Below are 121896 nucleotides of genomic sequence, written 5' to 3'. Positions count from 1 at the left end.
TGTGAGTGCTTCTGGTTGTGCTATGTGGAATGCTGCTTCATCATTACTTGATGAGCGGTGCCGTGTCTGTGCCCAGGAGCTGAACCAGTGAAACCCCAGGCTGCTGAAGACGAGCATAGGAACCCAACCAATCGATTATGGGGCCAGCCCCTGATTTTTTTCTTGATTAAGCTAATATCCCTGCCCTTCCCACTCATTACTGTGTATTCTGAAAGATCTAGACGTTTGGATGTAAAATTTCGTTGTTATTTTTCTTCTGCCCCAATAAATATTTCCTCACTTAAGTTCTCTTGTTGTATACTTTGACTATATACTCTTATACTTTGCCGAGTTAAAGCCACTTTATATTGTCACTTAGATATAGTTGACATAGTGCTCTCTCTCTCCCTCTTTTCCTCCCCCGTTTCTTTTTTGGCATTATATAGAATTCTCTAATGTTTGATTGCCAATTTGATTAGCCATGTGGTAGAGATTCTCATATTTCTCCATCTTTCTCTTCAGTGAGAGTTCTATAGGAAGAAAATATTCAGAATGAAAATTATCAATAGTGGTCATGGGGCCAGCCCAGTGGCACAGCAGTTAAGTTCACACGTTCCGCTTTGGCGGCCCGGGGTTTGCTGGTTCGGATCCCTGGTGCTGATCTATGCACTGCTTGTCAAGCCATGCTGTGGCAGACATCCCACAAATAAAGTAGAGGAAGATGGGCACGGATGTTAGCCCTGGGCCAGTCTTCCTCAGCAAAAAACAGGAGGATTGACAGCAGATGTTAGCTCAGGGCTAATCTTCCTCAAAGAAAAAAAAAAAACACACATAAAAAAAGAAAAAATAGTGGTCAAAGTTGGGAAAATATAACACCAATGAAACACTGCTTTTCAACTTGGCAAAGTAAAAAGTATTGAAAACTGGTAATTTTCAATGTTGGCATTAACAAGAGTACAGTAAAATAGTAACTCACATGCTAGTAGAAGTATAAATTATACAACTTTTCTCATAAGCAATTCACAGTTTGTATCAAAAGCTCTACATTTAAAAAAATTCTTGCCCCATTAACTTTACACAAAGGAATTTGTGCTAAAGAACTACTTAGATATATGTACACTGATTTATGAGCAAGAATATTCAGTACAGCATTTTTTTTACTAAATATTTTAAATAACTTTAACATCCGGTAATCCAGAAAGAGTAAAATAAAACATAGTATAGCTATTAGAAGGACTTTTAGTATATACGTTGAATTCATGTTTTTCAGAAATAAAGATATAAGAAATGACTCGCTATATAAATCTGAATGGAAAAACCAAGAAACTAAATAAGTGCAGTATGATTTTATATATGAGAGCACATTAGTCAAATTCTGTAATGATATCTGCTCTAACAAACAGCCTTTAAACTTCAGTCTCCATTGCTTAACACAATACAGGCTTACTTTTGCTCATAGCATAGTCCATAGTCCAATTCAGGGTGGTGTTAGCTGTGAATTTCTCTGTGACTCTGACAAGCTCAGTATTTGGCTTCAACATTGCTGGGGTCTTCCAGATAGCAGGTGGGGAAGGAAGAGAAATAGCATGAACAAGGCACTGTCTCTGTCCCAACCACCTTAGTCCACAAATGATGCATGACTTTTGCTCACATCCCATCAGAAAATGCTAGGCACTTATTCCCTCTCCTCTTAAATGCAAGAGGCTGGGCAATGTAGTTCTGTGAGCATCAGAGCATCTCATCTTCATACAGACTGGAAGAAAATTCACAAAATTATTAGTATCTCTAGTGATATTATTTGTGACTTTTTTTCAATTTTGTGCTATTCTCTGAATTTTATAAAATAAGTAAAAATTAAGTTCATAACCAGATAAAATTATAAACATTAAAAAACTTGACATGCATTGTGAGGGCCAGCTGCATATATGCTCCCTCTGGAGGTACAGACAGGTGGGGGTACTCCCTATAGTCTAAGTTTCAATATGGTCTTGTATCTTAAGAGGTTCTTCAAGTGTTTGCCAAAGTGACAGGAAATTCACAGGCACAGAGCAAGGAGGAAACTTCTCTATGCATGGGTGATTTGGATGGAGTATTTATCAGTGCTGATCACTTGGATTGCTTTGGCTGATCTGGCTGGCTTGGAGGATTTTCCATTCTTCCCTCATTGTTCCATATGTTTCCTTTCCAAAACCTTTCCCTCTGTGGAGGAGAACATTTTCCGCTAGCCGAAGTGGGAAAGCCACAAAGCCAAAGTTCTCTTTTGAGAGTCTGTTAAAAAGTTATTCTTTAGCAAAACTACTTGTACCTGAAGATGTAGATTGAAAATTCATCTTATACAATGTAGGTAAAGTGTAATTGATGCTTTAATAAGAACCAATATTGATAGCTTTATGCAGGGTTGTAGCATGCTCATTGCCCTTTATCAAGATTGCCCATTGAGAGAGAAAGACAGGAGAAACGAGCAATGTGAGAAGTCTGGGACCTCCCTTCCTACACAGTTGATTCCATATGTTATCTCTGGCCTCCACTCTGGACAATGAACTAAAGCTATTTCTGCTGCTAAGATCCTTTTCTCACTCACCATTGGCTTCAAAATTCCAGTCTTTCATTTCTTTGTTCTGTACTTATTTTCTGTTTCATTGCATGCCACTTTCTTGCACTTGTCCTGTTAAAGAATCCACCATGGCTAGTTAATATTTAAAGGCTGGGATCATTTTGCAGGTTTTAGTTTAAAGGTAACCATAGCACACACACACACATTCATTATTAATAGCAGAGATGCGCTGTAAGTTCTTGGGAATCTTCTTTCCTTTCAATGTTAGTTTCGTGACTGCTGCTGTCACTAGAATTAAGCTCTAATATTGCCATGTGGCAGGTGAACTAACGTAATAGCAAGGGAATCCAGAATTATGTGAACTGTTTATGGGGGTGGATGTGACCATGCTAAAAAGGGAGACGAAACCAGAAAATGACAGGCCACGGAAAGTCCGGTTTCGGATCGCGTCATCTCACAGCGGGCGAGTTCTGAAGGAGGTGTATGAAGATGGGCAACCGGCAGGCTCTCTGGATTCTGAATGTGCCAGTATCTGTGGCATAGATGGACTAAGTGAGTCTGAGGGACAGCAAAATGGCCACATAGGATCAGAAGGTGATGAGCATGAGAATGACGAGGATAACTTGCTGGTGTTAGCAAGGGCTGCCAGTGAGAAGGCATTTGGTACAAGAAGAGTCAACATTTTAAGCAAAAATGGTACAGTGAGAGGCGTCAAATACAAAGTGAGTGCTGGCCAAGCTCTATTTAACAATTTACCCAAAGTATTACAGGTAAGTCATTGCACTTTGCTCCTTTTGAAACTTGTTCCTAACTCACCATCTCAACACCAGTCTGTTCTCCGGTTTAAGGCAAGCCTCTCTTATTCATGACTCCTACATACTTCATGAGTCACTCCCCCATCTAAGATATTGTCTCAACATCCATCGATTAAAAATAAGGTCATTACACTAAGCAAACTAGATTGACTTCTCAAAGTCAAATTTCTAACATTTAAGTGGTCTTTTCTTCCAGTATGTAATGACTAAGACAATATGTCTATTTCTTAGCCAAGAAAAAGACAGACTGTAGTGGTCAGAGCATGTGAGCAAAACTTAGAAGTTAATTTCTGGTTTATCATCCTGAAGACACCAGTTTAGCATTAATCATCAACTGTATAATATTTAAACTGGAAAAATTGAGTGCTGTGTTCAGTGGAGTTGGATTCAGCTGGAATATTAGGAAGATACAAAGGCAACCTTTGACTTTCTCCCATTCCTGCGGAGGTTGCCTGTTTCCTCTGAGGTGCATTTCTCCATTCATTTGCCCTTAAGGACTTTACAGCAGCACTTAAAAAGTTATTCCTCCATATATGTACAGACTGAAAGCCAGATCTTATAGTAAAAAATGAGCCCTTAAAATGTGATAGATTCTGCACAGTAATGTACAAATGTATAATTCAGGTGCTGGGGTCTTTGGCAATGATCTAATATTAAGACAAGTTTTTGAAATTGCCTGGAAGCATTGGTAAATTGATTTTCTGTTAAAAACAGACATCGTTAATTCAGGATTGGAATTCATAATCACTATCATTAAGGTAGCAAACCAATATTTTTCATTGTAATACCATTTTATATCTTTTTCAATGTAAATAAAATGATTTCTTGTGATGAAATTATTCAGTGCCTTGATGTTGTGTAAGGATGCCAGAGTGGTGGGGAGAAAGGATTTTAATCAGTTAGTTGACTATTTTTCATTTCAAAGGAAGTATTTGGAAAGATTGCATCATGAGGATTTAAAAAAGAAATTAAAGGGCAAAAGCAGTTAAGATCAAAGGTTCTTTTCATATGTAGAACTTACCCGTGAAGGATTTCACAGATTGGGCGCTTGGGGGTAGGGAGCCAAAAAATCAGAAACTGATGACTATGTTTGACTAGGTTGGTAACATTTGTATAGATTTCTCAAGATGTGACTATTAGGTTGAGAGAATCTCAGTGGCCTCTGTGTTTCATCTGATGCAGAAATTGTTATTGCCAAGGTGTAGACCGAGACTCTGTAACAGTTAAATTTAAAAATGTTTGCATTCATTGTGATTAATTTAGCTTGTCGTGATTTGAATTGCTTTATGACTTGCAGGGTTATTTACAAAACTGCTGTACTAATTTTAGTACTTTGATTTGAATTCGTTTGTTCAAATCTCTCCAAAAACTATCATTTATGAGTAAATACCTTAAATCTTCAAAGTCTACAAGAGAAGAGCTTTTCCTCCCTATGGCTTTATTCTGATAGTGCTATAAATTCACAGATAGGAGACAGAGGAAATTCCAAAGTCAGATTTTTGTACTAGATTAAGTTACAACATTTACTGGGTGTTTTTTCTATGCATAATTCCATCAGCCCTTTTTTGAGAAAAAAATCCAATGAAACTGTCATTTTCTAATAATTTAACCTCATTCCATTTACCCTCTGCTTTAAGAGGACAATAATGGTTACTAGTAAACGTTCCTCAAAGTTTTTGATATTTAAGCAGTTTTTTTTCCAGCTAGTCCTTCTTTCTTTACAATATAGGTAATCAGCCCATGGGAGATATTCACAAGTTTTGTCCATCATTATTAGTTTGATCATCATCATCATCATCATGGGAATATTCTCTGATCTCTCTAGGACAAAAGATAAGGTAAAGGAGCTCCTACCTTGGATCAGAGCTGCCAATTGACTATTCTAAGTGGCCTCCATTCACATCATTGTGTGAACAGCACCTCTTGGAGTTGTTCAATACAGTCTACCTAGCATTATGTTGAGAGCTGACTTGGATGCTTGCTACTTGCTAAGGGATGTGTGTGTCATAAAGGGTGACATATGTCTTAGGCATATGTCTGAGGATGACTAAGTAGGTTCCCATAGGCATCCCAGCATGCAGTAGTAGAGAAGCCCCAGGGGCTAAAAGCAGAAGTTACCATTCGATTACTCCTATACATGGGTATGGGACCAGATGTGAGTCTTCCCTGGATGTCTGTATATTTTTCATATCCCTTGGAAAGTAAGGAGCAAGCTTAATAAGATGTAACTAGAATGTAGCAATTTCTCTTAGGGAGGAAAAAATGGAGGGTTGTATCTTGGATATTTGATTAAGGTTCCAAAGCACAGCCAATCTTACTGAAGGAAGGAACTGTGACTGAAGAAACAGTCAGGTCTTTCTCCCTATTTTAAATTACAAAACCTTAAAGCACTCAACTTGAAACTTGAGAAGAAACCTTAAATATAAAGAAAAACATTCAAAGACTCTGTAAATCACTTTGCTTCCTCTCTATTAGTTTCCCATTCTGTTATTCCTGTCTCATAAAGCATTGACATATGCCTTGCAAAAATTTCAACTGTGAAGAGAATAGTCATTGAAACTATTTGCTTCAAACATTTTTACTTCTTAGCACCGCTTATTTAGAAAGTTGTCTGTAAAAGGGATAGTAGAATAAATTTCTATTTCATTTGTCAATTAATTTGCCCTACAGAATTCTGGGTAATTGAGGATGTTCAATATTAATCAAGGTTGTTAAGGGTCTTGATAAACCAGGAGGCAGAGAGAGAAAGATCACCTGGATGCTCAGGTGGACTGTGTAGAGAGTGGTTCCTTGGTTCCTTGGTGAATCACTCAAAGGCCTTGAGCTGGTCTACATTATGGCTCTTCAGATCCAGGTGCTTGACTTTTTCTTCTCTTCCAGAGGTGACAAGAATATAATGCTCAAGAGAGGCCAATTTGGAAATCTGAAAACCTAGAATCTAGTCATGGCCCGGAAATATGCATTTATTAGAAGCTGTTTAGGTTGTTCTTATATATATTAAAGTTTGAGAATTATTGACATAGACTGTAAAAGGGAAATTCATCTAGTTCCCTAGAGTTAATAAAAATCTTCCATAATGTTCTTATGTCTTCAGTATTTAACGAGGAAAATGAAGATGATATGTATTGATCTATGACTTTTGCTTCTGATTAGGTTAGATCACCAGGAGGGTCTTTCCTGAGCCAAAGATGGATCCTGACAGACATGTTTCCTGTTGGTATCCTAATGCGTCAATTAGTTGGTTTAGGAACAGGCCCAGAAATCCTACCAGTACACTCTGATGTTCGTGTTCTGTTTTAGTTCTCTTTAAGAAATTCTGTTGTAAGTAAGGCTATTTCTATCTAGGTAAATAATTTTACTCCTCATGACTTAAAAATTTTAGAAACGAATTATTATTTATTTAAAAAAATTATTCACTGTTATCTCATGCAAGACAAATTACAAAACCACTGTATAGCTCATGGCTTTCATCACCCAGTTTGCACGATTGGATTTGAGATACACCTTACTCTTAGCAGCAACATTATTTCCAAAGTCTCTTGGAGTGGGTCAATGATGCAGATAATTAAGATCATTAATTTTTTCTAATTTATTCTTATGGGATTAAATTTCAGACGGTAGTCATTTCTTGACCTTATCTTCAACCTTTTAAGTTGAAGCTATTAGAATCTTCTAATGTAGTTTCCATAATTTTTATTTTCCCTCTTTCTACAAATTTAAAATTACTATATTAGAGAAAAATAGATTCAAAGAAGGAAAATGATTATAACACCTACTGTAATTTGGTGTCTCCTTTCTAAGGGCTCAAATATAACGTATAACCTCCGTCTATGTATGTACATGCGTGTCTCTGGTTAGTGTCCTTGTATTTATGAGCATTCTAACATTGCAACACAAATAAAATAATGTAAAAATAACGCATTTGCAGAACAATTTACATTATGTAAAATTTTTTAATATATATTGTTTAACTTAATTGTACCCCAAATTTTATGAAATAAGCAGGAAAATTATTATTATTCTTACTTTCAGATAACTGAGTGTCAGAGAAATCGATTGTCTGGATCAAAACTAATAATACAAGAACTCTGCTTTTTGCTGTTTTGGTTTTTAAAAGTAAAATGCTCTATATAAAAATTCCCAATTTTAGCTTTCGAAATGCTATGATGACAAATATGGATATTTATAGGAGTAAATATATCGTGCTTTGATATAGTCTGGTCTTTTGAACTTCAACATTTGGTTAGCAGATTTTAAAGTTTGTCATTTATCCAATGTTTGATCTTCATCTAGAAAAGGTTTTTCTGCAGAGTTAAATAGCTTCTATTCAGTTTTAAATTGTACTTCTAAAATTTATCAAAACTTATAATTTCTATCACATTATTTGATTAAATTGCCACGAGATTGCAAAGGTTGAGACTGGAAGGGGATGATGTGGTTAACTCAAGGAAGGCCACTGCTCGATGTTGTTTATTAACTTCAGGATGGATGGTTATTAATAGAAGTTTCTGGCCATATTTATTATCTATCCATGGTTCACTGAATCTAGCTTTGGTAGTAGAATAATATTTCAGTGAAAACGAGGCAATACTTTTGATGACTGTTTGGTCCCAGTGGGTTTATTTGGGCCACTCCGGAAAAACAATAACAGTATGTACGGAATGCCAGGCATTGTTCTCAGTATTTATGTGCACTGACGTATTTATTCCTTATAGCAACACCATAAGGTAGTAACATTATTAATCAACTAATTATAATTTGAGTTTTTCTGTATATGAAATATTAAGTTGGAGGATTTATTTATGTAGTTTTTTACTGAGGTAACATTGGTTTATGACATTATATAGATTTCAGGTGTATATCACTATATTTCGATTTCTGTGTAGACTTTGAGATGGCAGCCAACTGTGAATCGCCGAGGCTAGGATGTGGATTTTTCCTAAGCAGAGGTATATTTCTGCCTCTTGCACCTCTGTCAGTGTTGTCTCTTGTTGTGGGTTTTTTAAAAATCTGGTTTCCAGATCTCTCTCAGAGGAAATTGTTTCACAGTTATTGATTTGTTGTGTCTGTGGGGGGAGTTGAGTTCAGAGTCCTCCTATACTGCCATCTTCCAAACTCTCCAAGTTGAAAGATTTAAAATCTCATTTATCCAGAGAAATTCTCATGTAACGTTCTATTAAAACAAGCATCCTAATGCAAATATTGCATTTTTAGCGATCAGCAAGTAGGCAAGAAACTCTAGGATTTTTGATACAATTACAAACAATGCAAGAAATTACATTAAGAAATTAAGTGACTTGTCATCTAAGAAGCAGAGGAAAGAAAGCACCAAAAATAAGTTGGTACTACTGATATATTATTTGTGTACGATTAAAGAATTGCAGACTGATAGCCCTTGGAGTCCTGTGACCACCTTCCACATGCCATCCCTTTGCTACTCTTTGACACAGCATTTGACACTAATACTAATTAGGACCTCAATACATGTTCTTACTTTGAGTTAATGAATTAAGTGATGTTCTCTTAGACAGTGGTTATTTTCCCCTTTTCAATCTCTTTTGGGTTTGGAGATTTACCATGCTGGATAGGAATGGAGTTTGCATGGTGAAGTGTTGGTAGCTTGCTCCATTCAACTCTTTCTGTTGTGGGTTATCTTCAATATTCATTCAATCATTCATTTAATAACTATTTACTGCATATCTATTATGCAGTAGGCATTATGCTAGATAACATGATGAATAAAGCCCAGTTTCTGCCTTCATGGAATATTCAGTAGTGTGTTGTGAATGATTGTGTAGAGGAATTCCTGGAAGAATTCAGATACGACACTTGACTTTGTTTCCCCTCTCCAGAGGCTCCTTTTCTGTTTTCTTTTTGGCCTAGCATAGTCTCTGCCAATCATTCTTCATTTCTCAAATGCTTATATTCTTTTCCATTTAGTCTTTCTCTTATTAGACCATGATTATATGGAATCCTTTTCTTCAGCATTTTTTGCTTGCTTTCTTGATTTAGTTCTGTGTCTAGGTCCCCAAACTGAAGAGTATTTTGTATAGTTAATGACTCTTATCTTGATCCTACAGGTCTCCAGAAGTCAGTAATGGTGACTCTGACCATGAGCGCTGACATATCCACATTCTGTGAATCCTATTAAAATTTTCTCTCTTTAATTCAATGAATATATAAATTGGAATATCTCTCATTCTCCCCTATTCATCAGAACCCCTGTATCATCATGACATTTTAATTTGTGGAAGCTTGTGTTTAATTGCTTGAAGCTTAACCCTATGAATCTGTCTGAATTCTGACTTTAGAACAACATGCTGAGCAATCCCACAGATTCCACAAGATGACTTGAAACTGCTTAATGAACTCTTAATGGCAGCCTATGGTTACCACATAATTAGGGAATTAGCACCTGATGTTTCCAAACTTTATAAAAGCAATATAACACTAGGACTAGACAAACATTCTTTGGGCGGCCTGCTCAAGCTTGCAGAGTTTCTGATAGTTTCTCTGAAACCCAGTATTTTGAATTTTGCATAAAAACAATAAAAACATTTACTAGTCTGTAAGTTACACACTTTAGAAATATATCAATCACTCAATCATTATCACCTGAAGGGAATTTAAGATTATAAACAGAATAAAATGTCATACAGAAAGTTTTGGTTAAAGGAATTTATTTATGTTCATAAATCTACTTAACGAAGATATAAGATCTCTTTGCTTAATTTTATTTTTCTAATAATTCGTTATCTCACCAATTGCTGACAAATTATTTGTGTCTCAGAACGTTTCATTAAGAGGAAAGAAATAGATCTACATTTTGTTCGTGTTAAAAGAACAAATTATAGGCATATTCCTTATTTTATGGATTCTTAAACAATAAAATTAGTCCATGAAAGAATTAAGTTGCTTCGTTTCTGTATCTTATATGTAACTAATGGTATGGAATTAAAGATCTTTGTTATATGAAAACTCTGAAAGCTCGGCTAGTCCACAAAGTGGCTAGAGCAGTGAAAGCCAAGGTATTGATCTGCAAGAGACAGTTTTCATTTGAAGAGAAGGCAGTGGGGAATTATTCTCTAACAGGTCAGTGGAAAGAGAATCGGGAGAAAGAGTATCAAACCAGTGGAGACGAAATGAGAGTCTTCCTAGGAAGAGAAGAGTTGGGTGGCTATGACCATAGAGGAAGGTGGTGGGTCTAGAGATTGGGGGAGGGGGCTTCATGGATTAGAGCACAGTCAGCAGGAGAAACTGCGGGCAATGCTGCCCACGAGTGGCCCAGAAGCAGCCCATGCTGGCAGAGCACCTATCCTTCCCTGTGCATTACCTTTGGTGTGGAGCCAGGCTCACATATTCTTTCCTGGCTGTCTCATGAGCACCTTCCTTTGACAGCTATCAGCACATTGCTTGTGAACATCTGGCAGAAACGATGCCCTCTCATGCCCCAAGATTCTGCTGAACTCCTTCCAAATTGTCCTAAATAAATACTCCCCTTTTCAATGACACAGGACTCATGATTTTCCCCAGAAATAAAAAGCAGGGCCTTTGCCATTCAAATTAATCATGATGGTTATGTGAAACATAAAGCCTGCAATATCCATATTTAGGAAGGACTGAATGATGACAATTTCTCACTTACTGTATTAGTTTCCTGTTGTTGTTGAAACGAATTGCCACAAACTTAGTGGCTTAAAACAACAGAAATTTATCCCTTTACAGTTCTAGAGGTCAGAAATCTGAAAGGAGTCTTATGGGGCTAAAATCAAGGTTTCAACAGGACTATGTTTCTTCTGGAAGTTTTAGGGGAGAATATGTTCCTTGACTTTTCCAGCTTCTAGAGGCTGCACATTCCTTGGCTCATGGTCCTGCATCACTCTAACCTCTGTTTCCATTGTTGCATTTCTTCTAACCCTCCCACCTCCCTCTTTCCCTTATAAAGACTTTGGTGATTACATTGAGCCCACGGAGATAATCCAGGCTAATCTTTCTATCTCAAGATCCTTAATGTAATCGTGTCTCAAAATCCCTTTTGCCATTTAAGGTAACATATTCGCAGGTTGTGGGGATTAGGACATGGGCATTTTTGAGTGGCTAATAGTCTGCCTAGCACACCTGGCAGGTATGGTAAGCTTGTTTTGTCTATGAGAAAACTAGGGCCTTGCAGTAGATAAATTATTGGATCCATTTTTCCATTTCCCTGTTAGGAGTATTATACATTGACACACTTTTTCCATGGCCCTTTTGAGGACAGGAGTGTACTTCTAAAGCCTTTGACTTTCATCTTGGCCATGTGATTCCCTTTGGATAATGGGTTGGTAGTAGGTGTGGCACATGTGGAGGCTTGAAATGTGCTTGCATGGTTGGGTTTTCCCTCTTGTACACCTTCCATCTCCAAAAGAAGGACAGGCTGCAGGAGGTTGACTGGTCCCAGAAGAGTGAGAGATGCAGAGAACAGGCCTGGACCCAACTGACAGTTTGAAGCCAAAGCCTGAATAGCTTAGCCTAGATCAGCCGATTGCTAGCCAACCCTCAGACTCATGAGTGGGCAATAAATGCTTAAGGTTGCATTCCAATCAGTTTGGGGTTGTTCATTAAGCAGCAGAAGAAAACTGCTTGAAGCTCACAGATATCAAGTACCTTGCTCAAAGTCACATGATGTTAAGTGATACAACTTCCAGAACATTTGACTCCAAATATTGGGCTCTTAGCCACTAAGCAACTAGTGTCCAAACAACCACTTATCAGATGCCTGAATTTTCTCTACAATATCCCTGCCAAGGCCTTATCAAGCCTTTGGTGGGGATTTTTAGGGACAAGAGATTTAGGGTCTTTGGCAGGACTGGGTGTCAAGTCTTCTCACCATCCTATGGATATTGACCTACTGAAGCTGATCGTACTAGGATACAGTGAAGACAAAATGTCATCCAATTCTATGAATGCAGCTAAAGATTAAATTAATATTTTTGGTGGCCACATCACACTGTGTGATGTTGGCTTGTTGATTCATTTAAACATATTTTCTCAATCAAGAGATTCATGAGGTTAAAACTTTCAGTCCCATAAAACATCAATTTTTCATTTAATGTAGTAATATTTTGTTAGTTTCCTTTCTGCATATATGTACAGGGCTCTATATTCAACAAAATTTAGTTTTATTGTGTTAGTCCAGGCGGTTACAGTCCTTTTGGATTCCGGTTTGGTATCTCACTGTACCTTATACCTTATTAAGTCAATGGAACAGTTTTGATCATGGCAAATTATCAGCATGGAGTAATATCAAGTGAGTAAAAGAATGTATTTAAAGGAAATAAATATCCCTAATAAAGTGGCAAGTATATTTTAGTAAGTATTGGAAACCAATAAAGTTAAACTAGTGGTCTTATTCTAACACAGAAAGAGGAGGGAGGCCCATGATGTGTAAGTGGTTGTGACACAAAGTATGTCAGCCTCAGAGGACTCCATGGGTTTCCTCTTATTAGGTTCTTTAAGAACGATCCTTGTACATTACTCTTATAGTGACAGAAACTCTTCTTTAGGAAGGGCGTCATTTGTCCCCAAGGGGTCATGCATCCTAATCCCTACAATCCGAGAGCAATAACTGTGATCTCTGGGAAGCTGATAGCTTGTAGTCATGGCACGAACATCGTATGTTGAGTCAATTGAATCGACACTCAGCAGTACTGGGCTTCTAGAGTCACGGAGCTTCATTCACGGTCAAAGGAAGCAGCAGGAGCCTGAAGGCTGAAGGTTTGTCTCTCTGAGTGCCTGGTGCTTTTAACTGCAAGTCGAATGCATACAGTTATGCACATTTTCAGTTAAAAGAAAGTATTAGAAATTCTATTACCAGGACAACACAAAGAAACTAACCATCCCTTACTGAGGGTACCACCTCTCTTTCTAACCACATAGAAAACTAAACAATGGAACTTGGGAACCCAGCTTCATAGAGTCTCTTAATCACAGCTGTCAGGACTTTTCCAGTAATGGTGGAATTTCCCTTTATGTATATCTATATGTCTATATCTATATTTATTTATTTTTTCCTTCTTCTTAGTTTCTGCTTATTTCAGCATCCTCCAAGGCCAGTGCTGCCTGCCTCAGTTACTCAGTTACAAGTCAGCCTTCTCAGGGAGTGTTTTTTATGTTTCTGTGAAAGATTTCTGGAGACAAAACTGTACCCCCAAAGAAGTGGCTTGATGGTGGGAGCTTATGAGAACTGAAGAAGAGTCAAAGCTTGTGTTGGAAATTGGGTAGCTGCCTGCTCAGCCTGCATAACAGCCCCTTCCTCTCTCATTCCCTTCTCTTCTTTCTGTTGGAGGTATAAATGTGAGGCACAACTGACCACTACAGAAAACATCATTTGACTTGATTTTTTCCACATCAGATTAAAAGTGACTCTCGGCTCCTATTTGTAAGGGAGTACAGGGAGTTCTATATTAGTTATCATTGGGACTCTTTTCCCTACTCATTGTCAAAACACTGCAGGTTTGCAAGGGGCCAGAAAACCTAGAGATGGTCCTGGTCTGTGCATCCTAGTAGCTCCATCTTTACGCTGCACTCCAGCCCGTGATGCTGCACCGATCCTGCAGGCAGCTCACGAGGCCCGTCACGCAAGTCCTCTCTCAGAATGTCCAATTTTACGTCTTCTGATTCTTGGAACTACCCAACTTCATCATTTTTATGTCCACGTTCTTGAAAACATAGCTCTATCAATTATTAACAGGGGCAAGACTCAAGTTTCTAAGAATCAAAGCCCCACTTTTCTTTGTGAGAGAAAGAAGAGACAAATACCATAATTCTCTAATAGTGTCTTAAACGACTTTACGTTCTTTTTCTCTCCATTAATGGGTAAGAGCACTATTCTCTGGAGGGAGATGACCTGGTTTTAGATACAGAGTCTGACATGTCCTGGGTGGGTGTTCTGGGGAAATTTACTGAACTCTTGTAAACCCCAGTTTCTTCATCAGTAAAGAAGGGATAATGACAGTATTTCCTATGAAACAAATGAACTATGGAGTATAAAGCATTTTGCACAATGCCTAGCACATTGTAAGTGCTCAATAAATACCATTATTATTTTTATTATCCATCCCTCAAGTGAACTGTGAATTTATTATTGCTAAGTACTCTGCTAGGCAATGAGCCTACGAAGATGAATAAAGTGTGGTTTCTATCCTCAGAGGAGCTGAATTCTTCCTTATGAGGAGGACAAACTCATAGTTACTGTTAAATGTGATAAGTACTCAGGAGTTTACTGGGGACAGAGGCAGGACATCTGACCCAGTTCTGTAAATCTTATAGAGATCCTGTTCCCTACATGTAACGTCTTTTGAAACTAGGGCTATGTGGGAAGTCCTGGGCAACTCCTTAATGCAGTAAAAGTACTGCAGGCTTTATTGGTAGCACTCACTTCCCTTTGGGAAATCTCAGCTGCTGCCTCTAAACTTAGCTTAGCCTTTGCCACACACACCTGTTTTCCTGAGGCGGATTCCTCTGTTCAAGATCCTCTCTTGGCTCCAGCCCCTACCTGGCCCTTTGTTTTGGATTCTCTAGTTTTAAGCTCCTGTGGCTACTTGGCCACATGTTTGCCAGCCTGGCTCTGCTGCACTTGGCTCTATACCTGTGAGCTCAGCCAGCCACCCACGTGCCTTCTGTCTGAGCATTCCTCTACATCACCTGTCGTCCTGAAAGCCTGGCTTGCTCCTTCTGGGTAGACGTAGACTCTGTCTCTTCTTTAGTAATAGCCTGGATTGACTTGTTTTGCTTTCAACCCTAATCAGGGAATTATTTGTGTCTACATGGGTTGTGCTTGGCTATAAGCTACAGAGTAGACTACTAGACATGGCTTAAAATACACAGACATTTATTATATCAATTAAGAAGAAATTCAGAAAAGGCTATTGCTGAGGTTGTTTGGTGGCCTGATAATCTGATCAACAACCCAGTTCCTGTTCTGCTTTGTCATCCTTAGCTTGTTTGTGATGTTCCATCATGGATTCAAGATGGCTGCCATAGCTTCAAGCCAGGCCAGAGTCCAAAACAGAAAGGGAGGGGGAGCACAAAAGAACATTCTTTGTAGGTGTGCCTCTTCTATCATAAAGGAAAAGAAAATTCCAGAAACTTCCCAGAAGCATTCTCTTACATATCATCCATGAGAATAGGGTCTTATGGCCATTCCTTGTTGTAACAGGAGGCTGGGTATGTGAGTATTTGGCATTGCTTCTATGGCAGAAGAGAGCATGAGCATGGGCTTGTAAACAGCTGTTGGATAAGTAAGCAGAAGTGCCTGCCACACCATTATCCAAGAACTTAGATAAGACAATTTTTATTTTATGCAATTGAACCCACATTGGATCATGCTACTTCAATTACAAAATCACATTATCAGTGATTATATTTCATATCTTGTATACGTTTATTTTGCCTGTCCTTGTTTTTTCCTGTCTTTACAGGTTCATTTCTTCCTAATTTTGTTTTCAGTATTCGTTCCTTTTGATTTCTGGGTACCATCCATATTTTCTCAGGCCTAGAGCTTTTTACCTGATGGGTTTAATTATTCTAACACTAGAACTTCAGAAACTTCAAGTGACATTAGGGATGGTAAACTATTATTAACAAACAGCAGTAAAAGTGGAAGTGTATTAGTTATGTATTATATCTATAGTAGCACACTAATTGTATAATTAAAAAAAGGTGCATGCCACATTTGACTTAAACTGAGCAATCTAAAGCAGAAAAGAACTTCCCCCAAACAGTCCGTGTTGCTTCATTTTTTCCCTTCTGCTTGCCTACGTTAAATCAAAAACAAAATAAAATACAAAACCCAATGACCACAGAGTCTCGGCAATCATCCCCACAGCTTCTTCTTTCACTTCTGGCCTCGGAAGCCAATCCCCTCAGGGGCTCCGCAGTTGGCGAGTGGAACTCATTTCACATTAGAGGAGAACAATGATGGAAAAGCTCTCCACATGCAGAGCAGGGCAGACCCTCTCTCAGCAAGCCTTTTAGCAATGCTGCGCCAGCTTTCCTGTTCAGTAGTCATAAACAAGCTTTTAAAAAATATTACTTAAAAGAACACTATTAGTATTAGTAATAAGAGCAACCCTTTATTGAATGCCTACATGGGACAGAAATTATCTTAGGTACCTTTCTTACAATACTGTTTCTTTAATCCTTACAGCAAATTTGCAAGGTGGATATTAACTTATTTTACATGATATAAGCTGACAACAGCCCGATGTGATTTAAAGAACAATGAAAAAACATTTGTCTCCAAATATTTTGGCCTTTATTTCGATCTGCTGCCTGAAATTCTTTGTATTATTTTCTCTACTCCCCTACTCTAGAGATCTCCTTTGTCTTAAGTTGGGTTTGCTAGATGCAGAACCTGAGAGTGGATACTTGTGAAAGTGATTGAATAAGGGAGCGCTCTCAGAAGAAAGAGAGAGAAGGAAGCACATCAGGGTGGGGGAAGAAAGCCAAGCAAGGGAGTGATCTTGGCTAGAGACCAGCTTCAACCTGGACACTTGCAATACGAACTGTACCATGGATTGGTTCTCACCTTATAGCAACAGCCTGGGATTTTTTAAGCCTATGTTAGTCTGTCATTGGCCGTTGGCTGTCCGTGTGTGTGTGTGTGTGTGTGTGTGTGTGTTTATGTCTCTCTGTGTCAAGGCGTCATCCATTCTGCTGAGACATTTATCCAGAGAAGGGAGAAGCTGTGAGTTTTTAGCAGCCAATGTTCGCAATAGCTGGGGGTGGGTCAACCAGCATTGTGAAAGGAGTCTGGGAGCATCCACTACAGTCCACCTCTTGCACTGTTCAGATTTACTTGCTTCTCCCGTTAGATTTAGTCCATCCAGGCACAGCCTTGCCGCAGTTAGTGGGGTCACTTGAAGCCCCACACCCTGGCAGGCTGTGAAACGATAACTGATGCTTATTTTCTGCTTCATTTACTGTCCCCTGTAGACCCTCCTCCTTCTGGCTAGCACTTCTGCTCATCCAGGTGGCTTGCATGTTTAGGTGACTCGTGTCCTCAGTCCCCGTGGAGTCTGAGCCTCTGGCCACTATGCCCACATCAGGCAGTGTTGCTATACTTGCCCATTTACATTTAAAACCAAGTGAGGGGCCAGCCCCATGCCTGAGTGGTTAAGTTCACACGCTCTGCTTTGGTGGCCCAGGGTTCGCTAGTTGAGATCCTGGATGCAGACCTAGCACTGCTCATCAAACCATGCTGTTGAGGCGTCCCACGTAGAAGACCTAGCATGACCTACAACTAGGATATACAACTATGTACTGGGGCTTTGGGGAGAAAAAAATAAAAAATAAAACCAAGTGAGTATCAACGCAGGTACCTGAATGCCAAACATATTTTCTATCTGCCTCTAATACGTAGAGGCAGTTCTACTCCTTGAGACAATCAGGTCAATTACCCCTGCCAGTACGGAAATCCCTTTTTGTGCCAGCTGGCTTACCAACATGATGAACCCAAGGTGATCAGATGTCAACTTTAGCTTTAAGTTTAGTGGCCCTCTTACTGTGTTGCTTGGTGGAAGTACTCCTTTCTGGGATGAAGGACTTAGACTAATAATGCCTAAAGTTGCAAGGATGGAAAGTACAATTCCCCAAGGGGGCGACTGGGAGTAATGGTGAATGGGATCATTCTTACATCTTCCCATTGGTTCCTGAGCCCATGAATTCTAGCTATTGGCAATATAGCACCGTATAATGACCACTGATTTAAGGTATAAGTGGCAGCCTGAAGAATGATGCTCCTTTCTTACAGGTGTCATATCCAAGGTGATGCATCAGCTATGCCAAGTTGCTACTATAAAGCTTATCAGGTGGTAGGTTATGGATGGTGTGGTAAGTGGTAGGGCCAGCGCTCCTTCTTGTTCAAGTAGCTTACCTGAGCTCTCTGAACCTGCTTGAGCCTGATCTTAGAGAAACCACTTTCATTTTATGATGAATTGCTTCCAGACCTACCTTACCTTATGACTTTATGGTGTGATAGTATACATCAGATGGGTACTGATAGGTAGTTGTGATGGTCTGGTAAGGTAGATGCTCACTTTCTACCAGGGCCCAGGCCATGCCAGAAGTTACTTTTCAAATACTGTGTAGTTATCTCCTGCATATGGCATGGTTTTGGTCCAGAACTCTAGGAGCTGTTGCTGTCTTCCTTACTGAGGCTGGCCAGAGATTTGACGTCGTGCCCTTCTCCACCACTGATAACTCTAGTAACCTGAGATCTGCTGGGTTGTGTGAACCACACTTCAGGGTTGGCACCTCAGTCTGCAGCTGTTGCAAAGCCCTTCTTTTTGTGAGCCTTACTCAAAACTAGCTACCTTCTGTGCCACTTAGTAAGTGGATATGCATCCCCTAAAACCTGAAGAAGCCCACCAAACACTGTGCTTCTTTCTTAGAAGTAGAAAGTGTTATACAATAATATGCTTTCCTTTTGAGAGAAGGTTCCAACATGCCCCAGACCATCAGACTCTTAAATAATTCACCAGGGTTGCAAGTTCTTAGATTTTTCTTAGGATCTCTATGGAGTTTCTCTCCCACATTCTGAATCACACGTGTCTTACATCCAGACACTTAGTATTTCTTGCTCATCAGGTCTTAATATGATGATGTTACTAATACTGGTGGACACCAGTGTGAGGTTCTGTGTAGTGTCATAATTGGCTGCCCTTTCCCTCTTCCAGTCTCCTGGATGAAGTGGCTCCCATTCATCTGGGGGAGCAATTCTCTGTCTGGAGGAAGAGGCAGCTGAGAACAGTTAGAAGCCACCACTCACAACCGCTGAGGATAGTGTGCAATACTGGGGAAGGGAAGGAAGGGTTGTGGACATACACCACAGCATCCACTACACCCTGTAAACATAAAATGATGTTATCTGGAGACAAGGGAGGAGTGGTGGTGAGTGGGGAAGGGCTCAAAATTCAAGATACGAGGCTCTCATTAAAGCATTGCATTGAAAAGCAGTGAAAGGCAGTTCCATTTCAACAGAGAGAAGAAAGGAGAGCCTTGGTTGCCAGAGTTCTGAGTAGCCAGGGACCTCTCCAGTGGGAAGTGGCAATGGTGGAGTGGAGAGAGGGTTGTTAAATAGTCAGAAAATTTGCAAGTTAGTTAAGCCCTTGGCATTTGAAATGGACCATGGTGGGAGTATTCCCACCACAGAAATCAGCAAATACTATACATTAGGGCTTTTTTCCTCCCTCTGAAAGTAGTTTACCAGCGCATCACTGCTGCTGAAAAGTTTCTGAAAAGAACATCAAAATAGGCAAAGATGAAGAGCAAGAGAGCCAAAAACACTCCCCAAACTCTACCTACTTAATGATTTATCCTGGAGCCAGAGCTATCCCTGTGCACATTTTCCTTTTCCTAAAATGCAATCAGAAAGTGCCATCTGGTTAGCCACTTTTTAAGGTCATTAGTGTTATTTTCTCATTAAAATCCATTTACTCTCTGGGTTTGCTTAGTAACTTCGTGTTGCCATAGACATGAAGAAACTTCCTATTTCATTTTCCAGCCTCCAGGCTTGCCTCCGGTAGATCCCTTCCTCTTACAACTGAAAATCTAATCATGTTCCTCCCCTAAAAACAAACCAATGATTCTCTGCAGCATTTACATATAAAATCAAACTTCTTGTCCTGGTGTATGAGCCTGGGTTTCTCTCAAAAGCAGAATGTGAAATAAGGACTCGAGTGCAGGTCGTTTACTGGGGAGCTAATCTCAGGGCAGGAGGGAGAGATGGACGAAAGTAGAAGAGGGAAGGAGATACAGTCAATACGAAGGTGCATTGATTACTACCATGGGCAACTTCCTTCCATCTTGGATCCTCTTGGGGCCTCTGAGGAGTGTCTAAGATGCCTTGCAGAATCCACACTAACAGGGAGAAGCATTTGTGGACTCTTTCCCCTTGGTAGGGGTTGACCCAAAAGATCTCTATCCTCCCCAATTTCTGGGCTACATATGCCTGGGAGCTGAGTAATATTCTTCCAATGCCCCACACTGAGGATTTGGAGAAAATCCAGAGCAGAAAGCAAAAGATGCATAGCACAAGCTTGAGGTGAGTTTCTATCTGTATAAAATGACCTGAGGCTCATATGAAATTGTTTCTTGAAGCTGTGGTTGTGAGGCAGAACAAAAGAGGCAGCTGTTACACATGGCATATAAAGCTCTCCGCTATTTTCCATTTTACTCTTCCAGTCTCATCCCTGGATATGCTATCCCTTATGGCCCGTACATACCAATACAGGTACCCTAACCATACTCTGCCATTTTATATAACCTGAATTTTTTTCTTTTTTTTTTGGTACCTGCTGATTTCTTGAAGTGCTGCCACCTTCTTCTCTTGGTTAACTCAATCTTTTAAGCTAACCTCAGAAGTGACTCTTTCCTGGAAGCTTCCATACTTCCCCAAGTTAATGTTAAATGCCTCTGTAGCTCTTGAAACACCCTTATTATAGCTCTGCTAGAGCCCTTATTACAACACACTGTACCTCTGACACAGAAGTCTGTTTACTACCCCGCCTTCTGCATGGGTCTACTGTAAGAGACTCTATTTTAAGTTTCCATATCCTGAGTGCCTAGCATAGTACTTGGATACATAATAAATGTCCCATAAATACTTGTGGACTAAATGAATGAGTACATATTGATCTTGCAGTGGACTTCTTTTACCAAAAAAGAAAACATAATCTAATTTAAGCCCATTCCAAAACAATTGAAATATAGATATATTTTGAAAGATGCCTACTAGGTATCCAAATACATCTCTGAGATATAAATATATATAAATATATGTAGAGAGAGGTAGGTCTCATATATATAATCAACAAAGCAATAATAATGAAACTGTAAGAAAATCAAGCAATAAATCAATAATAATGAACATATGCTTTCTACTCATAAGAATTAGCTTAGCTACAGACATATAACATGATGGATAATAATAAAAGAAGGGAAAATAATACACTGAGATATGAAATATTATAAGGTAGTATGAGTGAATAGGGAAATAACTAGCAGGAAATATGTTTGCTATGATATCAGAGCTCATAGAGATCTTCTGAGGACAGAAGAACAAGCAGATAAGATCTGAACTAGGCAGTATGTGTCATGGTTTGCAGCAGTGACTCTGGAAAACAACTCTTAGGTTCAAACTCCTGGGTCACATATCATGCATTAGCTGTGTAATCTTGGGAAAACTTTAGTTGTTTTATCTATAAATTGGACTTAGTAATTATACCTAATTCATGTGGTTACTGTGAGGATTAAAATAATTAATACAACAGAGACTAGAGCAGTGCCTGGCATACACACTTCCATTATATATGATATGCTTACCTTGAAAAATGAAGAGGTTAGTCTCTTAGCAGAGACATAAGATATGTTTGGGAGCCAGGCATTAGTTTATTTGTGGCAGAGATTTATGTGGGGAAATGGTGGGAGCTAAAACTGGAAAGCTGTTTTGGATTCTTAGTGAGGACCCAAAAAGTCAGCTCTAGCCAGCAGTGAGAACAAACAAAGATAAGATGGCCATATGTCTTGGTTTCCCCCAGATAATTATGATTTAATTATTGTCTGGTATAATTATTAGAGCACCTTTCACTTTCAAAAGTGTCTTGTTTGGATAAAAGATACCTAAAAACATGATACTTAAGCAAGGGTCCTGGGATTTGTGGAGATTATTGGTTATAAATGTGGGAGGTGCGCTGGAGAAGAGCAGTTTACAGGTTGGTAGCACCTGTAACGGTTGTTGCATGCTTATTTGAAATTGTAAAAGCTCAGTACTGAAAGGGACCTGGAGATAATCTGGTAGAATTTTTCTTTGGTTTTTTATATTGACACATTGTCATTTGCTTTCAATGTATTTTGAAATGTTCAAAGACGTATGTGAACCTGAACTCTTTGTGACAAAACAAAAAACAAAAAACAAACAACACACAAAAAAATAAGAGGAAGTCAAAGTTCATTGTAAATAAACTGCATAGAGCTCACGTGGATGGGAAGTCCTTTACTTTGTATTCAAATGACAGCCCTGACTATTTCCATATGCCAGATTTGGAGTTGAACACGTTAGTCAATAGTTTAGGGGGACATTGATAACACCATTCTACAGCAATGTCTGTGCAGTGATTTCAACATACTTCTGCACTTTGCCCTTATTATCTAATATTGGGGGAAAAAATTGGGAAATTGGGAAACCAAAGTCCTGATACCAGGGATATGAAATATAGATCTCACCCCTTCAATAAGGCAAAATTTGAAACCGTTAGTTGTGCTCAGAAAAGCGAGTCCCTAGTCTCAATCAAGTGTTGAGAGTGGACCTGAGTCCACTCCCTGGGCAGTAGTAAGAGATGCGAGGTAGACCTTCAGTGAATCCTGTTAGCTTATACCCACTTGAAGCTGGTCAGAACTCATACAAAGCTTGTCACACAGTGGGGAAAGGGATGTGAGAGACGTGAGACCTTAAGGATCTGAAGCCGGATGGGAGAGGTGTCAATACGAAGTCTTTCTCAGATTGCACTAGTATTTTCTTTTCACCTGAACTGACTTTTTCTTAGAGTTCAGTTCATTTTCTTCACACATTTGAGGTTAGTGTGTGCAGGGAAGGATATTTTTTCTTTCTCTCTCTCCACTTCTCCGCTTAGCAGTTTTCGGTGCTGCCACCTCAGTCTAGAACCACATCTTAAATGGTGACTGAAGACTTTTGTTCTCTGGTAATATTGGGTATGTCTTACATCCAGTTATAAAGCTAGGGGTAGCTTGGCTCAGGTTCTATCTGCAAAGCTCTGTGTCTTTCCACACTTCATATAAGCTATATTTCTAGGCAGCCAAGGAGGCTATTTTTCCCTATGTATCCATCATGAGATGATGTGTGCTAGCCTAGCCACCTTTCCAGCAGTGAGTCTGGCTTCAGTCCATTGCTGTGGGAGCTATATGACCTCATTCCTACCTACCACATTGTTTCTGTTCTATTTCTGGTCCTTGACATGAATGTCTTGTCTTGATTTTTTTAAAAAAAATTTACTTTTTTTCATTTTAATCTCTCATACTGCTTGGAACGTTGAGTTGGGGCACATATAAACCTAAAGTTACCATGCCATCTTGACTGAACGTCTCTTGGAAAAATGATTTTGAACAGATAATTCCATTCCCAGCCAAACTACTAATCAAGTGTAAGTATAGAACAAAAATGTGCAAAGATTCAAGAGAATTTACCTTCGTCCCATCATTTCAGGAAACAAAATTACTTAAATATGTACTTTTACAAAAAAGAATCGTACAAACCAAGAGATGAGAAGATCTGGGATTCAGGAAACACTGGATCCAGTTCTGGAAAGCAGGAAAGGGAGATCCCAGGATAAAAGTCTTCAGCTGACCCAGAGAGCAATTGCTCCTGATTGGATTAACAGGATAAATGGTAGTAAAAGGGAAGTCAGTCACAAAGAGGGCCACCTGAGATACATAGACACATTAATCAAGAGAAAAGAAAGTAAATTATAACGTCCAGTAAAACCACACAAGCTGGAAAATGGTCATGATCCAAATATGTAGCAAATGAAATTTTGTCATTTTTTGAGATGGCAATTCCTTAGCCTTTTTTGGTCTTTCATACCATTGACATTTTTAAGAATATGGGCCAGTTATTTAATAGAATATTCCTCAATTTGGGTTTCTCTGATGTTCCTCATGTTTAGATTCAGGTTATTCATTTTTGGCTGGGATATTATGTAAGAGATGTTGTATCCTTCTGGGGGTATCATATCTGAAGACACATGATATCCATCTGTTCTCTACTAGTGATATTAATTTTCATCACTTTATTATGGTGTTGTCTAATTTCTCCACTGTAGAGTCATTTTTCCTAGTTTAATTAACAAATAATTTGTTGGGAGATACTTTGAGGCTGTGTAATTATCTTGTTACTTATCAAAGTTTGTCAGCAGATAAGAGACATAAACTCCAAGAGAAGGAAAAAGTTTATTTGGGGTCTCAAGAGTGCAATTTGGGAGACACAGATTTGAGTAGAAACTGAAATGTGGTCTGCTTACAGGAGAGGGCATCAGGATTTATATGGGAAAAAAGAGGAGAGACGAGGTAAGTTGTATTAAGGAAAAGATCATTGGTGCTGATGAGGTAAGGCTAGGTTTGTACTTCATAGATTGGCTTGAGATTGGATCATCAGGTGAAAGTCTAGACTTATACTTCATTGATTGGTTAGCAATTTGGTCATCAGCAAAGTCGGGTGTTATCAGTCTTTACAAACAGGATATTCTTGTCCTTACTGACTTCTTGGAATGTTGGCGATTGGGTCCAGTTTGGAAGATAAAGACAACTAGATATACAAGGCAGTTCCTCTCAAATTGCTGCTCCAGCTCTATTTTAATATGGCTCCACTCATGTCATCTTTCACAACTTCTACACTCAAGATTAAGCACCCATTTGTGGATTTTGACTGAATCAATTTTTAGAATTATGTTTGCAAAATGATTTTTTTCTGTAGTTACTGGTTAGCATTTTTTCTGTAAGGAAGATTCTTTGTTTCTCCTTTGTTTATAAACTTATTTATCCATCTATTTATTATCAGTATGTAGACTCATGAATTCTTTTTCACTGAGTTATAATCCATCACTGTCCTTATTTATTTTAGTGATCTGAATGTTCCTGTTTTGGCCATTGGGAGCTCCTTAAAACTGTTGCTGGTGTCTTTTTGACATACTTGCATCAATATTTTGAGCATTTCTTTACTTTTTGGCACAAGGTATTCCAGGCTCACTTTATACCTTTCCTGCCCATCCCAGGAATTAACCATTTCTTCAAAAAGCCTTGGTTCCTTTTGGTGCAGAATGGTATTAGGAAACTGAAATTTGGGTAGTGGGTTTGCTCACTGCTGTTGGCATGTCATTACTTATTAGTCCTTTCAGTGACCAAAGCTAATGACAATGGTGGAGGGAACTTGTTGTAGTTTGGCATGTATTTCTCTCATGAATTTGAAGCTCATGCTATTCTCTCCTTCCTAGTAATGCTGAAGGCTGGGGACATGTGTGATTTGACTTTTGCTCCTTGTTGATCTTATTTTGGGGAGAAGGATGAGTGGAGTGATTTGGATTTAGGAAGCCGCCGTTATCTGAGGGCTGCCCAGAACCTCTGAGATCCAGTCTTTTGGTATCTTTCTTATCCAGGGCACTCTCAGTCTCCAGGGTAATCAAAATGTAAATGGAGATTTTCAATGAATTAATGTATGTGCTGATGAAAACTTGGATAATAGAAATTTATGCTCTATCTCCCTACAATCTTTCACTTTAATAGCGTGTGGTTGCTTTAGGGTCAAAGAAGGCAGCTTAAGAGGAAACAAAGCCAAGAATCACGCCCTTAAAATGAACACTGAGAGGAGGATGGCTTCTGTAATTTGCTTTTATGCATTGCCTTCAGAGGCTGCTAATGTTTTCCCAATACATTTGGCATTTTATATATGTATGTATATGTGCCATCCTTGGCATTTATGATAGTTTAATCTGATTTTATTGCTGAAAGCAGAAATATATGGAGGCGAAAAAAAGTGTCCCATTTCCTCCAGTATTGATGGCACAGATGAGAGCTTAGTGTTTCATTTCAATGAGATTGTGGCTTTCATTAATCTCACACTTATAGCTGATGAATGGAAATTGTTTTGCCGTCCTGGGCAGCCTGCTCCTGCGGAGTAATTAATCCCAAATGAAGGGTTGGAAGAACTGCCAGTGAAAATGCCCTATAACTGCAGCTCAGCTGAGGCTCACCAGCTAGGGCTGTACTGGCAGCGACTCAGGACTTTATGATTACTCTCACTTTCCTGGGGAGAGTGACAAATGGAGCCACTGACGCCCATTTTAATTAAATAGTCTTTGAAACAGGTGGCCAGTCAGGATGAAGGAGGTGCAGAGGCCTTCTTAGATAAGACCTTCTTAGGGTGAATGCATTTCGCTGTGAAAGAAGCTGCCCTGGGCAGAAAGGCCACCTTAGCATTTCTGGGCAGAGCAAGAATAACTGAGATTATGAAGCACAAGCCAGGGTCCTCTAATAGGGAATCCAGATAGGAATTAGACAAAGTGATAGGAAGAAAGGAAGGCCATGAAATATTCACCCTAATCTTTAGTTTTTCAATATTATGAGATCTGCTATGGAACCTGACTGGTGAATATGCAATTTAAGATTCCAGCACAGTCAGCACACACTTATACCTGAGTATAAAGTGGTTTGAAATCACTTTTACATGCACATAATATTTCTCCAAAACCATCCTGGTGAGTGTCTCCTTTGCCACACCAACCTCACCTTCATGAAAGGGTAGACCTAGGATCACTATCATGCATTTCTTGAGCAATTGGAGTTCTAATAAAGTTTTAGGTTTTCTCCTTGGAGCACTAAAACTCCTGGAAAAAGTCAAGGCCACCTTGCTTCTCAACATGTCATCTAAGGACCTGGGGGATCAGCATCACCTGGGAGTTTGTTAGAAACATAGAAAAGTCCCACCCAGACCTACTGAATCAGAATTACATTTTAACAAGATGCCCAGGCGATTCCTTTGCAAATGAAAGTTTGGGAAGCACTGCTTGAGGAGGCTAGACCTCCGCATCGACTTGATGGTCTCTCTCCACTTTCTCCTCTATATTCCAGCTCCCTTTCCTGCCTCCCACTGTGGCTGGTCTCAGGGATGGTCCCTTAATGTTTCAGGTTTGTCTGCCTTGTTCCCCTGCTAGAGTGTATGTTCCTCAAGAGCAGGTTATATTTGCCTTTTATCTGCCAGAGCACCATTATACTTGGCTTTCAGTAACTATTGTCTGTAATCGGGTAACTGATGGATTCAACGGATTCAAAAGTGAGAAGTGAAAAAAAAAATACAGCAAAAAACATGAACACCCCTGCTTCTGCCCCTGGACATACCCATGTGGTCTGTGCTGAAGCTCATTGTGCTTTGTGTTGAGGGAGTGGTGACAACCAAAGGATGCTTTTCCCCATCCTTGCTGCCTCCCATTGACTTTGTAAGAAATTCTTGTACTTTGGCCATCTCTCTTCTGATACAAGAGTTCTTTCCCAAAAGGCACCTCAGTTTACTCATATGAATAAAGCACTAGAAGACTCTCCCCCTTACATTTTTCACGCATGCTAAACTCTGGGGTTAATCTATCTTAGGCACAAGCTGGGAGCTCCATTAGCTGCCATTTTAATAATGACTGCCATAATGTTTTAATGATACTCTGGGTTAAAAACATCCCGTATTAGTCCCTAATATTTTAAAATCAGAAGATTTTATATAAATATAGATTAGTAGCGTATCTTGACAAATCTTGACTCACATTTCCTCAAGTGATATCAGCCAGAGCTGTGTAGCTGCTGGCCTGTCAGACAGGGTCAACTCCTTCCAATATGCCACTTTCCCTACTTCTTTTTGTTATTCCCCTAACTCTAAGTCCAGGGGTCCTTGGTATTTATCCTCATATTTACTCTATTGTTTTCTTATACTGGGACCAAGTCCCTCATGTTTACATTGCCTGCTTATCTCCTGTGGGCATTTGAATTTGAGGCCATGGGCAGCTTCTTAGTTTACCTTCTTGGACATGGTGTTCTTAAAGTGTGCCATTTTCTTTTGCTTGACATTTTATAAAGGTGCACTATAAAATTTCATTCCTTTCCAGGGTAAATCTGGGCTACTGTGATTGCAGATATAGAAGGATTTGGACCTCTCAGATCAGTGCCTTCAGAATTAAAAGATCAACAGAATGTGAAAGGAATACATTTGGAAGATATGGAAACCCACCATGTCATGTTTTCTTGGCTGTTCTCACTGGATCCCTCAGAATACACTGAACCAGGGGGCACAAGGCCAGTTCCAAGAACACATCATGTACTGGGTAAAGAAAAAAGAAAAAAAAATCGATTCCCAGAACTTATCCTTTATTTTCTATCCAGAGCTTAAAATTTTAATTTACAGACATGTAAATCTCTAAAATAGTTCTCTTTATTTATATTATTGATTTGGAAATCTATCAGTTGACTTCTACATCTCTCAAGGAGTCTGATGCATCCTACTAGGAGGTTTGCTTTGGGAGAAATGGGATGTGTAAAATTATCATGTATATCACCAGCCTGCCTGTGGAGTGTCTGGTCTGTGCAAAGCATTATGACCTCTGTGGCACAAGAGAATTGATCCTAGACCTCAGAGAGGGAAGCAACAAGTCTGGCCTATGTCTGAGGAACAGGCAGGGAGTTTGGCATTGCCAACCATCCATTGGCAGAGCTTTTCCACAGTGTGCTGCTTCTTTTTTTTTCTCCCTCCCCAAAGCCCCAGTACACAGTCATATGTCCTGGTTGTGTCATTCTAGTTCTTCTGTGTGAGCCACCACCACAGCATGGCAACTGACAGACAGGTAGTGTGGTTCTGCAACTGGAAGTGAACCTCAGCTGCTGAAGCAGTGAGCGCTGAGGCTTAACCACTAGGCCATCAGAGCTGGCTCCACAGTGTGCTTCTTCTGCATCACTGGTGGAGAGAGTTTATTGTAGGACAATGGACACACTGACAAATGGCTTCTAGAACTGGCGGCCTTACTTGGGGTCAGCAATTGGAAAGGTGAAGGAGGTTGGTTGGGGGGTGAGCACTGAGTACAGACAGTGAGTATATTTCTTGGCAATTATCTCAACTAAAGAAAACCTTTTAATATTTTTAATCATATGCTTGCCCATTCAGCCAAGAAGGTTTTTATTTCACAGCTTATGATGACCTAGTGTGAGAACTAATTTGCTCCCCCCTGCCATCTGCAGGTAATGCACACATCAGGAAGAATGGCATTCAAAACCAGTCATGAAATTATGATGTATGTATTGGGACAGGGTGTCACATAGAAATAGCAAACAGCAGTGTAATGTGTGGTAACCATGCCTAGAGGAGCTGAAGCTTAGAGAATGTGTTGACATGGTATGTGCAGAGCACCCGTTAAAAGGGGTGGAGGTTCAGATCCCAGCTCTGGGCAGCGCATGAGACTGAGTTCCCCTTGCTAGCAAACTGGATAAATCCTGCAGGGTCTAAATTTCTCTCCTTTCCTTCTTTCCTTCCTTCCTTCCTTGCTTCCTTCCTTTCTTCCTTTCTTCTTCTTTTCTTCCTTTCTCCCTTCCCTCCCTCTTTTCCTCTCTTCCTTCCTTCTATCCTTATTTCCTATAAAATTTCTTAAAAATAAGTTTTGGGAAATCAAGTGTTTCACTCTTCTCTCCTTTCCTACACTGAGCCGTTATGCTAATCCTGATGAAATCCTAATGATAGTGCCTTTGATAGTCGTTCTCTCTGTTTTTCTCCTTTAATCTTCCGTAGCAAGCAGAAGTCAATAAACCATTCCCAGCCTTTGCTGTGAGGTTATCATTCAGGCCTGCAATAATTACCTTTTAAATCTCTATCCAGAAAATAAATGCTAATAAGCTTTCCACTCAGGATCCATTTATACCCACATCCCTACTATTACCCATTGCTAGATTTTCCTTTTTTTCCTAAGGATTTTGTAAATTTGGGAATTCAGAACAGTTATCATGTTTTTGGTTACTGAAGACCTTGCTTCAAGAAATACTGCAATAGAAGACAGTGGGTAATTTTCTAGTCAGAATTCAAGGGCGAGACATCTTGTACACAGGGGATACTGTGACTGCACACATGGATACACACTCAGTTCGTCTCTAAGCAGTTTATTGAATAGTCTGAATTTGATGAGATTCAAACAGTAAATGGTTTTATTTTTTTCAAGTCAATGTCTTTAGTATGTTTCATCCAATCTCTTTTTTTATTTCATCAACATCTCAGACAAATCCCATCATGATTACAAACTTTCTATTAAAACGTTCCTTCTCTTATCCTATTGAAAGATTTTATTTCTTCCATTGCTGATTTGACTTAGGGCTGGAAAGGCTTAGAGACATGAGGGGGTCTGGTCTGCTCCTAGAACATACCATCTGCCTTCCTTTCCTCACACCCCTCTCTTTCCTGGGTCCCCATGCCTGTGCTGCAGGAAGGAGAATGGTGATTGAGAGTAACGAGTGTTCCTCATTTACGTCTTGCTTCTCTGTTGCCTGCCATAACATCTGTGGGGCCTGGGGCATGAGCACAGATGGAGGCCCAGACATCCTATGTCTAAATAACAAGGAGTTATATATCAAGCTTACAAAGTGTTAAATAAATATATTCCATATGCTTATCTTGATAGATATATATTCATAATGACCTTCAAGGCCAGGTTGGAATTTAGAATTCCTGAACTCCTTGTAATTTTGTACATTAACGTGGTGGCATGGGATGAACTGTCCCTGCCCTCCTCCCCATCCATGGCCCAAAGCCCATTATCCTTATCTTTCCAGTGCTGCACCTGTCTCACACTGACAGTGGCCTTGTACACCTGTGTGTAGTCACTGCAGCCAACATGATCAAGCTCTGATTTACCTCCTACCACCTGCTACAAACAGCTGCCCTTGGCCACTCCTTGGGGGTAGGGGTTGTGTTCCTCAGGAGAACGGACCCAAGGTAGAAGTCTGTGTATGCTCTGGAAGCAGACTTAGGACCATTTGGAGAGAGAATTCTGGAGTACTCAGATCACGATCTAGAAGAGGGTTCAAACTTCAGATAGGCACATCCCTTTGTCCCTCATCTGGTAGCAATGGGCATGGCTGTAAGAGGGCAAAAGTGGGGTCCTCTAGAGAGCGGTCTAACAGCTACGGACTCTGATGATCCTCTGCTCCCCTTTATCTCCTGCTGATATGAGGTGGGGGAGGGGGGGTTGGAAGTGGGGTGGGGAGGTGGTTGGAGGATACTGCAGATCTCATTTATTTGTTTTTTAATAAACCTAGAAGGGACTGTTAGTCCCTAATTATTAGGTAATTTATGCTCTCGTGTTCTCAGCTTACAGTCTCAGTAGCTCATTCCAGGGTCAGTAAGAAAATCTCTCAATATCCTAACATACAGGCAAATAAAATATTTCTCCTATTAGAGTAGGCAACTTTGCCAATTAAAAAGAAACACAGGACTATTCAGCCAAATATTTGCCTTGATCTTTGCTTTTGTGTACAGAAATTTTCTTTTACTTCACAGTTATCCAAATAGCCTCATTGTAATTTGGCTTAAAAATGTGTTCTGGGCAACATGCAAATGACCAATTTAATCTCTTCTCCTCCTAGTCCCGCCCCCTGCTTCTACATCTCCATCTGTCACCAGGCTAGGCGATCCACATACACAGTATTCCCACAAGCACCAATTCCTTAAAAATCTCCAAAGATGCTCCAACATTTTTTTTCTTCAAGACATAAATAATAAATATTGCTCACTTACCAAGCATCATTCCATGGCCAGGTGATATACAGCTTCTGAAATGGTGCCTTCCCTCCATTCTCTCTCACTCAAGGGAACATTGCAGAACACTAGTGAGTGAGCATGAAGTTATTATGGGGATAATCTTGAGTTCACTCTACTTTATATTAAAAGGTAAATCACTTACAAACGTCATTGCTATTATCAGTAATAAATTACATGTCACAAATTGCTCAACTGATTGTGATACTAAAGTTGACAAGCGAGTCCCTTGATATCTAAAGTAGACAAGCAATAGACAGCAGGATGTTATAACAAAGGGAGAGGATCTGACTCCTGAGAGGGACTGTAATTTACGGAAGGCCCTAGATACATGGGCCAGGTCATGTAATTCATGTTTAATTCAACAAGCATTCTTTAACTACTGATGTACTTTTACATAATTATCATACTTTTAGAAATATTTATGTGAACCAAGGTAAGAATTGTATATTAAACATTTGTTGTGTGTGTGTATGTGAGCGCATGAGATGTATCAGGAAAATGACTGATGGATTGATGATTTTACCTGTATCATCACATTTAAACCTTAAAGCAATTCTCTGGGAGAGACAAAGTTAATTCCATTTGATGTAGTATAAGAAAACAGAGGCTCACAGAACTTACAAAATCTGCCGAAGTTCATACATTTAAGATGCAATGAACTAGTACAGGCACAATGGAAAACAGTATGGAGGTTTCTCAAGAAATTAAAAATAGAACTACCATATGATCCAGCAGTCCCACTTCTGGGTATATATCCAAAGGAAATGAAATCATTACCTTGAAGAGATATCTGTATTCTCTTGGTTATAGCAGCGTTATTTACAACAGTCAAGGTATGGAAACAGCCTCAATGCCCCTCAACCTAAATGTCCATCTGTAAGGCAAATGTGGTTTATATATACAATGGACTATTACTCAGCCTTAAAAAAAAAAGAGGAAATCCTGTCATATGCAACAACATGGATGCATGGATGAACCTGGAAGGCATTATGCTAAGTGAAATACGCCAGACAAATACCACATGGTATCACTTATTTGTGGAATCTAGAAAAACAAAATGTCGATTTCATGGAAACAGAATAAAAAGGTGGTTGCCAAGGGCTGGGAGGTGGGGATAAGAGGGGGAGGTTGGTAAAAGGGTACAAACTTTCAACTATAAGATGAATAAGGTCTGAGGATCTAATGTATAACGTGGTGACTATAGGTGTTAACACTGTGTTGTTTAATTGAAATTTGCTAAGAAAGCAGAACTTAAATGTTCTCACCAAAAAAAAAAGGTCAATGGATGAGGTGATGGATGTGTTAATTAACTCAATGGGGAGAATACTTTCGCAATGTACACATAGATCAAATCATCACGTTGTACACTTTAAATATCTTACAATTTTATTTGTCAATTATACTTCAATAAAGCTGGAAAAAAGAGCCAATCAAAACAACAGAAGCAATGAAGCTGTGTTGCAATTCAGGACATTCTAATTCCAAAACCAGTTTTCATAACCACTATTTCCTTCTCTATCTTTCTTCTTTTCTTCCTTCCTTTACTTAACAGAAATGTATGGGGCACCTATTATGTGCCAGGTATGCTTATGGGTGCTGTGTATACAGCAGGAACAATCCAAAGTTCTTGCCTTCCTGGAGCTTACAATCTATTTGAAAAGGCAGGTAATAATCCAGCACTGATGTAAGTAAAGTAATACATAACGTATCTTTAGGTGGTGAGAAATGCTTTGAAGGAGACTCCAAAAGGTAAGGAGATTGAAAATGAAGGATGGGGTTAAGAGGTGGGAGCGGGAGTAGGATGTTCTTTCAGACATGGAGGGCAAGGAAGTCTAAAAACTGATGCTCTTCACAAGGCATCTAAGTTCCACCATGGCTCTATGAACAATATGCGTTTGTCAGCAGAAACTTTGGGCAAGCTGCTTTCTGCAATTTGTTTGCAGCTCATGGTTTGTTTTGTAGCGATGGATGCATTTGCCGTCATCATCCTTCATTAGAGAAAAAAGTTGGTGAGACGTTTCTAAAAGCATGGGAATATGTCTGAGTATATTTAAGGACATTTTAAGTTCTTACATGTCAAGTAGCTACAGATCCTGCCTACCTGAAAGCCCCTTTAACTGAGACCAATATTAAATGTTTTGGAAGGTGGATGAAAATTAGATGGAAGGGAGAGGGTCAGTGAGGAATTTAGGAGGGCATTAGTAAGGGCAAATTGCTAATGGAAACAGAATGTGAGAACTACAGATCAGAAAACGGGAACCTCAACTCTATTTTAATCAAGGAATATATAAAGCTTGGGATAATTCAATACTAGAAGCCAATAAAAAGTGAGTCATTTTACCAAGTGCCTCAGCACCCAGAGTTTAATTTTAAGAATAAATTGCAGCAGACCAATTAACCCAATTTTGCTGATTTCACTCACCTATTTTTTTGTTAAGGAATTTGATTATCATTGTAATTTACTTCAACAATTTCCTTAATACAGTTCTCAGAATGACATTCTCAGATATAACTATCTTTGAAAAAATATGCTGAATTTGTGTGTGTCAAAACTTTACAGTCTGTTTCCTTCTTTACAGTGATAAATGAAGTGGAGTCGTTTGGACTTGTGCCTTCCACCAGCTTTGCAGGGGACTTAATGAGGTGGCTAGAGAGGAGATGGAGAGAAAGGACTTCCTTTGATAAGAGGCAAAAAGTGGAGGGGGGGTTTGTCCTGAAAGTCAGCTGGTTCATTTAATCCCCCAACCATTTTCATCACCTCCAAAGACTAGACCCTGAAGCTGAGTTAGACCCTTCTGGAAGTAAATGAGCAAGAACTTCAATACAGAACACCTCTGGGTGGGAGAAGTTCAGATAATTCTGACCCATTAATTACCTCATTAAATACTGCCATGGGATAAACTGCTTTGACTGAACATTTCAAATCTCCTTGAGGGAAAAGCTTTCTTTCAAACGAGTTCTAATCTTCTAACTCTTTCCACCTGAAGATACATAATTGATACACTTTAGCTCTTCCAGTTGCCGCGCTGCTGTGTGAACGAGGAGTGACTCAGCATGTCAGCACTCTAGTCTAAGTTTTCATAAAGTCAAAAAAAAAAAAAAAAAGTGAAATTACTTCTAGTAGAGAGTTAAACTTACTTTGATATTTCCCTCATTCTGAGTTTCTTTGAGCCCAACTCGGGGTGACTATGGGTAAAAAATGTTCAAAGTGTCACTAGAATGTTAACTCCACAGGGGCAGAAATTATTACTCGGTCAGTTTTATTTACTGCTATATCACCAAATCACACAAGAGTGCTGGCATACAGCAGATGCATAATACATATTTTTTTTAATAAATGGACTGTTGAGCTGGTATCACCCAATTTATGCTTTTGAAACTTAACATTTCAAGATTTTGTGATTTTTTTTTTTAAGTTTGGAAAGCAATCCATTGACTGAAAGATAATATAGATTTTTCTGTTAGATTATAATGCTTTAGTGTATTGTGCTGTACAATTTTAGTGTTCAAAACTAATATTACATGTATTTCACATTGGGTTGTTTTGTGAAATTGCAAGTCATTCCTGACGGTTTGTTAGTTGAAGATCATTTTTTTTCTTTTGAGGAAGATTGGCCTTGAGCTAACATCTGTGTCCATCTTCCTCTACTTTATACATGGGACACCTGCCACAGCATGGCTTGACAAGTGATAGGTAGGTCTGTGCCCAGGATCCAAACCAGCAAACCCCAGGCTTCCTAAGTGGAGTACGGGACCTTAATCACTACGCTGTCAGGCTGACCCCAGCTGAAGATCATTTTTGACGCTGAAACTTCCAGCTGATTATTCTCTAATTGGGTCTGATAGCTTACCTTGTGTTTGGAGATGTTTTTAATTGCTCCAATTTTTTTCTTTTTTCAATTTTTTCTCTTTAAAAATTTAATTGACATATAATGTTATATTAGTTTCAGGTGTACAACATAATGATTTGATATATGTACATATTGCAAAATGATCACCACAATAAGTGTAGTTAACATCCATCACCACGCATAGTCACATATTTTTTTCTTGTGATGAGAACTTTTAAGATCTGCTCTCTTAATAACTTTCCGAATACACAATACAGTATTATTAATGATAGTCACTGTGCTTTACATTACATCCCCAGGACATATTTATCTTATAACTGGAAGTTTGTACCTTTTGACCACCTTTACCCATTTTGCTCACCCCACCAACCCCACCTCTGGCAACTATCAATCTGTTCTCTGTATATTTTTTTTATAGATTCTACATATAAGTAAGATCATATGGTATTTATCTTTCTCTGTCTGACTTATTTCACTTAGCATAATGCCCACAAGCTCCATCCATGTTTTTCAAATGGCAGAATTTCATTCTTTTTTAAGGGTGAATAATATTTCATTGTATATATACCACATTTGTTTTATACATTCATCTATCAGTAGACACTTCCATGTCTTGGCTGGTGTAAATAATGCTGCAATGAATATGGGAGTGCATATATCTTTTCAAGTTAGTGTTTTTGTTTCCTTTGAATAAATACCCAAAAGAAGAATTGCTGGATCATATGGTAGTTCTATTTTTAACTTTTTGAGGAACTACCTGCTATTGTCTACAGTGGCTTAACCAATTTGCATTCCCACCAACATTGCACAAGGGTTCCCTTTTCTCCACATCCTCACCAACACTTAGGATTTCTTGTATTTTTGGTGATACCCATTCTAACAGACGTGAGGTGATACCTCATTACGGTTTTGATTTCTGTTTCTCTGATGGTTAGTGATGTTAAGAACCTATTCATGTACCTGTTGGCCATCTGTTATGCCTTCTTTGGCAAAACGTCTATTAAGGTACTCTGCCCATTTTAAAATCAGATTGTATGTGTTTTTGCTATTGAGTTATAAGAGTTCCTATGTATTTTGGATATTAACCTCTTATCAGATATACGATTTGCAAATATTTTCTCTCATTTGGTAGGTTGCCTTTTCATTTTGTTGATGGTTTCCTTTGCTGTGCAAAAGCTATTTAGTCTGATGTAGTCCCACTTATTTATTTTTGTGTTTGTTGCCTTTGCTTTTGGCAGGAAATCCAAAAAGTAGTCACTAAGGCTAATGTCAAGGAGCTTACCATCTATATTTTCTTCTAGGAGTTTAATGGTTTCAGGTCTTATGTTCAAGTCTCTTATCCATTTTGAGTTAATTTTTGTGTGCAGTTTAGTTTGCAGGATCAGAATAGACCAGCTAGTAGTTTTAGACCAGGACTTTGCAGAGTTGCCTAGGTTTTACAGTTTAGTATGAAATATATTGTATGGTAGGATGTGGTTATCTTGCTGCGAGCTGAGTACCATGATCAAAGAATCTACAGTGAAACCAGATATGAGAGACAGATGCTGGAGTTGCTGGTACCAACATGTAGTTTATGAGACCAATATGAGGAGAAAGTACTCTAAATCCCTTCGTGTGGCTGTAGTTCCTTAGATCTGAAAGGAATCCCTCTGAGGCTGGCACCTGATAGTATTCAACCTATGCTTGATGACTATGCTGTAAGTTTATGTACAGATACTTACTGCACATTTATGTGCTAAAGGCTATGCCAGGCAGTTTGGGGAAGGAAGTAGGAAGGTGTTTAACATTCAATTCCTTCTCCCAAGTTCTTCTCCTGTTACTTGGAAGGGACAGATAAATACATGTGAAACAACAGTAATAGCAAAAGATGGTTGATTGCCTGGATTCAAGGTAGAAAGGGCTGTAGGTAAACAGAAAAAGAACCATTTTGCTAAGATCTTTGGAAAGCTTGAAGACCTAAGATAACCTTGCTTTGAAATCCAGGAAATGAAAATAGAGTAGAAATGTATTTGGTGGGGTGGAGAATTTTCCCATCAAGGGTAAGTGTTTGTTTTAGATTGGGTTCCCCAGACAAGGGTTTGAGTGTATGTAATGTATTTGGGCAGTGATCTCAGGAAGCCCCATTAGGAGAGTGGAGATTGAGATAGCAAAGGGAAGGAAGCAAATATAGGATGTTATTGAGCAAGTTACTCCTGTGACAATGAGTGCCCAATCCAACCACACACAATACACTTCAGAGGGACAAGGAACCCGGGTAGTCATCCTCCAGCTCCCATAAGTCACTGGCTGTGTGCTGCTCCAGGGGGCTGTTAACTCCCTGGAACGTCCAGCTGACAGAAAGCAGCAGGTAGAGAGTCACAGGTGTGTGTTGTAGGATTGGTGGACCTGCACACCCTGGGGATATAGCCGGGCTCCTACTCTTGGAACGTCTATGGGGAAATAGTCCTGCAGAGGCCTTCCAGGCTTAGCATTAAAAGCATTCTGATACTTAATTCTGTTAGAAGTTGAATTCACTGCAATAAATGTAAAAGATACACACTCAGCAAATGGCATGAAGATATATCTCCTGGATATGTCAGGAAGCTGGCTTTCTTATGTCTCTCCATTTTCTCTTAAGAGATGTGTTTGTATTAGCCGCAGTGGTCTTCTGCCTCCCTGGAGTGAGGGCCTGCTGGGCAGAGGCTGACTGCAACTCCTGTACCAGTAACTGCATACTCTGTGTTCTGGATTCTTTTATGAGATGGTCTTCAGCTGTGGCCACAAGAGAAGACAGACAAGAGGCTCAGGAAAACAACGTTTATTAGACGGACAGGTCCTAGAGACAGGAGGCAGGTGTGCCATGCAGGGCCACATGGGAAAGCCTGCAGGGTGGACATGAGGCAGAAGACAGGAGTGAGGGGAGAGCTTGGGCCACGAACTTTATCGGGGTTTTCATGGGAAAGGTAAGGCCGGCAGGGTGAACAGTTTAGGACTGGCTAGTTTGAATGATTTCCGCAGGCTCTATGCTGGGGGAGCAGTTCCCAGTTGTCTGGTACCTGGCACTGGGATGATTAAAGCAAAAGAGTATTGCTTCTTGGCCTGCACCAACCAGATAGATGAGAGGGGGCTCTGGATTGGTTAGTTTGCATAGCCAAGGCATGCTCCTGGTGGAATCTTTTGCTGTCTCTAAAAACTGGCTAGCCCCAGAAGGGGCAGTCTCTTTCTAGCCAGAAGTTTTTTTTTAAGATTCTAAAACATTATAATATAGAGAAAAATAAAAAAATATATATTCAATACATGCTGGAACTTCAGATACTTCCTTATTTGATAGCAGAAATTGCTCACCTGGACTTGATGTCTGGGTTCTGGATATAATTTCTTACTATGCTGCCAGCACCCTCTTACTATATTGTCCATTGGTTATATAATAACAACCAGCTATCATATATGCAGTCACTTTGCAACTATGAAAATGATGGCCAGTCTATGAGCAAGAGCCATCATTTATATCTTGGATGGCAAGGATTTAGAAGGATTCATCCCAGCAGGCAAACCTACGCACAAAGGAAGGTTTGTACAGTGGCGTACACCAGCATGCGTGGGGAGCAGAGAACTGTGAGAGGAGGGCACTTTCAGTAGGCACCAGTGAGTCTCAGCTTTAAAACCTTTGGCAACCGTCATTTCCTGGAGCCTTCTCAGCATAAACCTTGTCAGTAGACAGGAGAGACAGATGAAGCTGGAGAGGAGAAACGAGGCAGGCTCAAGGTGGCTGCTGGAGCATCATACTCATTAACATATGTGAGTTCCCTTAAAAACTCCTAGATTTTCTGGGGAGGATTTGGAAATTGACTCTGGGTGTATGGGTGGTGGAGGTGGTGGGGGATGTGAGAAGGTAGAAAGCAGAGAAATTCTTTGTTTGTTTGTTTGTTTCTCTCTCTCTCTCTCTTTCCCTCTCTCTCTCTCTTTCTCTTTCTTTCTCTCTTTCTTTCTTGGAAGATTTGCCCTGAGCTAACATCTGTTGCCAATCTTCCTCTTTTTGCTTGGGGAAGATTTTCCCTGATTAACATCTGTGCCAGTCTTCCTTTATTTTGTATGTGCGACACCACCACATCTTGGCTGCTGATGAGTGGTGTATGTCTGCACCTGGGAACCAAACCCAGGCTGCCGAAGTGGAGCCTGCTGAACTTAACCACTAGGCCATGGGGCTGGCCCGGAATGCTATTTCTTATAGTAACATAAGGGTAGGCTACCTGGGCATCTCAAACTTTTTCTGTATTATATAGGTCACATTTTCATATGGTCTCTAAAGAGAATGATTCAACCCCCATCCAATGAATGGTTCTGAGGAACTGGCAATTCCTCAGAATAATTATCCATATAGCAATAATAATAATAACAACAACAACAACCACCACCACCACCACAACAAAAGAGTTCCGGGCATTTTTATACTCTTGCTACATATAGTATCTCATAATAACTCCTTGGAGTAAGTTCTATCATTTTCATTTTAGAGGCAAAGAAACTAGTATAAAGAGGTCAAGTACTCATCTAAGACCCCTGTCTTAGTCTGCTTGGGCTGCTGTTATAAGAGAATATCATAGACTGGGTGCCTTAAACAATGAACATTTATTTGTCATTGTTCTAGAGGCTGGGAAGTTCAAGATCAGGTGCCAGTAGATTCGGTGTCTGATGAGAGCCTACTTTTTGGTTCATAGACAGCCCTCTTTTCATTGTGTCCTCACATGGCAGAAGGGGAGCAAAGGAGTTCTGTGGGATCCCTTTTATAAGAGCACTAATCCCATTAAGGAGGGCTCCACCCAATGACCTAATAACTTCCCACTTCCTACTACCATCACACTAGGGGTTAGGATTTCAACATGTGAATTTAGGGGAGATCCAAATATTCAGTCCATTGCATTCTGCCCTGGCCCTCAAAATTCACGTCCTTCTCACAAGCAAAATTCATTTATTCCATCCCAACAGCCCCCAAAGCCTTAACTCTTTCTAGCATCAACTTTAAAGTACAAAGCCCAAAGTTTCACCTAAATATCTTCTAAATAGAATATGAGACTCATCCTGAGGCAAAATTCCTCTCCAATCGTGAATCTGTGAAACCAAACAAGTTATGTGCTTCCAAAATGCAATGGTGGGACAAGCGTAGGACAGACATTCCCATTCTAAAAGGGAGAAGTAGGAAAGAAGGAAGGGGCGATGGGTCCCAAGCATGTTCGAAACCTAGCAGGGCAAGCTCCATGATATCTTTAAGCCTGAGCATAATCCTCTTTGGTTTAATGCTGTGATTTCAAGACACAGTGGGGCAGAAGTCCTGCCTTCCAGACCTGCTGGGATAGCGACGTCATCCCCACAGCTCAGCAGAGCCCTGCCCGGTTGCTTTCTGCGGTGGCCCTGCTCATGCTGCTGTTCTCCGTTGCGGTGGAGGTTTCACCTCGTACACCTCAGGTCAGCACGTTAGTGATAAAGCTGGCATTATCCCTTTTGCATGTGCTGTGCCTGCAGGCCACCTGGGGATGCTGTTAACATGCAGGGCCTGATTCAGTAGGTCTGCATTGCAGCCTGGGATCCTGCATTTCCAACAAGCTCCCAGGTGATGCTCTTGTTGCTTGTTCATGCACCACCCTGGTTACTCATCCTAGATACAGGGGACAGGTGCGCTTTGGATACAGTAGTCCTTTGGTACCTCTTCATTTATTTCCTTCTTTAGGTCACAGTCAAAACTGTGACAGAAAGAGTCTCATCTCAACACTCTGTCAATGTCAAATGGTGAGACAATGGTCGGGAAACCCTATTAAGTATGTTGCTGTACTGCATGAGTAGTTTCTTATCTGTGTACTCTATCTGCCTGTTGGCTAAAATTTACTGAATGCCTACTCTGACTCAGAAGGTGGAGATACTGCTGTATTGTGCTATCCAGACAGGATTCCAATTCGTTCTTCCTCATTCAGTATCACTCACAGACTCTTCAAATGCTGTTAAGGGCATCTTAAAATTCATAAAGGCAAATTTAAATATGGATCAAAGTCTCTCTCTGGCCTGTAAAGCATTTAGATAAGGTTTGCTTCTCATGAGTAATATTATTTACTTCTCATTTAAATAATAAATCAAATAAATGATTTTTTTTGAGTGACAGTCTGTCCAGGGCACTGTGCTATGTGCAAGGCCTCAAAGAAATGTGAAGCGTCTCTGTCACCATAGTGTTTGCAGCTTATTTGTTCAGAGAGAATTTGTTTCCTTTTACCCTGAAACTACAACCAAGACCAAAGCTAAGAATAAAGGGAGTTAAGTGCTCCTGAGTTCAGAGGTCTGGAAGCGGTTGGGGATGGCTATGTCCCAGCAGAGTTTGCTGGGAGAATGAACCCCTCCACTGACCACTGTCCTCCCCCTTGAGATGGAGAGGGCAAAAGGTGGCTGGTGTTTCTTTTTTCCTAAGCTAATGAAGGTCAGTGGGGCAAATGATGAGAGCATCTATGATTCTAGGGAGCCTCAAAGAAGGAGAGACCATGACATGGCTTCATGAGAGAACCTTCTAAGCTGCCAATGTATGTTAAAGCATAGGAAAAGAGAATTAGAGAGTGTCGGCATGGTGAGAGATTACTCAGCAGAGAGGAGGCCAGCACACACCCCATATCTAGTTCTCAGGTTAAATAGGTATGAAAGAAAGGACCCCCTCAGAGGTTTGTTGCCTGAATCCACAGCTGGGGATCAGCTGGAAGAAGTGATTACATCTTACAAGGGACTGTCAAAGTTGAGGGGAGTTGCATGAGCCTCCTGGAATTCGTATCCATCCCATCTACCCTCTGTCGTGTGGCTAGAACCGCTGCTGTGGCCCATCAGGGGGAAGACAGCATCTCACTCAGGGAAGTGAGATGTTCACCCTTTGCCTTCTTCCCCTTCCTCACCTTGAGAAGGAGGAGAGGGGAAAAGGCAAGTAAAGAGCAGACCGTCTGGCTCCGCCTCCTTCTCCCACGTGAGTTAGAAACAAGGAGAGATGTAGCTGAACAGCGAGGAGGGACAGGAGAATCGGCTTCAGGTTTGAGACTGAAGTTTTAAAATTAATAGTATTATTTTAAATATTCAAATGAGGCAATTCTCAATCAGAAAGGAGCAGATAAATTAATAGAATCCTTAAGGAGGCTTCTTCTTCATAATGGGATTTGATAAAGCACAGTCAGGGGCAGTTAAGTGAAGAAATAGACCAGTTTTGTGCTGAGTTGAGACTCCATAATATACCTGTTTTATATACATATGTAAATATATATGATATGATATCACAGATATATAAAATAACCCACACAGTTTAGCGTATCCTAAGTGCTATTTTAATGATAGAGAAAACGAGCAATAAAAATGGGCAGAAGAGATGCATTGAACAATTTTGTAGTAAGACAAATGGTAAGTCAGTTTAACACCCTGGGTCTGCCCTCCTCCCCCACCCCCCAGACATAGTCTCTCTCTTCTTTTACGTCTGAACACATGGATACATGGATTAGCACTTCTTTTCAATGAATTCATGTAATTTCTTGAGTACTAATCTCCTATGGAGAGGGTTTTGAGGTTGCTCTCAAAGGAACACGTTCTTTCTCCATCTGAGCTGACAGGATACTACACATTTTCTGGTCCTGCACTTGCTCTATTACGTGGTAGAGTTATTTTTTTTTACTTAACTTCTGTTTTGTTTTTTACAAAATACTTTCGCTTACCTGTTCTCCGTGTTTGTGTTAGACCTGCTATGTGAATCAGCTTTCAAGATTAAGAGGCACATGCACAATAGCTAGAAATGGTGCCTTGTAGCGATCCATGTACAAATAAGGCCTTGGGCAAGAGCTGATTGGTGATGATGAGAACCCATCAATGAGCTCAAAGAAGCTCAGGAGCCTGGACAAAGATTATTCTTATGGTTAATGACACTTTTCTTTAAGACAGAATAAATTTAGTGAAGAACATTTTGTCTCCTGGGTCTGAGTCTGGGATGGGAGTTTTGGGTGGAGATTGCAGTGGGGACTCCATAGTCTTGGCTTTTGATCAGGGGAGAAAGATTCTTAGACAAATTCCTTGAATAAGCAGATTATTTTGGAATGCCTGAAACCCTGACTGCTCAGGAACATGTCAACACAACAAGTATTTATCATGCACCATATGTTAAACATTGCATTTGGTAGGTTGCCATCAAATGAAAGACCTATTTTCTGCTTTCAAAGAATTATATAGAGAAAAAGACACACAAACAATGGCAAAGTTAGCATTTTCTCCGTTGAGATATATGGATTTCTAGTATTAATATATGGTCAGGAAAAACAAAACCAGGTAAAAACTGAGTGGTTTGTGGACCACTTGTGAGAAACATGGAGAGAGGTAATTGGGCATTGTGCAATAAGTGGCAAAGGAAGTATCACAGACAGTAGGAACTATGGGGAGAAAGAAAAGACAGAAATGGTTAGGGCCAGGAGAGATCGGGGAGGGCTTTGTGCAACAGTGTGATTTAAGCTAGTCTTCGAAAGAAGATGGACTTTAGAGGAGGGAAGGAAGGAGGCATTCAGAATGTCAGAGACACACAACATCTCAGCAAATCTCAGAAACGAAACTAATCTCCAGATGAAGAGAGAGGAGCTTTGTAGTAGCAGAGTGGTGAAGGTGTCCAAGCTGTGGGCCGCACACACGATGAAGACTAAATAGGCTGTGTAGTGGAGGGGTATTAATGCCAGTCATTCGGCATGATTAAGAAAGGCATTTTAAATTACGTAGACTGAAGTTCTTCTTCCTGAATGATCCGAATGCACTGTATTATTTGGAAGGCTAGTGTTGCTTTGGATGTTAATATGTGCTTCATGAAAATTTATACAATGGCCATCCAAAGTTTCTCTACTCCCAGACTTCCCAGAATTTTATGCTAAAGTTCACTGTGGTTCTTCAAGAGAGGAATGTAATGTTTCATTAAAGAACTCCCATACTACTTTTCTGTTTTTCTTGTGGGAAAATAATTGTCATTTTATGAAATTCAATTTGGAAAATGCTCTACCAGGTATTTCCTGCTCTTCTCTTGGGTGAGGGGAAATACAGGGTGAGAAGTATCCTTTTTTGGAGTGACCGTGTTTATCAAATGATATAAATATTAGAAAACAAGACTGTAATTTTACCTTCTAATATCATTTCAATAAAAATTACAGGAGACCAGAATTTGCTTATATTTAAGACCACATATCAAGCTGACAATTGGTCTTTAAGGAAGGAACAACATCCAATTCTCTATTTTTGATTAATAATTATCTGAGTTATAGCAAACTATTAATATTTTACATTAATTTGTAAACTTTTCATTCTTAAAGTATTAGATTTCTTCATGTTTACTAGCCTTTGCTTTTAAAAAATTAAATGCTTTATTTTAGAATAGTTTTTTTGTTTTGTTTTTTGCTGAGGAAGATTTGCCATGAGCTAACATCTGTGCCAGTCTTCCTCTATTTTGTACGTGTATTGCTGCCACAGCCCAGCCCCCAATGAGTGGTGTAAGTCCACGCCCAGGAACCGAACCTGAGCTGCCGAAGTGGAGCGTGCTGAACTTAACCACTAGGCCCCAGGGCTGGCCCTTAGAATAGTTTTTCATTTACAGAAAAGTTGTAAGGATAATACAGAGAGTTCCCGTATATCCCATACCCAGTTTCCTCTATTAACATCTTAAAATTAGTCTCGTACATTAGTAACAATTAATGAGCAAATATTGATACATTATTATTAACTAAGGTCCACAGTTTATTCAGATTTCCTCAGTGTTTACCTAAGGTCCTTTTTCTGTTGCAGGAGCCCACGTAAGAGAGCACACTATATTTAGTTTCTCAGAATTTCCTTGGTTTTGATGACCTTGACAGTTTTGGGGTGTATTTCTCTGTATTTTAAAGAATATCCCTCAGTTGGGATTTGTTCAATGTTTTTCCCATGATTAGACTGAGGTCAGGTGTTTGGGGAGGAAGATCACAGAGGTAAAGCGCCATTTTCATCACATCATGTTCAGGGTATGTGCTGTCAACCTGACTTATCACAGGTAAAGCTGAACTTGGTCCCCTGGCTGCGGTCGTGCTTCTCAGATTCTTCCCCTGTACGGTTGCTCTCTTTCCCTACTTCCTGTACTGCACTCTTTGGAAGGAGGTCACTGTGTGCAGCCCACAGTCAGAGCAGGAAATTACCTCTGAGCACATTTCACGGGGGTCACTCGCCCCTCCTCCTGCCAGAGCCCAGGGGGATCTTTCTTGCTTCTTCACTGTGAGAACCTGTTGAGGTTCCTGGAAGTAAAACTCAGGAAAGTGTGGCGACCCACCTAAAACAGTGGCCCCCTGGGCTCTCACCCTGTCATACTAGTCTGCACTTAGCCTCCAGCAGTTTGTCAAAATTACCCTTTAAGTGTCCTGCCTGTTTATGGCTCCAAGGACTTCACCTCCAGGTGAGCCGAGCTCATCTGGGTCTCTGAATGCATCTATCTCTCTCGGTTTCAGGGTGACAGTTTGCCCCGCAGCCTCAGTTCTTTGATGGACCCAAAAAAGTCAGGAATCTTAGTTTTATCCAGATTTTTCTTGTAAGGATGGAGGTGACAACTTCCAAGCTTTTTTACATGTTGGAGTTAAAACCAGAAATCCAAACTATTAAATTTTTATGATTATCTCATAATTTTATGATTATGATTATCTATTATTTGGTATTTTGGATTAATATAAACTGTTAGTTCTGATCAGATTGAAATTATAGTATAGTTCAATAAATGGGTCAAAGAACAGTACCCATTGGTTTCTAGAAATCTCTTCTAGTTTTATTATTCTGATTCTGTGACTATATTAACTTTCAAATGACATTGGTAAAACACTTTTTCTTTAATTTTAGTAATTATTAACATTTTAGGCCATTCACCTTTTATAAAAATTTATCTCTATTCTTACTCTCTAGCTTGTAATAACACTTAGTCTTCCAAGCACACAATGCTATTTCAGTAACATAGAGACACCAAAAATGACTATTTATTACTTTTAACGGAGTAGAACATTAAACAATGTTGCCATATAAAATAGTTTCTAGCTTTCAAATATTACTTTTATCTTTCATTAAGGCTCTTGATTAAGTTTTATAAGTTGAATATTTAATCAATTATGAAACTGATTGAGCCTGGGTTGCTCTATTGTATGGTGCTATTATTACTCTTATTCACACAGAAATTTAAGTGGATTAGCTTGGACAAGTTATTTAAATTCTTTATGCCTCAATTTTCTCCTCTGGAAAATAGGGATTATAACAATATACCTACCTCATTGAGTAGTTGTGATGATTAAAATGAGTTACTATAAAAAAAGTCTTTAGATAAGAGCCTGGCATATGATAAGCACCAGATAAATGTTAACAGTTATTAGTATCTTTGCAATAAGATGGTTTCAAGTACCATCACTTGCTATTTTAGAATCATATATGGTTAAAGCCGGAAGGTACTTGAAAAACTGTCTAGTTCAGGGATCATAAGTAGCTTGTGGGCTGAATTTGATTTTCAGAGGTTTGGTTTAACACAGTATTTTAAAATGGCATTTTTAATTTGAATGCCTTTTGAGAGGGCTTAAAAATCCAGATCCTCATAATCCCCACTACTCCCTGTTGTGTTATATTATCATTTTGCTTCCCACGTTTGCTTTACCTACTTAGCTCCTGAAAACCCTTTGAACCTGTGGCCCTTGATCTAGTCTACTCCTCTCATTTGACAGAGAGGCCAATGAGTTCCAGAGGGATTATATAACGGCCCATAGTTGTGATCAAACTGGAAATAAGATCTGGGACCTCTGATTCCTTGGCCAATGTTATCCTCATGACACCATGGTGTCTGCTTTAGTTGGAATTGCTTAGATCAAGTCTCTCTTTAATGACAGTAGATTGAAGGGCCTAAAATAGACCAGTCATCTTATAATACATGTCTGTGGGGAGAGTGTGTAAATTCTTGAGGACAAAATTATCCTCACAATTGAAAAATAAAACACAATAAACTTAAGGTATGTGGCAATATTCCCCTTTCCTTTTTAAAATGATATATATGGGTCAAGTTAGGAAACCATCAAGAGGCTTTTTTTTTTCTTATTAAGTTGGTGTATACCCAAAACTAAAACAGAAATTTGAGCACAAAATTTCAAAATCTGCCCACGAGGTTTTCAATTCACAGCATGTTTTTTGTGCTGTCTTTGGAGGGAGTAAAGCTAAAATTACTAGGGTGAGACTAGAGTGTTATAATAGGAAAGTCTTCTGGTCGTAGGCATGGCAACAACAATGAAATCATTTCTACAAAATTTACAAGGAAGAAAAAAATTAATTTTGAATACTCTAGGTCTGGTAAACTGGATGCAACGTGAAGCATATGCAAGTAGAAAAGTTGGGGATGTTGAGCTTTATTTAAAATGAGATGAGTGTTTTAACAAGGAATGGATTTTTCTGTAAGACTCACGCTATCTCCTGTCACATTTACCTTTGCAAAGTCAAGAAAGAAAAATAAGACATCGTGGGTACTTGAGGCTGACTTACTGTCAGCTCAGGGGGAGGTTTTAATTAGGAACTCTTCTTTCAGTAAGACTGAGAAAATAAGAAAAAGGTGATAGTCTCATCTGTTGACAGTCTTAGGAATTAGGCAAACTTCCTATAGAATGTTTGTTTACTCTCGATGGAGCACAAATAGAATATGCTGTTTAAAAATTCTGTTTTATGGCAAGAACGTTGAGAGACGTCAGTGATTTGCATTGTATTTCAATATTTGCAATCTGTGGCGTGCATGAGAATCACCTGGGGTTCTTAGGCAGGGGCAAACCTGCTATGAACCATGGGGGTGGGGCCTCGGACCTACATCCCAGGAGATTTGATGCAGGTGATCTATGGACCACACTTTAAGCAATGATGACACTGCACCTTGTCTCCAATGAGAATTTTAGAAGATTTCATCTTCTTCCCTCCTTCTCTCTCTCTCTCTCTCTCTCTCTCTTTCTTTTTTTCACTATGTTCAGCTTTATTTTAGGAGCAGACAATAATACAAAGATGGAAGACTTGAAGACCTGAATCTTGCCTTCAAGATGCTCACCATTTCTTGGCAGACATAATGCGATTAATAAATGACATACAAAACGTATACTGATGAGTAAGGGGAGAATAGGAAGATGCTTGAGAGCAAGAGGAAGTCACTGAGCCCTCGATGGAGGGGCTGGGATATGACAAGTTAGTGGAAAGCATCGCATTATTGGTTTGGGAGGTAGAGGCCTAGGGTTCAATTCCATTTTTCCACATCATAGCTATGTGAACTAGGGCAAGTCGATTTATCTTTGAGTGTCAGCTTCCACATCTTTCTAGAAAATAAAAAATTTACGTTGCCAATTTGCAATGTATACATATAAATTTATATATATATTTTTAATCAGTAAGTTGGTGAGAGGAAGGTTTGAAGAAGATTATTCTGACGTTGGTAGAGAGGAGACATTGTAGTGGGGAGAAAATAGAATTAGATTAGACAGGTCAGTTAGGATATAGTCATCTAGTCAAAAGACGAAGAGAGTTTGTCGTTGCATGGGGGCAGTATGAAGAGAGCAATACAGATATGTGAGAAAATTCATAAGGACTTCACCTCAATAGAAACTGACTTATAATTGGGTCTTATCAATAGAGAGGAATGGATGGAAGGTGACTCCAGGGTCTGTTAGAACATGGACAGAACAAACCCAAGGAGAGAGGAAGAGAGAGAACATGGATTTGGGGAAAAGTTTGATTTAGACTTGCTGAGTTTGAAGTTATGTCAGGATTTTAAGAAGAAAATATCTATTAGATTGTAGCTCAGGTGAGAAGGAAAAGAAGTATTAACCTGGGAGCCAGGAGCAGGAAGGTGGTAGTTGAAAGCAATCAAATAGATTAATCCTTCATGGGAGGGAATTTATAGAAAAGGTATCAAAATTTCAAACTCTAAGCCTTGGGAATACCAGTAATTAACAATAGCGACTTATGCACGGTTGTACAAAATATAGGCATGCCATCCATTTTGGTTGATCCTCATAAGAGGTAGGTGACATGGTGCAGGTGGATTTCACCTATTTTATGAATGTGGGAATCAATTTGTTATAGGTCATTTTACTACGGAGTAGCAGAGATGGGATTCACAACTTAAGTTTCATAACTTGAAATTCAGAATTTTAATGCCAGGAAATCAAGAGGAAGATCACCCAGGCATTCCTGAGGTCTTCAGTCACTCATTCTATTCAAGCCCAGGTGGTGCATGAGTGTAGAAATGGGCTATGTCTCAAACACACGAAAATTGCTAAAAGACTGATTTCCCCCCAAAAATGTTGTTTCTAGAAAGGTTTTTATTTCTGGAGAGCAGAAACGTAATCAATAAAGTTCATCGAATCTGATGAAATCCTGGATATTGTAACAGCATCTTTGGTTGGTCATGACAGACAGATGACTAACTAAACAAAAAATCCGAAAAGCACAGAAAGAGAAATTTATTTATTGACATGTAAATAAATCATGACAATGGCAGGGATGGTGATGGAAACGAAAGTGGAAATATTTCAAGACCTTTTCTTTCATTTCTGTTTCTTTCCTCCTTTCTTCCTTCTCCACATTTTGGGGTGGTGGGAACACCATGTCTAGCATCTTCTACACTTATACTCTCATAGCTTAGGAATCAGAGAGAAAGATCCTTTCCCTCTCCCAATGCTGGCTGAGGATGTGACTGTGACATGCAGGTTTGGGATTGTAAATTGACCCCTTCAGAGGGTGGTTGTTTTCTTACAGAATCTTTATGTACCATTTTAGTAGGTGCTACTACTCAATGATGATAAAGGCTAACATGCTTTCCTGAGGCATGGCTATCATCTGCACATGCATTTAGTGACGTCTTGATGGAGAATATTGGAGAATGTTGATGCTCTCCATTCTGTTCTAGAGGTGGTTAGCCAGTTTTTATCCTACCTCCCACTTCACGAATACATATTTTTGAACATCACTTCACAATCTTATTCTCCAGTGTTTCTAAAATCATCAACTTAAATAAAACTACATTATTTCATTTTAATCTTAAACACAAGTCTTTTGGTATTTTTCTTCTCCATATGTTATTAAAAATGATAAAACAAGGACAAGTAGAGAGTCCTTTTGGTGATTTGCTTGTATCCTCTTGGCTACTGTACAAACCTCAGTCTGTAGCTTTTGGCCTGGTAAAGTGGTTTCAATTTAATCAGAGAGAACTGTTTTAACATGATCCTATCCAGAATTATATACAGCTACCGGTGTGGCCCAGCAACAGCAAGAACCTGCATGTTCACCTCGGGTATTTTGCTAAGAGCAAATTTGTCATTACTATTATATGAAAAATTTGTTAATAAGATAGAAAAATATCCACAGTAAATATTTCCTTAAGTGACAATCAGTTCGATGATACACTGGTGAGGTTTTCTTGGTTTCCTTATTTTGGATTAAAAACATCACTTTTGGGATTTTTCTTTTTAAAAATTTTTCCCTTTATCATTCTAAATTGTATTATTTTATTGGAAAGTGCATATATTATAGTGGAAAGTGCATAAACTTTAGGATATGACAGACTTAAGTTTAAATTTTGGTTTGTTCTTCATTCAGTAAACACGTGCTTAATGCCTCTGATCATGCTCCAGACATTCTATTAAGTGTGGAGGACACAAGGTTAAATAACACAAACCCTTCATCTCAGGAAGTTCATAGTCTCATGGTAGAAGACGAGAAGATGGTACAAAGCAAGTGCTAGGGATGCAGAAGGTGAGCAGCACACATCCCGTTGGAAGGAGGAGTTGGAGAGGCTCCCTGGAGAGGTGCTGCTTGACCAGAATTGTGTCAGTTGAGAAGAAGAGTGAACAATGGCGAAAAGGGTGTTCCAGCCACAAGGACTACATGAGAGAAGGTCAGAGACACTAGAGGACATGCATGTTTTGGTTAACATGTTTTGGTCTGTCTGGAGAATTTGGCACTTGGTTGGGACTTATAAATATTAGGCGAATAAATAATCAGTGCATGGCAAAGAGTGCTATGGAAATAAGGCTAGGGGAGAAAGTAAGAGCTACATCACAGATGCCTTTATTGGTAAGTATTCTGGCCTTCATTCTAAAAGCTATGAGAAGCAATTGTTTATTATTATTTTATTTAAAAAAATGACATGATCAGATTCTTACCTGCACTCTGGAGAATGCATAGAAAGGGACTATTTTAGAGGCAGAGAGGCCAATTAAGATGCTGTTGTAATCTAGGTGAGGAACTGAGGGCACCTCAGTTAAAGCTATAGGAGTGGGGACAGAGGGAAGAAGACAGGCTTGAAGCATATAAAGAAAGAATGGATAGGACTACTTGATTGATAGAACATGAAGAACACTGAGAGAAAGCTCTGGAGAAATCAGGACCATTCTCAGATTTCAAGCAACTGGTTGAGTAAGTTTGGTGGCAGTGATGAGGTGAACTTCCGGCATTCTGAATTCAAGGTAGAGGAGGTATATCCAAGTGGAGATGTTTCATAAAAGCAGGATATCAGATCTGGATTGCTGGGAGAGGAGTCTGAGCTGAGGACGTACATTTGGGAGTTCATCAGCCTTCAGTTAGCTGTTGAAACTTTGTATGAGGTCATCCAGAGAGAAGGAGGTGGCAGTAGACCAAGCTGAGAGCCCATGGAAAGCAGACTGCTTAGGGGAGGTGTGACCCTAGCTGAATATGGAGAAGAAACAGACATGTAAGAGATCTAGGAAAGAGGGATGTTATATACATCAGTGGGAAAAGATTTTTATGACTTTGTGACCTTGAGCAAGTTTGCAATTTCCTATGACTCATTTACTTTGTCAGTGAAAATGGAATAATAACACCTATTGCATTGTATATTGGGAGGATAATAGTGACAATAAATGCATTCATCTGACATAATGCCTGGAACATATAATTCATCAATGAGTATTTTTTCTTTTTCCAATGTCGATTGGGTTACTGATAAATTGTTCACAATAAAATCTTCCACTTAATGGGACTTATTATTTCTTTCAATAATTTAGTTAGATTCCTTTCCTAATGACTGAATCTCCAAAATCTAATAATCAGCTCCAGCAAGGAGCTTTGGTATCAAACCAAGCAGAGTCTGACAAAGAACATTTCCAGAAAGAATCTTATTTTCTTCCTTCTGATAATACTGTGATCAATCTTGTTTGAAAACACCTGGCATTCATTTCTTACTTCAACATATAATCAAAATCAAGTGTTAAACTTCCTTTACAAAATCGCATTGGCCATCCCAAACAGTACAGTATATACTTGAAAAAGAGACTTTTAAGGTTTTTAGCATTCTGCACATCTGATTTTGTAGGCTTCTTGTGCCTCACAATTTAGTTGCTTTTATTAAAACAACCTAATTTGGGCAAATTTCATAAGACATGGGAAGGCAACATTTTCTTGCTTTTGAAATCTCATGGTTATTTGTTTGTTCTCTTTGAAGCTGAACTGAAAAATTAGCTGGATCCCTTTGTGGAGCACACAGACGAAATCAACCTCTGGCTTTAGGCAGAAATTTCAAACATGTTCACTTGTATTTTCCTTTTCATGTATCACAAAGTACCTCCCTCATTTGGTCATGCTCACTGTCTGGTTTTCAGAGAAGTTTCTAAGGCTTGTTTGACAAATGGAAGCGTATTGCAAGGTAAGAGGTAGAAAAGAGAGAAGAGACGCACTAGATTGATAAAGATCAGGCAAATCTTTCTTTAACGCAGTTGTTTGTTTTTTATATCTTTTTCTGTTTCTTCAGTAGCAACTTGGAGAGAAGTCCTACTCACAAGTGATTGTGTCAAAGGTCTTGGAAGAACAACGTTATTTCTGCCTACCTTACTAAAATTAGCCTCATTTTGTGTTATAAAGCAAGCCCATAAGCATGATGAGAAAGATCTAGTCCAACGACCAGAGGTTTGAATGTTTCTTGACATTGCCAGACATTTGTTCAAGTTGAGCTAGATGATCTCGAAGTTTCCTGTCTGTCTTAAGATTGTGTAACTTGAAGTCTTTTTACTCCTATACCTGTGATCCAGGATGTGAAACTCCATCTATGTATCTATGGTAAACTCAATAACAGAGTCTCCTCCACCCCTAAAAGTATCCATGTCCTAATTCCAGAGCCTGTGAATATGTTACCTTTCAGCAAAAGGGACTTTGTATATGTAGTTAGGGATCTTGAGATGAAAAGATTATCCTGGGTTATTGGATGGGCCCAATGTAGTCACAAGTGTCCTTAGAACAGGGAGGCACGAAGGTCAGAGTCAGAGAGATGTGACGATGGGAGGAGAGGTTCCAACAGTAAACTTTGACGATGGAGAAAGGGACAAAAATCCAAGAAATGCAGGTGATCTCTAGAAGCTGGGGAAGGCAAGGTAATGGAATCTCCTCTAGAGCCTTTGGAGGGACAGTAATCTTGCCAGCACCTTGATTTTTGCCCAGTGAAACCTATTTGGGACTTCTGACCTCCAGAATTGCAAGATAATACATTTCTGTTGCTTCAAACCATTACATTTGTGGTAATTTGGTACAGCAGCCCTAGAAACCTAATACTGTCTTTCTAAAATCCCTGTATATTTGTGAAACTTTAGCATTCATCAGTCCTGTATCTGTCCCTCTATCTTCTTGTTCTCTACCAAATGAGATGGGTATAGATAGATGCAAACAGAGTCAGTGCATGACCAACAGGGTCATATAAAGATTTGAGTTCTCTGATTTACAGATCAAATCCTACCTCCATCATTTGTTGGCTGTCTGATGTTAGGCTTGTCCCATGCTTCTCTATAGCTCAGCTTCCTCGTCTGAAAAGTTAAGATAATGATAGTACCACCTTTCCTTATAGAATTAAAGGACCCAGTGCTCATGAAAGACATATATTAGCTTCATGTGCCAACTTCCAAGCCTCCCACAAATACTCTCCAGCAGTTTCTTCCTCTGAATACAGTGTTTAGAATCTGGAGAAGAGCATATTTAGGTGAGGTTGGGACCATGACCTTCAGAATAGTCAGAGCGACATAAGAGTTAAGTCTGGAAACCTGAGGAAGAGGGGGAATAAGGGATTTGCCTGAGGCTGGCTCCAATTTTCTCAACTTCTGAGTTCTCCCTGGCTTTGTTGCTCTCAGTTCTCAGCCTGTTTGTGAATTCCACAGAGACTGAGATCACTTCTTTTCATCACACTGGAACTTATGAAAGCATCAAGTTGAGATGCAGGTATTTCAACTTCTAAAGTAGATTCTTATCACATCCAAACCCACTGAAAGGAATTGACTACATTTAGCTGATTATTGAGGCATTTTCTTTGATGTAGAAAATTGAGGAAGATTTTAATCTTTCATTGTTTGATTTTTATTCATGATATGTGTATATTTGGGAGAATGGAAGAAAAAGGGCACTTTTCCCTTTAAGAAAGAGCACCAGGGTTTTTGTAAAGTAGAAAGATGAAAGGTATTATGAAAGTAGTCAGGGCAGGACTATCTGAGCACTTATTATTCAGATGTGATTGTTCAACATCTTAATTCCTTTTCTTCTGGTTTTGCAACTTGAATCTTTCATAGGATAAGAGGAAAAATATATTTTTTCAATGTCTCCATTGACAGGATGTTCCGGATTCATTTCTGCCTGGCTTTGCTCTGTTGTAAGCACATCGCTTTGGGATTGGATGCTCCTGAATATGGTGATTTGGGCATTCACCTCGATATCAGTTGTATCTGCAGAGATGAGCAGCATTGCAAATGCCAATAAGTAATGTTTGTGACGATTTCTGTAGAAACTAAAGTATTCATTTTGGAAGGGAGGCGCTTTTGTTTCATGGCAAGGTGCTTTCCATTAGAGCCTCATTCCTCTTCTCCCAGCTGTGTGACTTTGGAGGATGATGATAGCTGGTGTGTTTGTAAAGTTTTATAATTTACAGTGTATCTTCAGGTGCGTTTTATACATGATCCGACAACTCCCTTAGGGGCTAGATTATAGCTACTCTCATATTAGAGAAGAGAAAACCTAGTCCCGGAGAAGTAAACTGCTTTCTCCAAGTTCATGTGGCTAGTAAGTGCCAAAGCAATGGCTTGAGATGTGTTTTTTTTTTTTTTTTTTCCCACAGCAACATGTTGCTTCCTAAAAATAGCTTGATTCAAATAATTAAACTAAGTCTCAGTTTCCTCCCATACAAAAGTGTGCATACAGACTGGATACAACATTACAAACTGAGATCTGAAGGAGCAATGCAGACAATGTTAGTGAATGAAATTATCTAGATACAAGGGAATGGTATTAAATGTGGCATTAAGAGACATGTGCCACTAAAGGGGGTAGCTGCTGCCAAGCTCCAGTTATTGTTTTTGTACAGGAATGCAACAAAACTAGTGTTATCAGATTTCCTGCTTTTTCAGGAGAAGATGAAAATCTACATTTTCAAGTAAAACCTCCCTGTACTTGGTTAATGCTCAATTGGCAGAACTCCAGTCCCTGTTTAAGGTCTCCATGGTGGGGGCTGGGGTGGGGGGCACTTTCGTTTCCATTAACTCAGATGTGCTTTTTTTTTTTTTTTGAATGGAGGATTCATTAGGTTCATTGACTTCAATTTGTGTCCAGTCCAATTCAGTAATTGATCTGGACAAATAGATGAATCCTATGGCAGTAGCTGAAATTCATTTATTTATGTGATCTTGGAGCGTTATGAAAACAAAACACTCTCTTCAGAAATCCTTGCATGCAGAGATTGCCATGCATTTCTTGGTGCCACCATGGGGGAACCTGAATTTAGGAAAGGAGGGATTTTTATGCCATCTGGTGTGTATTCTCCACTCTATTGTTTTCACCCAGAATTAATGGCATATCTAAATAAATGTAAGTGGCAATTTAACTCATTAACGAGATTTATTTTTTGATCATTGTGTAATTATGAGGTTAAACTTTGCCATTCAGCCTTATGAAGTTGATGACATACATGAATTTGGACTTGTTGGTTATAACAATAGTGGTGATAGTGCTGGTGCTGGTGTGTGTCAACGTTTTATAATAATAATGATATTAGTAATAAAAATACCATTTGTTGAGTGTTTCTTATGCATCGGGCTTCACCAAGGGTTTTCCTATTCATTAAATCATTTAATCCTCACAAATTCCCAGGAAGTAGGAATTAGTGTCCATATTTTACAGATAAGAAAACTAGGACTTAAAGAGATTAAGTAACTGGTTCAAGATTATCTAGTTACTAAGAGACAGATTCAAACTGAGTTTCAATTAAATGTATGGAAAAGAGGCCAGAGGGTATTTATTGGGCATCTACCATGTACCAGGTCATACTCTGGGTTCTTCTTTCTAGTGAACAAAACTAAGTTCCTACTTCATTGGGGTTACATTATATTTGTGAGGATGGACAGTAAACCAATAAACATACACAATATAATGTCCAGCTGTACCAGGTACTCTAAAGGAAAGAATTGGGTCAGAGGATGGAGGGCCCATTTCACACAGGATGAGGAGGGAAGATCTGCCTGAGGGGGTGACGGCTAACCAGAGATATTAGAATGAAGTGGAGGGATGAGCAATGGGAATTTCTAGGATAGTCCTTGTGACAGTCCTTCCATGGTGCAATTTACCACTCAGTTCTAGAGCGGTATGACTCATTGGTTGGTTGTATTTAAGCGGGTTACGTTGTGTCTTCCTAAAGCAAGAGCAAGGGCTTAGGAGGCAGAGCCAGGTTAAAATTCTGGCCTGCTCCTTTTCCCCCTGAGATATTTGAGCACCTTAAATTTATTGTTAAGCTTTAATTTCCTCATCTGTAAAATTTGGATAATAATCCTTATCTTTTATGATAAATGAAAATTGCACACATAAAGTCCCCTTTTTGAGTCCCTAGAACTGTACGTAGACTTGAAGGAGTCATGTAGCAAACAATAGTTATTATAATTATTTTTATAATCTGTGTCTTACAGAGGGACACTGAGAAGTTCCCCGTCGTGTTTTGTGGTCAAAGGGTGGGGAGAGGCTATGGCATAGAACATCACGATTCACCCTCAGAACTGAACAGGGAGTGTGGTCAGAATGGAAACAGATCCAAGAAATAAGCTAAGGGAGGAGCCTGGTGTGGATAAAGTGGGTTTTCAAATCACTTAGTTAAATGCAAGACTGAGAATTCAAGAGATGATTTGCGAGCAACGTGGGCAAGGGGTTATTTATTTAAATTTAATATTAAGAAGCATCCTAGAATATTCATATAGCTGCAGGAGTTTACAGAGTAGCATGGAGAGGGAGAGAGAGAGATGCATGTAAAATTCCCTGCTCTTTAAAAGGCCCACAGCCTGCTTCCACAGGCGTGTGTCTGCTGTTTAAAATGCCGGTTCCTGGAGCCAGGTTGGCCCAATGCCCGATCATCAAGAAATCTGGGTCTAGTCCCAGTTTGCCTTCTGACACGCTGTATGGCTCTGAGCTAATCACCTCCTTGCCTTCAGGTAGAGGAGAAAAGATCTCCGCACCTTGCCGGTCTCAAAGGAACCTTTTTGGACTGTTAGTGTTACTGTTAAGTTACTGTTAAATGTGGGAACATAACTGAGTAAAGAGACAAACCTCTCTAAATTACAAACATTCTCATGGGCAATGAATTAAGACTCTAGCAGTCTGTGTTTTGGCAACAACTTTATCTTGGGGAGGGGGCAGTCAAACGATAACGTGGTTCAGTGGTTCAGTGTCTGTCACCTTGTCTAGAACGTTTATCCCCTCTGAGCCTGGGTTTCTAGCTCTGTAAATACAGTAACACCATGTTATTATGATGATTAAATGAATGTAAAGTTATTAGCATTATGTCTGCTGCTGACATTTAGAAATGTAACCTTTCATGGCGTTTTTTGTTTTTGTTTAAGTCCTGAATTCCTGGACTCGTCTGGAGGCCCCTATTTCAGGAGGCCCTTTAAACCAGAGCCAGGCTGGACAGGCACAGGGTCAAGGTGAAATAACCCACAGGATTTGCTCCAGCCTGAGGAGCTGAGTCTGCTCTGAGCTGATGCTCTGGTGGGGGGGTGGGGACTAATTCTTGGCCTGAATGCAGAGCAGTTCCAGTGGGTGTGGGGGCTCCAGAATTGTCCCCAGATAACCAGGTGACTAAAGCACCGCTGCCTCACAGTGGCTATTGCAGGACAAGGTGCAGGCGGAGGACAAACGGCGGCTGTTTAGTAAGTCCTTCGTCCCCTTCACGGCAATTTCTATCCCTTGCCCACAAATCTACATTTGCTGCAGGCTGTTGTGGGGCTCTGGGACACGCCTAAAACTCACCTTTTTAATCAATGGAGAGGAAGGGACGGCCTGACTTTATTTAACTGCTGGGTTGGCTCTCTCAGAACAAGCCGGCTGCAAATCCCAATGGGTTCTCAGCGCTGTCTCGGATGCTTCCATCCCTCATTACGCTATTCCCATGGTAACCCTCTGGATGGGGAAAGAGGGACAGCTAACCACTGAGAGGCTGCTTTTAGATTTCTGGCCAGATGCTTTGACAAATCTGTTGAGGGAAAGAACTCAAAGCAAATGTAGAAGAGGGGTTTTTTTTTTTGTTTTTTTTTTTGCAAAAGACAATATCATTTAAAATTCATGTTATAAAAATGGAAAAGACCTTGAGAAATCATTCAGCCTACTTTCTAACTCTAGGAAGATCTATCTCCAAATCATACAAAAAAGTTGCGCAATAAGCTCTCTTTTAGAATATTTTACTTAACAGTCTATTCTAATAGATAACCGTATTTCCTTCCCCGAAATATCCTGTCTTCAATCTCAGTTCCCAGACCAAAGGAGTTGGGAATGAGATTCAGTATGATTGCTCAAGTTGTGCACTATGCCACCTTGAGGGCAGCATTCATTTAGACTCTGCTACTAATGACACTCCCTAGGTTTGTGCAGTGTACATCTTGTGCAACTATATATCCATACTGGCCCCTGCTTCCTTAATTTTTTTTTTATGTAAGCCCCTTCCATCCTCATTAAAAACTTTCAGGAATTTCCCATTGCTGTCAGATTAAGCCCATAGATCTTGAAAGTGGCTCTAACGTACAATATGATATTTGTCCTGTATACCTGTCTGGAATCATTTGTACTTTATAATTCTCCCTTTTTGTGTTTCAACAGAAGACCTTTCAGAGTCTCAAGCACACCATCTTCTTCCCATATTAAGATCTTTGCACTTATCCATAGTGCTTTTCCCTGTGCTCTCTACCTAGTTAATTTCTCTAACTCCTTATCCTTTCAATCAGAGCTCAAATATCAGAAAACGCTCTCTTGACCTTTAAGAAAAAAAAGGCACTCATGCAATAGCCTCTCCTAACAACTTGTGCATTTCCTTGCAGTGTACTTAACAGTTTGTAATTCTATCTTTATTTAACTTTTTGGTTTTTTATGACTTTAAACTGCGAGCTCCATGTTGTTCGGGAATTATATTGTTTGCTCACCATTACAAATCTAGTGCCTAGCACCATGTTTGGCAGATAAATTATTCTAGTGACTGAATGAATGACCAGCAGTAATTTTAAAGGGACATAAATCCACTTTGTCAAGTCAAGCCACCTATGAAATTGCACCAGGGTTCCTCAAATGTAATGTGCATCCACATTCCCTGGAGAACTTGTTAAGACGCAGATTCTGATTCAGTAGGTCTGGAGTGAAGCCAGGGATTCTGCATTTCCAATCAGTATCCAACCAGCTCTAGAACTTGGTTGCACATTGGAACCACCATAGGAGCTTAAAAAAAAATCTCACTTCTGAGGTCCCACCCTCGGTGATTCTGATTTAATTGGTATATGCTCAGCCTGGGCTCTGGGGATTTTTAAAAGCTCCCTAGTTTATTCTAACATTCCCACTCTCGGAGAGCCACTGATTTCAGGCAAAGCTCCTTCTTAACAGTAGGTGAAGGGATATTTTTGTTATCCTTTGCATGAGACAGCATCCAACATGGCCACCTGATAGGAGTTCATCTTTTTACTATTTTTTAAATACATGTCTCTTAGCGGCATAAAGAAAAGTGGTACCCTGCATTTGTTGTATGAGCATATGTTGTATGTGAATTGGTTAATGAGGCAGCAGGATGATTTGATCTTAAACTTTCCCACTTCTACACATGGGGGAAATGTATTTCTTATCAAATATTTCAAAAGCTTTTGAATCCACTGAGGAAAATGAACATTTTGGTACAACCAAATGCAGTTATAGCAGCCTCTGAAACCAGAGGAACAACGCATAATTCCTCAAATAATATCAGAAAAAGAACTTTGGTGCTCTTCCCAAAGCTGCCATCTTTACAGTAAGTTCCTTGAGTCCTGCTTGCCCGTAATCATGAACATGAAGAGAGGCCATAAGCACTTGGGCAATTAATTGCTCTCTGAAGACTGATGCTTCTTAATCTAATGTATAGCAGTAATCTTCTTTTCTTGTCATTAATTACACAGATTTTTTCCACTGATTTACTTTTGTTTTTAATCTTAAAATTTTCACATTGTGGAGTATAATATTTTTTCACTGTTTAGCTTAGCATAGTACTACATTTCAAGCCTTACACTAATTGTTTTCATATTCTTCCTTACTTAATTTTCTCAGCAAAACTGTTAGGTAGCTATTGCTATTATCACATTTGACAGATGAGAAAACTGAGGCTTCATAGTTCATTAGCTTCCCAAAGACACACAGATGGCTGGTGACAGAGTCTGGGTATATCTGATGCTCTCTCTATCCCCATGTTCATAAATTAGCAGTCTACAGGCCAAATTCAGCACTCCCATATATTGGTCCACATAGTCTCAATATGTTTTTAATCAGGTGCTACCATTTAGAAAGCGGAAAATTTCCTGTAAGAATCCAGATTTCAAGCTTATATTTAAGGTAATCATGTCTGACAACACTGAGTGACCTGCCTGTGAGCCTGAGGCTAGCCTGAAGCTGAGTAACATTTTTCCTTTCAGGTCATGCTCTCCCTGCCTCTCACTAATATCTCCTTTACTCCTGGCCGGGCCCAGCATTTATGACACCAGGTTGGCCTCTGCAGGCCTCTGGGTTTTAAACTCAGCCTCTAAACTCTTTTGAGGGAAGAAATGATTCTTACATCTTTCATAAATTTTATCATCAGGAAAAAAAAATGTCTTCTTTCTTGGTGAGATGGAGACCAATTGCATTGCCATCTTCAAGAGTTTAGATGTTTTTAGGTCTATGTGTACATTTGCATCCAGCAGAGCGCTCTGATTTCTTTGAATACAGAGTGATGGAGCTTAGTATCTGACCTTCTGGTTCTAGAATTTAGATGTCTGGAGTGGTTTCCAATCAAAGTTTTGACTTTACGGGGGTTTACAATTGTGCAGTTGTTTTTGAACAACTGTAGCCCCGTGAAGACTCACATGTCCCTTGGTCTTGGGATATAGCTGTATTCTGTTCAGTCTCTTACCAGTAAGGCTGTGATAAGGAGAAAGAAGATCTTTCCTGATGGTGTCAGGACCTCCCTGGCATGGCCCTAGCTGTGCTGCGCGGGGGTTGCCAGGAATGCAGTCACTGATTGCTGGTGTAGCAGGAAATGTAGAAAAAAAGATTCTCACATAGCGAGTCTTCACTTTGATTTTGAGACATGCTTGCCTCTGTTGCAGTGTGCCCGTTTCGTTGTTTCCTTTCATGCCTGGCTTTGATCCACTGCCCACTTTGGTGTTGGTTTCTACGCACTCTCTCTGAGTCACTCAGTGTTTTATTCCTTGTGGCAGAGCCTTCTCACTGCACGTGGGAGCCCTGTCACTCAAGAGAGGGTGTGCACATATGTTGTGCTACTTAAACTTCGGAACAATCCTGCGATATAGGTCTTACTGTTCCCAGGAAATCATGGCTCAAAAGACTATAACATTTGGTAAATTGATAAGTAGAAGAATTTTCAAATGGCTAAATACTAACCTGGACTATTCAGCCACATATTTGACTTTGGGTTTAAGAGGCAGATATAGCAATTGAACAACGTCTACATAACATGAGAAAAATAATTCGACCGTTCCTTATTTCACCACATGGCATGCCATGTAAGACAGCACCAATTTTAAGATATGCCATTATTTGATATGCCACTGAGAACAGAAAAAATACTGTCAATTAAGTTGTCGTTTAAATTATGTTGATTGTTATCCCTTTCTTGATTACAGATGTTCTAACATAAAGACGTGTCAAAATTGACAAATCCAGCCCTCACTCAACTTTTATTGCATGCCTTTAATGTATAAGACAGTTGCTAAAACGTTGATTGTCTTAAAATAAAAAGACGTAAGAAAGTAAGTGCAAACACACTGACACTGCAATGTTTTCCCTTCAGCAACCATCAACTGACCTAGAATTTGACCGGGTCGTGATTTATACCACTTGTCTTCGTGTGGTACGGACAACCTTTGAAAGATGTGAACTGGTTAGAAAGATCTTCCAAAACCATCGAGTAAAATTTGAAGAGAAAAATATAGCTCTGAATGGTGACTATGGAAAAGAGTTAGATGAACGATGCCGACGGGTTTCCGAAGCCCCCTCCCTCCCCGTGGTCTTCATCGATGGCCATTATCTTGGGGTGAGTTCTCTGCTCAGAAAAATCTTTTTTATTGAACCCAATCAGTGTTGATAGAAATCTATAAGCCTAGGACAAGGCAATTTGCAGTGTAACTACCAGGACACTTGCTATTTTTTGGAGTTCGAACTAAGGGGATTGAAGCACTTATTTCTACCCCAAACAGTGTGTTGCTACAGTGTTCATCTCTGCAGAAGCACAGCGAGATAAAAATCAGCATGAAATTGCCTTTTTGAATAGGATACATTTTAAAAATGTTCAGTTGACTTGAGTTTTGCATTGTGAAGCTTGACATGTGGGATAAAAACTAATTTTTTTTCGTGCAGGCAAGAAAAATGGAATATTTATAAGATATACATTTGTGAATTTTCTTATACTCCGTTATCGAACAGTCAGTTTCCTACCTAATGAACCTAAGATGACAGTCTTTAAATGAAATCAATAAGAAATGAGGCCTGGAGCCAGAATTTTATCTGCTTGTTGTTTAAAATTATTCTTGATTTTGGTATTGCAGCGATGTGAGACACAAATTCAGGCTTACAGTAAGCAGAGAGAACTCCCAGAGCAGCAACAAAACGTGTCTGTTTCATCTCCCTTTGAAGAATACCATTAGCGTAATTAACCCCCATTGATCTATGAACACACTCAATCAGTGAGAAGCCTGAGGAGAGTGCACTTTGGAAAGAGTGAGAGCAAAGAGTGAAGGGACACCAGCGGTTGAGGGTTTTGGGACTGGCTACACGATCACTTATCAGAGAACAAAGAGCGGCATCAAACCGCAGATGGATACTTGGATCTTGGTTTTGTTCAGCATCTGGTCTTAACCTTCAGCTTTTAGAGGAGGTTAGAAAAATCCAGAGCAGGAAATGCTCATGTTTTGTTACAAGGAAGCTGTATTCTGATATCCCATCTAGAGCCATAGCTGTTAGAAGCAGCCTGTCATCATATGGAAAGATAAATGCAGAGGAGCCATGATTTAATAGCTATGACGTTATGCAATCTTACTTTTAACTGGAGCTGGGCACAGACTACATTGTGAAGCAGAGGAATTCTAGTTAAAGTATTGAACCTCTTTTATTATTTTTTCAACATATACCCTTAGGTCTCAGAAAGCTACAACAATGGCAGTAATAATAATGACAAATAATAATAATAATACTATTCTGCATCTCAGGTTTATACCTGTCATCTCATCTAATCCTCAAGATAGCCTTAGAAATTGACTCTTTCTTTCTCCTTTTTTTTAAATTGGCCCTGAGCTAGCATCTGTTGTCAATCTTCCTCTTTTTTTTTCCCCCCAAGGCCCCAGTACGTAGTTGTATATCCTAGTTGTAGGTCCTTCTAGTTCTTCTCCGTGGGATGCCACCTGAGCATGGCTTGACGAGTGGTGATAGGTCTACATCCAGGGTCTGAACCAGAGAACCCTGGGAAGTAAAGCATGCAAACTTAACCTCTATGCCACTGGGCCAGCTCCAGAAATTGACTCTCTTATATGGCATACTTGTTAAGAGGCGAGCCTTGTTTCACATTCCTGCTCTGATATGTCCATGTAATTCTGGGCAATTTACAAATCCCTCTGTGCCTTGGTTTCCTCATTAGTAAAATGAGACTGATAATAGAACTTATATGTTAATTGTGAGGATTTTATGAAATAAAATACATGTATACATATAGAAGTGCTCAGTTCCTGTGCCTGGAACAAAGTATGTTTTCAATGAATATTAACAATTATTATCCCTGTTTTGCAAAAGAAAAGATTAATCCATTTGCTCAAAGTCACATAGCTGGCTAGTGGCAGGGCCAGACTCAAAGTAAGGTCTGTCCGACTCCCCAAACCCTCACTCTTCTGCACATCACCTCACGGAAGGGGATCTTGCACAGTGTGTTTGCTGATATATTCTTAGCACCTGGAACAGGGCTTGGCACAACGTGCTCAAAACCAGATGTTGAATGGACGTGTGAATGATACTATATTATCTCCTCATATTCTTTCTTTCTCTGCCTAAGATATTCTTCCATAAGGAAAGGATCCGATAAACTCATCTATACCAGGGAAAAAATGACTGATGAGGGTTGTGTGCATTTGCCTTTTAACTCAGGAAAAATTCTTCTGATAATGTAAGATATTTCTCATTGTGGAATTTTCATTTCTGTGAATCTTCACAATTAAACTTCGTGGGCAACTGCCTACTTACACAGGTATCAGGTTGGCCATACCCCATCCACTGCTCTTCACCATGCTTATTTTCTTCCTCCTTCTGAGACAGTCTACCAGGCTGTAGTGTCTTTGCTGCTATGTGTCTTTCAGGTTGAGGGATAGAGAGAGAGGGCAACAGACAACAGAGGTAGGGTGCAAATTTCTTTCTCAGTTGCTTATTCTCTGTGATCACTGTATTTACATACATAGTAGCCTAGCGGAGGGAGGATCACATAGGTGCTACCTTCTTGCTTCTGAAATTTGATGCTAATGCCCCAATTCTGTAAAGAGGGCAGAGATGAAGATTTCTTCCTTTTTTTTTTTCTTAAAGAAGGAGAATTACTTCTAAATCTATAATTCAAAATGGAGGTTAAGCCTCCAGAAAAACTTATATAACAAATTCCCCTCCTACTGCAGTAGTCCCTCTGTTATTCCAATGCGCTGTTGAGAATGGAATGCACTGCTGGAATTGTAGAGCCTTTTTCCTGAAGTATTCATGCATCTGAAATGGAAGGATGCCCTCTGCTGGGTTTTGACACATGGTGAAACATAATTTTTAGGGAAGAAAAGCAGCTGATGTTGGTAATATCCTCAACATCTGTGATGTTTTAAACAGTCACATGAAACTGTTTGATTTAGTTTAAATTTAGATGAGAGAGAAAAGTCAAGATGTGTGAATCATCTGCACAGCACAGCTTTCTTTAAATGAGGAGAGAGAGACACACACAGAGAAAGCCGGAGAATGAGGTAGACAGAGACAGAAACAGAGGCATATGGAGGCTGACAATGAGATGAGATGCAGAGGGAATGGAAACATTTAGCAGCTTCTTTATTTTACTGCTGTCATTGCCACTGACCCAGGGTGGGTGGTGCCAAAGGAATTCAGTTACATTCATTGAAGGGATGATAACAGAGTTCAATGGGCAAGAACGGAACAATTGGCAAGGATGCTGAGCTCTTTCTTCCTAATGACTCCCTTTCCCAAACTAAAAACTGAAGATGGAAGCAATGAAAGAGTCAAGGGAAAGAAATTACATTAGAAGACAAGTCTACACTGCCTTGAGATGTTCCATTGGTGGGGCTGGGGGCAGGGGTGTGGGGAGCAAGCTCAGCTTGGAACTTGCCTAGGGCAATTATCTTGTTGATTTGGCATCAGAAAATCTTCTTTACGCAGAAAGATTGTGTTCCAATAGTTGGATCATAAAGTAAAAAGTCCGGTAGCAAAGACGTTAGAAACACTGTTTTGATTCTGGACCAACTATGAAAATCTCTGGTGGAAATCCACAAAACTCCCTTTGGAACTGAGCTATGAAACACATAGAATGAACCTAAATAGGGGCTCTGGTAACAGAGAGGGACAGAAGGGTTGATCTAGTTTGGTCTCTCACCCTATCTTTACTGAGATATGACTGTTTGATAATTCCATATCTATTTAGAGTACTGTTTTATTCGTTTTTAAAGTGAAGGAATTATTATTGAGCATATCTAGTTTACAGACTAGAAATATAGGCTCCAGGTGCATTTCTAGGGATTACTTGCAAAAATTCTCTGCAGAAATGAGCCACCAAGGAAACTTCTGTCACAGTCAGGAAGTGATCAGCTCCAGAAACTTGCTGTCTTTGCCATGGCCCATACCAGCAAAATGGATGATTTGTTCTTTGCGCTTCTTTCTACATAATTCTGTCCTTAAGTAAAGTCTTAAGTGAGTTTCTGTTTGGGTTACTAGAGAAGTAACATACGAAAACAGTGAGGAGAAATGGGAAATGTTCTTTTTACTTTTCTAGCCTCTGCAGTAGAGAAGACATTCTAAAAGGAGATCGGAGTGGTCTCCAAGTGAGCCAAACAACAGTATCTACCAGATATGCGGTTTTCATTCAACTTGTTTTGTTTTAATCAGCTTTATTGAGGTATAATTTACATACAACAAACTGTACTGATTTAAAGCGCACAATTTGATGAGTTTTGAAAGATGTGTACACCCATGAATCTACCAACATGTTCAAGATATAGAGCATTTCCATAAACCCCAAAATATTACTCGTACCATTTGACAGTCAATTCCTTCCTCCAACTCAAGTGCCCTGGAAAGTGATCTTTCTGTCAATACAATTTTCTATTCTTCTAATATCTTTGTCTGATATTGATTTCAGCCTAGTGATGACATCATCAGCTGAGTTTGAAAGTACTCTACCCTCTGCAATTTTAATTTCTGGTGTCTCTCTTTATTCCTTGGTGTAGATCCTTCTGTCCATTTGACATCATTTTCCTTTTAGCTGAAGGATTTCTTATACACTACTGTTGTAGAGTGGGTCTGCTGTAGATTAATTTGTTCAGCTTTTTTATGTCTGAAAAGTTATTTCACCTTTGTTTCTAAAAGATATTTTTGTGGGGTATATAATTCTAGTTTGAAGGTGATTTTTTTTTCTTTCAGTGCTTTAGAGATGTTGCTTCTCTACTCCTTTGCATTACTTATGATGAAAAAACATTCTGTCATCCTTATCTTTCTTCTTCTATAACTAATGTGTGTCTTCCTCCACCCCCACCTGGATGGTTTTAAGATTTTTCTCTTATCACTTGATTTGAGAAACTTGATTATGATGGCTTGGTGTAGATTTCTTCATGTTTCTTTTGCCTAGGGCTCATTGAGATTCTTGGATTTGTAGGCTTATAGTGTTTTTAAATCAAATTTGGAAAATGTTCGGCCATTATTTTTTCAAATATTATCTATGTCTTCTCTTCATCCTCTTCTTTTTCAGAGGTTCCAATTACATACATATTAGGCTGCTTGAAGTGTTCTATGACTCACTTCATTTCACTTTGGGTAGTTCCCATTGCCTTGTCTCCTAGGTCCCTGATCTTTTCTGGTGTAATGTCTAGTCTTCTGTTAATCCTGTGCAGTGTATTTTTTATCTCAGAATTGTGATTTTATGTGTAGACACTCAATTAAAAAAATATCTTCCATATCTCTATTTAACATGTTCAATATTTCTTCTAGCTTTTTGAACATGTGAGATATAGGTATAATTACTGTTTTAATCTCCTTGTCTGACAGTTCTAATACATGTGTCATTTCTTGATTGGTTTTAATTGACGATTTTTCTCCTCATTGTGAGTCATATTTTTCTATTTGCCTACCTGGTAACTTTTGGTTGGATTCTACACATTGTGAATTTTACCTTGTTGGGTAAAAGTATTCTTTGTTGGGATACTTTTGTCTTCTCATAAATATTCTTGAGCCTTTTGCTGGGATTCAGTTGTTACTTGGAAACAGTTTGGTCTTTTGAGTTTTGGTTTTAAGATTTTCTGGGAAGGGACAAGTTAGTGTTTAGTCCAGAGCTAATTATTCCCCAGTGTGGAGGCATGATCTTGTGAGAACTTTACCCAATGTTCCATGAATTATGAGGTTTTCCATTCTGGTTGGTGGGAACAGGCACTATTCCTGTTCTTTCCACAAAAATCCCTAAATAAATAAGAACAACAACAAACCCTGAAGCCTTAAAAGTTAGAGATTTTATTATTATTTTTTTCGCATAGAAAATGTACAGGAAGATGCTCCAGGGAGGGTTTAAAGTTCCATGATGTCACCTTGGACTACTTTCTGTATTATAGATCAGCCATTCTTAGCACATATCTTCTGTCTTCAAGGTCTCCTAATGGTTCCAGATAGTTGCTGAAACTCTTGACCTTGGCAGGAAGGGAATGAGAAAGAAAAGAAAAAGAGAAATGCATTCTAGCTAAAGGAGCTCCCTTTTAAAGAATTCTTCCAGAAATTTCAACCAATTTCCACTTGCATTTTACTGTTCATCCTTAGTTACAAAATGGGCTGAGAACTGATCTTCCAGGGGGCACATTGATATGTTGAAAAAAAAAAATCAAGTTTTTCTTAGAATAAAAGAAGAATCATGGATTTTGAGTAGGCGCGTTAAGCAGAGTTCTTTTTGAGTAGTTGACTAGAACGAGCTTCTGTAAGTTATGGGTTTCTCACTAATTCTTTCCTTGACTCCGACACCTCCCTAGTATATGCCCTGTTAATGAGGGCTGCAGAAATGGTGGGAGGACTAATGGGAAGGAGTCTTTGGTAAGTTTGGTGTTGCTATATGGCGATGTTATGATATGAAATAATAACTAGTATCATAAGCCATCAATGTAAAGTTGAAGTGTTTTGTTAGGTTTTGAAACTATTCTCTTTCAAACCTCCTAAAAATATTTACTATATACATGTGAGAAGTGGCTTTTAAATAGCGGGGTCATGTGCTTCTTTGAAATTCTGATGAAAGTTGCAGACCTTCTCATTGTGCATATGTACAAGCTTCTTTACAGTATCAGGCTCTCTGAGAATTTCTCCCTAGAGAATTAACTTTTCATTAAAAGGACTACTTTGGAGATGGTGCCTGCTGGAGTGCATCCCACTTCTTAGTTGTCTTTGAGGATTTTATCTAGTAATGTGGCCACTTCATTACAAGTACAGACTATCATAGCTAATTTTGATTTTTAGCATTCAATTATGGAATTGATTAATTTTAGATCTTTATCTTCTCTTCCTTTTCTTATGGAAGTCATCCTTTTTTGTCATTTTCTTGATCATTAATAGTTTCATCAGATGTTTGGATGGGAGGAGAATGCCCTGAGCATTCAGATCTTGGGTCTTATTTGGTAACAGACCCAGTGAGTGTTTTATCTTCAACCTCTGTGTTCACAGTCGTGAAGTGTTTGTTCCTGACCTGTTCACTGTACTTCAGAAAGTACAGGGATGGAAGTTTGAAATTTAAGCCTCAAGTCAGGCTCTTGGAATTGAAATTGAGCAATACTTTCTTGTGTGACTTCTTCTTTGTCCTTTTTTCCTGAATAACTGAGGACAGGTTTTTTTTGTTTGTTTGTTTTAGCTGATCAAGATTCACCCTGAGCTAACATCTGTCGCCAATTTTCCTCCTCTTGTATGCAAGCTTCTGCCACAGCATGGCCACTAATGGGGGAGTGGTGTAGGTCTGTGCCCAGGAACTGAACCCAGGCTGACAAAGTGGAGGACGCCAAACTCAACTACTAGGCCACTGGGGCTGGCCTGAGGACAGTTTTTAATAGCAACAATGACAATGATAGTGAAAGCTAACTTGAATGATATCTCTGCTAAGCTTTTTACATGCATTCTCTCTTTTACATTTTAAAATAATACTGTGAATAGTACCACTATCATCTCTCTTACCCTGAACTTTGTACCTGAAGAAAAGTAAGGCTTAGAGAAGTTAAGAAACTGTTTAAATACCTTCAGATCACAAGTGGCATAGGCAGGATTCAAATTTAGGTGTGTCTGACTCTAGAGCTTCAACTGTTTAGACAGAGGCCACAAACTTCCTTAAACCTCATCTTTGAGGGCTTTCAAGTCCACTCTTTAGCAGCATATTCACATTCTGAATTACTTCATCACTTGAAACCACTCCACTCAAGATCGTGCACTTAGAAATGTCCTGCTCTGGCTACAAATTTCTATCTTGCAATCTCTTCCCTTTGTCTCTCTGTTGAACTTGCTGTATCATCACTGGCATTGTTTATCCTTTCCCCCTTTCCATTTCTTTCAGCTTATAGTCATGGTTTTGGTACATTTTGTTTCCCTACCTTACTATATTCAGGAATATGGTAATATCGTGTTTATTACCACTTGTTGGACAAGCTGTCTTGACTTTCCAAGTTTGTTAGTTCCCAGTCCTATGCAACCCATTCCATCTGTTTTTTCTTCTCTTGTTTCAGCACACCAGAAGCATTATTGGAGAAAAATCTCAAAATCATAGCAAAGAAGTCTACACAGAGTTGTATTATCAGCATTATCTAGGCCGGTTATCTAATACTCCTATGAATATCTTGTTCATTTTCTATTGTGAGCCACATAACTAACTGCTCTCAAGGTTTTCTAATTTCCTGAAACAGAAGTCCCATTCCATCTCCTGCTCCGTCTTTTTCACATCCATTATTACCTTTCTCTTCTTCCAGTCTTCAAATCTATTTACAGCTCCATCCAATCTTGTAGGCTATTTTAAATTTTTGCAGATATTTTACCTTAGTATTAAAAAAAAATGCCATAGAATGATTCCTTATTATTACTTTCTCTAAACCAATTCTCTGGTTTTGATTAATGGCCTCAAAATTTTCCCAGCCATTCAGACTCAGAATCTCCGTTTTCTTTGACTCCACCATCTTTCTCTTCCTCATATCTAGTCACTTGCCAAGATTTGGATTGTATCTTATGGGGCCTCAATTTTCGCAATTTGGGAGCTCCTCCTGGGAAGCAGGAGAAGCAAAGCAAAGTGGAAGCAGACATCCGGATGCAAGAGTAAGTTCTTTGACTAACTGGTATAGATGTTGGACAAACGATTTTATCTCTCTAATTTGAAGATAATAAAGTATTCTGAGTGGGTATTTTGAGAATTAAATGAGATAAAGAATAAAAACTCACAGTGCCTGGAACATGATGCACACTAGGAAACCCTTTGCTAATATTATTAAGGCAAGAGCTTTAGAGAAAACTTATATTTAGGGTCTATAGGTGGAAAAAGATGGAGAGAATAATAGAATTAGGATAGGACTGAATCAATAAGTCATAAGAGGAGAAAAGGTGTAGAGTATTATTCTGAGTCCACTCTCACACATTAATGTCCAACTGGTCTGATCCTTGGGGCTAGAATGCTGCACAGCATTGGAACTTCTGCATAGTGATAGTGTTTTTAGTAAGAAGGTATTAAGTTCAAATGCCATTCAGTTTTATGTGATCTGATATGTAGGCTATTAGAGTTATTCCATCTCCATTCATAATACTTTTCCATGAATATTAAACTAATTATTCAAATAATGTTATATGTGTTCATTTTAATATCAGATAAATTATTAATATTTTAATTAACAATGCTATTTCAAATATGTTAATGAGAGTTTATAACATGTGAGGTTTAAAAATTATTAACAACATAGCTATTTTCTCTTAAAATGAAATGGAAGACTTACCTATAAGAAACTATACCCTGGTCATTTTTTCCTTACAACATGAAAGTTTGATTTTTTTCCCCCTCTCTATTTTTAATAGTAAATCCAATTTTACCTTTATTCAACTCAGAAAGAATTTCATTATATTAAAATGTGAATAGATGACATCTGATTTTCTCTTTATTTCTAGAACAAAGCTACTCAACATGTGTGCCCAAGTAAGAAGTAGAAAGGGTGAAGAAGTTTTCTCTTACATTCTTGTGTTAGCATCTCCTCTCTCCCGTATACTCTGAGATCAAGACCAAGTTAGGAGACTGGCGGGACAACTATTAAGATAGGCTGCAGAAGACTGACTTAATTATTAGGTTTTGTAAAGAAAAATGTGGTAGGTAGATGCACATAGAAGTTTCATACAGAAGCATAGAATCTTGGATTTCGAAGGAACTTTAGATATCATCTTGTTTAGTGTTCCCCTCAATGCAGGAATTCTTTCTACTACATCCCTGGGCAACAAGGAGCAATCTTTGAACACACCCAGTGACGACAATCTTATTACGGTTCAAGCCAGCCTATTTTACTGTAGTAGCCCTTTAAATATTAGAAAGTTCTTTCTCGTGTGAAGAACAAACCTACCTTTAACTTCCTTCTCCCACTTCTAGGTCTTAGTTCTTCTACCCAGAGCAACGCAAATGAAAAACGTTCCCTCATCCTCGTAACTAAAACTTCATATACAAAAGTGTTGGCAAGTTTTCTGTGGTACCCTTAACTCTTACTCTTATCTCATGGTTCTGAGCTTCCACACCCTAACTATTCTCCTTAGGACATAGAGCTAAGCTTCTGGATGATTATCTCCTTGAGTAGATTCTCTATCCCTCTCATAATGGAGCCTAGGCTTACTGTAAGCATCTGTACCTTACAAGTGATCATATTGAGTTTGAGGCCAGTTAAAATGCTCATGTAACTTTCATGTGAACTATTTCTCAAGATGAGCTCCTTACACCCTTGGTTTTTAGATCCATTTTACTAGATCTCAACATCTTTTTTCCATGAATGTGTGATTATTGGCAATTATTAAGACCACAAGAAAAGAAAATTTTCTGTAAAATATAGCCTGTGATTTTTTATGACTGTAACTATCTTTCTGCAAATGGTTCAGTCTGGTGCTAGTATCGTTCCTTAGATCAGGAAGCAAAGAGTTCATCAAATGTCTCCAACTTTCATCTCCAAAGAAATGTGGCCATGGACTGGAACAAACCGTAGTCAAAGTTTGGGCTCTACAATGGAACTAGCTGCATCAGTTAACTTGCTACATAACAAACCACTCTGAAACTTAGTGGCTTAAAACAATTATTTTATAGACCTTGATGTTGGCTGGACTTGGCTGCTCTTTGAGGTCTGCTGAGTGGTCTAGGATGACTCAGTTGCATATGTGGAGATTGGTTCTTGGATTTCCTCTTCTCTAGCAGACCAGCTGGGACATGTTAAATGATGGCAAAGGGGTTCCTAGCAGTGAAAGAGGGCAAGCTCCAATGCTCAAGCACATTTCAAGCCTCTGCTTGAGTCATATTTGTTTTTGTCCCATTGACTAAAGCAGGTCACATGGTCAGGTCCAGCTTCAAGATGGAGAGAACAGACTCCACCAAATGATAAGAGGACCACCACCATCATATTGTAGAGGGTGTGTATAGAATGGAAGCATGAACAAATTGGTGCAGTTGCCAAAATAATCTACCAAAGTGCAGGACTTTGACCTCATCTAGTCCTGGCTTTTTGTCTGAGTCAAATATGCTCACTGACATTTCCACGTTGCAGGATTGCATAGTTTTGATTTACCAAAGCCAGCTAATTTTGCTTTAACACTCCATGTGCCTGCAAAATTTGTTTGTGGAACAGTTTGGCATTCAGAACAAAGCTGTATGGAACTAAATCAAAGTACCAAATTCCCTGCAAATTTCCGCAGCGCCACACCATCATCTTGTTGCTTTAGTAATCCTGTAGCATCACCATAACATCTTGTGATATCCTTGGTCCATTGACCAAATCTTTGCCTTTAGCTTCACAGATTTGTTTGGCTGTCACCTTATTCTTAGAGAAGAAATGCAGAGGTACTATGATTACATTTTCTTCATCTTGTATTTTGGGTGCTACAGTTAGTTCAATGACATGAAAAGTCATACGGTAAAATATCTTGAAACCTGTTTAGGCACAATTCAACTTTCACCCAAAAACTTAGAGTCACTTAAAGAGAGGGAACTTTTGAGACATACAGGCATTAAGTATTCCTAAATTATAGGCCCAAGAGATAGCTTCACCCTTAATATATATTCTTTCCTTAATATATATTCTGGCTTTATCATTTCACAAATTTAAATCCATTGTCCCATTTGCCCAACATTTGGCCTCTTATAGTTTTGCCTGCTGTAATTCTCTGTGTGGCAGGAGACTTATAAAGTGTCTGGTAGATCCACTGTTTAATTATTTGCACAATACATCAATACCTGAGTCTTAAATTTGGTGCTTTGGACCTGGGCACTATAAAAGTATAAAACAGTTGTGACTATTTGGGACTTGGCCATAAGCCAAAAGAAAACATACAACATACACTTAGTAAAGGGGTCCAGGAACTAATTTACCTATTTCTCAATTTAGATGTAAATTGCCAACTATACACAATCTGATTGAAAAGAAAAAATGTATTTGTGCATAATCAGTGTTATTTTATTTGGATTTAAAGACATGTTGTAAGCATTTAAGATCTGTTTTTTTTTTTTTTTTTTTGAGGAAGATTAGCCCTGAGCTAACTGCTGCCAATCCTCCTCTTTTTGCTGAGGAAGACTGGCCCTGAGCTAACATCCGTACCCACGTTCCTCTGCTTTATATGTGGGACGCCTGCCACAGCATGGCTTGCCAAGCGGTGCCATGTCAGCACCCGGGATCCAAACCGGTGAACCACAGGCCACCGAAGCAGAACGTGCGAACTTAACCGCTGTGCCACCGGGCTGGCCCCTAAGTTCTTTTTTTTAATCCTAGAAAGTGCACAAAAACAAATTAATGTACCATTCTATGAGTAGGTGAAAGTTAATAGAAATTTTAATAAGCATCCATTTCTAATAGAACTTGAAATCAGTATCTCAGGAAAGAAAAGCTTTGGTTGGTAATGAACTTGTTCTGTTCTTATAATCATAGAGATTTAGTGTCCTCTCAGCCACCAGAGGGCTCTCTCAATATAAGAAAATGTATTAAATACATAAGAGAATAAGTGCAAATAGAAGTCATTTGTGATATACCTTTCTTTAGAGCTCAATTAAAGTTAAATGTCTTAAATATATGAATTATAAACAAAGTTTCCAATCCACATTTCCTTTTAGGACAAGAAAAAATTAGGAGGCACAATTTTAAATTGACTATTCAAAAACTTAAATCTAATGTAACAAATATTTTACTCTCTGGGGGCCTAATCCTGAATCAAATGTTTATACCATTCATTTGTATTTTAACTGGAAAAAAAATAAAGGGAAAGTATTTTCTCTGAGAGTTTCTGGCCCTTAGGATCTCTTTTTCTCTAAACATCTAGTTTTGTTTCCATGGTATTATATATGATTACAACTGTGTGAACATCTCACAAAGGGGTTTGACAAAGTAAATAGCTCCCGTGCCAGGTGGCGGGCTTCCTTATGCTCGGATAGGATTATGATACATTGTGCTGTGGTTCTGCTTTGTTTTTAATCACTCCTTGGACTCCCAGTTTGGTTGAGCTCAGCCCAAGATGCCTCTCTCTCCAAAAACAAAAATTAAGCTAAAGACCTGACCATATGTTTGGTCCTGATGGTGTTTATTCTCTGGACTAGACTCAAAGATTGAACAGAATGAGTAAAATGAAGCAAACCACCTGCCCAGCACCGAGCCCTGAAGTGCCCAAGCGAGGCATGCTCATCGTGGGCTTTCTCTTCGGCTGTAATCAAGGCCTGTCTTGCAGGAAGTCAACAAGGCTCAGCGGGCCTCTGGGGCCAGGGCTCAGCCATTTGTTGTGAATTTCAGCGGCTCTCTCTGACTCAAGTGGCCTGTCTGGGGGACTGACGAGGCTGAGTCAGAATTAGTGATCATCAAATTGTTCTCTGTGGTGCCCTCGAGGTTCCCTCAACCTTACTTTAAGGAGTACCAATTGGGCAATGCTAGTGGGAAGAATTTCAAGCTCTCTTCCCAACGTCAAACTATACCTTGAAAAATTTGAAATAAATGGTAAGGTCAGTTGAAAGACTTGGGAAAACAGAGAAACAAAGGTCTAAAGTTCTTTTCAGCAACGTTATTTTATTTGAATTTTTCTGGAACTTGGGACATGTTGCTAAGATACTAGGTGGGAGCGGTGATCCACAGCCAGGTAGGGCGAGCTTGGATCTGTCTTTTTGCACAGCTTCCAGGCTATTGTAAAAGTAGTTACCCTGAAAAGCTGAGAAGGAACAAGGGGAACAGTCATTGAGCAAACACTGAGCACACTCTGTACGAAGCACTGTGCAGTGCTCTAGAGATTCAAAGATTTTTAAATGTGCAGTCCTTGCCATCTAGGTTCAAAATGTAAGGGGTGTGTGTTGGGAGGAAGATGCGGGGGGGGGGGCGTATGGACACAAACTATATCAGTCTTAGCTAGTTGTGCTAAATGCTAAGTTAACGGTCAAACAAAGTTTATTTAGAAGGAGGAGAAGAAAGACATATTTCAATCGGGGCAATGAGCAAGTTTCCAGGAGGGAGGCAACATCTGAGCTGTGCTTTGCAAAATGAGTAAGATTTCAACAGGAAGCAGTGGGATTGTGCCCCTAATTCTATGCCACATGTGTTCCTAGCATAAGAGATTTCTAGAGAGAAATCTAGTGCTATGCCTAACTTGCGAACATCTTTGATTCTTTCTGATGAGGTGTGATTCAGTTCAGTTCTGGGAGAGATCTAGGTGATGAAATGCAGGGTCAAAGAACTAGGGGCTCATTGGGTTTTCCTAAGGGAATAGTAGATGAACTTAGATCTCTATAAAATGTTAGTACCCAAGGAACAAGTTTTTATGAGCCTTCTGTGACATACAGCTGAGCTCCATGCTGATGATATCCAGTTTCCTTGCCATCCACCTACCACTGTGGCGGCCATATCAAAAGCCCCAAAGGCATCAGAGTCCACCGGGGGCAAGGGAATCCCTCCTCCTTCTTCTCATTGGGGTCCTCAGACGTCACACATTTCTTGGAGTGTGCTGTGCTCTGGAGCTTGAAATGAACTTAGTCTGAGCTTCAGCCTTTTGGATTTCTCTTGAGTGAATCAAGACAGTTTAAACATGTAGTAAAGGGTGTGAGAAGGTGGCTTGCAGCCTGTGTGTGCTGGAGAGTGCTGTCCTGACAGTGGGATGTGCTGTCCTGACAGTGGGATGCTTGCCGAGAATCCTGGCTCCACTCTGTCTACTGTGTTTTGTCTCTGGGGAAAAAAGGTGAGATCTACATTTTCAGTTTTACAAGTCAAAATGAGATTCCCTTCTGTCACTGACTGAGAGCACTGATGCAGAGTGACACCAAATCTCAGTCCTTTCTCAGGCAGAGGAGACAATGAAAATAACAATATGATTTTTCCGGAAGACTGCTAAGTCCAGTCGACTCTTTCACTTTGGGTAGCACAGAACTCAAGTTAAAGGGAGGTTATTCACAGTAAATGTTCTTTCAAGATCACTTTTTTCCATAGTTTCAAAAACATATATTTAAAAATGCATTGCAATTCATAGTATAATGAGTTATTAGAAAATTGAGGTTGAAAATACAATTGAACGTTCAGTTATATTTTCATTTTGTAGAAAAAGCCTTGATAGATCTTCCTGAACTTCTCTTCATTATTGACTAGTTTAATACTTTTGAAATGACCAGTTAATAAATGAATGGGAACCTATTATGTACTGTGCCGGGACTTTTAGAAGATTTAGCAGCAATATAAGCTGTGATGTTTCCACACTAGAAATTTGCAGTAAGACTGTGAAGATAAGAGTATATATGGAGTACTCTGTGTGACATATAGTTGTTTTTTTTTTTTCTCCAGACTATAAGTGCTATAGGACGTCAGAGGAGAAAAAGATCAATGAAAGATGGAGTTATCTGGAAAGTCTCCTTGAGCTCATAGAATTTCATTCTTTCATAATCCATCTGTTTATACATATAACTCACCTTTCTGACTGAGTGACCTTGAGCATATTAACTTAGCACTCTGTACATTCAGTTTTCATATATATGAAAGAGGAACACTTTTATCTGCTTCACAGGATTGGGTTTTTTAGGTATTGTTTTAAGCAGTGGAAATGCAAAAATGATAACATCACAATCTCTGCCCACAATCTCAAGGACCTCACAGTCAATGTCTTCCAGGTAGACATGGAAACAAGAGTGTCTCACAGAGTGAAAGTACAGTAAAAGCAGTCAGTACTATGTCAATATATTATGACTTGAGGGCATCAAGAGTAACCCTGCCTGAGATACTCAGGGAAGGGCTCACTGAGGATGAAAGGCTTGATTGGATCTGCCAAGTTGACTAGAAGTTTATAAAGTGGGTAAAGGCAGTAGCAAGGACAAAAAGCTGAGTGTGCAAACTCATAGAGATAACAGTCTCCAAGTAGTTTAGTATGACTAGAGTATCAAATGTGTTTGTTATCAAATTGTTTGTAACACATCACCCCAAAACTTAGTCATTTAAAAAAAACAATGTATTATTTCTCACAATTTTGTGGATTGATGGAACTTAGCTGGGTGAGTGTTCTGCTCCATGTGGCATCTACTAGGGCCACTCATTCAGGTACACTTTGCTGCCAGCTGACTGGGCTGGGAAGTACAAGAACCCTTCACTTAAGTGTTTGGCACGTTGGTGCTTCTCCACGTGGCCTCTCCAGGTGGCTATCTTGGATTTCTTCACAACATAACGATCTCAGGGTAGTCAGACATTTTATGTGTCATCTGTCTTCCAAAAAGAAAGAAGCAGAAGATGCTAAGCTTCCTAAGGTCTGGGCTCAGACTTCTTAAGGTCTGGGCTCCAGAACATGACTTCCCCAACTTCCTGTTGGTTTAAACAAGTTACAAGGCCAGCCCAGATTCAAGATGAGGGGATAGACTCCACTTTTTGCGGGGTGGAGTGACATATATCTACAGGGAGTGAAGGAAGTGAGGGTGGCCATCAGTGGAGATTATTATACAAGTGTTTACAGGGAGTTGTGGGAAATGAGATTGGAGAAGTTGCTGGAGCCAGTTGATGGAGTAACTCATAGGCTGTGCTCTGTTATACGGAGCTGGTTGGCTTTGCTTATGAGCTTCTAGAGCGAGGCTGTGGTGGAAGTAGATATCAGGAAACATGCCCTCTATTTCTCACTCACACTGTGAATTGCCCTAAAAGGATTTTAAAGTCTCCATAATGATAAAGTGTTTAAAATAGTTTTGCAGTTTTTTGGATACATACATATTTTTTTTTCATCTTTCTCCTGCTGTTGAGAATTTTGGTTTACTGTTGTAGAAAATACTGCAGTGAACATCTTTGTGAATGTAATTTTTATATTGTTAGACTATCTTTTTAGAGAAGTTTCTAAAAATGAAATAATTGAGGCCAAGGGCATGAACATTTTAATATAACTCAATTCGGAGCAAAGAGCATGATTATACATTTTAGTGTATCAGGACTTGAACTGTTGCTATTCTCTGCCCACCATCTTGGCTATCTAGTTAAACTTTGCTCTAAATTATTCCTTTATATGACGTATAACAATGTAAAGCCCTCCATATTATTTCATGAGTTTACTTCTACCTCTGTGCTGTTAGATTCATAGTGGGCTATCTCTGTTTCATCCTGTAATATCCTACATGTAGAACTTCATTGCCTTTCACTATATATCCATTTTATCAAGCCGTGTCAAGATTTTATTATATACAGAAGGGTCATATTATACCCCATAGTTTTATTTCTTCTTGAAGATATAATCCCCCTTTCTTCCTCATCCTCCCACTCTTTCTAGAGCAATAAGCAAGCTTTCCCTCTTGTCTCTTAGAAGAGTTCCATATATACTTAGTTCTCTTAGACTAATTATTATCTTCTATCTGCAAGCATTTATCAACTTATTTTTCTTACTAAATATAGTTTATTTCTTAAAAGAAACTCTGGTGCCAGGTTTGCCATCTTTTTATTTTTATGTTCTAAATGTTTTTAAGATAATGTAAAATTTTTGTTTAATAATTGGAGAAAACATGGCTTGACAAACTTCACTGACTTCAAGTTGAGCATAGTATACACCAGCTCTAAGATTTTTCTGCCTTTTAATGAATCAATTTCTGTTTCAATCTTAATTGTTTTCTTCCTTTTGCTTTGGTAGGACACTTTTCATGTTCATTGTGCAATTTCTTGAATTGAATTATTAGTACATTTATTTTTATTTTTTCTTAAGGAATAAAAGCTCATGGATATGAATTTACTTAAAACTATTTTTGTTGTATATTGAGTTTGATTTGTAACATTTCAACTTTTATTTCAGTTAAAGTATTTGGTAATTTCAGGGATTTTTTTTCTCTTTGATCTATCTAATTGTTTTGGGGGAATTTATTCACTTCCAAGAAGTTGGTTTTTTTGGGTTTACATTTAACTATTCATTTCTAATTTTATTGCATTGTGGTCAGATGATATGACCTATGAGAGGGTTGCTGTTTGGAATTTATTGATATTTTCTTTGTAGTCTAATACACAATAAAGTTTTGTAAGATTTTCATGGCTCTTTGGAAAAAATATGTAATATCTATTTTTACAAATATACTTATGTATATATGTATGCATAAATATGATACTGTGTTTTAATTATATCATTTAAATACTCTGTATTCTTATTTTAATTTCTTTTTTCATCAAATACTCATAGTGAGTTAGTCTTTATCAATTTGGCTTCCTATATTTAAATAGGTAGAGATATATTCATGGCCTTTCTCATAATCATCTTTGATAAGTTAATGCTTTGGGCTTGAATTTTTCCTTGTCTTATATTACTACTCACACGGCCCACTCCACATGTCCCATGTTACATTCATGTATTTTGTTTTAGTTTGCCTATATTTCTTCGGTTAGTAATTTTGATTTAGCTATCTCTTTTGTAAACAAAAACATAAATTGGATTTTATTTGACATAATCTGTGAATCTTCATGTTTCAAGAAGAGAATTAACCCATTTAAATTTACTGTTTTTGCTAGAATTTTTTTCCTTAGTGTTGTCATTTTATTTTACGTTTTGTGTATTTTTTGTGTTTTCCTGAAAAAAGAAATCAACTCTGTCTTTCCCTAAATGTACTGTGCTTTCTCATCGGTCTAAGGAGAATAAGAAGGGGGATTGCTCGTGAGGTATTTGCAACAACAAACTGCCTCTTTCAATGGGCAGCTAGTAAGCACTTAGAGCTTTGTGAGCTGAGTGTAAATGCCACCATCACTGCTCAGTGTTTCTTGTGTCAGAAGCTCTTCTTTATGGAGTTGATGCTGTACAACAATCTTTTCATCTTTTGTTATTGCCCCTTATCTGCTTAATACTGTATGTATATCTGTGTTTTATATATAAAAAAGAGTAGGATTTTTTTCACTCTCTTCCACCCCTAAGAATCAATTTTCTCTCCCTTTGAGACAATATTGTCCTTATTGAGAATACATGCTGTATAGGGAGCTGTCCTGACTGCCACTCACTCCTGAATGAGCAAGTGTTGGTCATATGTTTGAAATATTTCCCACTTTTCCCCCAGGCACGCGGCTCCTTGATATGGCGGAGTTTGTGGAACATTCAGTCCTGTCAGCCCTTCCTTTTACAGCATTTCCTTTAAGCACCTGATATATGGATGTTACTCTGTCCTAGTTTTTATCACTAAATCAAATTTCCCCCCAACTCTTACATTCATTTTCCTTTTCAGGGGAAATTTGGTAGTGGAGAATAGAGGAGTTAGACTCATGGGCTTTTGTCACCATCTTACCTAGAAACCTACATGGCTGTTTCCTAAGAAAATTCTAGAATACAACCATAGGCATGGCCTTAAAATGAAACTGAGAAAATGTCCTTCTTCAGAGAGCTAAATAATTTAACATGATTGATAATTAGTAGTCAGAAGAAAAAGGAGTGCTACAGGTCAAGCCTGGGATAATCATTTTATGGAAATGTTAATTTCTCTGCATACCAAAAGTCACCCTTCAAATTAATTAGAACACAGATGACTACCTTAATGTGACTTTGTGCTTTATATATTATAACAGAAGAGGTATGATGCTGTCTGCTATTTATTCTACCTTTGAAGATTGCTAACACTGTTATTCAGATACATAATTTTCATTTTTTTTCTCTTGTCACAATTTTCCTGCTTAGAACTCCAATATTAGTGTGGAATAGAGTGGAAAATCAGATTTCCTTACATTATATTCAATAAATTCATGGTGCATCATGCAATTGCCTCAGTAACCTCAAAATTCTTGTCTTTGTTTTCATATTGGGACCCAGAAGCTCATAACGTTTAGTAGCTTGATCCAGGCAAATAGCGTCCTGAGAAAATGACTTCACATTGTTCATAGCTGTCAGGACATTCAGAACATTAAAGTGAGGTGATTGTGGGTGGGGACAAAGTTAACATATTTTAGTATAATTACTTAAATATAAAATATAATTAAAATGGGTTTCTTAAAAAGATTTAAAAATATCTTCATAAAGATATTAAAATTTTTGTAGTTATTTCGGTTTATCTATTTTTAAAAATTTCTTACATTTCTTTATTACATTGCCAATTTGGGGAGAAAAATAATAAAAATATAGTTTTTCTTAAAAGCTCTTTTTTTCCTCTCCTTTCCTTTGTTAGTAAACATCACACACGCTAAACTTCATTTCAGCTTTGAAAATGGCAAATGCTGCTTTAATCAATGGCTGTATTTCCTCCCTTCCTCCTTTCCTTTCTTGCAACTAAAGCGTGTTTTATCTCTCACAGGCAAAACGTGTATGAAATCAAAGGAACAGCTGAAAATATGCTCCTGGCCCGATTGAAGCAATTCATTTGTGTAACATCTCAGAAACACCCCCTCGTCTTCTTCATTATCTGTTTCTTTCCTGCTTTTCCTAGACTCTGGGTTATTAACCTGGATATATCTCTGCCTTGAGCTGAAAAAGTGGGAAAGTATAGTGAGGGTATATAAACTTTTACCTTTAGCCTATTGTATCAATTTCTGAACGGTCAACTCTAGTTTTCATTTACTTAATTTCAACTAAGACATATTGTTAGGCTCCAAGTAGGTTGTGCTGGATGCTACATATATTCTGAAGAGTGGAACAAATATGTTGTCTTCTCTATCTTGTTCATAAATAAACAAGTGTGGAAGAAAATCTACCAGAGGGCTGTAATCATAAAGCTTTATTTGATAATGTGGATCATGTGAGGGCTCAGAACGAGCTTAATTACTTGGAAAAGGAGGATGAAATGTTTTATACGACTGTAGCAAGAATAGGTCAGTGAAAGTTCACCAGCTGTAAGGAATATTGGCCAAAGATGGTTCTTGAAGGAGGGACTACTGTTCTTCTAGATTAGCAACAACTGCTGGTCAATTTGGATTGTATCAAGAAGAATGGAGAGGACTAGTCAGGGGCTGAAGTTTTGTGCAAGAGTGCATGGGAGAGAAACAGTTACGGGAGACAAGGATAAGGGAGACCCAAGGGAAAAATTCTCAGTCCTTCAATGTCTCTCGTTCAAGATGATATGAGGATTAAGAGACAGAGATTCCAATGAACGCTACCACGGAATACTAGGTAATTCTAAGATCATCAAAATTCTTATGTGGATTGGTAAAAATTGCCAAAATAAGTGAAGGACTGCACCTATGCCTTGCTCTGCTCCCGCTCCTACAGTAGTGGGGAAAGGAAGTTGCGCACGTTACGTATCTCATTGAGTATGTGCTGCTATTCAATTTATTTCACAAGTTTTATTGAGTGTTTCCTATGTACAGGCTTTCATAATCTAGTGGAAGTCATGAACTTTAGCAATCACCCTAAAGAGTATATAATCACAAAGTGAGAGATACGTTCTGAAGGAAAGGAATAGGGTTTTTGAGAATACCTGATAGGGTACCTTTACTCAGACTGGGAGGTTAGGGAAGACTTTCCTGAGGAAGCGAGAGGAGGTGAGCTATGAAGATGATAGATGCTGCAGAGAAAGAACTGATTAGGTTTGAGTTTTGGAAAGTTCACTATTAGCTTATCTTTACATGTTACTCTGAAATAAAATTGCAGTTTAGATATTTTCTTTTCTTTAACATTTTTTTATTGGGCAGATGAAGGATTTTTTTAGATATTAAAAATATATAATATACAGAGGATTTTTAGGGGAAATACTCTATATGATACTATAATGATGGATATGTGTCATTATACATTTGTTCAAACCCACAGAATGTACAACACCAAGAGTGAACTGTAATATAGTCTATGGACTTTGGGTGATGTGATGTGTCAGTGTAAGTTCACCAGTTGTCACAAATGTACCACTCTGGTGGGGGAGGTTGATAATGGGGGAGGTTATGTGTACGTAGGGCTAGGCGAATATGAAATATCTCTGTGTATTCCTCTCAATTTTTCTGTGAACCTAAAACAATAAATGGACCATTTTTACTCTGTTAAGCCTAATATTTTATCAAAAATGTTTTTCATTTTTCCCTAGTACTTACAATTAAACTCAAGAATGGTTTTATTATATATCATCATGGTGACACTTGAATTTTTTCAAACATTTCTCTCTTGTTGGAAATTAATGTTTCTGGTTTCGGGGTTTGCTTTGTGGATAGTGTTGGCTATATATTTTTGTTCCAATTAAATTATGAGTTTAGGACAAAATCCCAAAGGTGAGACTATTGAGCTATAGTTGTATTTTAATAATATTATTCAATAAATTTTAGTTTTCCTGCTTTGGACAATTTACAAAGTACTTTTTTAAATATAGAGTTTTAAAAATGTTTATTTACATATATTTTCTTTTCATGTGTAGAAATGATCTATTTAAGAATACTTCTGGTGGCAATAACTCTTTTTTTTTGTGGAAGGGAGTGAAGCAATATATATTATTTTTCCTATTCTTTTCTTTGCTGGGAATAGATATTTGCACAATTATGTACCAACCACTAGGAGTCGCTAGTTTACCACATCCTCACGGTAAGGAGCTTATACCTGTAATCGCCTGCACACAGCTGAATTGAGCAGTATTGAGGAAACCCGCATATGGTGCAAATCTTACTAAAATGCCAATGCAGTTCTTGCCTTAAAAAGAACATGAAGTATATGCCTGCGACGCTTAGGTCAATACAGTGAATTGGTAAGTTAGGAAATGAGATTTTAAATTTTTAATGGTTCTTCCCTTCTAAGGTAATGTGCAGAATAAACAAAGTTTTATCTTTGAAGAATTGGGGGGCTCACTCAGCCAGTTCAGGACAAGGTCTCATTGAGTCTGAGCACTTGGCAGTTGTTTGAAACAAAACTCTGGTATTCTTGCTCAGGAATGATGTCGGACAAAATCAGACTTTACCTACTGCTATTTGGGCTTACTGGAGAACACCTCAAATATAAACATCCTGAAGCTTTCAGATTTCTTCATTATCCTACTTTATCACGGGCACTATTTAATCAATAAAGAGTAGATATTATTTTTTCGGACTACTGTTGTTACTTTAGAAACCTGAAGAAAAATTTATATATTTTTTCAAGTATGTTTTCAAAGATGAAATTTAGGGTCAAAATGGTTTCATTAGAAGCAAAATTATTATGGAAATGAAGTGTAAATGTAATTTGGTTTATAAATCCTGCTTTATATGCAATGTCACAGAAATCTCTCTCTAGCATAAGTAGAGTTGCAGTCATCTGTCCTTGTGACTCGTGGTTTGCTCTGCTGTGGCTAATACTGTCGGATTAAAAATACACATTACGGCAGGGTAGAAATAGCTTTGGTTACAGAGTGATGGGGAACAAAGCACAGACATAAATTTGCTACATCCAGTGCTATTTTATGACCCTAATAAATCATCTTTAGGTTTGACCCAAAGTTACTTGGAGAATAAATCATCTTGATTTTTCCAACTTGTGCTTTTTGATATGTGGGCTTTGGTTTGCACAGTGGAGAAATCTTGACTAATAATCTATGTATTTGGAAGATGTATTTTTGTCATTCTAGCAAAATAACCAATTTACCTGTGACCAAGTTTTATTTTTGCCTTAAATATTGTCACTATTCATTTTGTTGTAAATTTATACAGCAAAACCATAAATTCTACAAGTTTAAATTTATTGTGGAGAGCTGTCATCTTTAATTATAGTGTTTTGAAGATGACTCTGTAATGTACTCCCCAAAGTGCAGTTATAAAGGATGGTAAAACAGCATGCTGACTGTATGAAAATATAAACTGCAGTAAATACTATAAATTTTATGTTAATATTTTATATTAATAAAATAGACAATAGAATATGAATATCTAACAATATACATGTATATCCCTCTCTTTATCTCATCCCTCACAATGGGACGCCATCTTGGTAGTAGTCCCTTGGCCATGTTAGTACTCTGGATACTATTTCCTGAATGTTGTTTGCTTCTGTTCTTTTCCCTAAATTCCTACTACATTAATTCAGTCTCTTACCATGGTTAGTTTGTAGTCATTTTGACAATTTGTTGAGCAAATGAATATTTTAATTGATATATGTATATAAATATTCTATAGTAATAGGAGTTTATTACCTGTAATTATGGTACCTTTTGGGTAGGTGATGTCTTAAAATAGATTACTGAAAGTTGGAATTTGGATTATCTATATGATATTTTTTCCTTTTTTTTGCTATCTGTGGGAAACAAAATATTTGGTGAAGGTAATTATTTAAAAAAAATTTTCAAATTGAAATATATGTGACACATAACATTGTGTAAATTTAAGTTGTACAACATGTTATCTTGATACATTCATGGTGAAGGTTATTATTGATCACAGAGTAGATTGGCAAATTGCACTTTTAATGAGCAGGAACATTGTGTGTCTATTTACAGTCAGTGCCCTGGCTAAAGTTCAAAATTTATGGCAGAAGAGAATCATAAAAATGTGTAGCTGAAGATGTATTAAGAATCTTTCATTTTCTGATACTTTGACATCTGGGACCTTGCTGACACTGGAAAGAAACAGCAAACATCTGGCCCTGGAGTGCAGCTTTGCTATGCCAGCCACAGTCCAGAGCCCACACCCTCCACCATCTTCGGGATAGCACTCAGCCACTACCCCTCTGCCCTAATCATCTCAGGGCCAGGTCCCAGGCCTCTAGAGACAACCCCTATACCCCACAGCCAGGTGAAATTATTCAAATTAGCCAATCCCAACCCTGCTTACCCTGCTTGCCTTTCCAGTGGGGAAACCGTAATGGAGGTGTCCCCCACTCCCCTCTTCCTATTTGGCCCCTGTGTGGCCTGGCTTGCCCCCTCCTCTTGGGAGCTGTGAGTGTAACAGCTATCTTTTATCTACTTATCTGTTGGCCTCACCATATCTGAATAATAATAATAAAGCCTACATTTTAAAATAGGAGAGAATTTAATACTTTTTTAAAAGCTTACATTTATTGAGTACTTTATGACAGGCACAGTGGCAAACGCTTTACGTGCAGGATCTCACTAAATCCTCCTAGCTTTAGGACATAGATGCTATTATTACCCCCATGTTACAAATAAAAGGACTGAGGCTGTGAGAGATTAGGAAAGCGACTCAAATTCCATAGCCAGGAGGTGGTGGAGCGAAGTTTAGAACAGGGCTTTCTGAGACTAGTCTCTACTGTCAGCTGCCGAGCTTGAATATGCTCCTGTCACCTGGCTGTACTCTGTCTAAAAAAACAGCAAATTCATTCCCTTCATTTCCATTTATTCTTTTCATCCATTGGCTGATTATTTTCTTAATATGGCAATAAACTTGAAAGGAATATACTGAAACTTCTATCCCATAAAAAGAGAGCTCCACATTTTAATTGTATAATCAATGTTCTCCATGTACATGTAATTAAGTAGAGCATGAAGACTACTTCAACGTACCTGAAAAAATGGAAAATTTTAATTTCTGAAGATAATATCACAGAACTACAAGTTAATGATAAATTGTAAAAATATAAATGATTGAATAAAAAGTCATCAAAGTAGCTGTTATAAGGGGGAAAATGTCTGTTTGTGCCTTTTCATAAAAAAAAAGAAAAAAGGAGATACCACAGAGGTCACATTTGGGCAGGCATGCTTGAATTTCACATTTGTGGCATTTCCCAACAGAGAATCATCTGATCTAAACATTTTACGTGTCCTGACTTCTCCATAATGTAGAGGGTCTTGTTTCAAGGAATAATCCCCTCTGAAAACGGAAATTTAAACAGAAGAAATGTTTTTCACCTTTCTGATCCTTCTTCTTGTCTACAGTCATTGGCTCAATATTGTCTGCCACAGACACATTCTGAGAACTAGCTTAAAAAATATGATTAGCAAATTAGTAGATTTGGCTTTCCTGGCAATGAAATACACCTCAAGTTGTTGACTTGATATTTGGTAGCTACATTAGGTTCTCCTGGGCTGTCAAAAGGTATTTTAACATCAACAGACAACTTAGGAACAAATGGCTTAACAGAAGCACAACCCAGATGACTCCTGGGACCTCTGACCACTTAGGATATGGGGGACATTAAAGTGAGCTGCAAAACTGCATTCTTGGTGCATGTCCAAAATCCTCACCAAGATTTTCATGAATTCTTGAGGGCAAAGGGGGGAGGAGGGTAAAGAGGTTTGGCGTTCTTACGATAGCTTCTGCCTCAGGTGTATTTCTTCTTCCTGCAGTTTCTCTGCTGCACCATAGTTACCCTTGTTGTGAAATTCAGCCCTTTCTGGTTTCTCTGTACACGATACCTACAAAGCACTTCGGAGCAGAATTTACTTCAGACTCAGAGGGGTAGATGAAGCGAGAGAGAGAAAGGAGGGACTTTGCACTAAACAAACTGGCTGTGACAGACAGCTTCCAATTAAATCTGAGTTTCTTCAAAGTTGTTTTGTGGGCACAGCCCTTCAGGTGTCTTCACCACACAGCCTTAGATTGCCCCACTTAGCACTGACAGCACCCCTTGTCCCCAGCCTCTCTGTCCTCTCTCTTTGAAGCAAAAGCAAAGACTCTTTCTTTGTCTTCTACAGAGCAGTGAGGCCATTCTCCTTTACTGCCTCTGGGCTCCAACACTCTCCCATCCTCAGATGCACTTTTGCCCTCAAGATACCCCCCAAATCAGGACATTTCCCCCAAGCAACTTTTTCCCTTAGAGGTATCCTGCTTGAGGCAATGATTAGGAATTTTCAAAAACTCATATAAAGTCTATCATACACTGAATTAAGAAAACAGCTGTCAATCACTAACAGCTCCTAAAAAATAGACGATTAAACCAGCCCAAAGCATATAATTGTCTCAGCAGTCTGTGAGCATTGGTAGGGAGGCAATGAGCCCACTACATTCCTAACATGGTTTGATGTGAGATGGTTGCTGGAGTTTAACTTCTACTTAATGTACTTTTTGTTAACTGTTGTGATATATAAGCCTATGCTGATTGTATTATTACCAAAACATATGGGGAGAAGTGGCAAGGACTGTATTATAAATTCATAACTTTTTCAGCCATAAACTAGGGACCATAAGTATAGCTATAGGTGTTTCCCTTCTTCTTCAATTCAACCCTTACCTCTTTCTCAGAGATTATTGGAATGCCTTTGTACCACAGTCAAATTTTCCTTCCTTGGTCCTCAATTAACTACATTTGCAGAGAGTCTCGACTTTGTTTATTTTGCTTGTCCTGAATACAGTTGTCTTATTGCATTAGTTAGTTTTTGATTCACCTTGCACAGAGGCTGAGGCCCATCACCACTCAGTAGATGATAGCTTGGCATGGGGCTTGATGCTGGACTCTGCAAAGTGTCCAGCTTGTTCTCTTAATTGAATTTTTGACTCTTGGAAAGTATCCAATTTAAAACACTGGATTCAGGAATCAGTGACAGTTATTTATTCTGCACTGGGAGGAAAGGTATCTGGATTTATGTGGAGTTTTTCTAGAGGACAAATCTATTTATTTGAACTCTCAAACATAAGTCCTCAGCAGTGTATGTACCTCACTAGAGGCTTCCAAATGCTTGCTTGTCATCATTTGGGCGTGTGTGTGATATCCTTCTTACATTTTAGCTGATTTGTCTTGAATGCTGGGCTCAAGGAACTGATGCTATGATTTTCCTGCTTTCTGTCTCTTTTATCCTGATTGCAAATCCCAGAGCAAAGGGATGATAGTTTATTCTGGTCCCATAGAAAAAGGAGATACTGATACTTATGATCTGATGTAGACAAGACTTGTATTGAAGCAGAGTTTAGTTGCTGCGGTGTTTTCTGGCATCTTTAATTTAGAAATGTACCTGTATGTTGTGGTAGTCTTTGAAAGAGTGCTTGGATGCATTTTATTATTTGTAGCACATTCTTTAGCTTTAATTCTATGCTCCTTTTTGTGGTGGACTGGTGTGTATTTATTAGGTTGAACCATAACAAATTGTCTTTGTTTGTTCCTTTTTAGGAATGATGGCAGTGCTGTGTTGTTCAATCTTATATTATTTCAGAACAAAGAGCAACCAGAGGAAGGGAGATTGTGACCAAATTGCAAACTATAGGTATCAAGGAGCCAGGCCACAGAATTCCACCTTGTTGAACTGAGTTATCCTAACACTACGATCTAAGGCAGGCAGTACGCCTGGGGGAGTGAGGTGCCAGACGTGGGTGAAGGCCATGGACACGAAGCATCCTGCTTTCTTTCCTTGGTTCTGAATCTTGAGGATTCTTGTCCATTAGTCGAGCTAAAGCTTTGGAAAGGAATACTACAGCATGGTCTTTCATTCAGCAGATATTTATGAGAAACTAATGTGAGTCTAGTCCCATGCTAGCTGGCAGTCTTATACAGTGTTGGTCTCTTCATGGAGAAGAGATTGGTAGCAAGCAAGAATAAAACCAGGGAAGTGGTGGACCCTTGGAATAGTATGTTGTCAGTAGTGGTGATGAGAAATGGGTGGATTCAAAATAAACATTACAGGTGAATCAACAGGACTTACTGATGGATTAGATGTGGGGCGATGAAAAGTGAGGAGTCAAGGTCAACTGCTAGAATGCTGATTTGAGTAAGTGGCTATTTGATGGTGCCATTTATAGTTTAGTAAGTGTGTGCTTTGGTTTTAAGAGCCTGGATAGTTTCCATATGAGGGTTTATGTTTTGAGTCTTAGAGACTGCTTCATTTATACATTCTAATAAAATTCTTTGACTTTTATTCTCATACCTCATAATATCTTAACTGGTTACTTTTATATTTTCCAATATTTTTTCCCATTTTGTTTTATTTTTAAAATGTTTCTGAGGCTCTCTTTATTTTAATTGTTTTAGTCTGCTGTGGCTTTGGTTATAATATTTTACTTCACTAGTATCTTTTCCTAGATTTTATTTGCTTAGTTTTATCTAGTTTTCATTGATTATTTTAAACTTTGTTTTATTCTCACAGTTTACTTTTTTATTTTCTTTTTACTGCTTCAGGTATGCTTTTGCAGTGACTGTGCTTTGCCTTATTAAATGGTTGGTAAGATGAATGATCACTTCATGGATAGTTTTTATATTACCCCATCCTCTAAATCAGGGGACTGTGTATTTACTCTCGGTGCCCTGAAACACACCTGCCTACATCCTTTAACCAGTGACCTCTATTTCTGTCCATTTGCTTGTGTGCTTCACAGGAAGGAAGACAGGAGACAAACAGGTCAGACTTTCACAGTCTAAGTTTGCCTACACTGATGGCGTAAATAAGATGCTGGAACAGTCTATGAGGTATATGAAATGATAAGATCTAAAATCTATGTTCTTTGTCATCTATCACTGAACATTAGAGAAAACATAATATATTGCTATCATGGTGTTTGAGTATGGTAATAAAAGTAACAGTAGTAATAGATATTATTTATTAAGTACTTACTACGTTCTACATTAAACTGTGGCTTAACGTGTGCTAGTACCATGCTTTATTCTCCTAGTATCACTTAGATGGAGATATTATTTTTAAATATACATATATTTAGAACTGAAAAAAGTGAAGTTCGATGAAGGAAAGCATGGATTTTAGAGCCAGGTAGACCTAGATTTGAATCTTGACCCTGCCAACTGTTAGCTGTATGATGATCTTGAACAAGTATCCTCGTAATACGTGTACTTTTATAAACCTTTGAGTCTCAGATTCTCTATTTTTAAAATTGAGGATTTTAAAAGACAACTTTCAGGGATGCAGTGAAGATGAAATGAGTGGTGCTTGTAGAGCACGTCGTCAATGCCAGATCCTCATTAAACTATTAGAGGCTTCCCCTAGGACAGCTACTGTGTCGCTGCTCAAACTCCTTCCTCCCACACTCCTTAAGAACTGTCCTCCTGGCGTTGTCCTACCTGCTGAAACAGCCAAGGTCCTCAAGAGAGGAATCAGGGGAACCTTGTAACTTTCAGTAAATCCCAACCTTGCTTGTTTGGAGGCCACAGAGGCCAGGACAAAGGGAGATGACAAAGGAGCACCAGGCTTTGTTCTCAGTCCAGATTCAGAGACCTGAGTGTATTCATCCTCCCTGAACCTGCCTGCACAATTAGTTCCTCCTTTTGCTTCTCCGAACAGGAGACAGTTCTGGCAGGGAGAGTCCCTGGAGGAATGAAGGAAAGAGTCTAAAAATATCAACAAGAACTCTCTTTGGACAAGGTTACTATTGCCACCCTGTTTTACTTTTCCTAAATCTTGTCCTAAAAAAAATTCTTAAGTTTTGGGAAGTACCCAGGAGTTTGTGCTGGTCTCCAACTCATTCTCTCTAATGTCCTCCTCTTCTTATCACTCTCTCTGCCTCTCTCTCCATAAATCTAACTACGTATCTTTACATACATATATCTATACATATATGTGTATCTTTACAGCTATATCTGTTATGTATTTATCTATGTATCTATGTATTCATCTATCATCTATGTGAATCATAGGTTATTGGTTCAAACAAGGTAGATATTTATTTGTCTGAAAAATAAATCTGAGTTGTTAGTGGTCCAGGGGTATAGATTGTCTTGCCCCATGAATGATTCTTCTGTCTTGTTGCATCTTCCTTCAGAGTGAGTCCTCACTTCATGGTTAAAAATGGCTCAGCTCCATGACATTTTTTTCCAGCTTGTTAAAAGTTAACAAGAGTACATATAGGATGATCAGCTTGATTTAAGAGTATGTCCTGGAAGCTGTATGCTTTACTTCTGCTCATATCTCACTGGCAAGGACTTAGTCACATGGCTACATCTAACCACACAGGAGGTCAGGAAACAAATATTTCGTAAATGTTACTCCCAAATAAATTTCAGGTGATTTTCTAACTAAAAAGGAGAGTGGACAATGGATAGAGCAGTGAGGTGGGGGTAATTAATATTTTCTCCACACTCTCAGTAGAAGGAGGATAGTCCCAACAAGAGAAGGTCACTGCTGTTGATTTAAAAAAGAAAGTGGTTGCCAATGAGTTTTTCAAAACACATCTTTGGAATTAGGCTCAATGGAAAATCCATTACTTCTCCTAGTTTGCTGAAAACAACAACAAGAATAAACAAATATTATTCCCATTACCAAGGCTCTGCGTGTGCCTGGCACCATGCTAAGCATATAACATGCATTATCTCATTTATTTCTTACAGCCCTACCTGATAGAGATATCTTTATCTTCACTTTATTTCTGAGAAAACTGAGGTTTTGAGGGGTTAAGTAACTTACCCAGCTCACACACAAAGTAGCAGAGAGAGGATATGATGTTTGGCTAAGCCCACAATTTTAACCCCAACGTGGCAGCCTTCCTGACATAACTTGTTACCTGCATGATTCACTTTCCTTCACCCTAAGGTTATAGGAAGATTCTCATCATCCTTATTCTTTTGGTCTGAAGATACATAATAGATGGACTCAAGCAGGCATCAACCCCAATAGAATGAAAGAAATCTTCAGCTTCATTGCTGGTTGTACTGGTTACTTTCTGTTTTCCCTTCCAGATCCACTCTCTCTGGCTGGGTCTGAACCTCAGGAAGGCCCACTTTACAGGCTGTATCGCACAGACGCCTTTACCCTCTGCCTTCAGTCAGGGGGAGGCTAGGGTAGGAAATCTGAGCGAGGCAGGAGTCTCTATCTGGTGGAGGTATTTATTTTCTCTGCTCCCTTCATTCTGAGATGCTTTCTGGCAGTTGCTGAGTTTCTCTCTGCCTCTTTCCCATAGCTACATCTTTTGTTAGATTCTGCGATTCTGCATCTTCCTCATGAACATTAGACCTGGGGTAGTAACAGTTTCCGGTTATTGCCAGCCACTGGGTGCTTCACCAAACTTGTTGGTTTACTTAATGTTGTCCACACTTCTTTATAAGGGCCCTTCATCAGGTCCATCTAGTAAATAATAATAAATAAATAATAATATCTGCAATAATAATAAATACCATCTCTGTCCTGCTGGGATCTTGAAAGATACATTGGGTGATTCTCAAGTTTAACAAGAACCACTATTAGACAACCATGACTCTTTAGTATTGTTGTGCCTTGTAAGAATGGAATATCTGCTTCATTTCATGACCATGACCTTCAGTACACTGCAGAGAAATCTTTCTAGGTGGCAACCGGGGGTGATGTCTTCCATCTTTTGCTAATTTTACTAAGATAGAAATATGAAAGGTAAAGTCATTTTTACTGACTATATAAACTGCAGTGATGAGTCTTCAGTAACCGATCCATGTCCGAACATCCTTGGATCCCGTCTGAAATTAAGGCCCATTCAAGTTGGAGCTCTCTCCTATTAATGGAATTTTAATTGATATTTTGATCAACTAACTATATTTCTCAATTACTTTTAAGATGTGAATTTTCCTCAAGTATTTTTCCTGGTGAATGATTAAATATCCATATTGTCCCAGAAAAGCAATCTACTCAATCTTCTTCAGTAGTATTGTTCACTAGCTGTCCTCAGTTTTTGACTCTTCAGAGAGCCCTAGGTGAAAGCTAGCTAAATTTCCCATAATGAAGAATGCTTTAGCCATTCTGCAACTTAGCTGAGAACCTTTATGGTCTGTAAAGTCCTCAAATTTCATACCAACTTTTCTTTTTAATAAGTCACAAAATTGAGTCTTTCATCCCAATATTTTGCATGAGCCCCTCCTTTTTTTTTTTTTAACTACGTTGTCTTTCACTTTATGGTCATATCATCTAAAAACAATGTAAAACTTTTGTAGATCTCTATTTATATTTTATTATTTATTGACTCTAGACAGAAAATGTTTGTGGACGGAATTTTGTGAACTTGACATTGATTCTAAGTTATAAACGCTCTCAGGGAGTCTAATAATAAGAATAAGAATAAGAATACAAATACTATTTGTTAAATTTCTATTCTGTGTCATGCAAGGTTCTAGACTTATATATCATCTCATGTAATCCTTACAACAACACTGTAAATATTATTATACACAATTTACAAATGAGGAAACTGAGCCTTAAAGAGTTTATGTTTCTTGTTCTAGTTAAATTAATTCATAAGTGGAGGTGCTAGGATTTAATCTGGGGTCTTATTTAGAAAACCTTTGGTGAGCTTAACCACTGCATTCTGAAAATCAGTTTATGCAAAGAGAATTTTGTGACACAGCAGACAATCTTAAATCTATTAAATAGAAGAGTCTTCTGGCTTCTTCTAGTTCTACTCCAACACTATCTTTTTTTTAACTGGTGACTTGATACCACTTTTGTATGATTTAATATTAATTTTAAAGGAATAAGAGAGATGACTTCCTGCAATAGAGAAGAGAATAATATATTCCCATGATCATCTATTTTGATGATACGGCTTTATTATAAAAAAATCAAGATTGGCTTCCACAGGAAATTGTTCTTTACAGCTACTCTGAAAAAAAATGGCTCAGCATTAATTATGTACAACTAAAATCATTGTCTTTGGCAGGCATTTTCTAACACCCAACGGTCTGTATTATATAGTTGCGTAAAATAAGTCAATGAGTTTACTTAATTTTGCAGTTAATTCTTCCTGCCAGAGGAACAAGAAAACTATGCTCTTTAGAATAGATTATCCATGGGAATCTTTACTGTGTTTTTTAAGACCCTAGTGGGATATTGCTATACCTGCTTTCAGCATTTTCCAAGCCTAAGAATTTGGTGTAGAAGTCCAGGGCCTCAATGGAATTTTTTCACGTACTGGAGCAGATCCAGAGCTGAATCCCGAAGTAAATTCTGACACTGTCAGCAGGCCCAGGTGGCCCGCCTCCAGGGTTGATGTAACCTCCCGTTCTGGTGGGCATGGCAGCCAGAGCAGCAAACATTTATTGAGCACATCCTTTGGCAGGCGTTATGCTAGGTGCTGGTTGAGCTCCTTGAATGCCAACCCCGCCATCTGCTCTGCTGATTACACAGCAGAAGGATCCTAGCAGCCAGCACTAGACAGTCCTAGCCTCCTGGCCTGCATGAGAGAGCGCAGCCTCCAGGGGTTTGCTCTTCACTTTCCAGCCAAACGAGAGAAGCGATGGTTAGGGGAAATCATTTACACAGTGTTTGTCCCTCTCATTCGTCTAGGTATCTGGCATTCTATCATCAGATCACATCAGCTTAGTGTCTTGCAGGTTTCCCTCCATAAAGGTGCACTTTAATTTACACCTTCCTTTAAAAATCAGCAGTCATTATAAGAAACAGCCATTTGGAATTTAATCCTGTATTTACTGTATTTACAAAAAGAGTCAGGACTTTAATACAGCAAATACTTATTATTGAGTGTCTGTGGTGCACCACACAAAGTGCTGGGTCCTGTAATCACCACTGGGCTTGCTGTGCAGTGGGGCAAAATGTGGTCTGAGAGCACAGAGGAGGGAACAGCTGATTCTGTCTGGGAACATCGAAGAAGCTTCATTGAGAAAGTAATATTTCAATGGGTTTGGGAGAATGTATAGGAGCTTTCCAGGACAGAGTTTATGGAGGATAGAAAAAACTTGAAGTAAAGAATGGAGCATGTGCAAAGGCATATGATCTCATGGAAGGACCGAGTATGTTCAGGAGAAGGGGAGAAATTCCGAGTATCAAGAGCATATGGTATTAAAGGACAGGGCTGGGAAGGTTGGTGCAACCAGCGAGTGAAGGCCTTCGTAGACTATGCTAAAGGGTGTGGGTCTCATCCCAGTCACTAGACGATACTCCAACAAGCAGTGTAGAGTATGCAATAAAATGGACAGAGATAGATAAATAAATGGCAGGGCGGCACTTAAGTGAGAGGGAAAAGGAGCCTGGTTTAAACCAGGAGGAGAGATGAAAACTTCTACTGTTTGATTCAAGAGACATGTCTGTGATGGCATTTATTTGAAGACTATCTATATTTGTACATATATTTTCTGTGTGTGTGTGTATGTGCGAGGAAGATTGACCCTGAGCTGACATTTGTTGCCAATCTTCCTCTTTTTGCTTGAGGAAGATTGTGACTGAGCTAACATCTGTGCCAACCTTCCTCTATTTTGTATGTGGCATGCCGCCACAGCATGGCTGACGAGTGGTGCTAGGATCTGCAACCATGAACCCCAGTGCACCAAAGTGGAGCATGAACTTAACTACCATACCACCAGGCTAGCCCCTGAAGACTATATTTTTATAGTTAATGAAAAAGCAAGGACCTTATTATATTAGCCACTTCATCTAAAATATTATGCAAGGCATTGCATTGTTGAGACTAATGTACTAAGAAAAATTTTGTTTCAACTGAGGAGCTGACTCAGAATCAAATTTAAGGCTCTATCATAGCTATTATTTTGAGATTTATTTAGGACATTTCCTATGTCCTGAATTCCTCCTCAGATTTTATTTTATTATACCATTGTATGGCTCTTTTATTGCAAGCTGGTTTCACAGTAAGATGAAGCGGTGTATGAATAAATGTAAATAGAAAGTAAAATAAAATAATATATACAGTATGTATGCACAGACACACAGTATGTATATTTGTATTATACATTCAAATTCGTGTTTGGTTTTGATTAATGAGAAAATTTTTAAGTTTTTCCAGGCCCCTTGAAATGTCAGGTTAATAGTTTTCAAACATTAGTGTTTTGTGTGGAATTCCAGAAGCTGGATATCAACGAAGGGATGGCTAAAATCTGTGGGTGGGATTTTCAATAATTTTCGAGAAGAAAATACTTAAATGTTTGTATTTGTTTATTTTTTTTTATAATGGTTTTTGGAAACTCTTGACCTAGCAATCTTCCCAGAGCTCTAGAAGAGTGTGCTAAATACAAGCTGATTTATACCAATCTACTGTTTTCTTCGGCTTATTGTATCAAATTGATTGCTTTCACTGTGGCCTGGCATCTCACCTATGTTTTCTCCAGGCCTCTGATCCAAAATACAGTGTAGAATCTGATAGGAAGTTTCCTTGAACAAAACTTATCTAGAATGAGAGGCAGTGGTGACAACAAAGGGTCAAGTACACATAATATTTGGTAACCTTGTTGTCCTAATTGATTTCCTTCCCTCACTCTATCTCTATGCTCAGTTAACCACTATTTTTCCTAAAAGATAACTTCATCATCACTTTATGGAGAATGCTTTCCCTAACTCTCCCGATTAGGTTAAATTCACCCGATTCTATGCTTTCGTAGCATCTTGTGCCAACTTCACTTTTGCAGTATTTATGACAGTTAGAAATTTTCATTTATTTGTATAATTATCTATTTTCTCCAAAAGATTTTACATTTCCTCAGTGATGGGAGCCATTTTTTTGCTTATTGTTGCATATCTTTTTCTTTAATTATGTTTATGTTACCATATTGTTTTCTTTTTTAAATTATTTTATAACACTTAGCCTAGTGCCTAACCCATAATGGGGGCTGAAAACAGGGGGGAATGTGAAAATGAATAAAGGGACATTGGAATGAGTGTGAATGAGCATGGTGGCACACTGCACGTTCATGGAGAACAATGGTGGGTAAGTGTTCTGACAGTCTTAGTCAGCAGGGGGCTGATTTCTTTTCTCACCTTTTTCTTAGTCTTTGAAAGTATGAGTCTCTTCTTTGGTGATCTATATATGAGGAAAAATTATATAGACTGTCTTATCTTTAAGAAGCTTTATTTGACATGTAAAATAAAGTGGCTTGTTCACATGTCCCAGCTCACTGCTTAGAATTTTAAGAAGGGAAGTATTTGACTGAGAATAGAGCTAATTTCATGTATTGAAGGGTAATGAAATAGGTCCTTTCCTGGCATATGCAACACATCTGAAATAACTGAATAGGGCATGGTGCTGAGATACAAAAAGAACGGGGATGTTCTGTAGCTTCTCTGGCACATTCGTTTTGTTTGGAGTCATTGTAGTGAAAGCTTTTGTTCACATGAGCTTCTTGGGCACCTAGTCAACACTGAGCCCTAACTGTAGACTGTCGTGTTCCCCAGGCCAGGAGTTATCTGTACGTTTATTTTGTTTTTCACTAAAACAGTTGTGTTATATCGGTGATTGGGAGCATGCACGGTACAATAGAAAGAGCGTAGATTTTGGAATCAGTGTGACCTGAATTCAAGATCTGGCCAGGACTTGTAGTGATTAACTGAAAGGCCCTGAGCATGTTCCTTATTTTCTTCACACTTTAGTTTCTTCATTTTAAAAATTGAGATAAGGGACCCGCTGCATGGTGTGGTGTTAAGTTCGTGCCCTCCGCTTCTGTGTCCTGGGGTTCGTGGGTTTGGATCCTGGGCTCAGACCTCTGCACTGCTCATCAAGCCATGCTATGGCAGTGTCCCACAGATGAAAAAAAACTAAAGGAAGGTTGGCAAAGATGTTAGCTCAGGGCCAATCTTTCTCAAAAGAAAAAGAATTGAGATAACATTGCTTGCTTTGCACTGATGATTCAAAGAGCCAATGTCTGTAAAGCACATAAATTATATTATTTTTGGAAAAAAATGATTCTAAATCAATTGAAAAATATACTAGAAATATTTCTGTAGGTGTCCTGGAAGTCTTGGTAAACTACGCCAGATAGTAGCATGATTATCAATTTCCACTTGCATAGAATTGAATGGTAGAGTTATATTTAAAAAGTAACACACTCGTATGTCGTATTCTTAGCCAAACACCAGGCAGGAAAAGATTATTTCCTAATTCTGAAGGAAATGCATTCTCTTTGGGGGATATAGGGTTTCTTTATAGGCTAGGTAATAATTGGAATGCTCTTGACAGAGAATTGCATGGAGTGAGACCTTTGGAACATGTAAATGCAGTGCCGAGCCGGGCAGGTGGAGAGCTACCCTGGTAAATGTCTCTAGCCTCAGGATGTGGGGAATCTAATCTATCCTGAAACTTGCTGGCTGGACTGCGATCCCCTCCTGCTGCCGCTGCTGCTCAGGAGCAGAGAGGGCACCATCTGATTTCCTTGTCTTGCCCTGCAGGATCTTGCTGTCGGGTTCAACAAGGACAGGGTCAGGTAGAGGGTGGGGATGTGGGTCCCTGTGGGGAAACAAGGACTTTTGGTACTGTTTCTGCTCAGCAGGTGGCACAGGGACCAGAGAACCCGTTCCAGGAACTGATCTGAAGCCCAGCCAGGTAGAGCTGTGGGTGGAGGCCACGTTGAGCGGCCACAGTTGAGAGAGGGACAGAGGTGCTCAGCTCTCAGGTCTCTGTTACAAAGCAAAATTTTTCCCACCTTAAGCACTTAGTGCACCCCCTGAGCTCTACACACCCAGGTGTCTTGAAGAGCAGAGGCTCCCATGTCTTTAGGTACATTGATGATGGGAGCAAAGCCTGCATTTTTCCCAAAACGTGGAGTCTCTTTTGGTAGTACTGATGGTGCTGGAATTATTTGGCCAAGGCAGAGCAAATTTCATGTATTTAAGGGTAATTCGGCCTATGCGTTGAATTCTAAACAACTGTCTATGACACGCTGACTGCCAAGATAAGACATGATCTGGGACAGAGATTTGTGATGGTGTCTCTGGTACATTCATTTTGTCTGGAGTCATTACAGTGTGTTTTCTTTCCCTGAAGAAAAATGGGTCATATATTCTCCTTGCTGCTTTAGCTCATGTACCAAATTCCCTAGAGGCTTTTCCCATTTTGTCTTAGTTAACTCTGAAAAGAAATAGACTGTAGCAAAAGTAAAACATCACCAGTTATTACCATGTTTTAGATTTCAGTGTCTCACTTTAGGTGCGTCATGTCTGTATTCCTAGCAAAACCACCTACAAATGAAAGACTAAAACCTACATAGATCCTCTGTGGCTCTGTGCATTCATTCATAGTGCGTTTAAATATATCAAGTCGACGTTTCTTGATGAGGGTTATACAAGATACACTGAAGTAAATGACACTCAGAACTGAAGGTTCCTGTACCTCACCACAGGGATTACCTCCCCTGTCTTAGACACCTCACCTAATCTTCAAGGTCAAGATCAAATGCTATCAACTTCAGAAAGCCTTCTCTAGCCTCAGGAAGCAGATCTTTCCCCGCTGCTGTCATTCCTGAGCTTACTCTTCTTTGGCATCACTCATTGACACTTATTTTCCATTCTACCTTGTGGGTTACTTTGATGTGTGTTTACATAGAAATATATTGTAACCTCCTTAAGAACTAGGATTTTTTTGTTTTTTACATGAGTCCTTGTGTTTTCCACCCTGCCTAGCACAAATAGAAATCCAAAAAGTATTTTTTATGTGATGATATTTCTCCCTGTCTTGTTGACTAATCAGAATGGATTCAACACCTGTGTGCTGGCAACTGTTATTCTGTGCCAGGAATATGATGTGAGCAAGGCAGACGTGGTCTCTGCCTTGGATTAGAAACAGTTACTCCAAGTTTTCCTTCTTCCTCGTCTATGGCTATACCTTGGGAAGTAGACTGGAAGAAAGTAAGAGGCTGGAAAAGAAAGGAAAATGAGGTACTTTGAAGAAACGTGATGAATTTGTTGAAAAGCACATACATTGTCCCCATTCTCATTTCCACAGTAAAGATAGAGAAATTAAAACATTGACTCTGGAGTAAGTCCTGTCCTGGTGTTCAAATTCCCACCCTGCTTCCTCTCTGGGTGACCTTGGGATTGTTATTTAATCTCACTGAGGGTCAGTTTCTGCTATTAATAGAGTCTACCACATCCAGTTAGATGACGTTGGATGCCTAGCCCACAATATGTGTTTAATTAGTGTTGGTGGCTATTTTTATTATTATTATTATTATCAGCTGCTGTTATCTTTACAGGCGTGAGGCTAAGGAGGGCCATGTCCAGGACTTCTTAGAATAGGGCAGAGACAGCCCAGGCTGGGAATTTGCTCAAAGTTGTCCTTTCCCGGATGGTAGAGCTGTTTTCAGGCTCCCTGAACAACTCTAAAGGATGTGCTGGAACCTTCCATATCTGGACTTAATCTGACAGCTGTGGGCTTCCCGGCACTCACCTCCAGCTGGCAGTCTTTCCCTTGTCTGCAGTAAACCTTATCTCATGAGAGACTATGTGAAAGGAGAGAGAAATGTCTTCTCCTCTTTGGCCTCTGGGCTGCAAGTTTGCTTGGATCTGAAGGGAAGAATTGTGTTCAGTATTTTGTGGGTTAAGCTTTCCTGGCTAGAACTTTGTTTTCTCAAATACTAACAAAACGGATTTTTCTTTCCCCCCTACCCTCTTCTTGTTAATAGGGTGCTGAGAAAATTTTGTCAATGAATGAATCAGGAGAACTGCAAGACCTTTTAACCAAAATTGAGGTAATTGTGCTTTTAGCACCTTACTTTTAGTAATCAAAATGTTAAACACATTCTGATTGTAATTGAGTTTTCCTAATTGAATTTCCCTCCCCAACCACCGTGTTCTTACAAATATGTAACAGGATACATGTGGCAGTTTTAATTTGATGTCACCTGCCTTTAGGTTTGCTCCAGCTAGAGTGACTATAGTGTTAGCTTCTAACAACCTCATGCTATTAGGTGAGAATTCCAATCAGCTTTGCTAGATCCTAATTGTCCATAATAGAGATGTTGATGAGGGGTTTCTAGCGAGGCAATTGTCTTTTAAGCACATTTAAATATTTCGTTTAAATTATTTTATTTTTCCCATGGACCAGCTCATCATTTCTGAAGGTTCCAGAAAAAGTTATCTCTGCAAAAGCGCACATTTTAATTTTGTTCCAATACTTACAATTACAACATGAGAGAAAAACTTATTCAAATATATAATGTATCAAATCAGTTTGCAACCAGGAATCCCTTAATAGTCTTTGCTAAACTATTGTATCAGCCTGTTTCTATCTATGTTAAGGAAGCTAAAATATTTTATGGTCCAACTGGTACACTTTGAGGGTGGAAAGGGGGCATTAATAATTGTTCTGGGACAGCAAACATGAACCAGGACTTTCCCAGGTGAACTAGTGAACATGCTCACCCAGGATCTGTATGTCTCTACCTGCTCTTCTTGGTCTGGTCTCCTTGGCTGATCTCGTTTCTGATTCTGTACCGTTCTTTCCACTTCACTTGAAAGAAAGAACTATTTGTGGTTTCTTACTACCATTCCTTTGTGCAAGCTGTTCAGTCTGCCCAGAATGCTATTGTTTAATTCCTCATTTCCTTCCAGCATCTTCTAGGCCCATCTGCAGTATCACTTCTTCCTAAAATTATTCTGATTTCTCTCACCTTTGAATTCCTATAATCCTCTTTTTGTTGGGTGCTTATTGAAATTTTCCTCATATTACTTTTCTGTGGGTATTTGCCTCTTGTCCCAAATGAGCTATATGCCTCTTGGTTTTAGGAATCATGTTTTATTTATATTGCGATCTTGCCCAGAAGGACAAATACAATGAGGGTGTGTATTTGATAGTCTAAAACTCCTTACAGCTCAAAATCTATGTGGATGGGTTTCTTTCTTTCCTTTTGCTCCTATATTTTACTCCAATCCCGTGAAACCATTAATTTGGGTTAATGTCTATCTTTTTATTTAAGTGATTGAACTTAGTTAATGTGTATTATTATTTTCTGTGCACATTTTTAATTTTTGTAGTGTTATGTAATATATCTAATTTTGTTTCTGATTATTTTCTCTAGGCACTATATTTTTAAGAAACGCCTCATTGCTATGTGAACATTGAATCCCTTTCTTCTAACTGCTGCATACTTCTCCATGGCAGTACCGCTCAAAAGAACTTTCTTTGATGATGGAAATGTTTTATATCTATACTATCTAAAATAGTAGACACTGGCTGCATGTAGCTATTGAGCACTTAAAATGTGGCTAGTGTGACTGAGGAACTGGATTTTTAATTTTATTTAATTTTACTTGACTTAAATTTAAAGTCAAATAGCCACATGTGGCTAGTGGCCCCTGTTTTGGACAGTCAGCTGTATGGAGCCCAGCCACTATTTTTTATCTACCCCCTTTTCCACTGATGGACACCCAGATGGCCTCTAACTCCCTCCTCAGACAAACAGTGCTGCAAGGAACAACCTTGAACATGTTCCCTTATGGCTTTCTCTGTGAGGGAAAATTGCCGGATCCTAGCTTGTGCATATACTTAGTTTTCCAGGAGGTGCCAGATGGCTCTCCGGCTCACCATTCAACGCTCCCTCCTGTAGAGAAGGAGGTTTCGTATGTTTCCACATTCCTGACAATATTTTACATTGTTCTCTGATTTACAGTTCTCTAATTTTTGCCAGGATAGCAGGTAGAGAGGGATATTGTACTACTGTTTTAATTTACAATTTTCTGATTACCACTGAGTTTGGGCATCTCATTGTATGCCTATTAGATTTTTACATTTTTTCTGTAAATTGTGTGTTCTTATGCCTTGCCCATTAAAAGTCCTGGAATTGTCTCTTTCTCTTTTTTTGGGGGGGGGGGGCGGGTAATTTTTAGAAGATCCTTCTATATTCTAGATATTAAATTTTAGTGGGTTTTAGTCATTGCCAATATTTCCTTCCCTTTTTTTCATCTTCTTTCCTGGTGCCATTCACCCAATAGGAACCCTTTGATATAATCAAAGCCATCATTTTTCCTTATGTTTTGTGCTTTCGAACTTTTTTTTTTTCAAAGATTGGCATCTGAGCTAACATCTGTTGCCACTCTTTTTTTCTTTTTTTCCTTCTTCTTCTTCTCCCCAAAGCCCTCCAGTACATAGTTGTATATTCTAGATGTAGGTCCTTCTGGGTGTGCTATGTGGGACACCCTCTCAGCATGGCCTGATGAGCAGTGCTAGGTCCTCGCCTGGGATCCGAACCGGCAAAATCCTGGGCTGTGAAAGTGGAGCTCGTGAACTTAACCACTCAACCACGGGGCCATCCCTTGCTTTTGAACATTTATTTATGAAGTACCCTATTATCCTACATTTTCTTCCATTAACTTTATAATTTTTCACACCCAGGTCTTTAATTCATACAGAATCCAATTCTGTTTTCTTACATATAGTGGGCTAGTTTTCTAACATCATTTACTAAATAATCTATTATTTCTTTATTGCTTTGTTGTGCCAATTTTATATTATACTAAAATCCCCATATATACTTGGGTCTTTGTCTGACCTCTCTAGTAAGTTCCATTGATCTATCTGTTTCTTGATGTACCAATATCATACTGTTTTCATTTCTGTGGTTAATAGCAACTTTTAGATTCTTATAGGGTGAATCACCCTTGTTGCTCTGTTTAAAGACTGACAATTGACTTAGCTATTCATGGACTTTTATTCTTTTGAGTCTATAATTCTTTAATTCTGCAACTTGACTAACATCACCATGCTATCTTAACATAGCCCTCCCTCTCTCTCAGCTCAAAGAATTTTGGAAAGAAGATTTTGTTCTCTTCATTAAGTCTGTCTCTTTCTACAGATGACATAAATAAGGTGCAAACATTTAAGACTATTCTTAATGTTTAAAACAATGGTATGATACTGGCTTCTAATGTTATAGGAGTTGCAAGTTGCTATAACTCCATTGGACTGCTTTTCCCATATAACAAAGCTAGTAGAGAGTTTGAAGCCACCCAAGAAAGCACTGAACTCTACCTGAGAGGAGACTGGGGTTTAAGGTAAACTAACCCAGGAAAAGAGACTAGTCCTGGAGAAGTTGGAAGAGCCAAGCAAAGTGGGTAAGGGATGCAGGATTCAGATCCAAACCCATCTCATTCTTCTGGTTGGCTTTTGGCAATGGAGCAGGAGTTAAATATTCATAACACAGGAAACACTGGAGTCCTTACCGTGTAGCAAGTAATGTTCTTAGTATCATTTGTATTAAGTCATTAAAATCTTACAACAACTCTGCAAGATGGGTTTTATTATTATCCCCATTTGACAGACAAGGGAACAGAGGCAGAGAGGATGAATTCACTTGCTCAAACCCTTATAGATAGCGTTTGATTCCTAATTCTAATCAGCCTGACTCCAAAGTTCATGATCTTAAACATGAGTCTATACTGCCATCACTCAAATTAAGTGGCATGTAGGTGTCTGGGAAATCTGACCATACATGGCAAGACCCAAGGCTTGGGTGAGAAGTTTCCTGGGAGGTGGGCAGGCTATTAGGTCCAGGGAACAGACTGGGTTTTAACACTGGGCTTTGATTAATCTTGGAAGATAGGCAAATTGGTGATAACTTTAGAGAGACACCAAGCAGATCCCAATAACTTCTAGTTTCTTGTTACTTGGGTGCTACATAGTAGACCATGACTGCTCTGGTCCTCCTAATTCAGGCTCCAATTGTCAGCAGTTATCCCCAGTGAAGATGGGGAAAGAGGCCTGGCAGTTGCGGATGGGCCCTCAGAAATGGAGTCAACAAGTAATTTCAAGTTTTCTGGTCCGAGAATCATATTTTACATCCTGCTCAACTGAAAATTGCTCTGGGAAGCTGAGTAGGCCTGAGTCGTGGATGAAGATTGTCAGTGGCCTCAGACATGAGGAGCTGACCAAAGGCAGCAGAAGCAAGTGAAATATGGCTGGTATGGAGACTTGGGTTCAATAGAGCTAGCTGCCCCAATGGGGATTCTGCTCCTGAGGCAGTGTGCAGGGGAGCCTCCCAATAAGATACGAACTCCATGTGGACACAGATTCTTGTCAATTTTGTTCTCTTCTTTACCTCTAGTGTCTAGAACAGGGATGGTCAAATAATGGGCACTCAAATATTTGTTGAGTGAATAGATGAATGAATCCTTTTTGGTCCAAGGTTTTTTGGAGAAGGCAAAGCAATTAGTTGATGAAAAAGAAAAGAAAAATTATTGTTTTATGTAGGAAAATGCTTGGGTGAAAATGATGAATGAAAACATTTTTTGGTAAAATTTATTTATTTATATATTTATGTATTTATTTATGTTAATAAACAGGCTAAAGATTAGAAGCAAAGAGGTGTCTAAGGATTCCTTCAAAACAATAACCAAGATGAATAACTGATCCTGCTGTGTCCACACAGAGAAAGCAGGGGAGTCCTGAGATGTATTAACAAACACCTGGTTATGGCAGAGACTGGATTAAAGATCCTATACAGTAGAGAAGCTCTAAGTAAGCTATTGCCTTGCAGTGCTTTTTAAAGATGTGAGAAAACATTTTGTTGTCATTTCTAGTAAGATTGCCAACACAGTGTCCATTTTCTATACTTGTTTTCTCGTAAAGCCTGATTCTCCCCTGAGGGCTGGTGACTACTTATTTGTTGTTCATGAAGAACAGAGGTAAGATTCCCAGCTACACTGAGGATGCTGGAAATGGCACAGGCTGCCTGTCCATTGGAGCTATCAGAGCCTGTCCTGACCCTCCCTGGAGAAGCGCCAATCTGGATGACAGCCTCTCTCTGTGGGGGGTGGTCACGGCATGTTCAGAGACTACAACAGCAGGCAACCACCTACTCCTCTGGGAAATCAGGCTGTGTGCTCGGTCGGCCTCTCTCTGAAATCTGAACATGTTTTTAAGTAGGTTTATGGCAGTACATCCCACTGGGCTCAAGAATCAGACTCATAGGTTCAGGCTTATACATTTAGGATTATAAGCTCCAAATTTTCTTTGTGTCTGCATTTTGTTCAGTGGCTTCTTTCCCAACCCTGCAAATTGAGGATGCTAGAAACTTTAATTATCAGGAAAAATCCTGTTTATTATCAGCTTGATCAGACAGAGAGGTGTTTATTAACAGGCACGTAACAAGTATTTGTTGAATTAAATTGTTGAGTATAGTTTAAAACAAAATACATAGAGGCGAACTGTCAGAGATGATTATATGCCAAGTGTGCACTCTGACAGTTTGTTATGTCAATTGAGTCTGCTTCATAGACAATCTGGATGATGAGGTTTATGGTCACAGAGACTCACATAAGTTAATTCCTCTTTGGTAGAATATTTAAGAGACTTTCAAGCTCTTTTGAAATAGGATTAGATGATGTGAAGTTAAAAATAAGAAGTACATTCATTTCCTGATCTTGAAGAAGACACTGAAGACTCTTGATTTTAGCATGCTGTTTCTATATTTTGTTGTTGTTAGTGCCATCGAATCCATTCTGACTCCTAGCGACCTTGTGTACAGCAGAGCGGAACCCTGCCTGGTCTTTTTGCCCCATCCTCTCATCTTCTGGTGCTATATCAGACATTGCTCCACTGCTATTCACAGGGTTTTCATGACCAATCTTTTTGGATGTAGGGGGCCAGGCTTTCTTCCTAGTTTCTATATTAGATAATGGGAAAAACTCTACATTTCTGAAATTTGAGTTTGTGCTCCAAAGGAAATCCATCTGACAATCATTCATGAGCTCCATCCTTGCATCATTGTCCCTTGTCCTTTGTTAGAGACTCAGGACTTCTTGTGTGCTTCAACTGAGATGACTGCAGTATGGAGTGGACCTATTCAAAGACCTTATGGCAGGGCTAAGGGCCACCAGTAAGAGAACAGGGACGTGTCTGCTATATCTCCAATGCCTGGCAAGTGGACAACCAATAAATATTTGTGGAATGAATGAATAAGTGAAAGAGTCTCACCCACTGAGTATCTATTTTTTAAAAGCCCTTCACCAAGAATATGTGAATAGAAAGAGATGAAAGGAGGACGATTTCTCACTCCTTTTTTCTTGAATTCTACCCTAAAGAAATCGGCCTCTACCCAAACCGCTATTCAGAGGAGGAACCTTCTGTAGATTCAGGACTCTGTGTTTTATTCTCAACCAAGTCTTCATGATTTCTGGCTTTGCAGGGTGCCAGGGCCCTGCAGAGCTACCCTGGATTCCTTAATTACTTGAAGGTCAAAGTTTCTGTAGTGAACCTCTTCATTGAAAGTGGAAGTCTGTTTTATTGCCAATAATGACTATTGTTGACTTCAGTTATTCCTTCTTCTTCCAGCCTGGAACACTGCCCAAGTTTGGGGGAATTCCTTCGCTCTTTTTCCATCTTACTTTGAGGGCAAAGCTATCTACTGAGGTGCTGAACTTAGGACATAGGAGCATCTAATATAAGCCAACTGTAGTTCCACTATAACAAAAGTACTCTTTGAAGGAGATAGCTAGGAATGACTGAGTTATTTATTTTTATTAGAAGAACAAGTGGAGTGGACTGTTATGGATGATATAAGAGGAATGGGATTCCTGGAGGTTAATGGAGCACTGGGAGAGTGTTAGGGGTTGACCTTAAGACCACTCCCGCCCCTAGCCTCACTTCTGCTTTAATGGTAGCATTTAGCCTTTTAACTGTTTTAGATTTGGTGATCCCATGTAATATATTATTTGGGAAAAATGCGTGTAAATAAAGGTTGAAAATCACTATTAAAGAAGAAAGACCATGGATTTTGCTCTTGGAGGGAGGTCTCCAATTTCCAATTTTCTAATCCCCCTGTGACCTGAACATTTTTTTGCTCATTAAAAGTCTTGTTTCCTCATTTGTAAAATGAGGCAGTCTCTATCACATCAGATTAGTGTGAGAATTGGGTATAGACTCTATTTGCTCTATAAGCCATCATTTTTCTCCCATGATTTTATGGCCGAAACAGCTAATTTTTCTCGAGAATAGAAGTGGCTTCAGAATCTTTCCAACACTGTTCCAAGAAGTCAGAATTGGCGTGTGAATTGAAACACATTTAGTCTCCCTTTCTTACAGCGGCAAGACCTTGCACCAAAAGGCCAAATACAGGAGAGATGTTTAACTAAAATGACTACAGGAATTACAGAAAATGATTGTGTCATGTGACCACAAACAATTTAGCTTGAGGTAGCAGATAATAAAAATCCCTTCAAATAAGGATTTATTAATGAAATAATGGCTAATAATGACAAACCTTATTGAGTGGCTACTATGTGTCAAGCAATGTTCTATTCATCTTACGTGAATTAACGCGTTGAATACTCTCAACACCTCTGAGTAAAAGACAGATCTCATCAGAGCATGGTCTAGATTCTGAGGACATTGTTTTAGGTGGCCTTGGTCTGTTTGTGATTCCCTTTAAAAAAAAAAAAAAGATTGGCAACAGTTGTTAGCTCAGGTGCCAATCTTTAAAAAAAAGAAAAGAAAAAAGAAAAAATGTCAATGTAGCTTTTAGTATTTATATATTAATCTTATTTTAGGAAATCTGTTTGGACTTGTGGATAAATTATTAAGAAACAGTAGACTCATCAAATAGATTTAACATTTGATATTTTGACCCACTGAAAATAACTTCTGTAAGCCATGTTGGAGGTCTATGAATGTAAAGGAATTTTTAATGTTGTTCAGTTACCGTTTTGAATTCTCCATGCTGAGAGCCTAGTGTCTGGAGTGAGTGACGTAGCTGGTAAACAGGCGTAGGAAGCTGCCTAGCACTCACATTCATTCCAGCTTTGTTATTCTAAGCTTGTCATCACAAATATATCTTATGGGAAAACTGTATGCTATTCAAGAGTTTGGTCATTCACAGGTGTCTTGGGTTCTAGCAGCGGGAGTTGGTATTTAGTGAGTGTGCACTCTTGCGGCTGTACTGGTTATTGAAAATATTGAAACATGTTTGTACTGGTTGTTAAGATACTGAAATAGTTTATCCTGGTTGGTAAACAGCTGCTGCCCCAAGACACATAAGCATCTCTCTTCTCCCCTGTCAGCAACTCCCCTATAAGAGCTACCAGATAAAACATAGGATGCCCCCTTACAGCTAAACCTCAGAGAAATGAATAATTTTTTAGTTTAGGTATGTCCCATGCAATATTTGGGACACGCCAATACAAAAATTTATTTGTGGCCTATCTGAAATTCAAATTACCTGGCCATCTCATATTTTTAATTGCAAAATTTGACAACCCTTCTCCACTTGGAACCGAGACCTATTTACGATCCAGCACTAATGGGTGAAGTCCTGGCCTCAGGGGCCCTGCAGTTCCTTCCTCCAGGACTGGGCTCACCCAGCATCTGTTCTGCCTAGTTGGTGCTCTTGCTGTACAAATTACTAAATATTTTTGATAAAACCTTCTGGCATAGCTCTAGTGAATGTCAAAAGTCTGTCTATCTTATATTCTTTCTAAAATTTGATAAGAACATCATTACTTACTAATTCTCTTATATTTTGCTTTTAAACTACCCTCTTTTCCATCACTGGATTTCTTTTTTACTCAAAGTTTGTTTTTTCTAAAGGCATTTTAATATTATGAAAAATAGCAAGTCTAGTACCTCGTTTTTTGGTCAATTCTTGCACAAATAAATGACAAAAAACTACCTACAAAGTAATTAAATTGCTGCACAAACTCACTCTAACTTTTGGGAAGAGTTTTGAATCTCTACGATCTTGACAGCATTCCTTATTTGTGTCATTCAGATTGGCAACCACTACTTTTCATCAAAGTAATTCTGTGCCACTAAAAATGAGGTATTACATGGATGTTGATAGAATAGCTAAGTCAAACTGTAATTGCAAGTGTGTCTTGCTATATACAGAAAATGCATATCTGAAAAGTGGTCTAGGAATACATAAATTTTAAGATAATCATGTCCTTAATGTTTATTTCCCAAAGTACATTCCATAAGTTATTAATAATGAGAGAATTATAGCTGTTTTGTGGGAAAAGTGTTTCATAGCATGTATACAGGGGAAATGGTGGGTTAAACTCAATTAATCAGGTTCCTTTTTAGTTGGATTTTTTAAGACTTTAATATGTTCAATTGTGAATCTCCTGAGAAAAGCTATGCATATGTGTATGTTAGGTACGTTTATCTGAGTGTGTTTCTGTGTGTGTATCCACATTTCCCAATCTTATTTTAGTAATTATTCTCTTCACAAAGCTGGCTTTTAAACATTGCTGCAAACTCCCATTTTGCAAATCAGAAGCTTGGAATTAAGTCACTTTTCTCTTTGTATTCATTCTGTAAAGGCTCCTAATCTCCTCCCAGCTGATGGATGCCACTAGTGGACTCTGGCAAAGGTTCTATGCTAAAAAAAAAAGCAATCAGAAGTGCATATGAATAATTTTCAATATATTATCCTCAACACACTATGTAGTTATTTTTATTCTACTGTTACTTGAGGTAGAAAGGCTGATAGCTACTGTGAGAAGTTTTATAGACTTGGGTAAATGTCTTGAGATTTCTATTCTTGTTTCCTTAAATATAAAATGAGGATAATGATGCTTGAATTATCTGCTTCACAGAAGGTCTCTGCTTGTGTGAAGGGAGGGATGAGGGAAGATTCTATTCTGTAATGCATTTGAAAGTGCTTTTAAAAAACAAAGTGTTATTCAAACGTGCATTACAACAATGGAGCTTCAGTTGATAGTGGCTCCTCCACACTTCAGCTTTTAGGTTTCTGATTTTCCAGACTCACTATTAGTGATACTATCATATAAATGTGGGGGCCTGGAGTTGGCCACCCCAAGATATGTCTCTTTGACATGAGGATTATTTGGGGCTGGTTACTTTTAATAAACTGCAGACAGGAAGGAGGCTCTGAGGAGTAGAACTTGCTTGCCCTTTGTTAGGAGACATTTACATTGTAAAGGAAATCTCCATCTGTAAAGGTGTCTCCCTCTCTGTACCAGGAAGAAGAGGGGGATGACCTTATCTCTGGAAACTCTTAATGCCAAAGGCAAGGACTTAAATCTGCATTTGTTTACTGTACTTTTGGGGTAATCTCCCATGATCGCCTCCCCCTCTACCCCCAACATCCTCCTTTGTCCTTAGCTGAAGATTATATTTAAGGTGGGATCTTCAGCCATTTTGGCGAGTTGCTCAGCTTGCCTGAGCCTCTCCCATGTATACATGTTATAAAGCTTTGTTTGATTTTCTCCTGCTATTCTGTCTCATGTGAATTTAATTCGTTCTCTGGCCAGAAGAACCCAGAGAGGGTAGAGAAAATGTCTTCCTCCCCTACATAAACAAAGACATATAACTGTTAAGAGATGCTAAAGGGAAAGTTACAGTGTTTTCCCTTAATGTAAGTAACCAGTTCCTGAATTATTTGTTTTGTAAATATGTGTTTTCATATGATGGGTTTCCAGCCTTTCCAAACCAATCTTGTGCTTTCAATAGCCATCAATGGGGCAATGAAGGAAATTTCAGTCAGCTTTTCCCCTGGATCTAACATATGAGTGGGAGGTGATTTCATGTCCATAGCCATATTGTGCCAATATTGTTTTACGACTACCCACAGTTCAGAAGGACAGAAGGGCTGATTGAGTTGTTCACACTAAAATTTCCTCTCCTCTCTTGTCCCCCTCCACCCTCTACAGAGAGTGCAGCATCCACACGAGTGCCCCTCCTGTGGAGGCTTTGGCTTTCTTCCATGCTCCATGTGCCATGGGAGCAAGATGTCAGTGTTTCGAAACTGCTTTACAGACTCTTTCAAAGCCCTGAAGTGTACAGCTTGCAACGAGAATGGTCTTCAGCGCTGTAAGAGTTGTGCTCGTTAGGCAGAGCTTCCACCCAGGGAAAGCTTCATTTTGTTAACCGAAGGCAGTAATTTGGTTTATACTTTTTTTAAAAGAAATGGTCATGTTTATGGATTAATCAATAAACTTTGTTTATTACAATTGCGTTTGTTTTGAATTTTGCTGTGATTATTTTCATTAATTTAGTAAATAAACATCTATTTAACAACTACTATGTGCCAAGCCCCATGCTAGACTGTGGTCTGTATAATTGGAATTTATGGCATATCCAGTACCATTACAAGATAGCCAAATTCTGATTCCCTAAATGTGTTTGACTTTCTGAAGAAAAAACAAAATATATCTAATGATGCCTATTGTAATGTTACCCTATTGTCTAGAATGAGTTGATTCAAATCTCTAGAGGCATGACTTGTTCCTATGTGTGCCTCAGCTGCAGGGAAAGAGCGATCTGTGGATAGTGGGGAAGAATATGATCATATTTATACTTAGGCAGTAGAATTTTTAAAAAAGCTATAGCATAGTCTTGGAGCTGATGATATTGATGATAAATCATTAATGTTATCAGATGGATTTCTTGGTGATGATACAAAAGTTGTCAAAAGAGTTGTCTGGGTTTATTTTTTAAACATCTGTCTTGTGCTATTGCCATTGAAAGTGCTCCCAAAAGGTGCTAGCATTGTCGTCTTGAGCTGGACATGAGAGCACTATGTAGATTGAACACGTACTAGGCAATGTTATCACCTGTGCTTCTGACCAACCAGCTATATATTGGAGGTTCCCAAACCCCCTCTTTTGGACTTGATTAATTTGCTGGAATGGCTCAGAGAATTTAGAGACACATTGTACCTACTAGACCACCAGTTTATTATAAAAGGACATAACTCAGGAAGTCAGATGGGGCAAGGTGTGGGGAAGGGGCAAGGAGCTTCCATGCCCTCTCCGGGCATGCGGCTCTCCCCAAATCACCATGTGTTCAACTCAGAGGCTCTGCAAACCCCATCCTTTTGGGTTCTTGTGGAGGCTTCCTTACATTCACATGATTGATTAAATAATTGGCTATTGATGATTGATTCAACCTCCAATCCCTCTCCCCTTCCCAGAGGTCAGGGAGATGGGACTGAAAGTTTCAACCCTCCAATCACATGGTTGGCAATCAGCCCCTATCCTTAGATGAGTTCCAAAAGTCACCTCATTAACATCACAAGAGACACCTTTATGCTCCCATCACTTGGGAAATTCTAAGGGTTTTAGGAGCTCTGTGCCAGAAAAGAGGATGAAAACCAAATATATATTTCTTATTATAATTCCAATATCACACAAAGGAAAGAAATAGTGGAGAGGCCAAAGAGTTGAGTAGAGATTTCAGCAGCTGCCTGTGTTGCAAAGTCAGAGTTTGGTGTTCAAGTGGTTAATACAATGAACATTTCCTTGAAATCTCAGAAGGGCCCCATCTTTATTGTAAAGCCAAGGAGTAAGGACTATGTTGTAGAGCTAAGGGAAAAGCCAAAGAAAACTTGCCCTTAGAAGGCCTAAAACCAAGCATCCATGGTGTCTTTTAGTATTTGATTGCCTGTTAGGACAAAACACTCAAATAAGCAATAGCAATGAACTTCTTGAATATGAAAATCTACAGCTAACCCAACACTTAATGGTAAAATATTAAGTACTTTCCCCCTAAAATCAGGCTGTGGGCATGAATATTCACTTTTATCACTTCTATTCAGCATTATGATAGAAGTCCTAGACAGTGAAATAAGGCAAGAAAAAAAGTCACAAATATTGGGGGAAAAAAAAGCTCATTATTTATAAACAACGCCATTTTGGTGTAGAAAATCCAAAAGAATCTACAGACTATCGAACCTCAAAGTGAAGTTAAAATTATTGTATTCAAGGTCATTATACAAAAATTAGAAATACAATACACAAGCAACAAAAAATCAGAATATAACATTAAAATAATACAATATAAACTGCTATCAGAAAGCATCGAGTACATGGAATACCTTTTACAAAAGATATATAAGACTTCTACATTTACAACTACAATGTAGATTTGCTGAGAAGTTATAGAAGACCAAGAACATGGAGAAATGAACCATGTTTATGGATTGTAAGACGACATTTTAAAGATGTCTATGGTTTCAATGCAATCTCAATTAAAATCTCACTAGACTTTTTGTAGAATTAGACCTATAATTCTAATTTATATGAAAATGCAATCTAGAGTATCCAAGACAATTTTGAACCAGCAGGGTAAAACAAGGATAGCAAATACACCAAAGGAAAGAATGGAGAATTCAGAAATAGATGCATGCATTGAAGCCAACTAATTTTCAAAAAAGGTGCCAATACAAGGCAATGGGGAGTGGAAATTCTTTTAAACAAATAGTGCTGGAATTACTGGATTCCTATATGGAAAAAATGACCTTGAAAATTACTACTACTACTGCCACTGCTGCTACTGGCATCTAGTGGCTAGAGGCCAGGGCTACAGCTAAACATCCTACAAAACACAGGACAACCCCTCCCCTCAAAAAAATAATCCAGTCCAAAACATCAACAGTCAAGATTGAGAAACTCTGATCTAAATGTTAAAGCTAAACAAGGAGAATATCGTCACAATCTTGGGGTAGGCAAAGATGTTTTGAATAAGTCACAAGACACCGAACTATAAAAAATGATCTTAACTGGACTTAACTAAAATGAAAATCTCCTCATAAAAAGACACTTTAAAAAAAATGAAGAAGGAAGTGACAACAAGGAGAAAATATTCACAGTACAAATATCTGCAGTCTGATATCTGAAGACTTGTATAAGGCCATATAAAGACTCTGAAAAATCAATAATAAAGACCATTTAATAAAGAAGTGGGTAATAGACACTTTACAAAAGGAGACACATAGATGGCCAAAAACAAAGGAAAATACATATCATTAGTCATCAGGGGAATGCAAATTAAAACTGCAATGTGATATTACTACATAATATTTAGAATGGCTAAGATTTAAAAAGACTGAAAATACAAAGTGTTGGGTGTAGGTATGGCACAAATGGAACTTTCACACATAGCTAATGAGAATGTTAAATGGTACAACCACTTAAGAAAACCATTTGATGGTTTCTAATGAAGGAAAACATACGCTAATTGTATGCTCAACAATTTTACTCCAGTTATTTATTCAAGAGAAATAAAAACATATGTCCACATCGTACAAGAGTTTCATGGAAGTTGTGTTCATAATAGTCAAAAAGTGGGATAATCTCAAATGCCCACAGACGGGAGAATTCCTAAGCAAATTGTGGTATATTAATACAGGGGCACACCGCCTACTAATAAAAAGAAACAGCTATAGATGAACATGGATGAATCTCAAAGATGTCATGTAATTATATTAAGCCAGACACAAAGGCTATGTACTATATGATTCCATTTATATGAAGCTATAGAACAGGCTAAAATTAATCTATACAATAGTTGCCTCATAAGCAGCAGGGGCAAGGGGCAAGCGACAGGAGAAGGAAATTAGATATGACCAGAACTAATACAGTGGTCCAAGTTAGGGTTCATTGAGAGTACATTTCCCCTCTGTCAATAAAGGAGAGAAGAATTTCTTGTATCAATAAACAGATTCTCATCACAGCTCCAACATGGTTCTGAGATTCTATTGTGTAGTAGAGCCTATTCAGAAACTTCCTCACTACTCAGGCTCTAGCTATGTTTCTGAAAATCCAACCACAGTCCCAGTGGCCTCCTTGTCTGAGGTACAACCAGGAGGGAGAATGACAATTGTACACGGGATTCTAATTTTCAGGCCGTATCTTGAACTCTGGGCTCGAGGACAAAGCCAACTTTCAATTGTGTTCATGAGGAATTTGTTTTGGTTTCTGTTTCTTATGCGTTGGCATGGAATTAAAGTGTTGTGTTTTCTGCTGATTATTTGTGAGCCACTAAAGAAGAACATTATGGAAGAGTAATGAAATTTAAAAGAAAAATCTCAAGCATCTGGTAGAATTGCAGAAGTTAATGACTGTAATAAGCTCATAATAGGCTGTTTAAACATAAATTTGTGTTAACTTTCTGAGAGAAGTTGGTTTAGACACTTCACATCTATTATCCATTTCCATTTTATAAAATGTAAATGAGAGATCATTATACTTACTATATTTATCCGACATTGTTGTGACGTGAGATTAATTAGAATATATAGGAAAGTACTTAAAAAACCCAAAGCACTATACAGAGGCATAGAAAATTTCATATTTACCATGGAAGTTATGCATCAGCAATGTATCTTTTTATTGACCAGATAAGGAAACAAACTAACATTCAACGGACACCTTCTGTATGCTTGGTTTTCTGGACAGTATCTTGTTTATTTTTTGTAATACTGTGGAGAAACTGTGATTCAGAATGTTAATTAATTTTCCTAAAGTCTTGAAATTTGTTAATTTGTTGTATCTCAAGTGTTCCTGTGAGCTCCCTTCATTTCTGTTATAAAGTGGGAAATGAGTCAAGTGAACAACAAACTCGCTCAAAGAGAAACACATACATATGCAATGGAGCTGGAATGAAAAGAAAGAAAGGTCTCTCCTGTGCGTCTGTGCTCTCACAACTTCATACAGTCCTCTCTGCAACTCGCCATTTATTTCAAAAGCCAGGCAATGCTGGCTGTTGGCGAAGGATACAGAGTAATGCAGTCAGGACTAGGGCTGGTCCATGAATGCGCTTTTAAAAAAGACTAAAGGAGGGATCTTACAAATGATACATACCTAGTAAATATAAATACTTATTTTTTAAACCTTCTTGTCATCCCAAGGGCTTTTGTTAAAAGGTAAATGATTGGTATATCGATTAGAGTTTTGTCTGGTCTTTCATGTACAAGCCTCACATGCAGCAAAGAAGCTAGTCTGGAACTCTTCAAAGTGGAGTGAAGATTTAAAGACGATTTTGGCAAGCATCTGAATGTAATATCCTTTTAGATCTGGGGGATTGTTTCTTGTGATCTTTTGTAGTTTTCTCACCCACAATAATTTGACAGTAATTTGGTTTCTTCAGTACTTTACAAAGTTATTTCTAAGGCATTAAACTTAGTGTTCATAGAATAAATGTCTTCTCTTTGCTCTCGTATTTAACCAGTCTGTATATTATTTAGTTATAACAAACTGTTACACTTAATTAAAATTAATATATTTGTTATACAATTATATATATCATTCTAAACACAACTATAAGGCTAACAGATTTGAGAAGAACCAAAACTGACGAGATATACATTTGTCTGCCAGTAGCAGAAGTATATAGGCAGATTAGAGTGTGTCTCCTGGTTGCAAGGATGCAGCAGGCAGAAGGAATGTATTACAGAGGGAGTGGGGAGCATTTGGCAACCCTGAAAGTATGTGAGGTGCAAGTTGACTAAGGAAGCTTTAGCTAACTTATGTGACCATAATAGAATCCAGGGGCACTGTTGATAATATGCTCAGGGTTATTCATCATCACCTTCCTCACTACCTTTCTGCTCCATCAGCAGCTGGCATTGCTGAGCTACCAGCATTTCTAATGCGTGCTGTGTTTGACCTGCAATGTTTGACCAGAGACTCAATAGCTTTGGAAGGTATGTTCCTCTCTGTAAGGATAAAACACTTCCACACATGTCGCTTTTTGTGTATGGCTTATTTCACTTACCGTAGTAATGTCTGCTGTTATGACCTCACATATATGTGGAATCTAAAAAAGTTGAATACATGGAAGCAGGGAATAGAACCGTGGTTGCTGGTGCAGGGAGGTATGGAAAATAAGGAGATGTTACAAAGGGCACAAAGTTGCAGTTATGTGGGATGAAGAAGCTTTAGAGATCCAATGTACAGCATGACAACAATAGTTAATAACACTGTATTGAATACTGGAAATTTGCTAAGAGTAGATTTCAGGGGCTCTCACCGCACACACGTAAAAGCAATTCTGTGAGGAGATTATGTTAACTAGCTTGACTATAGTAATCATTTCACTATGTATATGAATTCATCATGTTGTGGACCTTAAATACATACAATTTATATTAAAAAATAAAATAAAATAAAAAATTTGAAAAAAGAAAGGCACAATCTCATTGAACATGCTACCGCAGTATACTGCTTTACTGGAAGCGACTGTGCTGGGTTTCTATCCAGAAGAACCCTTCTTCAGAGAACCACTGGCCTCTTTGGAAATTCGTTCACGAGAGAAAAGTGTTTTTCAACTATGGAGGAGTATCCATGTATCAAAGCATAATTCCTCTAAGAAAAGAAAGAGCATCCATTCTGATGGAAACTTTTTGTTCTGGCCTTATTCTGAACTTTTAAAACTTTTTCATTAAACCTAGCACAGAACACATTGGAAAACTCGCAGTGCATGATTTGGTGGCAAGGTGACTTTTAATGGGAATTTAGCTTTCATAGAAGAATGTAAGATGTCCTGAAAGCATTGCTTATATGTAGCAAAACTGAAGTCTACTCTTAATGTTAATCAATATCTAGAAAATCCATATTGATTCTCTGTACGACATATGCCTCATTTCACATTCTGTGCTTTTAAGTTGTTACCTCTTTTCTCTATGTCTTCTGTGATCTTAACCCTTTTCTGCCCACCACCTTGTTGGAGGAATATCAATATAAATGTTACTCAAAACAGAGTACTCAAAATAGAGGTACACATACCAGTTAGAAAGCAAAATGTTTGCACAATATGGAAAATGGTGCCAAGTGCATTGCCTATTTATTACAGTAGAAGAAAAATGTTAAGACTGATGGAAAATAGTGATCTTTAAAATATTTTCCCTATACATTATTGGTGGCTTTGGTCCATATTTTGCACATTGTATATTTTTGTGTGTTGCTTTGCATTTGATGATTGAAGACATTGTGAAGCCTGAAAAGCCCCTCGGAGAAGCACTGGGACAAAATCTAAGGTGCTAGTTTCTGGAGACAAGATGCCACTTCATTGCTCTGAAGTTTACAGATTTGCTCTGACCTTTACAGGTCTGTTTTGAGTCATTTCCTGTCTGCTGTAGATTTTACCTGGAGACAGAATTGTCAATATATCTTCTGTCACCTTTTTGTTTCCTGGCTAGAAAATATTATAGCATGCTTTATTCTTAGGAGAGAGAAATATGTTTGTTTTTCAGAACATTCTTCCCTAAGGTAAAAGTCTCTGTACTCTGTAATTTTTCCAGTAGTTGTTATGAATCCTTTGCTGTTATAAATAGGTGAGCAGCCATCAGTAGCTGTGTTATCTCTTCCCAACGTTTTCTCCTCTTCCGATTTTCTTCTCCTTCTGGGTTTGAAGAAATAGGGATTTGAGGAAATAGGGGAAGATTTTTGAGCCTTTTTATGAAGTAGAAGCACTTCAGCTTGTGAATAAAATATTTAAGTTTATTAGCAATGTGATTGTGATAAGTAATTATAGAAAACTCCCCAGGTTTCTGGAATCAAGACTAACCATGTGGTACTCAGTCAAGAAATATATGAGACATTGTGAGTGATACAAAAAGGAAAATAATGTGGCTTTGTCCCCACTGTGACTGGAGAGATAAGACATGCTATAGATAAACAGAATGCACACTCTGTCCTGCAGGTTATTGCTTATCAGATGTCTGGGAAAGACACTAGAT

General features: G+C 38.8%; 1 protein-coding gene across 1 annotated transcript; it reads left to right on the top strand.

Moving 5' to 3' along the window:
• The first annotated feature begins 2729 nt into the window (after positions 1–2729).
• GRXCR1 (glutaredoxin and cysteine rich domain containing 1) lies at positions 2730–114391 on the top strand. The gene is made up of 4 exons (XM_014857104.3): positions 2730–3303; positions 62921–63163; positions 103108–103173; positions 114089–114391. Exons 1-4 carry the CDS (start codon positions 2902–2904, stop codon positions 114266–114268), a joined length of 891 nt encoding a protein of 296 aa, XP_014712590.3. The 5' UTR covers positions 2730–2901; the 3' UTR covers positions 114269–114391.
• Positions 114392–121896: the final 7505 nt, after the last annotated feature.

Source organism: Equus asinus, chromosome 3, assembly GCF_041296235.1.
Source record: "Equus asinus isolate D_3611 breed Donkey chromosome 3, EquAss-T2T_v2, whole genome shotgun sequence".
Lineage (NCBI taxonomy): Eukaryota > Metazoa > Chordata > Mammalia > Perissodactyla > Equidae > Equus > Equus asinus.
The sequence above is the reverse complement of the archived record's forward strand: the minus strand, read 5'-3'. Positions and strand labels throughout refer to the sequence as shown.

Excerpts from the sequence above, each read along its gene's own strand:
- GRXCR1 (XM_014857104.3), top strand. The coding sequence starts at position 2,902 with ATGGGGGTGGATGTGACCATGCTAAAAAGGGAGACGAAACCAGAAAAT. Across the intron at positions 63,164-103,107 it reads TCGATGGCCATTATCTTGGG|GGTGCTGAGAAAATTTTGTC; the intron begins GTGAGTTCTCTG and ends TCTTGTTAATAG. Across the intron at positions 103,174-114,088 it reads ACCTTTTAACCAAAATTGAG|AGAGTGCAGCATCCACACGA; the intron begins GTAATTGTGCTT and ends CACCCTCTACAG.